This window comes from Sorex fumeus, unplaced genomic scaffold (genome assembly GCF_029834395.1).
Source record: "Sorex fumeus unplaced genomic scaffold, SorFum_2.1 ptg000005l, whole genome shotgun sequence".
NCBI classification, from domain to species: Eukaryota; Metazoa; Chordata; class Mammalia; order Eulipotyphla; family Soricidae; genus Sorex; species Sorex fumeus.
The window spans coordinates 4,066,557-4,210,735 of NW_026606062.1; the positions used below are offsets into that span (position 1 = coordinate 4,066,557).

The window sequence follows — 144,179 nt, forward strand, 5'->3', positions numbered from 1 at the left end:
GGGACCAAATGGGATGCTGGGGATCGAACCTGGGTTGGCCACGTGCAAGGCAAACTCCCTACCCACTGTGCTATCACTCCAGTCTGAATATTGATGGCTTTTAAAGAAACTTCTTGTACACACATTCCTGCCTCATAGCCAAAGAAGGGAAACCTAATGTAGACAAAAAGAATCTGGGCCCACAGTTTGCAACTTTCTTCCCCCTTGGCTGACTGGTGGAAATGGGAGAAATATTTTGTGGACTACTAAGGCATAAATTAAAACCACTGTGTATAAATATACATGTTTTTTGTACAAATACGTCATAAACAGTGACACTATTCGAGCCTAGTATGTTGTATGTTAAGTGGGAATAACTTTTTGCAGACCTGCAGGAAATGTTTCTGGTCTGGTCATGTCTGTGGGCCCGCCCATGGCTGAAACCACTGATTGAGGTAATAATTTGTTTCTTGTCAGACCCAAAACATAGTAATAGCCTGTATCTGTAAAACAAATAAATTACTCCTTTGTAACAATTTCTTTACTACCTGCCAGCACCATCTTAGTTTCCCTTCTATTAAGGAAGGTATACTCCAGTGAGTACAGATTAGAGGGGAAAAAATGCTCACTTCCACTTTTTATACAATGTTGAATTCCTCTCCCCTTATTTCAGAAATGCTTTAGAGAAAAGTTTCATGTTAGTCCATAGGTTACTCCCATAAAGAAAAGCTTTTAGTCTGCATTTATTTATTCAATCAGCTATTTATTCATCAAGTATTAATTAAGCATTTGTTAAGTGCTAGGCATTGTACAAGGACTTGGAACACAAAACAAAAACAAACAAAAAAAAAGAGAGGAACAGATTCCTGCTCTCTTAGGTCTTACATTCTCCAGACATAGATAAATAATAAACCGAGCATAAAAGAAAGCAATGATATATGGAAAGTCTGGAAATGCCCTGGTCAAAAGCAAAAATGAGATAAAAAATAAAAGAAGAGGCAGATAATGGGTTTATGTGCTTGGTTCATTAGGATAGACCCTGTGTGTGTGTCTGTATGTGCGTGTGTGTGTGTGTGTGTGTGTGTGTGTGTGTGTGGTAGGGGGAGGGAGAAGATAGGAGAGAGGGAGGAAAGAGGGCGATAGGAGAGTAGAGTGGACGGGAAGGGAGGGGAGAGGAGAGGGGAGTGAAAGAGGAAGATAAGAGAGGAGAGGAGAGAGCTGGAGAGAGAGTCCATGCATACGTACCTGACACAGCTGTTCGCCGATTGCCTTGAGCAGGCACCAGTAATGTCTCCTTCGTCCTAGCCCTGAGATTTTAAAAAGTGCCATATTCAAGGCTCTTTCAGGGTTAGGAGAATGAGACCCAAAATTGTACTGGTATTTGGCATATTGAGTACGACACGGGGAGTTTTCCAGACTCTGCTGTGTGGGCAGGTTACATTCAGTAGCCTGCCAGGTTGTCCAAAGTAAGAATGAGATAATAAGATGTTGCGTTGCCGCAAATGTGGCCGCGTGCTTCTGGGAGCTTCTTGGCCCTCTGGGTAAGATCAAGTGTAGTATCTGACACAGCTGACTTGAGTTTAATCTACAGTATCCCTTCTGGTTCCATGAGCCTCTCCAGGAATGATCCTTGAGTGCAGAACCAGGAGTAAGCTCTGAGCACTGCCAGCTGTGGCCCCCAAATTTAAAAAAAAAAAGGAAGGAGAGGAAAGGAGAAGAGAGATGAAGGGAGAGTAAGGGGGGGAGGGGAGGGGAAGGGAGGAAGGTGTAGGAAGGGAGAGGGAGCAATAGAGGAAAAGGGAGGGAAGAAGAGAGGAGAGGAGCCAAAGGAGATGAAAAAGAGTGAGAATGGAAGCAGTGAGTGTGACTCTTTGGCTAGAAGCAGAGTCAAGGCCCCAGGTAGGAGCCTGGCGCTCTCACATGTGATCAGGTGTGAGGGGCTGGAGCAGAGAGTGGGCAAAGTGGAGACGAATGTTGACAAGGTCAGGGTAGGGGGCAGCCGGTCCCAGAGGACTGAGTAGTGAGGTGATGTGGTAGACCTCATGTCTCAAAGGACCCCTGGCTCCAGACTAGGAGTAGGTGAGGAGGACGAACGTGAGAAGAAGGCCAACAAATGCTTTTTCCCATCACATCAGAATACTCGAAAACCTCTTGGGTCAACCTTGTTTGATTCCAGACTTGGAACCAAGAACCAAAAACCCAACCCAAACTCCTGGACTCCCCGCCCCTCTCTGCTGCCATCTCCCACCCAGAAAACTTGACCACCAGCTCCCTAGGGGTGCTGGTGCCCCCTAGCACTGGTTCCTGTCCCCCTAAGTCACGATTCTCTGCTAGGGCACAAGAGGCAAACCAGGGGCTCATGGTGAGCGAGGCGAATGGAAGGATGCTCCAAAAGCCGTTATCAGTGCTCACGGATGGCAGCCAAGAGTGCAGTCCAAGAGGGGGTCCTCAGAGAGGCAGGGACAGGCTGAAAGAAGCAGAGGACGAGACATGAAATATCTTGGTGCCCCTCCCTCTGGCGCTGCCTTGGTGACACAGCCTGAATCTGTCCATCTGCTGCTTTCTTCTTTTCTTTTCTGGAAGTCTAGCACTAGGGATACGGTTCAGAGAGTAGGATAGAAACGTTTTTTGATGACACAAAAGAGGGTACACACAGGTGAAGAAGGACCTTCGGGAAAACAAACAGCTGGATCAGATGCTTTTTTTTTTTTTGCGTCACATCCGGCGATGCACAGGGGGTTACTCCTAGCTCCTAGGAATTACTCCTGTCGGTGCTTGGGGAACCTTATGGGATGCTGGGAATTGAACCCGGGTCAGCTGCATGCAAGGAAAATGCCCTACCCGCTGTGCTATTGCTCCAGCCCCAGCTCAAGCTAACGGAACTGGAAACTTCTCAAGCACTGCCTTCCTTCAGCCTCTTCGGAATTCAAGGCCGCATCATCAGGAAGCCTCGGGGCTCCCAATTTCACGGAATTGAGAGTAAGAGTACGCTGGTGAGCTCCTAGAAGAGACAGATCCCTGGAAAGAGAGGCCGTGGGCCTCTGAGGACTGCGGAAAGTCAGGAAGAAGGGTTCAGTGGAGCTCAGGGAACTAGCAGAGAATAGAAACCTTGGAAGGTGGCTTTGATCCAGAGACTCTCAAATGCATCTCAAAATGGATTAGCTCCCTACAGAGATGTCTCTGGACCCTGACCATTTGCAATTTTAGAATTCTAGAAACGTGTGACAGTGGCCTCTCATGATGTCCATAATCACCGTGTCACTGTCATCCTGTTGTTCACCAATTTCCTCGAGCAGGCACCAGTAACGTCTCCTTCATCCTAGCTCTGAGGTTTTAGAAAGTGCCACATTCGAGGCTCTTTCAAGGTCAGGAGAATGAGACCCATCATTGTTACTGGTTTTTGGCATATTGAAATCGCCACGGGGAGTTTGCCAGACTCTGCCGTGTGGGCAGGATACTTTTGGTAGCCTACCAGTTTCTCCAGAGTGATATCCAGCGTTCTTACTCTGTATATTCATAATAAGCAATAGAAAATAAATGATCTCACATCTGCCTCTGGCAGGCAGGCTTGAATGGTGGTGGGAAAATTCAAAATAATGGTGATGGGAAGGTGTAATGGTGGTGGGATTGGTGTTGAAAATAAAATTAAAAAAAAAAAGAATTTCAGGAGAAAAAAAAAGAAACATTGGAAGGTCATTGGCCTCATGAATGCAAGTGGGAGCTTAGTCAAGCAGAAGGAACTTTGGAGTGCTGACTTGAGGATTCTGGGACCACACCCAGTGGGGGGTAATGAGGAGATGCCTATTAAGGGTTCTGAAGGCAGGGATGATCTACCATGAGCATAGAAGCAATCTTCCTAACTGGGGGGTCCTGTGGTCTATGCAGAGACATCCAAGGCACCGCCCAAAAACAGCACTGCACTGTCCTCCCGTTGTTCATCGATTTGCTCAAGCGGGCCCAGTAACGTCTCCATTTTGAGACTTGTTGTTACTGTGTTTGGCATATTGAATACATCACGGGGAGCTTGCCAGGCTCTCCGAGAGGGGTGGAGGAATCGAACCTGGCTCGGCTGCGTACAAGGCAAACGCCCTACAGCTGTGCTATCCCATTGTAAAGGTAAGACCTTTCCACATCAGAGACAACGCAGACTGCCTAAACTGCAGAGCTGGCCTGTTCCCTTGCAGTCTCCTGCTCTGACTCCTAGGGGTCTGGTGATAGCCCTGCCCTCTTTCTCCCATGTCTCTTCTGTATTCCAAAGTCTCCCTCCCCAGAAGCTCTAGCCATTCACAAAGTTCTATGCTTGCTACCGTCTCTCTCTGTCCACACCTCCATAAACTTACCTGCAGGCAGGACTTTCCACCTCAGCTCCAATTCCATATGTTCAGTTTGCAGGCTTGAAGAGTCCAAAGACCAAAGACCAAGTCCAAAGACCGCCCAAAGATGTCATTCTCAAAGTTTGGAGGAAAGTGGGGCATGTGACTATATTTATTCTTTTTAAGTGCACACAAAATCTCAAACTCTCTCTCTCTCTCTCGGGGCTAGAGCGATAGCACAGTGGATAGGGCACTTGTCTTGCATGCAGCCGATCTGGGTTCGATTCCTACCAGGAGTAGTTACTGAGTACAAAGCCAGGAGTAACCTCTGTGCATCACTGGGTATAACCCGAAAAGAAAAAAAAAACTGACTTTCTTTATAATAGCTGATTTATACTTCTCTCGGGACTGGAGCAATAGCACAACGGTAGGGCGTTTGCCTTGCACCAGCCAGCCCGGCTGAGCCAGGTTCGATTCCTCCACCCCTCTCAGAGAGCCCAGCAAGCGATCGAGAGTATCTCACCTGCACGGCAAAGCTACCCGTGATGTATTCAATATGCCAAAAACAGTAACAACAAGTCTCAAAAAAAAAAAAATGGAGACGTTACTGGGCCCGCTCGAGCAAATCGATGAACAACGGGAGGATACTGTTTGTTTCTTTATACTTCTCTCATTTGAGATGCTAAGATATTAAAATCCAATGTAGAGATACTCTTTTCTTTCTTCTTTTAAAACACAAAATATTTGTATTAAGGCACCACACTCTACAAAGTTACTTAGAGCTGGGATTCATGCATATAGTGTTCTAGCACCAATCTCACCATTGGTATCCACTTCCCTCTACCAGTGTCCCCAGATCCCGGCTCCCAGCCAGTCAGGCTCTCTCCGTGGCAGATACATTTTTAAGTTTGGTTGTTGTCATTTGGACCTCATGCCTTCAGTGCCCTTGTGGGGCACTGCGGCTTGTAGGGCTGTTCCGTCCCTCTGTACCGCTGCTGTACTGGAGGTCCTTGATCCCCTGTCCCTGTGACTTCCCATTGCCTCTTATTTGCATCCTCAATTTCTTTTCTTTCTTTTCCTTCTTCCTACACTCTGGGCTCAGGGGTGACCTAGGTTTCCCCTCTATAGTACCATGCATTCTATCATCCAGTTATTCTATATACCACAGATAAGTGAGATCATCCTGTTTCTTGTATTATTATCATTATTATTATTTTCAGTAAAACTAGTTAATTCTGGAAATAATGGAAGGGGAGACATAGATCAAGATACATGTTTTAAAGAGATTCATTGGGCTAGAGCGATAGCACAGCCAATTGGGCATTTGCCTGCCTTGCACCCAGCTGACCTGGGTTCAATTCCCAGCATCCCATATGGTCCCCGAAGCACCGCCAGGAGAGATTCCTGAGTGCATGAACCAGGAGTAACCCCTGAGCATCACTGGGTGTGACCCAAAAAACAAAGATAAATTAAATTAAATTAAATTAAATTAAAGAGAACACAGTCTTCCCCGGAGTGGAAAGAACCAGGGACACATCCCAAGCAGGAATGTGTGGGGCATTTTCCCAGAATGGGGAAATGTACCCGCCAGTATGAAAGTCCACATCTCAAGAGAGGAAATGCGGGTAAATGCCCCCGTTCTTCTTCTGACTTACTTCACTTCATGCAATGTCCTCCAGTTCCAGCCAAGTTGCCACGAATTGTACAATCTCAGTTCCTTGCAGCTGCCTTGTCGATGGTCCTTTAAAGAGGCCTCCAGGGATGTTCTATGGACCTGGCTTTGGTGGAGGAGGGAGGGGACCATGTTCTAGTGCTGGGGTGTCCCAGACCCAGGCTGAGGCATGCAAGTTGTAGACTCTGGGCTCTCCCTCTCAACACAGGTCCCTTCTATCAGGGGTTCCCTTTCCCTTGATAGTCTCTTACCCAACTTTCCCACCTCTGCTGTAAAAAATGTCTTTGGTCCAAAGGACACAATTCCTGGGGCTAGAACGATAGTACAGTGGGTAGGGCATTTGCCCTACATGCGGCCAATCCGAGTACGATTCCCAGCATCCCATATGGTCCTCTGAGCACCACCAGGAGTAATTCCTGAGTGCAGAGCCAGGAGTAACTCCTGTGCATCACCGGGTGTGACCCAAAAAGCAAAAAAATCCCCAAAAACCAAAAAACAAACAAAAACAAACAAACAAAAAAAAAACAATGGACAAAATTTTTGGGCAACAGCAGATCATGGACTACCTGGGCTCCTGTTCTGCCATTGCCACAAGCTAGATTTTAATACGGACCAAAGGAAGAGGTTGAGATAATACTTTCCACCTTCTGTACCTAATTCTGGGAAGGGCTGGCGGTGACATTTTTTATTAGATCTTTCAAAGGAGGCTCAACCCCCTTCATTGGCCTTAGTGACTTCTCATAATGTTTCCCTGTGAAACTCTGCCTGTGAAGGCCCCTTCTCATGAAGGAGAGGTGGCTGCGTCATAGCTCATGGGAGGAGGGAGGTTGCTGAAAGAACACTTCCGACAGGAAGCTGCACTTCCTGCAGAGAATGAACCTCATTCACTCACATGTGGTGCGTCAAGCAGATTTGTGGGAGGGATTTGACTAAAGTAGACCCAGGAGGCGACCTGAGTGACAAAGAGGAAGTAGGGCAGTGGGCATTTCAGTCAAAGTCCTTGAGCTGTGAGAAAGCAGACACTGACCTGGGGGTGGTTGGGGGGTGGGGGGGGGGGTGGAGGGGGCGCCCTTTCCCTCCTTCCTTTTCTTTTTTCTCCTTCCTCCTTTCTTCCCTTCCTCCCCTTCTCCCTCCCTTCCTTCCTTCCTTCCTTCCTTCCTTCCTTCCTTCCTTCCTTCCTTCCTTCCTTCCTTCCTTCTCCCTTCCTTCTTTCCTTTTTCTTTCTTTCTTTCTTTCTTTCTTTCTTTCTTTCTTTCTATCTTTCCTTCTTTCTTTCTTTCTATTAAACCATTGTGAGGCGCACATTTACAAAGTTGTTCATGCTTGGGTTTCCATCATACAATATTCCAACACCCATCCCTTCACCAGTGTACATTTCCCACCACCAGTGTCCCCAGTTTCCTTCTACCTCCAGTCCCAATCACTTCTCCCTCTTTCTCTCTCTCTCTCTCTCTCTCTCTCTCTCTCTCTCTCTCTCCTCTCTCTCTCTTTCTCTCTCTCTCCTCTCTCTCTCTCTTTCTCTCTCATTTTGGGCATTATGGTTTGCGGTACAGGTACTAAAAGGCTATCGTGCATATCCCTTTACCTACTTTCAGCATTCAATATATACTCGATCTACATGTATTATCCTTTTTATTCCCCTTCTGGAAAAAGGATATACAATGTAATGTATAAATGCAATGCATGTATATAGTAAATATACAATGTATGATGTATTGTATATATTGTATACTTGTATATACAATGTATATACAATTGTATATAAATGATCATTCTTGTCCAGAGTGATCATTTCCAACTCTTTCTGTCATAGTGGTCTCCTCTCTATCCTAACTGCCCTCTCCCCACACTGTGACTAGCTGTGGACCAGTCCTCCTGGCCCTCACGTCTACTGTTCTTGGGTAATAGTCGCATGCTATGTTTTGTTTTGTTTTTGCTTTTTGGGTCACACCTGATGATGCACAGGGGTTACTCCTGGCTCTGCACTCAGGAATCACTCCTGGCGGTGCTCAGGGGACCATATGGGATGCTGGGAATCGAACCCGGGTCAGCCACGTGCAAGGCAAAGGCCCTACCCACTGTGCTATCTCTCCAGCCCTCATGCTATGTTTTTTATATCCCACAAATGAGAACTATCATTCTATCAGACGCCGTCTCTAATTAAGGCCCTTCTGAGCATTTGTGTGAATGGGAACCTGAGCTCAAGAGGGTGTTATTGCATAGCCCACACCAGCATTGTCTGAGTTAAAAAAAAAAAGTTGCATTTAGGGATTATGTGGGATATTATAAGCTGAAACAACAACAAAAGGACATTGAAGAGTATGGGTACTCTCCTTTACTCTTGTTAGAAGGCAGGGGAGGTAGAAGGGGGGAGGAAAAGATATATGACCATGATAATGGCACCCCACCTTCAGAGAGCACTTCCTATTGGTCAGGCTCAGTTTTTTTTAATATATATATATATTTATTGAATCACTGTGGGAAAAGTTACAAAGCTTTCAGGCTTAAGTCTCGGTCATGCAATGATCAAACACATTTCCCTTCACCAGTACTTATTTTTCACCACCAAGAACCCCAATATACCCCCTCCCACCCCTCCCAATGCCTGTGAGGCAGATGAACTCTAATTAACACTCTATCTAATTTGATTAGATTCTCTGTTTCGACAAAAGATGTACCATTATTGTTTAGAGTTTACACCCCAAAATCAGACCTGCTGAAAAGGCATTGTGAAATACTTTGTTTTCTACAGCTGGTTACAAGAACCAAATGATGTTGGATTTTGGATTTCTGATATTTTACTTATTAAGCCTGGAAGTATTTCTGCCGAGAGCCAGATAATTATGAGATTGGTTTCTGTGGCTCTGGAGCCATGGCCGTGCTGGAGAGCCACTCGTGGGGGGCAACTCGTGACCTTGGTAGGGCGTGAAGGACCAGTCGGGAACGCCCCCCTTCCCATGAGGTTTCAGTTGGTCAGGCTCAGTTTTGAGGTTTTTTCAGATGCAGATTTGTAGGGGACCAGAGAGATGGTCCAGGGGTTAAAGTGTCCGCCTTGCATACAATCAAGCCAGGATGCAGGTGCCCAATTCCACATGGTCTGCCAGGAGCAACCTTAGTACAGAGCTGGGGGTAGTCCCAGCTGGGGGTACACCCTCCCCCATTAAAAAAATCTAAGTATACAGTTGTACGTTAAAGCAACTCATCCCCCCCAGAAACCTGTTCAAATAGGTGCTATCTTTTTTTTTTTTTAACAAGGTGATTTAATTAATTTATTTATTTATTTGCTTTTTGGGTCACACCTGGAATTGCACAGGGGTTACTCCTGGCTCTGCACTCAGAAATTACTCCTGGCAGTGCTCATATGGGGACCATATGGGATGGTGGGAATTGAACCCAGTTCAACCGCGTGCAAGGCAAATGCCCTACCCGCTGTGCTATTGCTCCAGCCCCAAAATAGGTGCTATCTTAACTCCACTTTACAGTAAAGGAACAGAGGTGGGAAGTTGGGAATTATTGGGGTCCTGATCTTGTCTTTGATGGAGACAGACAGACAAGAGTTTCCACTTCCTAAGGACACAGGTGCACTCTGACCACACCCCTGCACATAGAGTCTCCTGGCCTGGACGAACTGGGCGCTATGGTCAGTTGGGAGTGATTCATCTGCAGAAAAGGCTGAAAGAGACCTTGTCAGTTGCTTAGAAAAAACGAAAGCGAGTGCTGGTTGGATGGGGCCAAATGGGGTTTCACGCATCCCTCTGACCACAGTGATTGCAGCCAATCAGTGCACCCTCCAGCTCTAGTCTCCCCAGGGCGCCTTGCTGAGCACTGCTGGCAGTAGATTCTAGCAAGTTTCAGTTTAATTGCAATTGTGGTTATCTCTGTGCCTCACGCATGCCCAGGGAAGAAAGGGGAATTAGACGGTGTACTAAGAATAACCAGAATTACCATCCCCGTGCTTATCGAGAGGCCAGGTGCTGGGAATGGGCACATTTTCTCCTTCACTTCTAACCACAGAGGAGTGAATCACTGAGAGGCCCCTGGGCTGGGCTGGTGACTAATCACCCAGCACTCAGTGATCTTTACAGTAAAAATGGCCACGGACTGATTGCTGCGACTCTGGCCCAGGGGCTGCCCAGTCCTGTGGGACTTCCTTGCTTTTGTTTGTTGATTTGTTTTTTCTGGGTCACACCCAGAGGTGCTCGGGACTGAGTTCTGGCTCTGTGCTCAGGGATCACTTCTGGTGGAGCTTGGGAGTTTCTAGGGGGTTCTAGGGACCAAACCTGGGTCAGCAGCACACAAGGCCAGTGCCCTACCCACTGTGCTATCCCTCCATTCTCACTCTGCGGAACTTTGTAACCTGGCTCTCTGCACGGCTGGGAGGACCCAACTGCAGAATAGCGATGACCTGGATGAAAGTGAGTGGGGGTGCTTCCACTATGGGGGGAAGGCTGGCAGGGGTCACTGTCCCCACTGATGAATGTCTACAGTGGGAGGAGGTCCTGCAAGCGCATGCCCTCAGCTAGCCTGGGGGGTGGGGCTTGTCTCCCCGGGAGAGGGGTGCACACCTGCTGACGTGGCCACTTCTTCTCCGGCGGGGGTACTCAGCACATAGCACTCAGGGGGCTCCTGAGTCCAAGCAAGGACTTTTGGACCTGGCTCTGGGACTCAACTTGAAGCTCAGGGTTCTTGGTCTGGAAAATCCCCCCCCCCCCACCCCCTGCCGAACTGCAACTGCAGCTCAGTGTGAGGGTCAGAGCAGAGGGCAGCACCGCTGTCCATGTGGCCAAAGACTCAGTGCTGCTCCTGGGGCCGTGGCTGTGAGCCACGGAGGGTGTGCTGCTCAGCCACGCAACAGGCCCTGATGTCCTTTCCCCTTCTGCTGAGATGCAGGGAAAGGAGACAGGGGTGTCCTTAGTTTGGGGACACCGTGCCTCTTCCCCGACCCAGCATTCCTGGAGAGCTGGGGGAATCCCTCAGAGGGTGCTGGGACTGAGCCCAGGGTGGGTGTGTGCAAGGCCATTGTCCTACCCTCAGTACTATGAGCACCCTACCATCAGTACTTATAGCACCCTACCCTCAGTACTATTAGCCCCCTACCCTCAGTACTACTAGCACCCTACCTTCAGTGCTATGAGCACCCTACCCTCAGTACTATGAGCACTCTACCCTCACTACTATTAACACCCTACCCTCAGTACTATGAGCACCCTACCATCAGTACTTATAGCACCCTACCCTCAGTACTATTAGCCCCCTACCCTCAGAACTATTAGCACCCTACCCTCAGTACTACTAGCACCCTACCTTCAGTGCTATGAGCACCCTACCCTCAGTACTATGAGCACTCTACCCTCACTACTATTAACACCCTACCCTCAGTACTATGAGCACCCTACCATCAGTACTTATAGCACCCTACCCTCAGTACTATTAGCCCCCTACCCTCAGAACTATTAGCACCCTACCCTCAGTACTACTAGCACCCTACCCTCAGTACTATGAGCACCCTACCCTCAGTACTATGAGCACTCTACCCTCACTACTATTAACACCCTACCCTCAGTACTATGAGCACCCCAGCCTCAGTACTATGAGTACCCTACCCTACCCTCAGTACTATTAGCACCCTACCTTCAGTGCTATCAGCACCCTACCCTCAGTACTATGAGCACTCTACCCTCAGTACTATTAATACCCTACCCTCAGTACTATGAGCACCCCACCCTCAGTACTATTAGCACTCTACCTTCAGTGCTATGAGAACCCTACCCTCAGTACTATGAGCACTCTACCCTCAGTACTATGAACACCCTACCCTCACTACCATAACACTCTACCCTCAGTACTATGAGCACCCCACCCTCAGTACTATTAGCACCCTACCTTCAGTTCTATGAGAACACTACCCTCAGTACTATGAGCACTCTACCCTCACTACTATTAACACCCTACCCTCAGTACTATGAGCACCCTACCCTCAGTACTATTAGCACCTTACCTCAGTACTACTAGCACCCTACCCTCAGTACTATTAGCACCCTACCTTCAGTGCTATCAGCACCCTACCCTCAGTACTATGAGCACTCTACCCTCAGTACTATTAACACCCTACCTTCAGTACTATGAGCACCCTACCCTCAGTACTATGAGCACCCTACCCTAGTACTATTAGCACCCTACCCTCAGAACTATTAGCACCCTACCCTCAGTACTATTAACACTCTACCCTCTGTACTATTGCTCCATCCCAGGGGCAGGGTTTATTGGTTTATTTATATTTTTAATTATTTTATTGAATCACCGTGAGATACAGAGTTACAAAGCTGTTCATGATTGGGTTTCAGTCATACAGTGTTCCGACACCCATCCCTCCACCAGTGCCATTTCCCAGCACCAATGTCCTCAGTTTCCCTCCTGCCACCCTCCCCCCAGCCTGTGTCTCTCTCTCTCTCTCTCTCTCTCTCTCTCTCTCTCTCTCTCTCTCTCTCCTTTTGGGCATTATGGTCTGCAATACAGGTGCTGAGAGGTTATCATGCTTGTTCCTTTACCTATTTTCAGCGCGGTTGGTGCCTGCCTCAAGAAGTGCTGGGGGGGGGGGGGGAGGCAGTTGGGATAGAGAAGGGACCACTGTGACAAAGATAGCCAGTTGGTTTTTTTTTAAATTTATTTTTATTTTATTTTTTTCACATTCAGCGTTCTTTTTTTTTTTTGCTTTTTTTGGGTCACACCGTGTGCAAGGCAAACACCCTACCCACTTGCTCTATCCCTCCAGCCCCAGCATTCTTTTTTTTAATTTAATTTTTTAATTTTGTATATTTTTAAAAATTTTTATTAGTGAAACGTCATGAGTTGTAGGCTTACAAATTTTTGTGCTTGGGTTTTCTGAGGGTAGGGGGCTAGTAGTACTGAGGGTAGGGTGCTATAAGTACTGATGGTAGGGTGCTTTTGGCTTACAAATTTTTGTGCTTGGGTTTTTTTTTTTTTAAAGTCCCATTTAGAACTGCTCTAGCTGAGCCCTTGGGAAAGAGAGCCGAGGGTAGGGTTGCTTTCCAGAGCCCTGGGCGTTCTCTCTTTGGACCCAGAGAGCAGGTTTCTCTGCCCACAGGGTCTCTTTCTTTGCTCTGGAGCAGCGGGAAGGCCCTGCTCTCCTCTCAGTCCTGGCGTGAACAATGTGCCATTGACAGCGTGAATGGGCCGTTTGGGCGATGCTCTTCCTGCCGCAGACAGGATCTGTTCGCTCTGCCTTCCTGTGTCTGTGCCCTGAGTCCTCCAGAGGCACCTGGGCAGAAGAATCCCTGACTGTGCCACAATTAAGGGAGAATCTGGATTGCGTACCAGGCCACAGTCCTGTGATCGCAGAAATTCCAGGCCACGTTCTCCATGACCTCAGACACACCAGGTCATGTTCTGTGTGATCTCAGACACACCAGGCTACATTTCTCATAAACAGGCCATGTCCTGTGTGATCTCAGACATGCCAGGCCACGTTTCCCATGACCTCAGACACACCAGGCATGTTCTGTATGATCTCAGACATATCAGGCCACGTTCTCCATCACATCCGACACACTGGGCCATGTCCGGTGTGATCTCAGACACGCCAGGCCACCTTCTCCATGACCTCAGACACACCAGGCCACTTCCTGTGTGGTCTCAGACACGCCAGGCCACATTTCCTGTGATCTCTGACAACTGCAAGGCCCCAACGTCCCTGCTGGTCCTCCTCCAGACCTACCCAGCCTTGTTCTCTCCTTCCACACCTTCTCCTCTCCCCTAGCAGATCCATTTTCCAGATCACTGAGCACCCCGGCCTGTTTCTATGAACATACTCAGTGTCTGTTCTCCCTCTTATGAGAACTCCGGAGACTAGAAACTCTGCCTTATTCAGTGCTGAATTCTCTGTCTAACACATAGTTGGTGCTCAATAAAGGTTCATGGAAGGAAGTGGGAAGAAGAGAAGGAAGAACTGAAGGGAGGGAGGGACGGAGGGAGGGAGGGAAGGAAGGAGGGGAGGAAGGAAGGAAGGAAGGAAGGAAGGAAGGAAGGAAGGAAGGAAGGAAGGAAGGAAATGAGGAAGGAAGGAAGGAATGGAAAGAGGGAAGGAGGGAAGGAGGGAAGGAAAAGGAAGGAAAGAAGGAAGCAAGGATGGAAGGAAAAATGGAAAGAAGAAAGGAAGAATGGAAGGATGGAAAAAAGAGGGAAGGATGGAAGGAAAAGAGGAAGGAAGAAAGGAAGGGAGGGAGGGAAGGAGGGAGGGAGGGAGGAAGGAAGGAAAGAAGGAAGGAAGGAGGAAGGAGGGAAGGAGGGAGGGAGGGAGGAAGGAAGGAAGGAAAGAAGGAAGGAAGGAGGAAGGAAGGAAGGAAGGAAGGAAGGAAGGAAGGAAGGAAGGAAGGAGGAAGGGAGGGAGGGAGAGAGGGAGAGATGGACTCAAGCCAGCAAGCTACTTCTGGTCTCCCCCTAAAGTCCCGGAAATACCTTGCTGATAAATGAGTAACCAAAGCTGTACTCGCGCTGAGCCTCCAGAGAAGCCGGTTCAGCCAACACAGGGTCAACCTAGGTCAGCCAACAGGTTCACTTGCGACCTGTCCAACTAGGGACAGAGGAGGCAAATGACCTGACCCAGCAGCCACGGATCAGCTGGTGAGATAAAGTTTAGAAAGAGTAACGAGCAGTGAGCACTGAGGGAAGAGCAGGGTTTGGACACGTGGCCAGGGGCCGGGCTCTCCACCTCTCCTGGGGCCTCAAAGGAGTCTGAGGGCCAGGAAACTGCCGCCAGCTGTCTCTGTCTATGCCAGCGCCCCGGTATAGGTTCTCTGGGGCCTTGGGGGCATTCAGGTGCCCGTTTCTTGTCCTCAGAGGATACCCAGAAACCACCAGGACGTTTCCAGGAAGGCGCCCACTGCTGTTTCTCTGTAGGGGTTCCCCACCTCTGACTGCTTCTCACAAATTAAAAAGCAGCAAGCCAGGAAATGTTTAAAATAATCCAACCACAGCAAAGAAAGGTGCTGTCCAAAGAAGCCAAGGGTGAGAAAATCAAGCCGAAAATTGTTCCACTGGGTGTTGGGTGCTGGACTCAGTTGGAAACTGTGCGCCCGGGGCGGGGGGCGGTGGAAGGTTTGGGGTGGGGTGGGGGAGGGGTTAATCATGCACCAGCATTTTTTAATTTTTGCTTGACTTAAACGGGCCCTAAAAATGAGCTTTGGCTCTGGGGCATGAGCTGGAAAAAATAAAAAAGCCTCCCAGTGGGAGGGAAGAATGTTAATAAAAAGGGAAAAAACTAACCATTTTTTTTCTACCTTCTGGAATAATCGCTGCTGTTGCTGGGGGTCTCTGGCATGATCCAAGTCAACCTGGCACGTGGGGGAGCCGAAGGGAAGAAATCTCGGGGGGCCGGAACTCTGGAGACTGGGGGGTGCCCCGCACTCCAGGTCACATGCTTCAGATGGGGTGCTTGGAGCAGGACTGGGAGAGCAACACACTTGGTGCTAGGCAGAGGCTCCCCGGAGTCTGGGGGCGTGAGGGTGCTTGGGGTGGGGGCGTCACTGAGTTACACTTCTTTGAGGCTCCTAGTCCTTGGAAGGGCCACGGAGCCCCAGCATACTTCGGAGCAATGATTCTTTTTAAATTTTTATCTAAGTAATTAACTTATTTATTTTTAATTGCCTTGAGATAAACCATCACAAGGCTGTGCATGATTGGGTTTCAGACATAAGTGCTCCAACACCCACCCCTCCACCAGTGTACGTTGTCAGGTACCAATGACCTCAGTTTCCCTCCCACCCTCCAACTCCAACCTCCTCGCCCAACTCCACCTCCCTCAGCCTGCCTGTATGGCATGTACTTCCCCCCTTTCTCTCTCTCTCTCTCTCTCTCTCTCTCTCTCTCTTTCTCTCTCTCTCTCCTCTTTCTCTTTCCTCTTTTTCTCTCTCTCCTCTCTCTTCTTCCTCCTACTCTCTCTCTCTGTGTCTCTGTGTCTATGTCTCTCTCTGTTTCTCTGTCTCTTTGTCTGTCTGTCTCTCTTCTTTCTGTTTCTCTGTCTCTTTTTTCTCTTTCTCTGCCCATCTGTCTCTCTCTCTCATTCTCTTTCTGTCTCTCTGTCTCTCTGTTGTCTCTCTGTCTCTCTGTTGTCTCCCTCTTTCTCTCCCTCTCTCCTCTCTCTTCCTCCTCCTACTCTTTCTCTCTCCCTGTGTCTGTCTAATGTCTCTCTCTGTTCTCTGTCTGTCTCTTTGTCTGTCTGTCTGTCTTTTTCTTTCTGTCTCTCTTTTTCTCTTTCTTTGCCCATCTGTCTCTCTCTCACTCTTTTTCTCTCTGTCTCTCTGTTCTCTCTCTCTCTGTCTCTGTCTCTCTCTCTCTCTCTCTCTCTTTCTCTCTCTCTCTCTGTTGGAATCTACCAACCACAAGTGTGTGTGGGGTAGGTAAGATAAAGAAGGGAGCAGTACACAATCATAGTGGGAAATGATGACACTGGATAAAATAATGATTCATAGGTGAGCCTTTCCATAGCCCAGCTAGGGAGGGTGCTTATGTGTTATTCCCTAATAACCAAGGGCTTCAGCCCAGGATGAATTTGGGGTGTGTTGGGGGGGAGAGGGAGGCCAGCCGGGGCCAGGCCCTGCTTGTGTGTTCCCATTAACTTCTTTATTGGCTCAGTGCCTCTGTGCCCCCAAAGCACTGGCAAAGTGCAGGATCCGAGGTTCTTGGTGAACAGAACACCGGAAGCGGGAAGTCCCCCCTGGGAGCCCGAGGCTGGGAGCTGTCCAGACGCCGCCGAGGGACCTTCTCTCGGGGGAAAGGGGCCTTGTTGGGGTGGCGCCCCAGGCGTAGAGGGTGCGGCGGCCCGATGAGTTGGCAGCTTCCTTGCCTGCCCTCCGTGGCCTCTCCAAACACCCGGGTGTGCACAGGACGTTTTCTCTGAGTCACCCCCGGTGATAAGACGGGCGGGCGCCCTGCAGCCGCTCAGGCTTTTCCATGCTTTGCCCTGGCGAGTCTGATTTCAAAATCAGCCAGTTCCTGAACAAAACTCCTTTGCTTTGCCAGAGCTGGAGTCACTCGGGGGACCCCAAGAGCAGAGACCACTGATGAGCAGGATGCAGGACCCCCCCAGCAGGGGAGGTGGGAGGAGTTTCTCTGGCATCTGCTATTCATTCAACCAACACTAATAGAGCCCCTTCAGCGTGCTCAGGGTCTGGTAGATGTTGGGGGTGGGAGGTGGCGGGGAAGTAGTGAGTTACTTAGTGCAGACCTGTCCTTCAGTGTCATGGGGGGGAAGGGTAGGGACCAGAACTATGTCCCCCCCAAAAGCATAAATAACCACACAGCAAGTGCTGTCAAGTTGCTGTGCTGTGAGCACCTATTTTGGAATCTGATTTGGATTAGTGGGACAGAGAAGGATCTCTGAGCAGACTGTGGCTGTGTTTGAGGGATGAGAAGGGAAGGAGGAGACGGCAGACTTCTCAGGAAGCAACAGAGGAGGTGCAAAGGCCCTGTGGTGGCAGAGAAAGAATTTATATACAGGAAGGGAAGCAGGCTGGAGCAGTGTGGTGGACAGTGAGGTGCTGCCAGGGCACCAGGGCACGGGTGGTGTGGAGGAGCACTCACATGGTCTGTGGGAAGGTGACAACTCACACAGGACTTCTGGACTTCCTTACGACATCTCTTGTCCCAGAGCAAAGGGGAGTCATAGAAGCTTCAAGCAGGGCAGGAGGCTGGAGGGGCTGGAACCAACTTGGCATTTTCTTTTCTTTTGTTGCTCTTTGGGTCACACCTGGCCATGCTCAGGCCTTCCTCCTGGCTCTGCATTCAGGAACTGCTCCTGGTGGTGCTCAGGGAACCACATGGGATGCTGAGGATTGAACCTAGGTCGGCGGCGTGCAAGGCCAGCGTCCTCCTGCTGTACTACGGCTCCGGCCCCCAAGTTGGCATTTTCTAGGCCACTCTCACTGCCGCTGCCCTGCTCACAGCTCCGCAGGGAATTTGCGCTCTGCGAATCCCACCAGCAGGGTCTGAGGTCAGTGACTGGACGCAGACGCTTCTCCCCCCGATGCCTGATCGGGATTGGAATCTCACCCAGCTGCATGCTTCGTTTCTGGCCTGGTCTTGGGCACGCCAGTCTTTCCGAGTCTTGGTTTCCTCACCTATAAAGTGGGATAATAATACCTCCTTAGGCATTGTTATGAGCCTTCGGGAGAGCCCCGTAAAAGCACAGCTTTGCCTAGAACTTGGCAAATTCTCTTAATGATGTGAAGTTGTAGAAAACCTATTTTGAATATGGTTCCCCCAAAGCCCCAACGAAGCAAGGCTGAAGAACTTTCTATTTTGCTGGGAGAAATCACCTGAACTTCACTTTCCTACACAGATCCAAAGTCTGAACGAGTCTCCTGACTCTTTCAACAACAACAACTTAACCGCGAAACAACCACTCATTAAACCGCTTCTGTAAGGTGCTGCCGCTGTGCCTTCTGATTTTGGAATTTATCAGATTATAGGCCGTGGAGAGACAAGCATACAAACTCCGCCACGACAAGTGAGTGTTACAAATATAGAAACCAATCAGCCGGCACTGTCTGAGCTGTAAGGGCATTGGCAGGGATGTCTATGAGACAGCCGGTGTCTCACATTCAGTCAGAGTACACTGGGAAGGAAGTCTCGCTTGAGGACTGGCTGTCATGTGTACCACCATCTGGGACAGCCCAGGGTCCCAGCCCCGGCAGTGGCATCCCAGTGGACCCTAAGTTCAAAGATCTTGTCCAAAAGACTCAAGAATTTGACTTTAAGAGACTCCGGCTGGCCAATAATGAGTCATTGTGTGTACTCAGGCTGTGAAATATAACAAGCCTGTCAAAATCCTTGAGTTTATAGTGACACTGAAAATCTATTCAGTGCCGTGGCCAGGTGATGGGAAACCAATATAATATTTGAAGGGTTGTGAATAAAGGAAAACTAGGTATCCCGTCTCTCTGCCGTGAACTTTACCAAATAGTTAGGGAAAAATATCCCCATCTTGGGGCTGGAGCAAATAGCACAGTGGGTAGGGCGTTTGTCTTGCAGGCAGATGGCCCGATTTTGATTCCCAGCATCCCTTATGGGCCCCTGAGCAGCACCAGGAGTAATTCCTGAGTGCAGAGCCAGGAGTGATCCCTGTGCATCGCCAGGTGTGACCCCCAAAAAGAAAAAAAAATACATTTTTCTTCACAGAAAGATTTCAGGACTGGATATAGTTTAGGGGTCAGGGCACGGGCCTGGCCCAGATTCAGATTTGCACTAACACTTGGCGTGGTGTAGACCTGGAGGTCCTTGAGCACCGTTGGGAGGGGCCTGGTGGTCCCTGGGCCATATCAGAGCTGCCAGATCTTGGGGCCTAACACTGAGTATCACCAGGGGTAATTCTGGTCCCCCTTGAGCACTGTCTGGTAGGCCCTGCTTCCTCGTCCCTCCACCACCACCCCCAAATAACCTCTTACATACTTCAGCTAATAAATGGAGAAGGGATGACAGTGTTGGAATAGCACGGAAATAGTCACTGTCTAAAACTGCAGTGATCCCCCCAGTGGGTACCACAACTGAAACGCATGCGGGCACCATGGACCAGAGAGCTCGTGCAGCAGGCAGGGCATGGACTTGGCAAATACATGGTTGGCTTGAATTAGATTGCCAGGACCACACAGGATCCCCCCAGCACTGCCAGGGAAGATCCCTGAGCATGAGCCGGGAGTCAGCCCCGAGCACTGCTGGGTATGGGCACCCCACTCTCAAACAAACAACCTGCCCCTATAAGAGTGAGATCTACGGTGAGCACTGCAGCCGAGCATGCGTGTGACTCCTGATCATTGTGACAAAGCAAAGGGAGATGGAGGAAGAAAAAGGTCATCATTGTCTTACAATAATCCTTAATGAGTCCATGAATCAAGACACCAATGTCAATGGCTTCATGGTATAAAAAGATGGGATGCGATTCCTTTTTATGGCACACAAATAAAATTTTGCCTCAAACCCTCGAACTCATGAGTAAACTAGTTGCCAACCAACACTTTGTTGTTATTTGTTGTTTTGGGGCCACATGCAGAGATGCTCTGGGTTTATTTCTGGCTTTATGCTCAAGGGTCACTCGTGATGGAGCCCTGGGACCATATGGAGTGCTGAGAACTTAATCCAGGCCTTAAGCAAGGCCACTACCTTTCCCACTGTAGTATTTCTCTGGCCTTCAGCAACTACCATTTTTTTTGTTTTTATTTCTAGTTCATTTATATGTGGTTTAATTTTTATTTTTTCCTCTCTCTCCCACTGTCTCTGTCTCTGTCTCTGTCTCTGTCTGTCTGTCTGTCTCTCTCTCTCTCTCTCTCTCACACACACACACACACAGACACACACACACCTCTTTTGGGCTTTATGGTTTATTCTTTTACCTACTTTCATACTTTCATCACGCAGTTATTATTCACAGCGATCATTTTCAACTACCATTGTAATAGTGGTCCCTTCTCTATCCCAACCACCTTCTCCCCCAGCACTGGGAAACTACCAAATTTTAATCAACAGAGAAGACAGAGGAAAATGGTCAATGACAGAGACTATGGGAAATGACATAACTAAGGTTCCAGTTTCTATAAGGAACAAATTGTAAGAAAAAATATAAGAGAGATGGAGGCCAGTGCCTAGACTTTCAGAATTCTTAGCAAGACACCTTACCCAATTGAGTATGAATTCCCAAAGCTACCACAATCCTTTTTAACCCTTGATGAGCTATTTACCAACTTGAACACTGAAAGCATCTTAGACAATTTTAAGGAATCATCTTTAAAAGACTTTGGAATGCTAATGGTCTGTAATTAAGCTATTTTTTTTTTCACAACACACACTAAAACTTACATGCAGGTAAGTGGTGAGACTGTAGCTCGGATTTGCTTCAAATCATTAGAGATAGGGAGACAGAGAGCACTTTGATTTAGGGTCAGTTGGAATTAGCTGACATTCTTGCAGGTAGATTATGAATTCATGACAGTTTGGTATTTTCTACAGTAGAATATGCTTTAAAATCAGGGGCCAGAGAGATAGGGCAGTTGGGAGAAGAGCTTGCCTTGCATGTGGCCAACCTGGGTTTGATCCTCAGCATCCCATATGGTCCCCTGAGCCTGCCAGGAGTGATCCCTGAGTGCAGAGCCAGGTGTAAGTCCTGAGCTTCTCTGGATGTACCGCCTCCCCCTCCCCCCACCATCAAGTCAAAAAATAGGAACTACTCTAGGGCTGGACCAAACCTTGGGTTGACCATGCTCAAGAAAAGCATCCTATCCATCGTATTATTTCTCCTGGCCCCTGTCAATCCCCTTTTCTTTTTCCTTTTTTTGGTTTTAGGGCCACAGCTGGCAATGCTCATGGTGTCAACCCCCTTTTACTATTAAATATAAACTATAATTAATAGCGTTCTATTAGTCTCAAGTTTTCTCGATTGTTTCCTCTGGTTCCACACATGGGAAGCTGATGTTGGCAGTTGGTTCCCTTGGATTCTAGTCACCTGCTTTCTCATCCCCCAGGTGACAAAAGAGTTTCACCTTTCTGGAACTCCCCAGGAAATGGGGGACAGGCATGACTTCTGACAATCCAGCAGCTTGAGCGATTGAGAGACAGGACCGGGACCTGGCATTGTGGGTCAGAATCCCAGCACTCATTCCTGCTAGACAAGATGTCTTCATTCCCACACCCTCCCGGCCACCTGCAGCTGAACTTTCAGATTTGTAAAAGGGACAGGAGAGATTCACTGATGTGGAAGGGTCTTTGTGAAGATAAAGCGAGACAGCTAAAACACTCCTTCCATAGGAATGGCGCACGCCCCGCCAGCATAAACAGGGCCTGGAGGGAGCTCAGGCCAGGCTGCTGTGGGAACTGTATAGGGAGAGGGCAGATAGCACAACGCAAACGGCACCCATGAAGCAGGACCTTGAAGACCTGGACCCCGGGACTGTGTAACACAGAGATTTCCTGCAAAGGGGTTTTCCAGGAGGGCCGACTGGCTGCAACTACCAAGCAGGGGGACTGGAGACAGGCAAAGTCCTTTATCAAGAGGAGAAGCCTGGCTATGCACACTAGGTCCAGGTGCCCATCCAAACTCAGCCCCTCGCCTGGATCCTCCTCTACCCCTTTCCCAAATCTAGCAAAGTGTTGGGGTGGGTGGTGGTGGTGGTGAGGGGAAGTTTCCAGGATACTGCTTACAGTGGGGGTCGGGGGGTTGGCTTGGGTGGTTGGCGTTGTTCACCAAGGCTGATGGAGAGAGGCAACGCTCAGCACCCCACTCCACCCTCCACTGCCCCAAAACTAGAGTTGGGGGCGTTAGACAAAATTAGACTCTCAGTGTAGCCGAGCTAGGGGAGAGGAAGAGAGAGCTAGACTTGGCTGGTGGAGAGAGAGAGAGAGAGAGAGAGACATTTCGGCTTTTGGGGGGTCGGGCTGTGTGTGTGTGGGGGTGCACAAGGGAGCATTTGGAATTTGGAGAGAGCTCTCAGGGCAAGTGAGACTGAGCACTCCAGCTCACGGTGCTTAGCACACAGTCGCCCTCAACGCTGATTGTCCCATGCTCATCATCATCATCATCATCATCATCACCAACCAGCAAACTCTGGGGACACCCGACGCACGCTTTGGGCGTCGTCGTGGAAGGGCGGGGCGGGGCGGGGCGGGGGTGGGTGGGTGGAGCTGGAGTTGGTGGTGGGGGGGAGAGGCCTTAAGCCTCCACGCCCCTGTTTCCCCCCGGGCGGCCGCAGTGACTCCTCCTGGCCAGCAGAGGGCGCCGGCGCACACTTGGCCTCCGGCCCCCCCGGGGCGGGCCTCCTCTTGCCGTCCCCTCGGCCTGTCTTTCCCCCTCCGGAGGAGTCGGGAAGGTGGCGGCGGCGGCGGCGGCGGCGGCGTTGGTCCCCGCGCGCGGCGGTGGTGGCGGTGACGACGACGACGACGACGGCGGCGGCGGCGGCAGCGGCAGCGGCAGCGGCAGCGGCGGGGTGGTGAGGCCCGCTCGGTGCGCGTCCCGGAGCGTCCGCGCCGCGCCGGCCGGCGCAGTCGGGGCGAGCGGCGGCCGGCGGCGCCCGCGCGCGCGCGCGGCGGAGGGCGGCGGAGGGCGGCGGCGGCGGCGGCCAGGGCGGCCCGGGCGGCCCGTCCGTGGCGGCGGCGCGGGCCCCCGGCGCGTTGCCGCCCGCCTCCCGGCCCGGGCCGCGTCGGTGTCCGGGCGCCGCGGCCATGGCGGCCAGCGCCAAGCGGAAGCAGGAGGAGAAGCACCTGAAGATGCTGCGCGACATGACGGGGCTGCCGCACAACCGCAAGTGCTTCGACTGCGACCAGCGCGGCCCCACCTACGTGAACATGACGGTCGGCTCGTTCGTGTGCACGTCCTGCTCCGGCTGCCTGTGAGTGCGGGGCGGCGGGGTGGGGGTGGGGTGGTGGGCGGCGGTTGGGGGGCGCGGGCCGGGTGGGGGGGGGGCGGTGGGTGGAGGATGCGCTTCCGCTTTCGCCCTCCGAGGGGGACCCGGCGGCGCCTCGGGGTCGGGGAAGAGGGGGGAGGCAGTGTGGGCCGATTTGGGGAGGGGTCCGTGGCGGGGCGGGGGCGAGCCTCTCTCGGGGTGCGCCCCGCGCCCCCTCGCGTGTGCCCCCGCGCCTCCCGGCCGCCGGGTCCTTTGTGTGCCCACCTCCCCCCCCATCCACTCCACCAACCGCCCCCCCTCACCACCACCAACCCCAACCCCAGCGAGGCACCTGCGGGCCGGTGGGGAGGGCGGGGGATCCCCCCCCCCCGCCGAGAGTGACCCCCCGGGGCGGGGTGGGCGAACGGGTTGGGGGACACGCCGGCCCCGGCTCCGCGGCTCGGCGGGCGGGGGGTGGACAGTGGCCGGGTGCCGAGGAGCCGCGGGATGAGCGCATCCCTTCGGGGTGGGGGTGGGGAGGGGGGATCCCCTGGGAAAAGTTGGAGAGGTGGTCATGGGAGGGGGTGGGGGAAGGAGGTGGAGCAGCCGGCGGGGAGGTTTGAGGGTTAAAAGAAATGAAGAGGAAATAAAAAGAAACAAAAAAAAACCCCAAAAACGGTTTCGAGGGTGCAGAGAGGGAGAGAGATGCAGAGGCCCCGCGGGGCTGGGGGCTAGTTTGGGGACAATCACAGGACACGGACGGGCGTTGCATTGTGACCCTCCCTGGCCTCCAGAACGGCCCCGCGTGTGCGTGCGTGTGTGTGTATGTGTGTGTGTGTGTGTGTGTGTGTGCTCTCCTGCGTGTGTGCGTGCGTTTGTGCGCGTGTGTGCGCGTTCTCTGCTGCATTCAGAAACCTGGTTTTGGGTCTGGACCGCCCCGGAGCGTGTGCCCCACGGTTCGGGAGCTGAGGATGAGTAAAACAACTTATGTAATAAAGTCCCGGGGATTCCGAGTCAGCCAGTGATGACCGAGTGATAGTTAGCCCGTGCAAACTTTGCTGTATCCAAAGTGTCTGTTTACGTTCTTGGCGTTTGTACCATTCCTTTAAATACTTTGATATTCCCTCCTCCCGTCCTTGTCCTCCACACACACACACACACACACACACACACACACACACACCCTTTGTGAAATTAATACTAAGATGCTTAGTATATGAGGGCGTTTATATTTGGAAAAGGCGTGACCCATAGTGTGCAGCTTGCTCTTCAAATCAGGGGAAAGCATCTATTTTCATCTTTTGCCTACTAGGTTGTGTGTGAAATCTTGGGTATGCTGATTAATCAAAAAAAAATCTCGTCCTCTGTGCTTACATTTCAGTAGCCGTGGTAATAAAGAGAGACACGTGCATATCCCAGTAGTATTTTGAGAGAGCCCTTCTGCGCAGCGGTGACGTCTGGATTGTGTTGCTTTTGGATTTTACTCTGGGTAGCAGCCTGAAACTAGACCGTAGTCACCATTGAAGTTCCTTGTCTTGTTCCCAGTTTCTTGGTTTTCATTTACAAGTAGAGTTAAGCAATTTAGGTTGGGAGCAACTTGGTTCTAAACTGAAGTGAACGGTCATTTGTTTTTAGTGTTCTTGACATTCTGAACGAAGTATGCCTTGCTTTTACTAAAGGCACGTTCACTGATAACATTTCAAGACTTTGATTTGAAAACATTCTGAATTTCTGTGCGACCCTTCCGAAGCATACCAGAGAGACTATTAGCAGATGTGTGAAACTAAGAACTAGCCACGTTTCAGAGCAGTGTGCAGAAAAGGGTTCGCAGATTGACAGTTTTGTTTGTCTTTGTTTTGGGGCTGTACCCACTGGTGCTCAGGACCCCTGGCTTTGCACTCAGGGATATGTCTTGCCATGTTGGGGCCCAGAGATGGACCCCATATCTGCACTACTCTCTTCCCCTGCTGTACTCTCTGTGGACCCTGTGTTTGACAGTTTTTTTGAATGAATTTTAAATTGTGATGGAAGGACTATATCTGGTGGTGATTCCTTTCATTAATATTTATTGCTTACTTGATTTTCAATATATTGTGGAAGTACTGGTGTTACTTGGATCCCCAAGCCCCCTTTTTTCTTCCCTTATGGAACTTGTGTTTTAAGTGTTCAGACAATTAAGATACATTGTAATACTTTCTTGATCTGAATGAACTATCTCTTGAGAGGAGTAAGTGGGCTGGGAAAGTTTCATTGAGGATTTGATACCTGAGCCCAGATCTTTTGCGGACAAGATTCTCTTGGCCTGGTGGATGTAGGTATCATGTAGCTGGAACCTATGCTCATAAACCGGGTATGAACCTGGTTTTGAATCTGCCTCCACTTAACGAGGTGAGTGGTCTTGAGAATGTGGTTCAACCTCTTTGACTTCATACTCGTTTACGAAATGGTGAGGATAAAGTATGTCTGAAAGATTTTGGATCTAGTTTTGTGTTCGGTACTCGAGAGGATGTAAGCTCAGTAGCTCACACTATGCCTGGCATGTAATATCTCCGCCACGGATGACACGCATTGTGAACACAGGGGAGAGCGCCTTCTCTCAGTAGGGTGCAGGTTTGGGACGTTGGAAGGCATGGTATGCTGGTAAAAATCTTGTCAGTTTGAATTTTTTTTAGATGTAACTCAAACCTGACCCAAATTGGTTAAAAAGCATAAAGAGAATTTGTTTCCTTTTTTATCAAATATTTTATTTATTCATTATTTGATAAGACTTTATATAGTCATTCAATGATGTCCCCTCGAGTTCCCTCATCGGAAAATGTAAATGTAATGGTTTGTCCAGTGTCCCTAATGTAAATGATTTACCCAGTGTCCTGCTTTAATGTGTAGGGTTTGTCCAGCTTTCCTACGTGTTTGGCAGCTCACTCTGGGCTAGCTGAGGTCATTGGGCTACCTTGAATTAGTGTCCTGAGACCCATGGGACATGATCTGTCCACATATAGACTCACCCTGGGAACAGCAGGACCCTCAAATAAGAGTTCCCAAGTCAAACCCCAGGCCCTCAGAACATTCAAAAGGACTCAGGCGCATCATTCTTCCTGTGGCATTTGGCCTAATAGCTAAGGTGTGGGATCGACCTAGGTGTCCAGTGGGAGGTCATGGATCGTGAAGATGTCCACATACACAGTAGAATTCCGTGTAGCTGTAAAGAATGATGAAATCGTGCCATTGCTGCCACCTGGATGGAACTGGACGATAATCATGTTATATAAAGTAAGGCAGAAGACAGGATAAACTCAGAATGGCTTCACTTACATGTGGTATATAGAATAACTAGACAAGGGAATGCAGTGTTTTGAAAGGGGGATGCCTAGGTCACTTTTTTTTTTTCCTTTTTGGGTTACACCTTGCGATGCACCAGGGTTACTCTGGCTCTGCACTCAGGAATCACTCCTGGCGGTGCTCAGGGGACCATATAGGATGCTGGGACTCGAACCCGGGTCAGCCGCATGCAAGGCAAATGCCCTACCCACTGTGCTATCACTCCAGCCTCCTCAGATCACCTTGGCCCCCCCAGAATTCCGGGCGAAGAAGGGCAGAGAAGGAAAGAAAACAGGGAAAGAAGAGACAGACTGGGAGCAGAGGGGAGCAGAGGTCTTTGGGATCTGAGGCTGTGGGTGGTGTAAAGAAGGTAGGAGTTGCCACACACCCGACCCACAGAGTCAGCAGCACGGAAAAAGAGAGATTCAGACTGCAACAGACTGAAAAATGTGCCTGTCAAGGTGGCAGGCTGGGGATGGGGGTGGGGGGCGAGGGAACCCAGGAACCCTGGGGGCGGGGAGACTGGTGGTGGGATTGGCATTGGAACATCGCATGTCTAAAACCCAACTGTGAATAACTTTGGAAACCATGGTGCTTTCATAGAATTCAAAAAAAAGTTCCCAAGTCAGAAATCTGGGATTCTTGGAAGGAAGAAATGGATGCTGGATCAAATGTCTGCTGCAGAAATAATTCTCGAGACAAAAAGCTTTTGAGGAAAGCTTTTTTCCATTTGAAAAGCAATAATTTTAGATTTTTTTCTTTTTAAGAATAGTAAATGAATTTAATACTATGTATTTGGCATTTAGATGATCTGATAGAACTGAAAATGCGATTTGTGAAATAAGATTTTTGTCAGTGCCACTAGCCTTGTAATTTAGAGGAGGGTTTCTTAAACTCTTATTTACCATCCCTTTGTCCAAGAAGGAAGAGTGCTGCCAAAAAATACCTCAGATTCATTGCATTGTTGCTTTGGTGTTAATTTTTGGCAGTTACATGGTCAGAAATCTTTTCCCTTCAGGCAAGCTTCCTGTGCCATGGGATCCCATCACTACGGGGTTGCAGCCCCCAGTAAGCTAGGATGTAGGGATTGGAGAGTACAGCGGGTTGGGCACTTGCCTTGCATACGGCTGACCCAGGTCCGATCCCTGACAAGAAAAAGGGAAACTAGTTTGTAGATGAAGCCATTAAGTCAGTCTGCTTTGTGTAGAGTGGTCTGCATCTCTCTCGGCCTGTTTGTGGTAAAAGGATAACCGTACACATGGTTGTTGTGAGGATCAAAATGAGCTAGTTAGAACACACGTAGGAAGAGGCACGCTCTCTGCAGTTTGGTATGTCTTAGAAAATAATGATAGACCTTCACTGTTACCTGCTGTCAAGAATCCCAGTTGATTGATTTTTTTAATTTAAAGCCCCGTGATTGACAGCATCACTAATGAAAGGGTTTCTTGCAGCCACACCTTCCTCCAGAGTGTCCACTTCCCTCCATTGTGGTCTCTGCATCCCTGCCCAACCTTGTGCCTCCCTCACCACTCTGGTTCCGTTTCACCCTGGTTCCGTTCTTTAAACCCGTTCCTAGGTTCAGTTGTCTTTGACCATTTGTTCCTCCCTTCCCAAGTTTCTCTGTAGTCCATGTCTGAGAGGGAACATCTGGTTGACCTCACGCAGCAGGCTACGCGCCAGCTCCGTCCATAGCAGCAGAGTGTGTGATTTTGATTTTGCTTATAGTTGAGGACCATTCCATTGTGTAGGTACACACAACAGTTAAGTCCAGTCATCTGTTCTTGGACGTTCAGGTTGTTCCCAGATCTTGCCTATTATAGTGATGCAGGTAACATTTTTTTGTGATAATGTGTTGAGCCTTTGGGGTCGATGGTGAGAAGTGGCATTGCTGGGTCATATGGAAATTTAAATAGAATTAAATTTAGATGCTGTCAAACTAATTGGTGCGAATGGGAGTGTTCTAACATTAGGTTGTCACTTTTCTCATTCTCTTTACTGAAATTCCTGAAGCTATGAGTGAGTATCATTGGCCAGAAATCAAATGATTATGTTATGCCTTTATGCTAAACAGATTTTAATAGATATTTCAAAGACTAGTTTTAGTTGACATACTTTTGTAGCTTTTCAGGCCCCACCCAGCAGTGCAGGAGCTTTTCCTGGCTCATACTGGGAAGGGGAGTCACTCCTGGCTGTGCTAGGGGGTCATCTTGGTGCCAGAGATCTAATCTGGGACTCCCTTGTGGAAAGCATGCTCTCCGGCCAGTCGAACTGTATCTTCAGCCACGTATGATTTGTTTGAATGGTGATTCGGTATTGGAATACTCAGTCAGCGATACAAAAATTTACCTGATCTTAAAGGATGATTCATAGGGTTTTCAGAGTGGGTTTACATTAAGAAAGTTTTTTTTTGAGAAACACTTCATTTACACTAGTACTACCTATTTTATGTGGGTAGGACATTGAAAGTTGGTATTTCGCAACTGTATAAATGTAGCCGGATAGTAGTTTCTAATTAGCAATATGGTGTGCAGTTTTACTTTCATGATAAATCTTTATTTTTTTTTTTATTTATGGTGACTTTATGGTGAGAATTAAAACTTTAAAATAAACTTGGACTGCTGAAACATTTAGTTTATTTTTATATAGTAGTATTACAGTAGATTGTAATCAAATGTCCTTTGGAGCTCTGTTTATAATCTTCAGAGTCAAAAATTGATAGAATTACCAATTTTCAATTTATTCAGTGAGAGTGATTTGTATTCGTAATTTTTTTCCCTCCACATTTTTTAGGATTCCAGCGTGGTACATCTTAAAGTTAGTATAAGTGGGGATATTAGTATGTTTCCAGGGCAGTTTTTTTTTACTTTAATTTGTGCAGTTTATTGGATGCTGATTATACCTCAACAAAGTGTCTATAGCTAAAGCAACACAACAACAAAAAACCTTGTATGGTAGTTTCCTCATCACCAGCTGTGCCCTGCTGTAGGGAAAGGTTGGAACTCATTTAAGATATGTGAGTAGTCCTTATATTCTCTTTAATCCGTTATCTCTTTCAATGCAATAATCTTTTTTTTAAAAAATTTTTATTAGTGAAACACCGTGTGGGCATTTTTTTTTTAAAAGCAAATGTTCAAGTGCCAGGCACATAGTATATATAGGTGTAGATGCTGCAATTGCAAGTAGTTTTGAGGGGTGTTGGTGTGCTGCAGAGATAGCTCGAAGGTCTGGCACTTAGACTTAGCTTGTAAAATCCCCCCTCCTCCCCCATCCCGTTCCCATTTCTCTGCATTCTGTGTTTCCCTGAGTTCTCAACCTTAGCAGTCAGCTGGGTGTGATCCCCAGACCCAAAATAAAAGCATTTATTGAAATGAAAATTAAGAGATAAACAGTGGACACAGCCCTTGTCTTGCATGCAACTGACCAGTGCTTGATCTTCAACACTATGTATGGTTTTTCCAGTACTGCCAGTAGTGATCCTTGAGCACTGTTCGGTGTGATTCCATGACAGACTGGAAAAAAAAGACTAAACAGGACAAAAAAAAAAAGTAACGCTGCTCTTGACATTCATTCAGCCTTCTCTCTCTTTTTTTCTTTTTGGGTCACACCCAGCGATGCACAGGGGTTACTCCTGACTCTGGGCCCAGGAATTACCCCTGGTGGTGCTCAGGGGACTGTATGGGATGCTGGGAATTGAACCCAGGTCGGCCACGTGCAAGGCAAACGCCCTGCCCGCTGTGCTATTACCCCAGCCTCTGTTCATCTTTCTCTGTACTGTAGACATTATACTATTCTAGTAACTGTCATAAGAAAAAGTAGCAATTTCCTCTTACTATTTGAAACGGTAAAATTAGCAGAGGTTCTATGCATTGCTGTTTTATCCCTCTTGTTTTGGGATCCAGAGCTAATACAGATACCCCCACTAGTACTTAGAGTTCCGGTGGGTTATTGTAAATTGGTGATTTAAATGTAGGTTTTATTTCATAGGATTTTAAAGGTAGAAGAGATAGTTTGACTGTGTTGTCATGTTCTGAGAAACTTTGTAGCTTTCAACTTTCATTCAGATACTGCTCTATGTATTGTGACTGCATAGGGACTCTGATCTGACCATTTTGAGTTTTTTGCATGTGACATCTGTTTTGTCCTGCCTCAATTCTCTTTAATGGCAATTAAAGCCTCATTCTGTGGATCCTGAAATGAAAGTGGTCACATTTACTAGTGGGGGTGCAGTGACTTTATATATAAACATCAACATTACTGCAACCATTTAACTGAAATAAACAGACACAAAAGTGGCAAAAAGGCCAATGAAAACAGTCATAGAAAGCATGCATATGCCCCATGTAATATTTTAATTTCAATTAATTTTTTTTTTCTTTTTAGCCCTTACCCGGCAGTGCTCAGATTACTTCTAGCTCTGCACTCAGGAATCACTCCTGATGGTGTACAGGGTAGCATATGAGATGCTGGGGATTGAACCTGACTTGATGTGGGCATGGTAAATGCCCTACCTGTTGTACTGTTATTCTGGCCCCTAATTTCAATTTTTAATTCACCAAAATTTTTATGTAACATACTTGAATATTACTGTATTGATTAGATTCTTAATCCTGTTGATGTAATTCAGACTTAACATGATATGATTTTTAGAATTTTTAAAAAGTTAAAGAAGTGTGAGTGCTGAATAGCTGTAGATCATTTTTGTAAATGGATATTATTTACAGTTACTGCCCACAGTTAAGTCAATGCTTTACATAGTGATTTGATTTAGTAATCTATAAATTACTTGTTTTTTTATGAAAAGTTTTCACCTGATTCGTTATTTTACATAATAATTTTTTTCATTTGCCATATTCTAAGCCTAGTGCTATACCAAACAATCCGTAACTGTAAAATTCTTTTGGAACAAGTATGTGACCTTGTAGCCTTGAATGTTGATGACATAGCAGGCACTTCTACAGGTTTTGGGTCGCAAACATAACCTGCAGTTTATTCAGCAAATACTTAGAAGCATTCTTCTGCATGCTGTGAGCACCCTCTGCCCAGCATACAGGGTGTGGTGATAGCATTTGACTGGACCTTGGTACAAAGGTATCATTTTTGTATCAAGTTCGTCTTCATTCTCTCCATTTGTCTAGGGCTTTTAGCTCATTGTGATTATAAACACTTTGACCTTTAATCAGTTTCAAAGTAGTAGTTGTGAAATTTATCTAGATTAAGTTTACATTAAACTTTCAAATGTTATCTGTGAGTTAAATTGTAAATGAAGAGAATTAGAATATTGTTTTAAGGCGCTTGCTCACCTCTGGACCTTGCTTCATAAACCACTGGCGCTGCAGATGTCGCTCGAGTCCCTTTGGGTTTCTCTTGGCCTGGTTCACGAACTAGAGATGCCCGGAGATGCTCAGGTCTAGCTGCCCTTATCCCTACCATTTCCACTTCCGTTTCAGTAAAGGATTTCTCAGTTGGATAATGATTGCCTAGGTATATCCACTTTGGGTTTCTCTAGATGTATAGAACAATAAATTAAGCCTTGGGATACTAATTTTTTGTGGGGGAGGGGATTGGGTCGTGCCTGACTGTGCTCAGGGCTTGCCTGGCTCTCTTGTTCAGGGATCATACCTTTATGCAGGACTGCATGTGAGACTGGCACATCACCCACTCATGGCCTACCGAAAGACTCTTTGAAATACCCCATACGACCTTACCCTGAGAGCCGCTGGACATGATTAGGGTAAAAGAAAGCTGGAAGCTTAGTCTTTGAGTTCTCCTTTTCTTTTTCTCTTTCTGATGGATCTTTTCTTAATACCCTGATGTCCTCTGATTAGAAATGCTTCTCCAGACTTCTGTGAGATACCCGTTTGGGGGATTCCCTTCATTCTGGAATTCTCTATGCCTCCTATGTGTTGGGACCTTCTGCTGCCTCACATCTCCATTTGCTTCTGATTAATGATGAGTGAGGTCATTTATGCTACATGGCTGAAGGGTCTATTTAATAGTTGTTTTTTTTTTTTCACATTTACAAAGGTGAAAATGCTTTACTTTGGGGACTCTTAAGGTATTGCATAGTTGTCTTTAAACCTTTAGTATTGCAGAAATCTGATTCTATTCTTCCTTTGGCATTTTTTCCTTCACTCTTTGTGAGTATATCTGACTTTTTTTCTTTTTTTTTAATCCCTCCTGTTCTGAACTTTATTATTATTGTTGTTATTATTATTTTGGCTTTTGGGTCACGTGGCAGTGCTCAGGGCTTGCTTCTGACTCTGTGCTCAGGGATCACTTCTGAATATGTGGTGCTGGAGGTTGAACCCGCATACAAGGCAAGAGTCTTAGCTGCTATATTCTCTCTCTAGCCCTATTTTGGTGTAGATTTTAATTTAGAGATTTAGGCTTTTGTTTGGAAAAACATGCATTTTTTTAATTTTAAATTTTTAAAAAATTTTATCTTATAAAGTTGCTCACAATAATTTATTACATTCACTATTCCAGGCTCAATCCCATCACCATTATATCTTCCCGCCACCTTTATTATTATTATTATTATTATTATTATTATTTTTATTTTTGGGCCACACCCGGCGATGCACAGGGATTACTCCTGGCTCTGCACTCAGGAGTTACTCCTGGCGGTGCTCAGGGGACCATATGGGATGCTGGGAATTGAACCCGCGTCGGTCTCGTGTAAGGCAGACGCCCTACCCGTTGTGCTATCTCTCCAGCCCCCCCACCCCCTTATTTTGAATTCAAACAAATTTTTGTTTTTTCAAACATATATTCTTAAATTTGAACATATTATCTCTAGTCTTTGGGGGACTAGAAAAGCCTGGATCTCTTCAGGATCCTAGTTGTGAGAGTGGGATTGTGGGCATAGAGTGTTCCATTCACTGTCTGTAGAGTCTTCTCAGTAGTTTAGGAATTTTAATATGGCATCTAGCAACAATTCCAAGTGTCCCTGAGTCCAGAGTCTGTTTGATACTAATCTCCAGATTTAATTTTCTTTCGAGACTTCTGTCCAGAGCCTGGTAAGGATAGACTTTAGGGGAGCTTGAAGTCTGTTTTGTAACACTACTGAATCTTCTTACTCACGTCTGCTTGCTTGCGTGCGTGCACCATTCAGGGGTGTGTGGTATAGACCAGCCCTGTTGGCCTTTCTCTCTGCGCAGAGCCTGCTCTTTGGTATTCCCTTAGTCTGCAGTCCTTTGCTGCTTACATTCTCTCTATTTTACTGGAGAAGTACAGTTTGCTTTTGGGCTCCTCGCCTCATGGAATAGTCCCAATACCGCTCTTTGTTGGCCTTTTGGTCTTGTGGTTTGGAGACAAGTGAATACGTTCTTGGAATTTGCTCACTTTTAATTGGAGTACCTTCTTAGATTCAAATTGTTACTTGATCTCTGCCTAACGCCATGTACAAAAGTAAGATCAAAATGGATTAAATACCTCAACATCTGACCGGAATCCATAAGGTACATTGAAGACAAACTTGGCAAAACCCTCCTTGACATTGAAGCTAATGGTGTCTTCAAAGATGTCACGCCACTGGCTAAGCAAGTGAAAACAGAGAAAGACAAATGGGACTATCTTAAACTAAGAAGCTTCTGCACTTCAAAAGAAACAGTGACCAAAATACAAAGAGAGTCTACAGAATGGGAAAGGATATTCACCCAATACCCAATCTGACAAGGGGTTGATATCAAGGATATACAAAGTACTGGTTGAACTCCACAAGAAGAAAACATCCAACCCATCAAAAAATGGAGCCATGAAATGAACAGAAACTTTCTCAAAGAAGCAATTCGAATGGCTAAAAGGCACATGAGAAAACAATGCTCCACATCATTAATCATCAGGGAGATGCAGATCCAAACCACAATGAGATATCATTTCACACCACAGAGACTGGCCCACATCCAAAAGAACAAAAGCAGCTGGTGTTGGCGCAGATGTGGCGAGAAAGGGACCCTCCTTCATAGCTGGTAGGAATGCCGACTGATTCGACCCTTTTGGAAAACAATATGGACGATTTGCAAAAAATTAGAAATTGAGCTCCCATTTGACCCAGCAATACCACTTCTGGGAATATACCCCAGAGAGGCATAGAAGTGATATCTGCAACTGTTTGTTCATTGCAACACTGTTTACAATAGCTAGAATCTGGGAAAAACCTGAGTGCCTGAGAACAGATGACTGGTTAAAGAAACTTTGGTATATCTACACAATGGAGTACTATGTAGCTGTTAGAAAGGATGAAGTCATGAAATTTATATACAAGTGGTACTACATGGAAAGTATCACGTTAAGCGAAATGAATCAGAAAGAGAGGGACAGACATAGAAAGATTGCATTCATTTGGGGAATATAAAGTAACAGTAGGAGACTAATACCCAAAAATAGCCAAAATAAATACCAGGAGGTTTGGCTTGGAGGCCAGCCGCACACTCTAGGGGTAAAGGCAGCTCAGATAGAGAAGGGAGCACCAAATAAGGGTGTTGGGAGGATCCTCCCAGGATGGGAGAAGCATGCTGAAAGTAGACTATAGACCGAACATGATTGCCACTCAGTTCCTCTTTTGCAAACCACAGCACCCAAAAGGAGAGAGAGAACAAAAGGGAGTGCCCTGCCACAGAGGCAGAGTGGGATGGGGGGATGGGGCGTGGGAGGGATACTGGGATTAGTGATGGTGGAGAATGGGCACTGGTGGAGGGATGGGTACTTGATCATTGTATAAAAGAAACCCAAGCACAAAATTTTGTAAGAAATGGGTCCCGCTCAATGCCTCTTTTGCAAACCACAGCACCCAAAAGGAGAGAGAGAACAAAAGGGAGTGCCCTGCCACAGAGGCAGGGTGGTATGAGGGGGATGGGGGGTGGGAGGGATACTGGGATCAGTGGTGGTGGAGAATGGGTACTGGTGGAGGGATGGGTACTCGATCATTGTATAACTGAAACCCAAGCACAAAAATTTGTAAGTCTACAACTGTACCTCATGGTGTTTCACTAATAAAAATTAAAAAAAAAGAAAAAAAACAAATTGTTAATTGAGTATTATTTTATAGGCGCTCATCTTACATGTTACAAGGACTTTACAATGTCCTGTTTGTAATTTTCAGAAAATACCCTCAAGATACCAGTTGTCTTTTGAACCCGGCTGTTAGTGTTTCCAGTATTTTAAAAATGGATTTTGGTTCAACTAATATTTTAAGTACATAGCTTTTCACTGTACCTCTTGACATAAACAGTGTGGGCTTTCATTTTACCGGAGATCTGTCCTCCTGTTATTCATCGATTTGCTCAAGCGGGCACCAGTAACGTCTCTTATTATGAGACTTATTGTTACTGTTTTTGGCATATCAAATATGCCACGAGGAGCTTGCCAGGCTCTGCCGTGCTGGTGGGATATTCTCAGTAGCTTGCCAGGCTCTCTTAGAGGGATGGAGGAATCGAACCCGGGTTGGCCATGTGCAAGGCAAATGCCCTACCTGCTGTGCTGTTGCTCTAGCTCTACCAGAGATAATATCATAAAATATTTTATATTTCATATAAGATAAGGTAGTTTGCCTCTGATAAAATAAATGCCCATCTGTTGTATTATTGCCCTGACCCCCTGCTAAAATATTTGAACCAGCTTTTTCACCAGAAGGAGAAAAATAATAAAACTAAACTTATTTGTGCCTGAATGTACAGTGGGTAGGGCCTTTACCTTCCATATGGTCCCCTGAGCACAGCTGGGAGTAATTCCTGGGTGTAGAAGCATGGCTGAGTGTGACTGACTGCCCCCCACCCCTCAGTAAAAACAAAAAAACCCCCAAAAAACAAAAAACCAATGTATCTGTAAAGCAGACATTATTTGAGTTGGACAAATAACTTGCAAGATTGTTTTTTGCAAGATTGTTTGAGACATAGTTAAGAGCATCCTCCTGCAGGTGAAATGAGTCATGCTGACACCTGGGCAGTAGTCCCAAATGTGGCGAATCTGCGAATGACTTCATTATATTGCAACAACAGGTTGGGCTTCTCCTCTTGGTGACTTTAGGATTTCTTGAAATCGGTTAACCTTAAAGCATGGTTTTAAAATATCAATAATTAATAAATAGCTTTTTAAGTTTTCGCGTAAAACTAGAGACTTTAAAATGTGTATATTATGGGAACTCGAGTGGGTGCTTCAATATGGCATGTGAAGGTGACATAGTTTATTTTCCTGAACTGCAGGAATACCTCCTGCCCCCCAGCACCAGCAGTAGTGGTGACCCACAATGACTCCTAAGGGAAGGGCTGAAGAGAGAGCATTGGGGTTTGGGTGCTTGCTTTGCATGCTGCTGACCCTCTTTGATCTCTGACACTGCGTGTGATCCCCTGAGTACCACCAAGAATGATATCTGAGCACTGTGGCCATGATGCAAACAGGAGGACAAAAGAATTTTGTTGATTGAAATGCGCGAGTGATTGGGGGTGTTGGAACAATATTGTGGGAGGTGGTAGTGTAGCCTTCTTTGCAGAGAGAAGGTAGATTTTCCAGAGGCTGGTGGAGTGATTTTCTTTTCTTGTTTGTAATGGAGGTCAAATAAGTTGGGAACTTCTGATTTAAATGATCCAGATTGGTCTCAGGAAGGATGATTTGCTAATGACACAAAATCACCTGAAAGCTAAATTTGAAATTACTCTGGATAGTAATATAGAATCAAGACTATATTTGTCTAATTTCCGTGTTACCATAATGATTAAATTGGGGGTGGGGGTGCAGAGATAGTACAGCCACAAGGGTGCTAGCCTTGCAGGTGGTTGACTGGGTTTAGTCCCTGACGTCCTTTTTGGTAACCCCGAATCCTGCCAGGAATGGCCTCTGAGAGCCGGGCCAGGAGTAAGCGCCAGCACAGCTGGCTGGGACCTAACCCCCAGCTTCCAAGGATTCAGAGCTCTACACCCAGATTTGGGTTTAAAACCCCTTGGGTTTTGGACTACACCAGGCAATATTCAGTACTTACTCCGGGCTGAATGCTGGCAAGTTCATATTTCTTGTTCCCCTTTTATTGTTGGTGATGGGGGGGGGGGGTGCACATCCCAGCTGTGCCCAACGCTTACTCCTGGCTCTGTGCCCAGGGATCATTTCTGGCCCAGCTCAGGGTGAGAAATATGTGGTGCTGGGGGATTGAAGTGGGATCAGCCACGTGCAGCAAATGTGCCCTACCCACTGTGCTATTTCTCTGGCCCGTGGAGAGAATATAAAATTAAAGTTGGAAAAAGATCAGTCCCCTCATATACAGACAAGGACTTAATATTTTGGGCTGTTTGGTTTGTTTGGTTCTTCATGGTTTTTTTTTTTTTTTATAAATAGTTCTGTGAATATATATAAGTTGCCTTGGAGTATAATTGCTTTAAAGTTTCTTATTCATTATATATCTATCTCTATGTCTATGTCTATATACATCTAGAAAGATAGAGATAGATATTCACCCTTTAGTACATGTTTGACATCTCATTTGAAAATTACTCCTTTTCTGTTTTTAAGGATTAATTCTACAAGGGATTACTGGAGGGTTGGAATTAAAGGGATGGCAGGAAGGCAGAAGTATTTAGTAAATAAGGACAGATAAAGTGTTCTGTTATTTATCTCTTTGCAGAGATAAAGTTTTTAGGTGAGCAAAGGGAGAAGTAGAGAATGAGAGAATATTAAGTTAATGTATTTTTTTTGTGTTTGCTCTTTCTTGGGCTGTACCTGGTGGTGCTCAGGACTTACTCCTGGCTCTACTCTCAGCAATCACTTCTGCTGGCCTGGCGGGGAGGCATCATGTGGGGTGCCGTGGATTGAATCCGAGTCAAGGCAAGTGCCCTACCCACACAACTGTCTTTTAGCCCCTAAGTTTTTGAGTAGCACTGGCCTCCTGGTGTTCATCGATTTGCTCGAGCGGGCCCAGTAACGTCTTCATTGTGAGACTTGCTACTGTTTCTGGCATATCAAATACGCCACGGGGAGCTTGCCCGACTTTGCCGTGCTGGCGAGATACTCTCCGTAGATTGCTGGGCTCTCCGAGTGGGGGCGGAGTGAACCCAGGTCTGCTGGGTTGGGCCTGTGCAAAGCAAAATGCCCTACCCGCTGTCCTATTGCTCCAGCCCTAGCCCCTAAATTACTTTCTTGAATTGTTAAGCTATGGTAACATGTCAACATATATATATATATATATATATATATATAAGCTTTCCTAAAATGGTGAATTTATTCTTGTTTTCTTAATGTGCGTGGGTTGGAAGACAGATGATCTTGATTTAAATAATAGTGATTTTTTTCTTATTTTTATTTTTGAAAATTTAGAACTAATCTTTAAGGCATTAATTTGTGGTTGAGGTTGTGGTTACTTGAAAGTAATCTATCGTGTAGTTGTTTCTTTATAGTTTGGAAGTTTGACTAGGGTGAAGATGCAGTGTTCAGTTTTTCCTGTGTGATCTTTGTTTCTATACTGTACGACGTGACCAAAAGTCAGAAGGAAAATTTGTTTAATATTTAAGGAAAGCAAGACATTAACAAAGCCTATCTTAACAGTTCTCCTTTTTAAACTGTGGACTAATTGAAGTATAATTTTTCATAATTCAGATGATGGAGCTGAAAGGTGTTACCATCTGACTGTTTAAAGGGAGATAAACATCAGGGTATAAATGTTGAGTGACTGCTATTATTACTTGACATAAAATAATGTGAATTTTGAGACCTGTATATATATAATAATTAAGAAATGTTCCCAGTGACATTTTTCTTAATATACTGTTTTATGTTATTGTTAATTTATCTAATTAGCATGAATGCAGGAGGACTCTTCAAATTTTGTAAAAATATTACTTCTGGGACTTGAACTCCAGATAATAAATTACCCTTACTAAAGGATGATCCTGAAATTTTATGAAACTTTGCAGATACTGTTTTGCAGAAATCACTTAACAGTTTTCACAGGTGGGATAAGCCACTTTTTGGATAGGTGGGGAAAATATTATGAACTGTTCTGAGTGTTTTTCTTTTCAGTTTATTGTGTGCCTGTTAAAACATCTTCAAGAAACTTTGAGTTATTCCCCTCAAGGCTGCCTTATCCTATAAGGAGGCTTCAAAGGTTGAAAAGGACCCAAAAGAATTACTTAAACATGAATTCATCTATTACGTATTTTCTTTTCTTTTCTTTTTATTTTCTTTTTGGGCCACACCTGGTGATGCACAGGGGTTACTCCTGGCTCCGCACTCAGGAATTACTTTTGGCGGTGCTCGGGGGACTATATGGGATGCCGGGGATCGAACCCTGGGTTGGAGCATGCAAGGCAAATGCCGTGCCCCCTATACTTTCTCTCTAGCCCTTATGTATTACTTTTCTCCATAATCTTGAAGCTTCGCCTTTGAAAGATTTACTGTCTCCTGATACAATTGAAATGTTTTGTAATAATACATTTTTATTTGGATTGATAGACATAGGACTTTTAGTTATCATTTAGTAACTTCAAATTTCCCTGTGTTAGTTTTCAGCTTTTTAAGTAGCCTCAAGAAAAGGTAGCAGCTATTTGATTAGAAAATGTGTGTATCTCCAAACTTAGTTGTCTCTTAGGTAAAGAGAAATGTAAATAATTATTTTCTTGATTTCTTTCTTATAAAGCTCTTTACATAATAGTCTTTTCCTTCCATCAGAAACACTAAAGCAATGTTTATATTTTCTAGAAACATGTGTGATAGGGAATGTGTTTCTAAACTTAGGTAGTTATCAAATTTTTAAAAATTTTTGTTCTAATAATCCTTTCTTGTTGAGATATCATTGAAATTGCATTATTCTATAAGTTTAGGGTAGATAGCATGATGATTTGACTTACATATATTTTGAATATATCCTTAGATAAATTACTTGATGTGAGTCATGACATCTATTATGGGATTAGGAAAATTTTTTTAACTCTATTTTTTTGGAGTCATTTTATTTTTTATTTTTAATTTATAAGGTAGTTCATAATATTTGATTACATTTAATATTCAAACACCAATCCCAACACCATTACACCTTCCCACCACTGTATTTGGGATGTTTCCATCTCAAACCCCAATCCCTGTCCCAAAGCAGAACTGAAGTGATATATTTTGTATTGTTTATTATGAAAAACTGCTGAAAATGCTAAAAAGTATCCATGGAGAAAAGAGCATGAAGATTGTTCTATTTTGGCAGGGGCCATTAAGACCTTCTTTTATCACTAACATGTTGTTAAAGGTTGAACTTTCGTATATGTATCTGTAAATATATATATATGCACACATATATATTTCCCCCTGTGATTGGTTGCCGACTATTTGAACCCCTTCAAACGTGGTGCGGTACTCTTGGTGCGTGGGTAGGGTGCGTCTTATGATGTGTTCGTGACCTCGCAGTCCAGGAATACGTTCACTCATGCGTGAGGCTTGGCTGGAGCATGTGGGGAAGCAGCCTTGAGCTTGGCTTTGGTTGGGTTCTGGAGGTGTTTGGCTGCTGGGACTGGGTTCTTTGGGGAGGGGCGGGCTCTCACCCGCCCTGGTCAGGGGCACCCTGAGTGAAAAACAGCCTGGCACGGGGCCCTGTGGCATGGCTGTGGCAAGCATCAAAAAATAATTTTTTTAAAAAAATTTTTATTAGTGAAACACCATGAGGTACAGTTGTAGACTTACAAATTTTTGTGCTTGGGTTTCAGTTATACAATGATCGAGTACCCATCCCTCCACCAGTGCCCATTTTCCACCAGCATGGATCCCAGTATCCCTCCCACCCCCCATCCACACCCCCCATCCTGCTTCTGTGGCAGGGCATTCCCTTTTGTTCTCTCTCTCCTTTTGGGTGCTGTGGTTTGTAGAAGAGGCATTGAGTGGCAGTCATGTTTGGTCTATAATAGTCTACTTTCAGCATGCTTCGCCCATCCTGGGAGGATCCTCCCAACACCCTTTATTTGGTGCTCCCTTCTCTATCTGAGCTGCCTCAAAAATAAGTTTTAAGTATTCTTAGTCTTTGGAATAAAGACACTCCTCAATCTGAATATGCCAATTAAAAATATTCTGCATTAATTCAGAAAGTATTATAGGACATGATAGTGAATTTATGAAATATTTTTGTCTTTCAGGCGAGGGTTAAATCCACCACACAGGGTGAAATCTATCTCTATGACAACATTCACACAACAGGAAATTGAATTTCTGCAAAAACATGGAAATGAGGTAAGTGTTTTTATAGTTTTAAACTTTATATGGTCATTTTAATGATTTAATAAGTGTTTACAATGGTAGATTTCACTTTTCTAAAAGTTAATTTTATAAACTACAGATATTTAGAATTTATGCATTTTTTAAGTGTGTACTGCATAAAGAATTTGCCTTAAACCTTAGCTGAAATATGTTTTAAATTTGTCATTGTTGGATGATAAATTTGAAAAGGTTTGGAGGACATCTAGTAGTGAAGTGACTATTTGTCTTTAAAAGACCAAAAAAAAAAAAAAGAAGCAAAAATTCACATATGGGTAAACGATAGTAAATTTGTAATCAGCTTTCACTGGGGGTTCCTTCCTTTTTAATTAGCGCTTTGCCTCTGGATCTCAGTGTGATGTTTAATGTGGATACGGGGTTCAGTAGGGTCGGGGCTCAGTAGGGTTAAGGCTGCCTGGCGTCAGGGGAAGCCTGGCAGTGGAGTCGTTTGAACGGACCCATTCCCCTTCCAGGGCAGCTTGAAGGCTCAGAATTCCATTCTGTTACTTTGCTTTTAAAAAAAAAAATTAGTTCCATGATTTATTATTTGTGAAGATGGTGGGCTCATATTTAAAAGCTAAAAATATAACATGTTTCATAATCTTGGGGTGGGCAGCAGGGGAGAATAAAATGAGCAAGAATCATTGTAGTTGATTATTTCACAGGAAAGTCTTTTGATGTTCTCAAAAGGAAAATACTACTTAGTTGTACTGTGGTGGCTCCTTACCTTATATATAAACGGTAGAAAAGGCAAAATAAAATCTTGTTTCTGTTTTCTTTCTCAGCCTCAGAACATGTAGGCATTTCGTACTCTGCCTTTTTTCCTAACACTTGGCTTTTATCTTAAACTTTTCAATTTTTGTGATACACATGTGTTTTTGGCTCTAATTAATAGTGGATATTTAAATTCAGCATTATGAAATATACTTAAGTATATGAATTAGAAGTCTGCGCATACTTTGAACTCTCCAAATTTTATTGATATAAAAATCACCTTGAATAATTAATAATTAAATTCCAGGCTGAGGCGGGTATGTTACAAGAAAATCTGAAGTTAGAAGAAAGGACAGAGGACTTTTAATGACATCAAGTCTAGAATAATTACAGATTAAAATTCAGCTTGTGTGTTTGGGAATGTAACTCAGTAGTATGGGACAGACCCTGCACATGTGAGTTCTTGGGTTTTAAGCCCCCCATGAAACACACCCCCAGCCCCACCCCAATTTAAATTGTTCAGATTAATATAAGATTTGGGATTAGCTGAATTGGGTTTGAGCCCCTGTATGTCTACGTACAGGGAGAGACAGACACACCCATATGGGATATTGGAATGAAGAGAGGGAAAATGTTCTCTTAGAGTGAAAAAATCAAATGGCCGTAAAGTCTGGGTGTCGACACTGGAAGGTAAAGTTACGTGTGTGGAGCAGCACCAGCATCTGGAACTAGGACAAGGCTAGGTGGAGCTTGGTCTCGCCCCAAATACCAATACTGAAAAGTTGCTTTTCAGTTGTGGTAAGAGCATTAACATGAGGTCTTTTTCTCATAAATATGACTGTACTCCATAAATACGGAAATTTTTAATTTCAGTTAGGTAGGGAGGGTTCTGTTGCAGATGTCTAGGAGTTTATTTTGCGCAACTGAACTTAACACCCTTTGAATAGCAACCTCTGGTGGCATCTGCTCTTTCTGCTATTTTGCTTCTATAGGTTTGATTGTTGAGGTAACTCATGATGAGTGCAATCATAGAGTGTTCTTTCTTGTCGGACTTATTTCACTTAGTGTGGTTTCCTTAAGATTTATCCATGTTCCGTTGTCTCTTACGGCAGGAGTTCTGAAGGAGTTATTTTAATGTCCTCAAGGCCAGAGAAATGGTATTAGGAGTTATGACACGTACCTTGCATGAAGCCGACCCTTATTTGATCCCCTGAGTATCACTGGGCATGGTACTGGTACACATCCGTCCTCACCGCCACTTGGATGGGAATGGCTCTGGATGTTGCCGGAGGCTGGGCTGGGGTGGGGGGTGGGGGGGCACATCGTGTGTCATTCGTTCACACCCCAGCCCCCTTCCCCTAGCACTGTTGGGGTGGCCTGGGTGATCCTTAGTGCTGCAGCGCTGAGCAAAAACCCGTCCTCGCACATGAAACTCTCGTGGTAGATAATTGCTGGGAGGGGTCCCTAGGCCTCCCAGGAGGCTCCCTGACACCCCCCACCCCCCAGATTAACAGAATGAAAGAAGACTGTGTAAAAGGAAATGTTTCTTGCCAAACATATCAAGAATATAATAGTGATGAGTGTCATGGGCTCAAGAATTGTCAGTCCTCGGATCTCACCTCTTAGTCACTGTCACTATCACTGTCCTCCCGTTGTTCATCGATTTTGCTCGAGCGGGCCCAGTAACGTCTCTATTGTGACACTAGTTACTGTGTTTGGCATATTGAATATGTCATGGGTAATTACTGATCTGTTAATAGACCCAGAACTGACTAGGTCTGGTTGGGGTGAAGGGTTCATAAAAGGTAAAAGTAAAGGCGGGTAATTGTAATCTGAGCTGAGATTGTTGGTGATGTTCCAGGAGGGACGCAATCTTGGGCGGAGAGCATTGGGAATAGAAATAGATCTTCTTGTAGTGTCTCCATGGATATCTTAGAACCAAAATATCAGACTAGGCACATTTGATACTTGACCAGTATCTGTGTTCTTAAAAATGTCAAAGATGGGGCCAGAGTGATAGTACAGCAGGTAGGGTATTTGCTATACAGCATCTCATATGGTCCCTTGAGCACCGCCACAAGTAATTCCAAGTAATTCCTGAGTGCAGAGCCAGGAGTAACTCCTGAGCATCACCAGGTGTGGCCCAAAAAGCCAAAATAAAATGAAATAAAATATATTTTTTTAAAAAAACAAACGTAAAATAGATGTATAGTTGTTGAGGATTGTTATTTTGTGTACTGAGCTTGGCTACAGCATCACTAAAAAGACTTTTTGGACTTGATTCAAAGAGCTTTATTTCCAGTTCATCTTACTTAAGTATTTGAGAGAGACAGAGAGAGAAGAGAGGAGCGAAAGAGGGGAGAGAGAGAGAGAGAGAGAGACAGACAGACAGACAGACAGACAGACAGACAGACTATACCTAACTGTGCCCAGGGTTTCATCATGGCTCTGTTCGGGGATCACTTTTGGAGGGGATGAGGAAGCCATAGGCAGTGCTGGAGGGCAGGCACATAGCCACCTACAATTTCTTGGCAACAGACATTGAAGTCTTGAGTATAATGAACTGTCCTCCCATTGATCATTGATTTGCTCCAGCGGGCCCAGTAACGTCTCCATTGTGAGACTTGTTGTTACTGTGTTTGGCATATCGAATATGTCACAGGGAGCTTGCCAGGCTCTCGAGAGGGGCGGAGGAATCGAACCTGGCTTGGCCAGGCCGACTGTGCACAAGGCAAACGCCCTATCTCTGTGCTATCTGCCCCTGTACCTTGCATGTAGCTGAGTATAATACATATAGAAAAAGTACGCAGATCTTAATTTTTAATTTTAAAATAGGTTATCCTATTTTGATTGTCATCTTTCAGTTGCGTGGAAATAACCATATCCAGTCATAATTAATTTTTTTTCTTTAGCACTTTTAGTCATAACTTTTGGATCAAAGAGGTGCTGCTTTCGTTATTCATCTTATGGAAGGCTGTGCCTGAAGATGTGTTTCAAAATTTAACAAATCTTTTGCAGGAGTCCTGGGTCCTTTAGCCCCTGCAGAGGAGTACTAGTGATCTCATGGATATATTTATTTTCACGATTTGCTTGTGTTGTTAGCTGCCTGATGTAGTGGTTCATCGCAATTTAACCTTCATTCCACATGCTTTGTGTATTCTTCCATTCATTTGCAAGTATGGAAAACTGTTTTCAGTCATCTGTATGTGTAACTTAATTCTGTTTTACATACTTGCATTGCATTTGTAACAACTGTTACCAAAAGCAAGCGTCCAGAACCCATGGTGGGAGGAGACGGCTAGGGCATATGGGGTTTGGTATGAGCCCTTTATAAACACTGTCAGTTCACTGGCTTATTATATATATATATATATGTATATATATGTACCTACACGAGATTTGACCTGTCATGCACAGCTCTGTTAGGAATTATTCACTGTGTTTTTGAAACTTATGAACCAGTGACAATGCTACTCAAATTACTTGAGTCATTTGTAATACATCTGCCTCTACCTTGGTAGCAAATAATGTTACAACATCTTTATAAATAGATGTATCCAAGCCAGACTTAATATTTACAACAGTGTATTAGTTTTTTGCCTTAATTTTGTTTATATGTTATTTGCACTTTAGTAACATTCTCAGGCTCCTATAAAGTGTTTGGTGGAACATTGTATAATTGTATTATACAGTGTATAATGTATATACCTAGCAATATAGTATAAAGTATATCATATATACTTATATAAAGTATATAGTACTTTATAAAGTACTATAAGTACTTTATATAAAGTATATGTGTGTATATAAAGTATATAGTATAGCATAAAGTATATAGTATAAAGTATATACCTAGTAATATAACCTATTACTAGGTTATAGAATGCAATATACCAGGTAATAGTAAAACATTTAAAGCACTAATTACACTGAATGAATAAAATATTAAAAAACATAACATTATGATCATATTTATAGTCAGCTACACAGACAAGCACTTTACAACTATTTTTCTACAAAGTTAGAAAATTCTGCTGGAGAGATAGTACAGCAGGTAGGGTGTGTCTGCCTGAGTGCAGGCGACCTAAACTCTATGTCTGGTTGGGTACCACATGTGGTTCCCCGGGCTCCTGGATGGGGTTTCCCTTACCACCACCACCCCCCTTGCTCCTATTAGAAATTTAAAGTTCACATAATACTTGGGGATTATTTTTATTTATATTAGCATTTTGGTGATCAAATAGCAATGAATGCAGTTTGCTGAAATATCCAGGTATCATTTTATGATGTTATACTCGATTGTGTTTTCTAACTCATTTTGTCTTCTGAACTATGGGTCATGATAATTGTCAATACAAGATAGGGTAAACTCTGCCAAATGGGAAGTCAGCATCAGTTTGAGTCTTTGGGACATGGTTTCAAGTTGTTGAACTATTAGAGATTGATTTAGAACATAAATAATTTAATTCAAACTGCAGCTTTATAGGGAAATTGATAAAATTTAGGTGGAGCTTATTACATGATTATTTGAAGTTAACAGGTTGGGGACCATTGGGCAGTATGCCTCTAATCCCCAATTTCTGCGATTGTAAAATCGCGTCAATAGTAATGTATATATATGTATCTTTTTAATTTCAACATCTTGATATTACTGTTTTCCATGTTTTTATATAGAAAGACTAAAATGCTTTGAACTCAGGCAACCTGTGAAAGTTCCCATCATATTTCTTGTCAAACAATATAGGTATAAGATATTCATTGGTCAGAATCTAGAATAGAAAACATTTATTTTAGATGAATCACCATTTTTTTTTCTCCGCTCAGAGTGATTTTAAGTAGGGTGATTTTTACATAGAATACTAGTGTTATTAGCACAGCGGGTAGGGCGTTCGCCTTACAAGCGGCCAACATGGCCGACCCGAGTTCGATTCCTCCGCCCCTCTCGGAGAGCCCGGCAAGCTACCGAGAGTATTCGATATGCCAGACACAGTAACAACAAAGTCTCCAATGGAGACGTTACTGGGCCCGCTCGAGCAAATCGACGATCAACGGGAGGGCCTTTACCTTTACCTTACTAGTGTTATTTACCTTAATTTTGGGGTTATGTATTTAAACACTTGGAGCAAAACTTTGATTTTTTTAAAAATGCCGGTTTAAGTAATAATAAAAGTGCGCAATTATTTTTAGTAGCAATGTAGTAAAAGTGATTATTGAATGGTGGAGTCAAGTACGTCTTGTGTTTTTGATTCATTTTAGCTTATAGCAGGATAATAAGTATGGTGGGCTTTGTAGACCTACTAAATGAGTTTTGTATTTTTATTTAATGTTTTATAGTCCTTTGAATCTGTTATTCTTAGATTAGAAGCAGTACAAAAAGAGACTTGTTGCCCAAATTAACCTAGAGGTGATTGATTGAAGACTTCTGGTCTATGGAATTTCACAATGTTCACTTTCAATTTACAACCCTTTTAAGATTAGACATAATATCCTAGTTAACTTTGTTCTAGCTTTATTCCCCTCCCCCCCAAAAAAAAGTTTTAACTGCAGTGATCATGGTTTTGTTTTCCATATATCCTGTCTATATTCAAGTGTTCTTGCCATTTTGCTTGTTTGGAGGGGAGGGATAAATACCTGAAGGTGTTGCTTGTGCAAGCAACTTGCCTGCAGTGCTGTGGGATATTACACGTTTTCGTTGTGGTGCTTGAATGCATGCTTGCTGGTGTCGGTGTTGCTCGCAGTTAGTTGTGTTGCCTGCATACCTACTGGCTGTGGTACTTGTTGGGAGAGGCTCGTGCTCCTAGCCACAGTGCTCACAAATTTTAACTGGTGCTCACCCGGGCTGGTGCATTTTAGTCATGCTTCTTGCACGGGCCTGGCTGCAGTGTGCTGGAGTGTGCACATTTTCTGGTGATGCCAACGGTCCCAAAAAGCAGAATTGCCAGGACTGTACTTGGCACATAAAAATGGCATTGGAGATTGAACTCACAGCCTCATACTTGCAAAATATTACCCCTCATCCCATCACCCCCACTCCCCCCCCCCCGTGTGTGTGTTTGTGTGTGTTTGTGTGTGTGTGTGTGTGTGTGTGTGTGTGTGTGTGTGACGTCTGACTGTTCTGAGGGCTTACTTATGGCTCTGTGCTCAGGGCACCATATGCGGTGCTGGGAATCCAATCTGGGGCAGCCTTGTGCGAAAGCAGCCTCTGTGCCAACTCTGCTATCTCTTCAGCCCACAAACAGGTTCTTCTGTATATCTAGCATTCAGGGGGAAAATAGCTCAGAGTGCGGCGTGCTCCTTGCAGTGTAGACTGATCCCTGAGCACCAGTGGCCCTAACACCCTCCCCTCCCCCAAATAATATTCACTATAAGATTATACGGGGCTGGAACGATAGCACAGCGGTAGGGCGTTTGCCTTGCACGCAGCCAACATGGCCGACCCGAGTTCGATTCCTCCGCCCCTCTCGGAGAGCCCGGCAAGCTACCGAGAGTATCTCGCCCGCACGGCAGAGCCTGGCAAGCTCCCCGTGATGTATTCGATATGCCAGACACAGTAACAACAAAGTCTCCAATGGAGACGTTACTGGGCCCGCTCGAGCAAATCGATGAACAACGGGAGGGCCTTTTACCTTTACTGTTTGAGCAGTGGGGGAATGTAAAAGAATATTGTATTTTAGGGTTCTGTAAACTTTATGTCCATGTGAATTAATTTTGGTAAAAGCTTAATTGGCTTGGCTTTCCCGAGATCCCTGGCCTTGGGTGTGGGTGGAGGTACCTGATTCTGGACTGCAGGCCACCATGGAGAAAGCCAGTATAGTGACTATCGACGGTAGCCTTGTGTGCAGTGTGTGGCCCGTCTTGATGAACCTTGTCTTGTTGGGCAATCTCTTTTTCCCTTATCTCCATTTTATTTCATAAATCTACGGGAAGTAGTGGTCCCATTTATTTTCCGAGGTTAATTTGAAGATACATGTATCACGTAGATGCAAAATGTCAGTCTTCCGTGCAAACTACCTCTTACGTTCTTAAATGAGAAAATAAGTATTACACAGGAACAGGTGTGCTTAAACTGAATTTTTAAGTGACTTTGTAGTTATAGTGATGATATTAATAAATGATTTCAGTAACAGTAGTAAAAATACTGAACACCCACAAAGCCTATTTGAGAGAATAGCTTCTTAATGTGAGAATATCAAGGTTTGAAAAACCTAAAATGATAGGGCATATTCTCATATTTGAGAGGATGTACAGTTTCTGAGTATTTGTGAATATTCATAGTTTGAAGTCTTGCCTCTGTAGCTAATTAGTTGCAACATGGTGATTTTGAAATTCTCAGTATATTTTCTTCTGTTAGCCATTGACTTTCAGAGGAAAAAATATTAGAAGGTGGAAAATGTTATTTATTTGTTATTCATTTATTTCTTTTGGAGCTCAGGACTTGCTGCTGGCTCTGAGCCCAGGGCTCACTCCTGGCAGTGCTCTGGGGACCTTATGCTGTGCCTGGGATCAGCTGACTTGTGGGCAAGGCAAGTGCCTTACCTGCTGTTCTGTCTCTCTAGCCCTCATCTGTGTTTTGTAAACTGTAACATGTTCTTTTTGGATGATAATTGAAAACCCACAGGATTGGTTCTGTAAAGCTGCGCTTTTTGTTATTTTCATCTATTTTCACCTAGCTACTGTCTCAGCCTAGCTTCCTCTAATTCATTGTTTCCCTGGACAGTGCTGGCCCCTGGGGGCACTGGAATGGAGCGGAGAGGTGATTGCCGGCTGGGGGTAGGTGCAGTTGGGAGACACTTGCTCCTGGTTTGCTCCAGGTGCCCCCCGCCCCCTCTGCCAGAAGGGGATAAGTTTGGGAGCCTCTGCTCTTCCTCTCAGCTTTTTTCTTCTTTACCATTTAGTTTGTTTTTTAAAAATCACATTTGTAACTTTAAAAAAATTTTTTCAAAAGATAAATGAAAACAAGAACATGTTCTTTGAAAAATAAAAAAATCTTATTTGAATCCAGCGTAACTTGTTAGATCTTTACTTTTTAAAAGCGTTCCATTGCGCAGAGGCTCATAGCTACATGAGGAGAGTAAACCTAGCACACTGCTCTCAGTGCTTGGGCCTCCCTCCAAGGCATAAATTTTCCTTTGTCAATTCCTCTTCGTTTTTAAAAATTAAAAAAATATTTTGAAAAAAATGGTACTACACTCTTAAAAATAGTCTAAGTTTTATAGTCTTCGAATTCCTTTCATTTCATAAAATCTCTCCTGTTGTCCTCCCTGCCTAAGTGTGTATCAAGATGCGTGTAATTCCCACAGGTGAGAGTAGTAGGTTTTGAGACGCTGTATTGCTTTAAAAGGATGGAAGGGATTCAGGCTGCCCTGCAGAAGGCCTTGCTAAGACCTGGCACAGTCTGGGACCATGTCATGGGGAGTGTGGACTGGAGTGAATGGTGTGCCAGGACGGTGGGGGCCTCCACCTTATTGGCTACTTCAAGCTTGTGCTCCCTGTAACCTGTGGGCCCTCCCAATTTAAATCCCTGGGCGACTTCCATTCAGTTCACAGCACATGCGACACATAAACGTTCATGTGTGTCTTCTCTCTGCCTGGGTCTTTTGAAAATTGATTCTGGGTTCTTTCAAGAGAGTGGGAAATCGGTATGGTCACTCGGGCAGCAGTTGGACTGCCTTCTGATTACTGACTGATTTAGGAGCCGGAAAGAAGAAACGGGTCTAGTTTCTAAGCCTATAGAATTTGGAGAAATCCATAGTAACATTGAGCAACCTTTTTTCTTTTTGGGTCTTGGTGCTGTTCAGGGGACCATATGGGATGCTGGGAATCGAACCTGGGTTGGCTGCGTGCAAGGCAAACACCCTACCTGCTGTTCTATTGCTCCGGCCCCAGGTTGAGCAACTTTTGGTTTTGTTTTATGAAATTGAATTGAAGCCAACCTAGACATGGTTGGCTTTGGATAGAGATCCAGGCTCGCCAGGAACTGCTCTGAGACTGGGGATCTTCCCATGCTGCTGTTGGCATTCACCAGTTTCTCAAGGTGGCTCCGAGACAGTGGTGCTAACTAGAACCTTCCTGTAGGTGGGCTGATTATGAGCAGTCATCTGTACAGAAATGCTTCGTGCCATCCCACTTCAGCCTGGTACTACTACCGCACTACTGCAGGTGTCATGAGTGTTAACTCCCAGCATTGTGAATGCTGTGCTTGTATGCTAAGCTGATACTAGTCTTAGAAGTTCATCCATCTTATGGGTGGCATTGGGCATGGCTGATCATTGGTCTTGGGCTTAAGATTAAACCACAATAGTCAGATTTGTATAACCCCTTCTCAGGCCCTGATATTGTATCAGGAAACATTTTAATATCTGCTTAGCAATCTGTTCATCATTCATGTTATATCATTCATATTTTTCTTGTGTTTTGATAGGTTAGAAACAGTTTATGTCATCTCAGAAGTCTTTAGTATATCAGTTAGAATTCAGTATTTGTTAATTTTTATGAGGTATGAATAGTGTAATAGACGAGTTTTGACATGCATTGATTTTAGAGACTCAGTCTAATCAGGATATAGTGTATGACCATCTCCATAAGTTACCTAATCCTTAATTCAGTTCCCCCTCCAGAGTCATATGTTTTTATTTTCACTTATGCATTATGTACAGTTTTTGTGTACTTTTTGGAAATTTATGCATGTAACTTGTTTTTAATTATTGAGCAAAATTCTGTTAAATGGCTATCAATATATCTGTTGTTGTTAGATACATTTAGTGAATATTTTCTTTTAGTCTTCAACTTCATTCATTTTTATTGGTGTCTTTTGACAAGTGGAAGTTTGTGTTTTTGATGAATGTATTAACTTTGTTTTATGATTATTGCGTTTTGTTTTGCTTATAACTTTTTGTTTTGTGGTTGTCAGTTGTAAGAAATCAACTCCCAAATCATGAGGCTGATCTATTTAAGGTGCTTTAAAGGCTCTGGCTTTTACATTTCAATATTTATGACTCATCTTCAGTTAATTTTAGTGTGTGGTGTGATAGAGGTCAAGTTTATATTTTTTCCATAATGTAATAGTTATGTTTGTTAAAAACACTATCCTAATTTCTTTGGAACCTTGGACAAAACAATGAAATGATTAGCGCTGGAGAGATAGTACAGAGGGTGGGTGCTTGACTTGCCTATGGCCGATCTGGGTTTGATCTCTGGCACCCCATCCAGACTCCTAAGCCCTGCCAGGAGTGATCCCTAAGCATGGAGCCGGAAGTAAGCTCTGAGCACTGCTGGGTCTCCAAAACCAGAGCCAAACCAAACCAAAACAGATGGAAATGGCCATATTCATGGGCATGTTTCCGGGCTCTCTCACAGGTATCATATATTTGTGGGACTTCAGTGCCGTTAGCCAAAGCCGGTATTGTAGCCAGCCTTGTGAGCTTCCGGTCACCTTTTTGTAGAGATCGCTTTATATTTTGTGCCAGGGATTCGCAAACCCTTACCGCCCGCCCACCTAGACCCTTGCCGCCTGCTGCTTGTATTTAGATTGCTCACTTGAACGCTCTCCTGTTGTTGGTGTGGGAACCAAACTTCACCCTCCCCTCCCGGATGCCTGCTCTGCTCTCCTGCTGCAGCTGCCGCCATCGTCTGGTGCGTCCACCCATTGCCGTTGGCCGCTGCCCAAATCACAGTCCTGGGTTTCAGAGTGTGGGAAGAGGCCCTGGAAACGGCTTGCGAGGGCCAGACAGAGTTACCGTGATGGTGGTTATAAAGATTTACTTTTTCTTGTGTCAGTTTTCATGAATTACTTTTGTTTGGGGCCATAGCCAGCATCGCTCAGGGTGTGCTCGTGGCCTGGGAGTTCTTGGCTCTAGCCTGGAGGTAACACAGGGTTTCATCCCCTTCTGATCCCCAGCTCCTTGACGAATTGTGCTTCTTCAGGGAATTTCTTCATTTCATCTCAGCGTTTACGTTTATGCGCAGATTTGTGATTTTAAATATGTATAGGACGTAGCAGTAATTTTACTCTGTGTAATTTATGTTACTTCCTTAACTTCAAGGTAAAATCTAAAGCTCAGTTGCTTGCTTTCACCCTCTGCTGATTGAACCCCACTGCCCTATACCTGTGACTGCCTGAGAGGGTTTTTTTCCCTAGTAGTAACATTTTAAAGCAATACATTTCTCTTAAACACTTTTCTACTTTGTCCAGATTTTAATAGCACTGTAGCACTGTTGACTAGTTGTTCATCGATTTGCTCGAGCCGGCACCAGTAATGTCTCCATTGTGAGACTTGTTGTTACTGTTTTTGGCATATAGAGTATGCCATGGGGAGCTTGCCAGGTTCTGCCGTGCGGGCAGGATACTCTTGATAGCTTGCCAGGCTCTCCGAGAGGGATGGAGGAATTGGACCCAGGTCGGCCACGTGCAAGGCAAACGCCCTACCCACTGTGCTATAGCTCCAGCCCTTCGAATTTTAATATTGTATTTTATCACTAAAAAATATTTTCTAGTTTTTCTTTTTCCCACATGGATAATACAGAAATTATTGCTTCTACATGTTTGGGTCTTTTCCCCCTAGGGTGTGTGTGTGTGTGTGTGTGTGTGTGTGTGTGTGTGTAATAAGTAAGTAAGTAAGGCCCTCCTGTTGATCATCGATTTGCTCGAGCGGGCCCAGTAACGTCTCCATTGGAGACTTTGTTGTTACTGTGTCTGGCATATCGAATACTCTCGGTAGCTTGCCGGGCTCTCCAAGAGGGACAGAGGAATCGAACTCGGGTCGGCCATGTTGGCCGCTTGTAAGGCGAACGCCCTACCCGCTGTGCTATCTTACCCTGTTATCTGAGCACTCTCCAAATATTTTCAACTTTTTATTTGTATTTTGATACTTTGGTCAACACCTGGCAGTGTTCAGGGCTTACTCCTCGCCCTGCACCCAGAAATCACTGTTGGTGGGCTTGGTGAACCATCTGGGGTGCCAGTTGCTTGAACCCAGGCAGGCCACTGTACTACTTTGCCGGGCTACTGCTCCTTTATTTTTGAGATCAATATTATGACCCAGCACATATATTGGAGAGTATAAACCTACCTATGTGCGCTTGAACAGAGTGGTTTTTGGAAGTTGATGTGTTTTTGAAATCGATGAAGTATTTCTTGCTTGCTGTTAGGTTTATAATTGACAGTGCTTAGAACTTGTAGGCCTACTTTATTAATATTATCAGTTAATTTCTCATTTGATGACAGAGCAAATAGAAAACTGATTTTGTATTTCTCCAAATATGACACCATTTACTTAATTTAGAAAAAACTATTATTAATTGCTCATATTTGTTCGGTCTCCCTGATAAAGGCATTAGATTGTAATGCCAGTTTTGTCTCTCTTCGGCAGTACCCTTTTTGTTGAAATTTACTGTATCTGATACTTAAGCTGTTTGTCTGTAGAGAGAAATCATTTTGAAGCTGTTTCCAAAAGAATATGTTGCACCTCCATACGGTGTTGTATCTGTTTATTCTTCTTGGGGGCTGCTGAGTTTCTTGGATTTATATATTTGTCTTTCTTCAAGTCGGAAATTTTTTGTTCCTTTTTTGGTCTTCACCAACTGCTCAGAGGACCACATGGCACTTTGGATTTAACTTGGGCCACGCTCATGCAAAGCCTATTTTTAGCCCTCTAAGCTAGCTTCCTGCCTCCCAAGTTAGTAAAATTTTGAACATTTTTTACAAACCATTTTTTTCTGTAAGAATGAGATAATAAGATGTCATAATAAGATCTTATTATCTCATTCCTACTTTGGACAAACTGGGAGGCTACCGAATGTAGCCTGCCCACACGGCAGAGTCTGGCAAACTCCCCGTCGTGTACCCAATATGCCAAATACCAGTAACAATGATGGGTCTCATCCTCCTAAGGAGCCTTGAATATAGCACTTTTTTAAAAATCTCAGGGCTAGGATGAAGGAGACGTTACTGGGGCCTGCTCGAGGCAATCGACAAATAACAGGATGATTTGTGATTTGTGATTTTGGGTGATTTTTTTTCTGTCATTTTTCTCAGACCTTTGTCTAAGACTACAGCTACATGTATGCAAAACATTTTTTTTTCATTTGGGGGTGGGGGTGGGATTTAAGGCTTCCAGGGGTGCTCAGGGCTTGCTCCTGACCTTTCACTCAGGGATCACTCCTGGAGCCCTAGGGGGACTATATGAGGTGCCAGTGGATTGAACCTGGGTCAGCAGCAAGTGCCCTACCCATTGTACTATCTCTCAGGCCCTTGTACGTTTGCCTTGCACACGGCACCTGGGTTCAATTCCTCCGCCTCTCTCGGAGAGCCCGACAAGGCACTGAGAGTATTCTGTCGCACAGCAAAGCCTGGCAAGCTACCTGTGACGTATTCAAGATGCCAAAAACAGTAACGAGTTTCACAATGTAGACGTTTCTGGCGCCCGCTCCAGAAAATCGATGAACAACAGGAGGACAGTGCTACAGGATTGAAAATTTTGATGTATATTGGCCCCATAGGTTCTTCAGTGTACACGTTAATGCCCCCTATCTTTTTTCACCTCCCCGGATATTTTACTAATTTAAGTTCATTTTTATGACTGAAAAATAATCTCCAAGCTACAGAGCCTAACTCTCTTTAGCCTCAGGTTGAATGCTTTCTGTCCTGCCCCGGGACGTGACTCTTCACTCATCCCCAAACTCCTAGTTTTCTCCGAGATAGCCTCACGCTACCTTTCCCAGTTCTAGACTTCACATTTGACTCTCTCCTATATTTTCTCTGTTGAGAACTTGATTTCATACTTTATAGACATGTTTTCTTTTATGTTCTTGAAACCACCAGCTTCTTTAGAGTCATCGCTAATTTCAAAGTTGGGCCTGTGCTTACTCCTGGCTTTGTGCTGAGGGATCCCCTCCTGGTGGGCATCAGGGAACCTTCTGGATACCCGGGATGGACCCCACGTCAGCTCTATGCAGGGCAAGTGCTTTACGCCCAGTACTGTCTCTCTGGCCCTGGTTTCAAAATCTTTTAACATCCCAGATTGGTCTCCTCTGATTGCTTTTTTTTTTTTTTTTTTGTGGGTCACATTTTCTAGAGGTTTTTGCTTTTTTTTTTTTTAAATGTCTGGTAAATCTTTGTCATGTTCAATATATCAGAGAATGTAGAACTTTTGGATTCTTACTCCTCCGAAAGGTATGGTTTTATTTCTTTGGCTTGCTCATATTTTACTTTAAACAAATGCATTTCCTCATGGGTAACCCCTGAAACTGAGATTTCTGTTCTCAGCTCTTTGACACTTGAACTGTTGCATAGGTCTGGTTCAGGGGTGAAGCCAGAGACTTGTGTAAAGATGATGGGCAAGTTTTGACTCTGGTTCTTTTTCTTGTTGTATTTTACTTTATCTTTTTAACTTTGTGTTGTGCAATGCACAGTACTCCTGGCTCTGCACTCAGTAATTACTCCTGGCAGTGCTTGCTAGAGGGTTGGGGGACACCTTATGGGCTGCTGGGGATTGAACTCGTTGACCTTGTGCAAGGCAAGTGTTTTAGCTGATGTGGGCTCTCTCCTTGTTTTCTTGGTTTTAAATTCTACTCTCTTGCTACCTTGACCGTCAGGTTTATGGATTCCTGCTTGCATTTTAATAGTTCTGCTTGGCATTGGTTGGGCCACTTAAAGTGATGCACTTTGGCAGACATCAGCTACAGACTGCTGTTTCGTAAGAGTTGACGCCTTTGCGTTTCTATTTGCTTGTGGTTGCTTTTTTGTGCCTTCTGAAAGTTTTTATGCTGTGTCCAGAAATTATTAGTTGTTACTTGTGGAGTTTAGTTTTAATGTGAACTACTCACCATGAAACTGGTCCCACTTGCCTTCAAAGGTTTTTTGTTTGCTTTATTCCCCCATCGTCCCTTTTCCCTCCCTGTTCCTCTGTGTGTGTGTGTGTGTGTGTGTGTGTGTTTTGGAAGGGGGGGGTAAGGGGATATTCTCTGAATTTCCCTGCTCCTTTCTCCTCATCTGATTTCCCCTTTCTTATCCATTGCCCCTACTACCAGCCCAGTTATTACTTTAGTACTAGTCTCTCTGGATTTTGCTCATTCCCATCCTTGTAGTGTCAGTTCCTGTCATCGCAGTTACCTGTAAATTGATAATTGGGGTAGTAGCTTCTTAAGATTCATTGGGAGTGGGGGTGAAGACGTGTGCATTATCTGTTGGGTTGCAAGTTTGTTTATCCTGACACATTTTTTTGTTTCTGGCATTATGTTAGCAGCTACTAGTACTCTATACTTATATCCATTAGGAAGTGTAAAATCATGGTATTCCGACTTAGTGATTTTCCAAGTGTAGTACTAGTACCTGTGGAAAATCCCCAGGACCATGTCAGATGTTTCATAGAACCCCCTAATTTTAATAACTCTTGACTTGAGCTTTGCTTTTTCACTCCCGTCTTATGCATTTACACTAGGTTTTCCTGGTGCTGCATATTACATAAATGACAAAACGTATCTATAGGATGAGGAGAGATAAACTGTCTTTCACTTAAACTTGTGTTAATGAAGTTTGCAAATGGATAAAACTGCGTTTCTTTTCAGTATTGCTTTTGTTCTAACATGAAGTTATTTTCAAAATGTAACTTACATTTTTTTTAGTTCACTAAAATTGATCATAAATATTAGTAGATGCAGTGCTATATATAGCAAGGTTTTTTTCTTACTCTGATTTATTTAGCTATTTTCAGAATAATAAGTTCTGAAGTATCTAATTAAAGTATTAGTTCCAGACAGTGACCCATGAGGGTTCTGTTTTTTGTTTGTTTGTTTTTAATAACTGTGGAACTTTATTTGGTATGTTGTAGTCACATCCAGTTTTTTTGTTTTGTTTTGGGGCTATCCTCGATGTGTCTCAGAGGTTCCTGCTCCAGCTCCCAGAGGTACTTGGGGTACCCTGTGGTGAGCCCTAGCTTCAGACTCCTGAGCCTTAGTCTCCAGTCCCTGCAGTTATTCTTCCTATTGGAGTTCAAGTTGTTCTTTCCCACTGTGAGACAATCTGTTTCAAAAACCTCCTTAAACTTCTGCAACGTGGGTGCTGGAGTTAGTTATAGCACAGTGGGTAGGGTGTTTACCTTGCATGTGGCCAACCCAGGTTCGATTCCCAGCATCCCATATGGTCCCCTGAGCACCGCCAGGGATAATTCCTGAGTGCAGAGCCAGGAGTGACCACTGTGCATCGCCGGGTGTGACCCAAAAAGGGGGGAAAAAACCTTCTGCAAAGCTTGCATTTACTTAGAACAGCTTTGTCTGGCATTCCCTTTTTCCCTTTTGCTAGTCTGTTAGCCACTCTGTATTAGTACATGTTAAAAGAAAAGACTACTTCTTTTTCATGATTGTTTTGTATAGAATGTGGCACAGATTATGTTTACTATAGTGTTTTAAAAAAAGATAAAAAAAATTTTGGTTTTGGGTCACACCTGGCTGTGCTCAGGTCTTGTTCCTGGCAGCGCTGGGAGACTAAGTGTGGTGCTGGGTATTGGCCTGGGTTTTGTGCGTGCAGGGAAAGCGCCCTCCTCGCTGTACTTTGTCTCTGGCCTTCACTGGTTTGTTTTGTCTTTGGTCCAGTTAGTTGCTTTCTCTTTCCAGCTGTCTGGGAAGTGCATGCCCTTTGTCACCAGGACAACCAGACAATGGAGTGTCAGAACCAATCATCCCTATCTCATTGAGCCTTCCAGTGAAATCAACAATGAATGAGTAGTACTCACGCAAGAACTGGTACACCAGTATTGATGCTACCCTAACCTGTTGACAATTTGAAAATCATACCAAAACAAGTTTTTTTTCAAATTTTTAAAAAATTATAATACCACAATTTACCAAGTTATTCATACTACAGTTGTTTCAGGCATTAAATGTTCCAGTACCAATCCCACCACCAGTGTGCCCTTCCTTCCACTGATGTTCCCAGTTTCCTACGCACCATCCCGGCCTGCCCCTTGTAAGGACAAATTACTTCATAATTTGTCTGTTACAACCCTAAAGGCAAGTAGAATTAACAAAACTGAGATCAGTGAGAGTCAACTCGTGATCATTGTTATATCACAGTGTTATTACTAAAGTCACTGAGGATCAGCTCTGCTATTGGTGCTAGTTGGGCCTCCTGTGTTACTGTTCAGGCTCACAGAGCTTGGTGGTCTTCTGTGCGACTTTCCCACCAGATTTGTTGTGATGCTACTGGGTCGACAGCACTGTGAAATTTGGCAGTGTCATGGCCTTGTGGTCCAGGAGCTATAGATCTGGAACAGTTGGTGGCTTGGCAGTTTGCTGAGGTGCATTTGTGGAGCTGAGCCATTTCTGTGTGGGAGGACTTTGAGTATGGCTGCAGGCTGCTGTGCCCAACCCCATCCTGAGAAGGCCCAAGATGTTGGCCCAGACCAGCCTACCTGGGAAGATTTGGTAGAATCATGCGCTACTGGGGTTGTGAGGCTGGGCCAGCATGTGGCCTCAAAACAAGTTTTTAATAGTTGTAAAGGAAAATATGATCTGACCAGCTTGTCCATTCTACTATTTTTCTCAGCTTCTTGTTTGTTTTACAAAGTCTGGAAGATGTAAAAGAATGTGGAACTTGGCTGTGGAGAAGTAGCCTGCCTGTTTTGAACGCAGGATGGCCAAGTTCAGTCCCAGAACATCATGGTCTATTTGAACACAGCTAGGAATGGCCAAGCAACGCTGAGCACCACCGAATCTGGTTCCCAGATAGATATGTATGTGTAATATATGTGCGATATTGATGCTTATGCTTTTGTATTTATTTGACTTTGTAGAAGAGACACTTTAACCTTGGCTGATTTTTTTTTTTTTTTGGTCAAAATTATCAGGTCACACTGCCTTTGGAAGTGAAAATTTGTTGTCTTGAGACTTCATAAATTAAATTTGAAACAATTGTTACCAAAACACTGGTGGTAATTTAATTTTCTATTTTAGAAGGCAATCCTAAAGACCATTCAAATCAACAGAGAAAGGAAATTAGCTGGGAAGAATTTATAATTCATATAATAAATAGGTTTATTAGCTGATGAATAAATAGATTAATAGGCATTAGCTTGTAATGCAAACTTGAGATGTTTCAACAGCTTGAAATTAGTTTAAGATAGGTAGGCAAGCAAAGATTCCAATATTTACTGTACTCTATTTTAAATATATATAAACTTAATAAAATATGAGTTAAGTACATCACACAGTGTGGAAAGACTTGATTGTTCAATAAAGTCATTTAAATATGAACTGATAATACACCACAATAAAGTTCCGAAAAATTTAAGTGCTAAAATTTAAAAACCTTTTATAAAATGTGAAACAAAGTACTGGATTATATTTCTACAAGACAGATTTTAATCCTGAAGTGAAAAATAGTGACTTGACTTTGGAGAAATCTGATTTATGTCATTTTCATGAAGTGATCCCAATTAACATCACCTAGTACGCAACAGATCATTATCGCCTGTCTCCTCTGATGCACCTAGGAGAGTACAGCGTTGCTTTGGTGGTATTCCTTCCCCAAATGCATAAAATGTATTAATCACCAGGATACCATGTGGGGTGCTGGGGATCAGCCTTGTTGGCCACGTGCAAAGCGAGCCGCCCCCCCCCCCCCCCCCCCCACTGGTGCTTCTATCCTGCAACTGGGATTTTTATTTTTTTAGGTTTTTTTTCTTCCCTTTTTGGATCACACTGCTGATGCATAGGGTTACTCCTGGCTCTGCACTCAGGAATTATTCCTGGTGGTGCTCAGGAGACCATATAGGATGCTGGGAATCGAACCTGGGTGGGCCGCGTGCAAGGCAAATGCCCTTCCCGCTGTGCTGTCGCTCCAGCCCCTAGTTTTTAAATTTTGCAATATTAAAATGTATGATTTCTACTGTGACTTCACTGATAAAATCAATTTACGTTTATAGAGTAAAATTTACGAAGCACATTTATGAAAATAAATGAATTGGGGTTGTTTCCCAAACATACTGCTTGTTTGAAGAAAGAGAAGGGGACGGCTCTCTGGCCTGGGAAAATCACAGAAACACAAAAAATACAGCAGTTTCGACTAGGAGTGAGTGGACACCGAACTTTATGTGCCAGTGACCTATCAGATCCCTCTCTTTTGAGAAACTTAGTGAAGGTGCACACAAGTTGATTAAAATAATAATCACCTGGACCAAGGCCATGTGTTGGGCCCTGTGCTCCCTAGCAAGCACCAGGAGCAAAGTATGAACATGAACCGGGAGCAGGGCCTAGAGAGCATCTCAGCCGGAAACCTGATGGGCTGCTTAGGGAACAGACACTCAGACACTTAATTCTTAGATGACTTCCTGTTTACAACCCAGATTCCCATAAGGTTTTTATTTGGTTTTCTTTGAGATATTGCCGGATGCTTCTCTGAGTTACTGTGACTGGGTTTGGTTCTTTGCAGCCTATCTAGGACATCTTTGTATAAGGCATATGAAATGTTAACTAAGTCAGGGGCATGTGGTGTGAGTTGTATATATTGATGTTTAGTAGGTATCTACAGAATGTGTTTGAATTGGAACTCGTAGTCTCTTACACCTATAAACACTTGCAAGTTTCAATGATGGGCTACTGCATTTCATTCTCTCCAGTAATCTAAATATTTACTACCAGTCATCTTCTTGTTGTTGCAGAAAACAGGTACTAAGTATTTTTTAATCATTCACAGACTTAGTCTGGTATTCTTTTCTCCTTTATTCTCCTGTGGACGCAAATGTGTATTGGTAGGTCCTTCCTCAGTTTTGGGGAAATTTTTTAGGGAAGACTTTTCATTTTGTGCTCAATTTCTGTTTTTCCTTATGAAATAACCCCTGCCTCTAAAACAGGCTTTTATTTGCTGTTCTGTTTATATCATTGTTCTTGGTATGCAGGGTTGGTGTGAGCCCATGTTTTGCAGTTGGGAGTTGCCAACTTTTTCTGTAAATGATCATATTGTATATATTATATTAGGCTTTGTGGACCAGACAGTGCCTTGCAACCATCCAGCAAAACAACCTTTAATAAGAGATTTTTGTGTGGGACACACCCAGCAGCATTCAGGATTCTGTTTGTCACTGTACTCGGATCACTCCTGGTGGGGCTCAGGGGATCACTTGTGGTGAAAGGGGTCCCGCCTGGTCAGCCGCTTACAAGGCGAGTGTCCTAACTGCTAGACTGCTGCTCTGGCCCTGATAATAGATTTAAAAAAAAAATTGGTAATGATTAAGTTCCAGTAAAACTTTAGCTACAATGGCAGCCTGGAGACCAGATTTAGCCTGTAGGAGCTATAATTTGCCAGTTTCTGCCCCATATATTAAATGAGAATTTGGATCAGTGAATTTGTTACTTCTTTATGAATAAGTGGGTAAGCTAAATGTTCTAGGTCAGTGTGCATGTTTTATAGAGAAGAAAGGAAAGAAAGGTAATTTATTACATACATATCAGGACAGTTATGTTACTTTCACACATGTACCAGATAGTTGTTTAGAGCCTGTTATGTGCTAGGCAGTCAAACTCAAAGTATGGTAGTGGTGACTCAGGAGTTTCCTATTTTATGAAATGTGTATTTAGAGATTGCGAAGTTAAAGATTTAAAAGTACTCTTTTGTGATAGTATCTGAGGTTTATGTATGGTGATACTGTCCCTTTGGATTGGATGAATAGTCAGAGGGCACTTTCTAAGGAGGGTTTTGTGAAGAATTAATTCAAGTTTATAGGTTTTGAGGGACTTAAGTAGGCCATAATAATTTTTTATTTAGGAAGTCATTATTAATATAGTTTGTGTTTAACATAAAATTTAACCTCCCTCATCAGATGTTCTAAGACTTGTTTGTCTAACAGTCCTTCTTACAGGAAAAAAAATCATTCCGTGTCACCCCTTCTTCTCAGTGTACTACCACCCTCCTGGAAGGTGGCGCCTCCCACTTTGGAAAACTGCCCTGGATTAAATTGATTTTGTTATTTTATACTGAATCTCCTTGATCTGATTCATAAAAGTGCTCTGGGGTCTGTGCATGTACCTTGTGGGCCCCTATTTTCAGTGACTCCGTTTAATGTGTCCTGATACTTTGCTGTTGACATTTTATAGCAGTGAATTTTAAGAAGGAATATGCCAGTCTTAAACTGAAAAAGGAGGGTGGCAGCATTTGGTAATGTGTTTTTGTTTGTGGGGGTATTAATGAGTATATCTTTTAGAAATGTTTTCACTGAAAATAACCTATCAGTTTGTTGTCTAGAAATGCTGTCATAGTCTTATTCATGTAGTTTGGGTAAGAATCCAGAATGTTAATGTATTTAACTTGAGTCATAATACATTTGAATAATTACGTTCATAATCATAAACATTCACATGTTTATTATGCTAGTAGTCTTATTAACTTACTGCTCATCTTTGTATTTATTTCATGGAAATAAGGGTTAATTTGAATAAAGGCAAATACCCATTTCAGCAAGTTGGAGTAACCCTGCAGTTTGGGTTTCCTGAGAAAATTTCAAAGTTGTCATCCTTTGTGTTTCTTCTCAAGCTCTGTTTGTTATCTTACCTTTTTAAATTTTTTTATGTTTGCATGATTAAAAATTAGCATTTTTTGGTATTCATGTTTTGGTATTTATTGCTTACACTGTATGTATTTCATCATTTAGTGTAGTCTTGCCATCCCTGGTAAGTCTGGCTTATTCTGCTATGGCTCCATGCAGCTGCTTGGACACACAGATGAGCTTGTGGATGGATCACCCTCATAGGGAATTGCGTTAGTGAATCCAAGTCTGGAGGGGACCAGAAAGATAGTTGGGTAGACAGAGCGCTGGTCTGGCATGCATCTACCGTGGTACCATCCAGGCACCCTGTATGGTTCCCCATTCCCACCAGGAGTAACCTCTGAGTGCTGAGGCAGGAGCACGCCCCAAGCGCAGCTGGGTGATGCCTCAAAGCCCCTTCCCTACCCCTCACCCCCAGAAAAAAAAGACTAGAGGGAACAGTTAGGGTATTTAACCGGCTCCTGTGCGGTTTCTGCTGCCACTGTACCTTTTGAAAGTCAGTGCCGCATTGAGTAGTTTCCTTGTCTCAAGATCCTGCTTGACCTTTTCTTTTCTTTGCCCTTTCACTGACAGGGTTAGCATATTAATTCATTAAACCCTTTTAACATCCCGATGAAGTTGGTCCACAGTTGGAAGATATTCACGCAGTGTGGTGGTGTAGTCCAGACTTACAGATCACATTATTCTCAAATAAGAATGAAACGAGAAATGATTGTCTGCCTCCCCCAAAGTGATCCTCACACCTAATTCCATCATGTAGTCCTTTCGGTCCATGGAGTTTTTATAGCTGCTTATTTAAATAGATTCTGTTAGCTTTTGTCTTTTGTCTTTTTTTTTCTCCCCATATCCAGCTATCCTCAGATTCTCCTAGCTCTGTGCTCAGGGATCTCTCCTGGTGGAGGTTGGGGGGTCTTATGGGTTCCTGGGCTCAAACCCAGGTCGGCTGCATTTAAGGCAGGCACCCTAGCTGCTATATTGCTGCTGTATTCTCTCTCCAGCTTCGTTATTTGCTGTCTTAATTGCAATCCTAAAAGTGTCTCTCATTTCTTACAGATTTTAGCATCTTGCATTAGCTCTTTTCTCTGCTAGTGTCAATCATTTTGCTAATCATAAGAGTTTCATGAATTCCTAGAAACATATCACCTACCATAGTACCCAGCTATTCCATTTGTAAATATTTACCCAAGAACAATGAAAGTACATGTACACACTCAGTTTTACACAGAAATGCTCACAGTAACTTGAACAGTATTAACTCTATACTTTTAAACAGCCCAGTCAATGGATAAATTTTGGCATATCTATGTAGGATATTAGGGGCCAGAGAAATAGTACAGTGGGTTAAAGTACTGGCCTAGCACATTGCCCTGAGTACAGAACCAGGAGTAAACCCTAAGAACGCCTGGGGCTACCCTTCTTCCCCCCCAACCCCCCCGATTAAATAGGATATTATTCAGAAATATAAAGAAAGCGACATTTTTATGTGGTTTTACTATGTGAGTAAATTTCAGAATAATTATGCTGAAAGGAATCCGCATAGTTACTCCATCGCCAAAGGAAATACATGCTGTATGATTCAGTATCTCTAGTGATGAAAGCAGATCAGTGGATACATTACAAAAGGTCTTAGGAAAACTGGGGGATGAAATGAATATGTTGTTACTTTAGTGACAGCTTCCCATATGCCTAACCCAGACACTCAGCGAGAGGGGGTCAGGGAAGTGGCTCTGCATGGAGCGCTTGCCTTGCAAGAGCTGCGTGGGTGGCCCTCGGTTTCATTCCCAGCGTCACAGAACTAAAGACCTCAAGTTCATCAAATCACACACTTTAAAAATGTACAAGTTATTGTACAGTTGATAATTTTACAATTAGCAATTCCTCAGTAGAGCTAAAAATAGTCTACTATGTTCCCAAAACTCTATTTAAAGAGGAGCAAACTGGGACATTGTGAAAAGAACACCGTGACTTCAAATAGAGATCTGGAACCCGGAGCAGGAGGAGCAGCCTCCTTCTGAATCGCCCCTGCTCACTGAAGTGCGAGGGAGAAGGTTTTTTAAATAGGAAAAAGAACGTGCTCTTTTCCGATCCTGTCCGGTACCCAAGAATGTTTCAGAGCTACGTTTCTGTGGTTTTCCTCTCCTCTGGGCTGAGTACAGATACCATAAAATCCTTAAGGCAGTTAGCAGTTGACACAATGAGGCTAGGCAAAAATCTCATTAGAAAAGCATTTCAGTGACAAAGCACAAGAAGTTCAAACGTGGAGAGTAAGTTACTGCCAGAAATACTATAGATCCTATAGAGGTCCTGTTTCTCCAAGAAATAGTTAGCTACTTAGGAGTCACTGAGAGCCAGGGAGCCATCTCAGAGGACTCCAGCACAGTGCTCTGCAGGAGGCCCAGGTTCAATCCTTGGCACCATGTTGCCCCCCTAGTACTGCCAGGAGTACACCCAAAGCACAGAGCCCAAAGAAGCACCTGAGCACTGTCTGTTGCTCCCCGCACTGCCCCCTCCACCCCCCCCCCAAAAAAAAGCCAGGTAAGAGTCTTCCTTAGACAGAAACCTGACTGATTTTACCGAAATGTGATTCCAAAAATTCTGTGGCTTTACAGCAACATTCATAAAGGTTCTAACAGCTTCTAACTTGAAGTTTTTTCAAAAACAAGAATTTTCTTGTCGTATTTTTTCAAGTCAGAGAATTATTGACTCTGGACAGGTTACTTCAGAACACTTTTATGACACAAGTTTTGTATTCCAAACCCACTCATGATCAGTAATAAATATACACATAAATTGGGCTGGAGCGATAGCACAGCGGTAGGGCGTTTGCCTTGCATGTGGCCCACCCTGCCGACCCAGGTTCGATTTCTCCGCCCCTCTCGGAGAGCCAGGCAAGCTACCGAGAGTATCTTGCCCGCACGGCAAAGCCTGGCAAGCTCCCTGTGAGGTATTCGATATGCCAAACACAGTAACAACAAGTCTCACAATGGAGACGTTACTGGGCCTGCTCGAGCAAATCCGTGAACAACGGGAGGACAGTGCTACAGTGCTACACATAAATAAAAGGGAAAAAATCTGCAGTCATCATGCTAAAATGATGTCCTCCATAATGGCAAACACCGTAGCTGTAGAACAGGCAGCCTGTGGGGATTACTCAGAGCTGTCTGCTAATTGCTGGTGATTCTGCTCCTCTGACCAGCCAAACTATGGGAGAGTCATTAAAATTAGCTGCTTGGATCCACTATGAATAATGCTGTTTCACTGTTAAATTTCCTGGTAGCATTAATTCGTTTTTGACACTGCCTCCCAACAATAGCTATTTATTTGTATATTCCCTCAATATCTTAATATTACCTGGCACTACTCAGCAGCTAGAGTCCAACTGAGGTGAGGAAGCTGGAAGAATGCCATTCTGCAAACATTCGTGTCGTTGACAACTTGTAAAATGCAGATTGTCCAGAGTCGTTCAAGATCCATGAAGTCAGAATTCATGGCTGGTACCCAGCTGTCTGGGCTGGAGCAATAGCACAACATGTAGGGTGTTTGCCTAGCATGCAGCCAGCCCGGCCGGGCTGGCTTCAATTCCTCCGCCCCTTTCAGAGAGCACGGCAAGCTACCGAGAGCCTGGCAAGCTACCCGTGATGTGTTCAGTATGCCAAACACAGTAACAACAGGTCTCAAAATGGAGACGTTACTCGGCCCGCTCGAGCAAATCAATGAACAATGGGAGGACAGTGCTACAGTGCAGTGCTACCCAGCTATCTGTGTTTTAGCAAGTCCTCCAGGTTATTACAAAATAGGCCAAAGTTTGAAAACCATACTTTAGTAAAATCTAGGTGGCAGTAACTTCTTTCATTCATATTGTCATAAAGACAACTTTGGGTTGTCTTTGCTCCTCCCGCAGGGAGCTGAGGCTTATTGAGCTAGTCCTGCAACAGTGCCCCTGAGGCACACCCAGTCCCATCAAGTACTAATAATCCTATATTGCATTTCAGTTTCCTTTATGTCATTTGCATGGTTTAGCAATGTCCTTTTTATATAGACACAGGAAGACAGTTGATTCTATGCTTTTGTAACATGGGAGTTGATTGACTCCGAAATAATATTTGCTCCAGGGCATTCATCATATTTACCTGACTTAAGCCTCACTTGCCCTTACTTCCTAACATCCCTGCTCCTGACGAAGGGACTGAATGGACCCAGGGCAAGCTGTAAGCTACCCTGGCGTCCAAAGGGGACAGGCTAGGTGTCATAAGTATAATAAGAGCATGATTATGGAACAAATTCTGTCATGACTCCAAAAGAAGTAACTGAATAAGGACCTGCTGGGGTTAGGAAAGACTAACCTGGCATGAGGACTGTGGTCTGGGATATATAGTGAGATGTCCCCAGGAAGAGCCAACCTTTAAGCTTAAAATATCTCTTACTGTGTTCATACAGAATGACTAGAAATATTATAAGGAAATTTATTATGGTTGTTTAAATGGATTACCAGCTGAGGAAAGGAGAAAGCAATATACCCTAGATGGAATCCTGCCTTTGAGCGGATCTCCTAGTAAAGTGGAGTGGTGAACCCCTAGAACTTCCCTGAAGGAGTGACTTTACATCTTTTTGTTATGACGTGTTCCACCCCACCTATCTGTATTCCCACCCTTCATGATTTCTATGTAACTATGCTGTAAGGGGAAAGAATAGGACTAGAAATAACTAGAAAGGAGAGGACTTTGAGGTCTAGAAGAAAAATATAAGGAAGACGAGGAGGATGAGGATAAGGATTTGCCTACACAGAGCACCTAAATGGATAGATGAGACTGGAGGAAAAACACAACTGTTCTGATTAGACAGAACAGTTTAGACACCCACGATCAAACAGTCTCAGTATTAACTCTCCTGTTCTATGAAAGCCCTGGAAAAAAACTGTGACGGCTGGGACTATGACCAAAACTGCAACTATAGTTGTGCTGTAAGGGGAGAGATCGGGCTATGCTGGGGAGGAGAGAGAAATAAACTGACTACCAACCAGCCTGGGGCCCAGTTCCTGTTTCTTCGTTTCCCCCCGACTTTCGTTCGTCTCTTGCCATGGGCCAGCCAGGGGAACAGTTCTCATCCATTGAGTCCATCGTGTGCCCCCATGCCTTTTCTGTGGAAACTCACACATTCGCATACTGTGTATAGTCTTTAGCACTTAGTCAGATTTCCTTAGCCATTAAACCTGTCACTGAGCAAAATTTATTTAGCAGTGCCTGTGTTTTAGGGGCTTATCTGGGAATATATCACCATCCTTGGTTCTGGTGACCGTTCACATTTTAATCCCTAACATTGGTTTCTACTCTCACCACCACTCCACTGAAATTGCGTCTTCAGATTGGTAGATTCGCTGCTTAGGAAAGTATCATGGGTGCTTTTCACTTGTTCGCTTTTTGTTGTGTTCCTAAGATAACAACTACCTGGAAAACAAATGTTCTGAAAGGGCGGGTTTTTTTCCAGGGCTTTCATAGAACAGGAGAGTTAATACTGAGACTGTTTGATCGTGGGTGTCTAAACTGTTCTGTCTAATCAGAACAGTTGTGTTTTTCCTCCAGTCTCATCTATCCATTTAGGTGCTCTGTGTAGGCAAAGCTTGGTTTTAAGAGGTAAAATGATAGAAGTTGAGAGTAGTTATGACAATGTTCGTGGACTCTTAGCTAGGTTAAGTAAAAAAAAAAGGCATGATGAAGAGACACACAGTTAAGTTTCACATCCGTGAACTAGAAGTCCTGAGAGTATGCCTCAAAATTTTTTGAGTTAGAAATGAAGAGGGAGTAGAAAGAGAAAAGCAGTGGTGGTCGCAGACAAGAGTGCTTGAATGTAAAATCCGAGAAGGGAGGACCAGCACAGCCCCAATGGCTGGAGTATATGCTCGTTTTAAGTTATTTGAAAAGTGCAGTGTTTTTAATTCTGATGAATTCATCAAGTTCCCATACTTCACTTGATACTCTTTGTGTCCTACTTGAGTTGTGCATCATTTTTACTACTTCTTTGTATTTCTAAAAGGTCTTATGAAATTCTGACTTATTTTTTAGTCAGGATCGTAGGGGAGCAGTCATAAAGTTAGAGGTGGGTTTGCCTTGTCCTTTTGTTATTGTTACACTCCCATAAAACATTGCTCATGGTTCTGGTACCTTTCGTTCTTTTCAGTAGATTTCTTTAATTCATTAAGGATCTGTAAATTTGCCTTCTCTAGTTCTTCTGTTTTATGGGTTGAGAGAATTAAGGTTCACTATGTACCTCACTTGTAGCTCACTTTTTTTTTTTTTTTAGCATTCCAGAAAGGGCGGGAGGTGGGGATCCCATGTCTTCTCAAATCCTGACTCACTGTTTATTTCCTAAGAAGTGCTGTTTTCATGCTGCTGCCGCTCAGGTTTTACCGTATACTGTGACATTAAAATAGTTTAGTCCCTTCGTTTGTTGCTGCTTCCCTTCTGGCTGTGATAAATATCCTCATTGAAAGCAGTATTACTAAGTAGGTAGCTTTCTAGAGGAATCTTAATTTCCCTTCAAATTTCATTGAGGATGTTGAATTTAACACTTCTTTTTTTTGTTTTGTTTTTAATTTTTTCCAAAGGTCTGTAAACAGATTTGGCTAGGATTATTTGATGATAGATCTTCAGCAATTCCAGACTTCAGGGATCCACAAAAAGTGAAAGAGTTTCTACAAGAAAAATATGAAAAGAAAAGATGGTGAGTGAATAGTTTGTATCTAGAGCTAAGGTGCCCCCCAATCACATTAATTATGCTTTAGACTAGTCTGCGTAAAGAAAGAAGAACTGAATGGTAGGTAGGTACACAGGTAGGAAGTAAGTAACTAGGTAGGTAAGACAGATTCATTGTACTTTGACTTTTTATTTGGCTTCGTTTTCAAAACCTTTATTTCTTTATCTTAACTCATCTGTGCCTAGTAGCAACTTAGACCATATATTACGCCTTCCTGCCCTATGGGTGAGAGTTTGAGGTGCTTGTGTCTGAGCTTACTTAACCCATTTAGTTTCTTTATTTTCAGTCCTACAAAGTTTTCTTAAAATCTTCATTTGGCAAGTATTTATTACTGTCTATATACTAGGTAGTATATCAAACTGCTGTTAGTGTTCCCTTCTCAGTTGCATCGTTAGTAAGTCTTAGCTTGAAATAATATCCCTGCGGACTACCTATTCCTCTGTTTGGTTAAAAAAGGAGGATTTTATATTCTCCCATGAATCCATCAGATGTTGGTGTTCCTTGTTTTTTTTTTTTTTTAACAAATTGAAATAGGTGCAATATTCTTACAATTAGTGTTCACCTACTTTGGGCTTTTACTTTTAGCCATGTGATCAGAATACAAGCCAGTTTCCTAAGACTTATTAATAAGCTCTCTGGTGGGCCCAGAGAGAGAGTACAGTGGGTAATGCTCTTGGCCTTGGTGCGGCTGACCTGGGTTTCACCCCCAGTACCTCAGTTTCCTTAGCACTGCCGATGTGACCCAACCAACCCCCTCACTCCAGCCCTCCACCCCCAGATATTGGTGATGGTGATTTTTTTAAAAATTGGTTTTTAAGAGCAGGTATATTCTTCCTAGGGAGTGTGGTAACAGTGTTGAAGAGAATCACATAGATGGAATAGACAGGGACTAATAAAAGGGGTTTTGTTTTCTTGAGAAGCTGTATTTTAACCTAGAGAAGGATATCTTTCAAAGTTTACTTTGGTTCTGAAGGGTTACTTTGCATTATGGGTGATAAATGCTTTCTTTCACTCACTGAATATATGAGAAAGAAGTAGCTGTGATAGGCATGCTCTGAATTTTGTGTTCTCTTCTCGAGACTCCTTTATGCAGGGCAGTATTAGCCAAGGTGAATATTTTCAGCAACACTAAATAGAACTCCACTAGGTGTGAATATAGAGAAAAACACATACCAGAAAAATTTTAGTTCCGGAAAGAAGAAAAATCTCAGATGGTGAACACGGTGGCATAAATGCTACTTTTACAATGAAGTGTCTGATTATCTTTTATTATTTTTGTAATTTCCCAACCTTCTCCACCTTGTGGTTAACTGATTTCTCTTTGTATAACCTTAGCCTAATACTTGATTTTCAGAATAAATATTTTGATTTTATTTTTACAACACTTCATGCATATTCCAATTACTTTGATTGGAACTTAGAAGAGATTTGAGTTAATGTCGCTTCAACTATCATGAGAAAAATGCGTGACTAAGAATTGATAGAATTAACACCATAAGGTTCCTCTGCCTTCTTCATCATCATGATTTTAAAATAATATAATTCATCCAAATCATAACCCAAATAAAGCAGTAATCATTTGTGAGGTTTTTATTTTTAATGTTCTGGGAAGCAACAATAGTAACTCGAGTAATGCAGATTTCATAGGTAGGTGGGCAGAAGGACTGACAAACACCCCAGATATCTTGGGACCTGTGCATTAAAGCCCTCACTCCGGCACACTTTTGACTCGCTGCTAGAGAGCAGTTCCATGGATTTTTAACACAGCGTACGCACGAGCAATGCAGTCTCCCTAAAATTTCCCAAACGGTGAGGATTTGTCCGCTAAAGGAATTTTGAAAAATGTCAGATCTCACTTCTAATTTTATAGAAGTTTCATCTCTTAAGTATTTTGAACCAAATGCCATTGTTGGGTTTTATCTTTCGCTAAGATTTGTCTGTACTCAAAAATTTCTATCACCAGGTAAAACCAGATTATGGGAAAGTTAAACTTCCTGTGCTCATTCTCATCCCACTCTTCTCCCCCATTACTGGAAAAAAGAACCGTTTCATTGTGATTATGATGTAATTTTATAATCAATACACAGCAGCTGACTCCTCTACCGGGAACTTCTCTAAATTCTTTGCCATGGTAGCTTACTTGTACTACACAGCAACCATATGTTCATTTTGTAGGAGAATCTGAGGCACAAATCGCTGAAGTAGTTTGCCTTAGGTTTCACAGCTCTTGAGTGGTGGAGCTAGAGTTTGGAGTCTGTATCTGTCCTGTCTTTTTTTTTTTTTTTTTTGGAACCACACCTGCAGTGCTCAGGGCTCACTCCTGGTAGGGTTGGGGACCATACGCATAGGGTCCAGGGGTCCAGGGGATTGAACCTTGTCCCTCATGTGCAAGGCAAGCGCCTTACCCATTGTACTATCTCTCTGGCCCTCATGTTCTCTCTTTCACCAACATGAGGTTGGTGGGGCAAGTCAAAACCCAGAAAATGCAGAAAAGTTTTAGCATAATTCCAGCTCTGGATGTCAACGTTGTCAATATTTGTGCATGATATTCTTACTGCCTTTCTTTTCTTCACTCCTTTTCTCTTGTGAATCCTTTATCTACACATTTAGTGAGCTAGAAAGACTTGTAAAGTCTTAGGAACATTGTTCTGTATCAAAAGAGTACCTATAATATCTTACAGATTTTAGCATAATCTGTTTAAATATTTTTGTCCTCATGGATGTTTGGCTTATAGCTAAGTTGTTTGAAATTAAAAGTGCTATGGTAAGATGCATGTATGCTTAACTGCTCGTACTTTTATTCTTCAGGATAATTTTCTCTAAGGATGTTTCAGAAGTATTGGGAAGTGGTTCTTCTGGGGCACAGAGCATACCTAAACATACCTTATTTTAATAGATAATGACAAAATTTGTAAAGCTTATACTTAGGTTGAACATGAGTGATATTTTTATTGGGTTGCAAGTCTTTCATTTTTGTGCCTGCAATTTTTAAATTATGTCCATTTTAAAATTCAGTTTTTGATATGTCACTTTCATAGATACGTAATATTTTTATATTTTGCACTATTGTCTATTATCAGATTTTAAATATTTTTCCTTCTGTTTTCAAATATTTTCTTATACTTCAGATTTAAGAAAAGTGTAGTTTTAACTGTTCATTATGATATAACTAGATCATTTGTTACAAAAAGCATTTATGCTATTATCTTATGAAAACGGTATACAAGTAATTGAAAAATTTTGTGGTTATGTTTGCTACCCTTTCTCTGGGAATTTCAATTAAGTATGATCTTGAAATATCAGTTTGAAAAGTATTTTGAAATAAGATTAATCTTAAAATAGTCTTGTACAAAATCATATTTAAGTTAAGATTTGTTAGTATAGTATACCCTACGTAATCTGTGACTAACGCATGTTCAACTTTCCATATGTTTCATAGGTATGTCCCACCAGAACAAGCCAAAGTGGTGGCATCAGTTCATGCATCTATTTCAGGGTCCTCTGCCAGTAGCACAAGCAGTACACCTGAGGTTAAACCCTTGAAATCTCTTTTAGGAGATTCAGCACCAGCATTGCACTTAAATAAGGGCACACCTAGTCAGGTGAGTAATCTCCAGTCTTTGTAGAAGTCTTTGCATAAGGAGGATCAAATGGCATGGATTAAAAAAAAATACTAGAGTAGCACTACCTTGTTTGTCAATAGCTTTATATGTTAATGGTTTATGGTACATTAAGAGAGATTGTTGACTCAGTTCGATTGTATATATTTTTTATTTTTGAGTTCTTCACAGCTTAGTCCAGGGAAAAACAGGAGCATGTGCCTCAGTGCAGGTAGTAAAGGGTCAATCGGGTGACCATTGGCATTCTAGAACACTACATTCTCTCTGACATATTGCTGGAAAAGGATTTCACGGATAGAATTTCCCCACTGTGCCGGATTGGGAAGCATGTTAATCTGTGGAACTCAGGCGTCTTTATGCTATACACCTCTTTCTTTAAAAAAAAAAAAAATAAGTGTCAGGAAGTGACCGTTAGGAGGAGAGCAGTGGAGCCTGTTCCTGGCGTTTGTGAGGCCTTGGGTTTGATCCCCAGCACCGCACCTCTATTCCCCCAAAGAATAGGTGCTTGAAGTAGATTCTTCTTAAGTTTGTACCTACGCTTGTACTTTTGCGCTCAGGAACAGCTGATTGTCCTGTGAAGATATATTTCTGTGTGGTATTATGATAGCTTTCCTACCCAAGAATGATTCCAAGGGTAGTATTTAATACTAGAGTTAAAAGCCTATCCACTTTTTAATGCATACTAGAACATCTGGATAAATTGCTCTGTTTTCACAAAGATTTGAAAATTAAAGATATGAACTTATTATATCGTATCTCTTATATCTAAACGATATGTTTATGAAACTTTAGCATTGCTCTCTTAGCAGTATTCTTTTGTCATGAGATGTAATAACTGCTGTAATTACATTTTTTACTTTAAATTGAGATAATTTGGCATAGGTACTGGAAATTTATGCTCAAAAAAATCCCAAAGTACTCAAAACTGCAATTAAAATACCACTTTTTCAAAAACTGTTGTACGCTTGGTAAAGTGGAATATTGTTTAAAATTAGCAGTTCGAACTAGAAACAAATTCGTGGTTTCAGTCCCCTGTTGTAGGTCGCTCTCAAGGACAGCCACAGGAAAAGAAGCAGTTTGACCTTTTAAGTGATCTTGGTTCAGACATCTTTGCTGCTCCAGCTCCTCAGTCAACAGCTACGGCCAATTTTGCTAACTTTGCACATTTCAACAGTCATGCAGGTAAGTATTCAGACCCCAGCAGCTTTAGCCAGAGATACATGTAATGCACCAAAAGATACTACACTTACATCAGACATTGATGTGACTTCTTTCCACAGAAACATGGAAAGAGACTTTACAATTTTTTTAATTATAAAAAAATGGATTGTGACCAATAATACAATGTTCTTGTACTCACTATTCGTGCATAATCTTGTTTTATTAATTATTTTGCTCACTTTTTCCCCTATACTATTTTGGAACAAATGTTAGTCATTCTAGTTTGTTCATAGATGTTTCATATGTGTATAAGAGAGGGACTTTCTTTGCTAAACATAATTGTAGTTATCACTAAAATACAGTAATAATTCATGAGTTATCAGTCACATTTCCATTCCACTTTCTATGCATGTGTATATGCAAATGGTTTATTCAAATCGGGTTTCATAGGTATACAGGTATGGGTTATTTGTTGTTTTGGAAAGGGTTCAGGAGGTACTTTTTTGTGTATGTTTGTGGGGCTGGAGATAAAACCCAGGGTCTCATACGAGCCCTGCAGGCTGAATTTTATCTCTGGCCCCAAAAAGTATGTATACAGTCATACATATTTGTAGGTTAGCTCCATAGAGAAAGCAGTACCTGGATCCTTCTGGTAAAATGGTGTTCTGACCTTAACATTGATTTATCAGCTGAAAAAGTTAGTGAAAGTTTTTGCTTAGGGTGCAGAAGATGGCTGAAGGGAGTGGAGTTCATGCTTTGCAAGTGGGAGCCCTGGATTTGGTTCCTAGCACTTCATGAACCCTGAGTATCCCTGGCCATGCCTCTACCTCCCCCACCCCAGAAAAGCGCCCCCCGAGCCCAACCTGGTTATCCAGTGATATAGTTAATAGTGGAAAGTCAGACTCTATGCTTCTAAGCAATCACATATCAGCAGAATGAATAGGTCCTCACATTTTTTAATGGGGACTTGTTTTATTATCAAGAATTCAAGATTTGGTGCATCTGTTTTTTTTTTTGTTGATAGTATCTTTAATGATGGTGAAATGATCTCCTCTTTGCATTCAAAAACAGCTCCTGAAGATACTATTCTTTATTACAGATTTAAAATAAAAAACTTAAAGTATACTTCCCAAGGTAGTAAAGACAGTTTTTCATTATTATACTAATTATACAAACCTTGCATAGTTGCATGTTTAACAATAAAATATTTATTATTAAACCCTGGCCGGGGGGTTGGGGGGGGGGCAGAGCAGTAGTAAAGCAGGCAGGGCACTTGCCTTAAATGTGGCCAACCCATGTTCTATCCCTGGTACCACATATGACCGGCAGTGAACCCTGAGCACTACCAGTGTGACCCCCAAACTAAAATAAAACAGATGTAGTCATTTGTGTCTTTCCTAAGCTGTATTTGTTACAGTCTGCTAGGCAATTAAGTGACATAAAGTAGTGAAAAAGAACTGTGCTTTTTGTCAGAATGGTCTGGGCTATCAAAGGCTGACATCATCCTTCATTGTATGTATAACTTTGGACAAATTACTTAACATTTCTCAGTTTTGTCTTTCATAAAGTGGCTTTGATAAATTTCTATGTTGTATGATGTCCAAATTATATAAATTCAAGGCATAAAATATAAATAACCCCTCTTCCTCTAATGATCTCCCTGTCACGTATCTATGTATATTTGTGCACAAATTTGTTTGTGTACACAGTACATACATAAAGCCACATGCATTTGATGCAAAGAACCTCACTCTTAGAGCCCCATGTAACTGCTGACTCCCCCAAACTTGACTACTTATAGCCTCTTACTCTCCAGAAGCCTCACTTATAAGGTGAAATTTGATAGACATGAATAGTATATGCATTAAGTAGCATAATCATATAGCAAAACAAACTGGAGAAAAATAGTGTTGTAATCATAAAGGGATCTGGATTTTGCACACAGCCAAGGCAGATTTATCCCTGGCACCAGAAATGTTCCCCCGAGTCCTGTACGGAGTGATCCTGACCTCAGAGCTTGGGTGTGGCCCTAAAGCTTAAAAACAAAACAGGAGGGAAAAAAAACCCCACAACTCATAAGGAGGAGAAAGTAGATTTTCAGAGGGGTACTCTTGTACAGTGTATGTTTACCAAAAGCTTACATCAGCTGTTTAAAAGAGAATCTTTAAGTGGATTCTTACAGATTTTGGTTTGTGCTACTCAAGGATCAATAGGAAATGGTTACGATTTTATAGCTTGTATCTGTTTACAAAAACATCATTCCAGTTTCTTAATTAAGATCCCCAAACATCACTAATTTTGTGGTGGTTGTGGTGGTGTCGGGGAGTGCCACACCAGCGGTGCTTAAGGCTCAGTTTTGGCCTATGCTCAGGGAACCAAGGTGGAGGCCTGGGGGATCAAACCTGGCTTGGCCCCCTGCAAGGCAGGTGCCTGCCTGCTGTTCATTCCTCTCCTGCCCCAGCGCTTGTACTGTTAAATAGTGACTCATGTTCGTTCATTAGTTTTCTAGCCTGATTGAGTGTGGTTCATAGTGACAGCTCAGGGCAAAAGCTAGTAGCCTACTTTGGCCACAAAAGCACAAAAGAGAAATGTTAAACCGTGCTGGAAGAATCCTAGAACTGCCTTAATAGAGGAATATTTTAATCTCTTGTTGACACAAAGAAACACAGGCACCAGATTTCGAGGTATGCTGTCAGTAAGAAAAGCGAGAATGCTTATTTACTTGAAACATTCTCTTTTCAAATATTGAATATATTTTTAAAGAACCTAAATATTGTATAGGTAAAGATTTAGCTGGATTCGCTAAGACCTGCTGGTGTCTATACAGTGAGTTCTACATTTATCTCCCTTGGTTTCCTTCAAGCTCATTAATTTGCTGCCTTAAATTTTATTTAAAAAAAATTTTTTTTTTATTAAGACACAATTTACAGAGTTGCTCATAAAAGAGTTGTTTCAGGCATCCAGTGTTCCAGCGCCAACCCCACCAGGGTCCCCTTCCTCCACCAGGCGCTTTAAGTTCTAAACTGAATCGAGCCCTTTGTACTTGTAACGAGATTCTTGTAAAAGCATCTTTATTATTTTGCCATGTTCTACTTGGTTTGAGTTTCTCACTTTAGAAGTTGCTTGAGGTTCCAGATAGTAGTTTTAGTATTGTTGACTTTATTAGTGTTTAACTTATGAAGTGTTTAGCAAAGCAGTACTGCATAGAGGGATACTCTGTCGTATAGTGTATGTTTACCAAAAGTTTACGTTAGCTGTTTAAAAGAGAAGTGCGCAGTACTTGGGCATTTTAAAAGTTACTGAAACTAATTGTTGTAGATAGGAGATTCAGTCTCTCCAAATAAAGTCTGATAGAAGTAGGGTTTTGGAGGTAATTCATGTATACCAGAATACGAATAGGTTTTTGATTGATGTGTTTGTTGCTATGGTTGGCAAATAGTTGGGAAATATAAAAATACAGGTATAATGAAATAAATCATGTTGTTCTCAAATCTGTATCTGAACTGTTCATAAAACTTAGAAACTTGCCTTTTGCAAATATAACCCACTTGAAATTTGAAAAATTCCTTTATATGTTCTCTATGCATTGGTTTATAGTTGTATTATCTAGAAATACATTTTGATCTTATAAGCTAAATTTGTGCTGTGGTATTTGGAGGGCATGTGGAGCTAGTCTTTCAGTTTCTGAGATGCTAAAGAATTCATTCCTGTTGTCTCAGACAGACTGCAGAATCTGTAGAGTTGATCTGCAGATAGAGATCCCTGAGCGGATCCTCCTGTTAACCTGGTGAGGAAACCGCACAGAGCTAGAACGACTGCCAGCTTTGTCTGGTGCTGGCGCTTACATGGAATTCTTTGATTCTTTCTTTTCCCATTGAACAATCCTTAAGCTTACTGATATTCTTGGTAAGACTATGTGGTAACTGTGTTTAGGTAAATGGTAACTACCCCAGAACATTTTTAAGAATTTTATTTCATTTACTTTGTTTGGGGCCACTCTTGGCGGACTTGGGAGACCATCTGGGGTATCGGGGCTTATCACTGCTCTTGATGGGCTCGAGGAGTCTCAGTGCCGGGATTGAACCAGACTTGGCCCATAGAATGATGCACATTCATTATTTGCTCAGTAACTTTGGGTTTGTTCACAAATTTGTTTGTAAGTATATACTGATGGTCAAAATCATGGTACAGTAAAGTTTACAAAGAAGAAAATGGTGTTTACTTGAAATCTCACTATTTCAGGTTGACAATAATCCAGGTTTTCTATGTACATTTCTATTTAAAATGATTGAACAATGAAAAATTTTCCGAAATCATTACCTCATTAATTTGCAATGCTTTTGTATAGGAATTAGTATTTTATATGAAATTTAATAATTTTTACTATCATCGTGTTTTATAATGTATTTAAGCAGTTTCTTATTTTTGGTCGTTTTGAGTTTTGAATTTTTTCATTTTTTTTTTTTTAATTTTGTTTGGCAAGTATACTCTCCATATGCAAGGTGTGTGTGTGAGAGGGAGGGAGGGAGAGGGAGAGTGGGTGAGGGAGAGAGAGACAGTGAGAAAAAGAGAGAGGAGAGAGAGAACGCTCCCTAGAAGTAGAATTGTCTGCAGAAATTTAAAGTGGCTGTGTACAAACTACATTGGGATGATGATGGGCTTTCCCCATATTTTGGATGTGTTCTTCATTACTATTTTGCATTACCTTTTCAACACACCAACCACTTCTTTATTTTAATCATATTGTCATAAAATCCAGTCTGTTACCCAGTCACTATTTTTGATCTCTAAAGAAATTCTTGAGTTACGTGCATGTATTTTATTTGTATAATATTTTTGCTTGGGGGCCACACCCAGCATTGCTCAGTAGTTGCTCTTGGCTCTGAGCTCAGGAATTATTCCTGATAGGGTTTGGGAACCATATGGGATGCCGGGGATTGAATTTGGGTTGGCCACATGCAAGGAAAGCTCCCTCCCTCCCTGCTGTGCTCAGACCACAAACACATGTACGTTTTGTGCTTTTGGGCACCACCCTGTAGCTCTCTGCAGATGTCCACATCTTCGGTGGGCTTCGAAGGTGCATTATGGAGGGTGGTTATGGAGCGTGAACCTGGAGCCTTAGATTAGGCAGCCCCTCTGCTGCTTGTGCTCTTCTCCCTGGCCCTAGTCGTGCATTTAAAGTTTAGGAAAAACCTTTGGTCTTATATTGATACTTAGTGGGGAAATAATCATTTCATCTTTTTCACTGAGTGTGAGGTCCTATTATATTTTACTATTTCTCATTGATTCTTAAATATGTGCTATGTTTTTAAATTACAGGCTTTTGATAGGATGTGCATATCTCTTGTTTATTTGGCTGGAATGGACCTGTTTATACAGGCAATTTTTTTTTCACTTGTATGCATTGCCTGTTTGTAAACTTAAACTAAAAGGAATATTAATGTAATTAAACTATCTTTGTATCGTCATCATTTTAGATGTACATAATTGACAAATCTCTCATTAGCTTTTTAAATCTAAATTTTTCAGAATGTATTCTGTGTCTTTTTTTGGGGGGGGAGGGTGTGACACGCAGCTCTGCTCAGGGCTTACTCCTGGCTCAGGGCTCAGGGAGCACTCCTGGGATGTCTGGGATTGAATGTCAGTTGGCTGCGTGCAAGGAAGTAGAGATGGCCCCTCTGGCCCCCCCAATAACACATCTGTACTTCCTAACTGAAGCTTATAAACTTAATGCTCTTAATGTAAGAATACTTCATTTTACAGTACCATTCATAAGGCTATTCAAAGGGTATTTGTGCACAGATTTATCGTACACAAAGTGTTTTGGGGAAATTTCTGGATATCCTCTAATTGTTTGAAGTTGGGGTAAATCCTGTTAGGATTTAAAATCTGGTTTCTACGTAAATTCTCTTTAGAGTGAGTCAGCCATAGAAACGTTCATGAAATTTTAAAAATTGTCATGTTTTTTATTTTATTTATAGTCTTCATAGTCATTAATGCATATTGTTCCTTACCATTTACAGCTCAGAATTCTGCAAATGCAGATTTTGCAAACTTTGATGCATTTGGACAGTCTAGTGGTTCGAGTAATTATGGAGGTTTCCCCACAGCAAGTCACTCTCCTTTTCAGCCCCAAACCACAGGTAGAGCTTTCCAGCATTCTGCTTCAATGTTTACTTTCAAAAACAAAACTATCTAGATGTAGTTTTGAAAGATTCTTCTCAACTCTATTATCATCTAATTTTAAAATCATTTATCTTAGTACAAAGCTCTGGGGAAACCTTAAATTTATTTATTTTTTCTGTGTGTGTTTGTTTTTCCCAGCTCTTGTGTTTTCTAATTCGCATCTTTTCTCCTTTTCCTGCACACAAATCTAAATTTTTGGTGGCACGGTAGCATTAAAATTGTAAAAGTTTCCTAGGTTCACAGAAAATAAGATTTTATTCTCTGAATAAAGGAGTCTAATTACTTTATTTACCGTAACAAATAGAAAAGGTATTACTCGAGTAAATTATTTAACCAGCACTTCATAAATATTACCTTAGAAATGAACTATTTCTGTGCAGGAATTGGGCTTTAAATCTGTATGCTCTCCCTATAAAAACTATCATTTTTAGCAATCCTTAAAATTCTTATTTAGAGTTTGACTGATTATTTTGACGTTTAACTCTGTGTATTGTCTTAAAGCCTTTTCTTTCAATTTTATTTTGTTTTCTTTAAATTTCACCATTCATATAATTTCTGGCTGTCCAGCATTTAGAATTCTTTCATCTAGCTGCAGTTTTGGTGAATTTACCTCAGCTTTTCCTCTCCATGCTACCAACAGTAAGTTCTGTTGTCAAGTAGGCACCTTTTAATTACTATTTAGTATGTTTTGTGCTGCCTTTCATGGGTTTTTGTTATTAAGTGTTAATCATCTTATAATAAGATTCCTTAATTTACTAGTCTATACTCTTTCTCCTCATTTCTAAATTCAGTAAACATAGCAATATACAATAAAAGTTCATCAAGTCGGTTTATAAAATGTTGGAAAAAAAAAAAACAATGTTTTTGGTTTGGTTGTGGTTTTTGTTTTGTTTTGTTTTGGCTTTTTTGAGGTCACACCTGGGGCTGCTCAGGGTTTACTCCTGGCTCTGCACTCTAGAATTACTCTTAGTGGTGCTCAGGGGACCATATGCGAGGGACCGAAGCTGTATTGGCTGCATGCAAGGCAAACACCCTCCCTGTTGTACCATTATTCGGGCCCCTGAAATAAGTTTTTCTTACAGTGTTTGAAAGCTTAGTACATGGCTTTCTTTACCAGTTATTTTTGACAGATCACTGTCCTTTACATACAAGCATTCATTACTTTTAGCTTTAGTTAAAATTAGTCAGTTGAGTCCTTAAAACATAAAAAGTGTGTATGTTTGTAATAATAGGAATGATACTCTATCTAACTCTATCTATATCTCCTGTTTTAAAACTATGTGCTATCACTTTTCATACTTTCTAATTTGATTGCTAAAGCTCATATTTAGAAAGGAGTAAAGAACCACCATGTGATATGTAGAATGAGAAACAGAATGAAGTATATATTGTCTTTAGTGTTGGTAAGATTTTTAGGGGAACCATTAGAATACAGAGCAGAGAGTTTTAGAATGTAGGTAATGGTGGTCCATTTGATGACTTGTGCACTAACAATGCAGATGCTGTTATCTCTCTGATATGTTATATACCTTGGTTTTTATTTCTTGAGTTAGTTTGCACAGGGCATGATTTTAGTGAGGATACTGTGGTGTCATATGCTCATTAAATTATGGAAATTAATAGCTCTTTAAGTTAAATAAGTAGTTAGTAATCTTTAATCGAAAATTAATTAAATTTTGATTAAAGTTCACTGATTAAGAAAGTCTGGATCTAAACAGTATATTTAAAATCATTACCTGGGAATTTGTTTTACCTCAGGTCTCTTGTAGCTACAGAAGGGTGTAATGTATTTTACTTTTCACTTGTGAAATCTATTTAGGGAGAACTAGTTTACAGGTTGTAGTATATAGCTTGATGTTCTACACCTTAAGTGAATCAGATAGCTGAGTTGCTGAGGAGAACTTGATTCACTTCAGGATGGATAAATTATACTTAGAAACTTATTATCCTACCTGTTGATAGAAAGCTTGGAAATCTAGTTTTGAAAATGATAGGCAGTTGTGTGTAATGATTCAAGTTGAATACCATCTACCAGTAATTTAAATAAAATTGAATTGCTTTTACAAGTGTCTTATTTATTCTCTCACAGGTGCAAGTGCTGGATCAGTAAATGCTAATTTTGCTCATTTTGATAACTTCCCCAAATCCTCCAGTGCTGACTTTGGAACCTTCAACACTTCTCAGAGTCATCAAACAGCATCAGCAGTCGGTAAAGTTCCATCGAATAAAGCTGCTCTACAAACAGCAGATAAATATGCGGCACTTGCTAATTTAGACAATATCTTCAGTGCTGGGCAAGGTATCAAGTTTCAAACAGAAGTATAAACTTGTTTATTAGAAGGCCCTCTGCAGTTGTCTTTATTCATTAAAAACTTCAGTGGGTTATGCTTTTCTTCATTGCATAGAAATTTTGTCTACACTAAATATGATTATTTTCTAGTAAATTAGATCTGAAATTCCAACTTTAGTTTTGTAAAACAATGGTTTAGGGGCCACACCCTGTTGTGTTCAGGGCTTACTCCTGGCTCTGCACTCAGGGATCACTCCTGGCTGAACTTGGGGATCATATGAGGTGCCAGGGATTGAACTTGAGTTAGCCAGATGCAAGGTAAGTGCCTCACCCGCTGCACTATCTCTCTGTACCCCCATCCCCTCCACTTCAAAATTTATCTCAGACACATTGTAAATTGCAGATTTTATAAGAAAACTATTGAAAAAAATCTTGTCATGTTTTATTGTCCAAAGGCCATAAGTGACCAAGAAGTTTTATTAATAGTGCAAATTAGAGGGCTTTTCTGTAATTTATTTACTTGGAAATGTTTTCTATTAATATTTTGGCTTTTTTTTAAACCTGTATTTTTTACAGTAATCTTTATACCCAGTTTTGCACCTAAATACAAAGTGCAGTGGGGAACTGTAGGAATCCGAGATTGGATTCTGTGTCTTGATCTGTGGACTTGCTTTCTCACCTCCAAAATGAGCGTATAGCAGTGAATTGATAGAATTGTACTCTGTTTTGCTGTGTATAAGATATTTAAAACAGTGCCTGACATGTAATAAACACATGGTATATGTTTTCCTTTATTGCCAACTTTTTTTTTTATTAAAAGTCTTAATAAAGGATCCTCACATTAGTCACAACATTTGATACATTTGTGTTTACTTGAGAAATAACACTCGTCTTGGAGTTGTTGATGTGGAATTTTGAGGCACGTTACTAGTGAAGTCTTATTTTATGTTACTGAAACGGTATTTTGATTTTGTTTTTTTTTTTAAATTATTGTTGTATGATAGATTAAAAGTCATTTCAGTTAATTAAAAAACATGAGAAACAAAAAATACTGCATTGAGGATACATATAGTACTGTTAATGTTTATGGTTTTAGTGTACAAAGTTACACCTCCACCACCATCAGAAGTGCCATTACCCACCACCACTGTCCTTCGGGCCCTGTGGTGCTTCCCTTCCATTCCCTCTTCCCACCCCAACACCACTTGGTGTCCTGCTGAAAGCAGGCAAGGGAATGGACAGTAAGCTTGGGATGAACGCTTCAGCTTTCACAACAGGATTTGTCTTTTACTTCAAAGCAAATATTTATAAAATGGCCATTTCCCCCCAGAATTCTAATCCTGTCCATTCATTTGCTTAGCTCTAAATAAGTTTTAAGTTTCTCTGTTTCATTGTGAATGTAATTGATCCAGTTGAGAGGCTACTCCAACTTTAAAGTTGATGTAATTGATTTTTGTTTGTTGACAGGTGGTGATCAGGGAACTGGCTTTGGAGCCGCTGGTAAAGCTCCTGTTGGTTCTGTGGTTTCGGTTCCTAGTCAGCCGACTGCGTCTTCAGACAAGTATGCGGCCCTCGCAGAACTGGACAGTGTGTTCAGCTCTGCAGGCACCTCTAGTAATGCGTACACTTCCACGAGTAATGCCAGCAGGTACTTTGTCTTAGCCAGTGCCCCTGCTTCGTGTTTACTTTGAGTCTCTTAGCGTGGGGGGGAGTAACCCAACGCGCTGGTGCTTTGCTTTACAAAAATTGCTTGGATCCCTGACACCGCCTCATCCTCAGAGTATTGCTTGGTCCCCCAAGGGTACCCCAAACTCCCAAGCCCAAAACTCAAAGCTATGAATATTTGGGAGCATAGATTACCAAAAAAAGGTCATGAACACGTAAATTTTAGGAATTTAATTTCAAAATCAGTTTAATTTGCCCTTGAATCAGATGTCCTTGAATAATTTCTATAAATATATCTTTAATTGAAGCAATGAGTTTTGTTATTTTTTTAAACATTAAGACATAATTAAAAGTATGTACGTACACATTTCAGCATAGTTTTTTATAGATTTAACTATAGTCAATGGAATCCGTTTAGTAACCAGAATATTTCTAAGGACTTTTTGAATTACAAGAAAAATATAAATCCAGAGTGTAATATGTGTATTGGTTGTGCATAAATATTTTTTAAAATCATGGCAACTGTACCCAGCACTACCTTCCTCATGTTACACTGGTGTTTATAGACATGCCTCTTACTGTGCTCATAGAATCTGGTGTTATAGAATGGTTGGTAACAAGAGGTCTCGTACATTTTTAACATTAAATCCTTAAAAAGTCTTACAGTTTTAACTTTTTAGAGTTAAGGAAATGGTTGGAAGTGCTGTTTACTTGGCCTGTATTTTATCTCCTCTTTTTCATTCCTGTGGGTTGTTTATTCCTATTGTTATTTTTATAGCTCTTTATTTACCTCACTCCCCCTTTTTTGAAGATAAATGATAGACTTGCAATACTAACTGCATGGACTCTGAAGTAATACATTTTCTGTATGTCATATGGGAAAAGTTCAATACAAAAATACAAAATTTGTACTGTGAGTGTGTATATGTGTGTGTGTATATACACTGTTTGCTTCCCTAGTACTATATACGTTAGACATAAATGATAGTAAGCTAACAAGTTTGCCATAAAGACCAGCATGACAGGTTATAAACAAATCACACAGTTACACGAGTGAACTCACACTATGGTTCATAAAGGACTTTTTACTTGGGGTGGTTTTTTATTTGTTTGTTTATTTTTTTATTTTTGGGCCATACCAACTGTGTTCAGAGCATGTTTCTGACTCTGTGTTTGGAAGGCCTTGTATGGTCTTGGGAATTGAACCCTACTCGACCGCATTCAAGGCCTTACCAGCTGTACTCTGACTGTGGAATGTTTGCTGACTCTTCTAAATGGGGTCCGTGAGGTCTAAGTATCCTATACTTAGAATAATTCTGAGCTGATTTTGTTTTCCCTAGTATTAATGTTAGTTTTCTTGCTAAATTCCTTTCGTTTTGGAGAATAGAACTATCATTTAAAATGCTCATAGTAATGGCATTATTGCTTTTAATAGAACTTTTTAAAAATATCTTATGTATTTTATTAGACCTCTCTGTGGAGATTGTGTTGATTTACAACAGTACAAGCTTTAGGAGTATAGAGTGTTGTATATAGTCTTGTAAGATGGGGCTGGGAAAATAGTGCAATAGATGACCACTTGCCTTGCATACAGCTAGCCTGGGTTTGATCCCTGGCACCAGCAGTGCCAGGCGTGATCTCTAAGCACAGAGCTAGAAGTAAGCCCTGAGCACTGCCAGGTGTGGTCCAGAAACAGAAACAAAAAAGAAGCCTCTTGTGATGTGTGTTACCGCACGTGCCACCTTGCCAACCCCTAAGTATCAGAATTCCTTTTTATCACGAGTTACTGGACCCCGATGCTATAATAATATCCCTTTTCATTCCTTTAGATGAATAAAATTTTAAAAGTTTGTGTCAGTGTCAGATTTAGGCATGTTAGTAGTCTCTCTTTTTTTTTTTTTCCCTTAATGCATGGTGTAACATTACCTGTTCGTACTTTTTTTGAGGGGAGTAGGTGAGTGTGGCACCTGTGTGTGGGTGCTCACTGCCGTATTCCTGGCAGTGCTCAGTGACTATAGATGGTCTTGGAGGTTGAACTGGGGACTAAATGGCATTCACTGCTGTGAGACCAGCACCCTCACCCCTGGGCCATCTGTCTCGCAGGACCCTGGCTCCCACACTTTATGGCTTCCCATAGGTATTAATCGCCTTCGTTTCCATAATCTACGGTTTCCTTCTTTGTCTTCAGCAACGTGTTTGGGACGGTGGCCGTGGGCGCGTCCGCGCAGACACAGCCTGCCTCTGCAAATGTGCCTGTTCCATTTGGAGGTACGTGTTTCTCAGGGCTTTGAAGAGACGAACGTATAGTATTTCTTAGTACTGGAAGATAGGCATAGCACTATCAGAAAGCTCTAGTTTTCTCTCCTCGTAATTATATGAACTTCAGTCATGATCATGATCATCCTTTTGTTAATCGATTGCCTCGAGCAGGCACCAGTAACGTCTCCTTCGTCCTAGCTCTGAGATTTTAAAAAGTGCCATATTCAGGGCTCTTGCAGGGTTAGGAGAATGAGACCCATCATTGTTACTGGTATTTGGCCTATTGAGTATACCACGGGGAGTTTGCCAGACTCTGCTGTGTGGGCAGGTTACATTCCGTAGCCTGCCAGGTTGTCCACAGTAAGAATGAGATAATAAGATGTCGCTTCCGGGAGCTGGGTTTTATAGTCTCTGGGTCTTGGCCATTGATGGGATTTCACGGCGTTGGGGGGCAGTTGGTGGGTGTGACCCCTGCCTACTGGAAGATGGAGGACCTGGGTGGAGGATGCTCAGCCCCGATCTGAGCAGGCTTGGAGATCTCAGCCCCGGGACCTGTATGCCTTTGTTCCTCTGCCGGTACCTTCATGTGTGCGAAGAGTGGTCTCAGCATGGTGGTGGCTGGTTCTGGAGGTCTTTGGCTGCCAGGGCTCTGGTCGGGGTGGGGAGGGAAACTCAACCCGCCCCCCTCCAAGGGGCCCCGGCGAGGACAGCCACCTGCAGGGGCAGGAGATTCTGCGCTGTTCTCTTCTGGGATCTGGGTTTTGTAGTTTACAGTTTCAATATTTTTAGTTTAAGATAGCACTTAAAATTAGTTTATGAGGAAATACATTAAATACTTTAAATAATATGAATGATTAGAATCTTGTAACTCTTCAAAGGTGCACCTTCCACAAATCCATTTGTTGCTGCTGGTGGTCCTTCTGTTGCATCTTCTACAAACCCATTTCAGACCAATGCCAGAGGAGCAACAGGTAAGAGATGGAGAGCAGAGGGCGCTGGGGTGGTTATTGATTGCTAAGGTACTTTGTAATGAATATTAGAAAACGAGGTTTCTTTTTTACTGAATTTGAAGTGGAAGTATAAGGAAGAGTTTCGTCCATAGCTACAATACTAGCTGAATATTTCTAGAAATCTTGGGAAATCTTTTAGAAGGGTCTTAGAAGTTTTCGATTGTCCACCATTTCGCAGTTAAAGCTTTCATTTTCCTGGTGAGGAAATTCAGGTATACAGAGACTATTTTAAAGCCACACAGTCTATAGAGAGGATGCAGATATACTAATTATGATGTAGTCAGTGGCTTGGATTTAGAATTGTTTTAACTCCGTCAATTGTTTTATCCCTTTCTCATTATCAGTTAAGAATTGTGAGATCAGCAATTTGAATGATAACTTTTCTTGAATTATAATTCGATATCTTACATAATCTCCCCTTTTTGGCCACTCCTGATCTGTGCTCAGGGGAACGTGTGTGGGGCTGGGGATCATCGAGTGAGCGCAGGTCAACAACATGCAAGCCAGTGCCTGAACCACAGTCTAACTCATTCAACTAATAAAAGATTTTGTGAAATTATTTGTGTTTTTTCTTCATGGGTTCATAAGAATGAATGACTTTGTTACGTGAGTTCCTGATAATTTTATTTTTTCCTAAGGTGTATCCACTTAGGCATTAGGAACTTTCAAATTGTGGGAACTTTATTTGGAGTATAATACTTCAATCTTTTTCTGATGACATTTTCTTAATTTTCTCCATTCTGTCCCCCTTTCTGTTCAACTACAAACTAGCCACATCATTTCTTCTTTTCCTTTTTGAAGTCTGTCTTGTTACCAGAAGCATAAGCCTGAGAGCTCTTTGCTGATGCCTCAGGGCGTCAGTCAGTAGTGACTGTGAATGTGTCTCAGTGCCTCCTGGGTCTCAGGTTTCTCAGCTTGGTGTTTGTGTGCACCAGTGATTTAAAAACCTATATTTAGGATATATGATGATAGGAAATTGTTAGGGAGCAATTTGATTGTAATGTTACAATCAAATTGTAAAACTTGTACCATTAATGGTAATTATTAGAAAACCCTCAGTATCAGTTAAGAATTGTGAGATCAGCAATTTAAATGATAACTTTTCTTCCGTTATAATTTGGTATCTTATGTAATAGAGGTCAAGTATTTGAATTTCACACATAATATTTTTTTTTAATTTTAATTCACATATGCCTAATCAGTGATTGCTTTCAATTTGCCATATTTTTGGACAGATGTTTATGCTATTCATCACTTGTGATAGATACTTGTTTCTTAGGATATTATTTTGGCTTAGTGGAAGGAACTTATAAAACGTGGGAAAGGGTTTTGTTTCTTTCCTCGTATAATCCATTTAGCCCATTAAAATTTCTAATTCTTAAAAGTTGAGAGAAGTCTGGCTCAGAAAAGTTAGTGTATGTGGTTTGTGTGCACCCGGACGGGTGTACTTTGAGTGTTCACTTGCTTAGCGAACCTAACCTTCTGTTTATGTTTGTACCACACCCAGCAGTGCTTGGGGCTTTTTGCTCCTCTGCACTAAGGGATCACTCCTGCTGCTGCTGGGGGCTGAGAGCAGGGCAAACGCTACATGCGGTAGTATTGCTCCAGCCTTTCGGTATAGCATTGCTCTAATGAAAGGAGTAAGGAAATAGAGGATTTACTAACATTTGGTGACTATTTCAGCATGTGATGAAGGCATGTATCACCAGTGGCTCATGCTTGAATGTGGTTTAACAGATTGCAGCACTGACATCAGTGTGTTAAAGTTCTTGCTAAATATTGTTGAAACCTTCATAGCTATTAATAACGCCACAGCTGTTGTATAAGACTATTTAACAATTGAAAAATGGAAAAATAAATTATTCTTTGAGGTTGAATTAATACAACTTCTGTGAGCTCATTGTCTGTTTTATTTACTGGTTTTTGTTTGGGGCCTCACCCGGCCATGCTCAGGGGTTACTTACTCATGAATCTGACTTCCAGTGTCCTCTGGGGAACCTCATGATTGCCAGGGATTAAACCCGTGTCTGCTGCATGCAAGACAAATGCCCTGTCCTCTGTGCTATCTCTCCAGTCCCTGTTGTCTTTTTTAAAATAGAATATGAACACAGTTTTTCACTGACCAGGTTATTTGAATATTAGGTGATGCAAACCACCTGGCATGGTCTTGACATTTATCACATTCTTGATAAATCTTTTTTTTTTTTTAATTTATATTAGTGAGACACCATGAGGTACAGTTGTAGACTTACAAATTTTTGTGCTTGGGTTTCACAAGTTTGAGTCGATTCTGTCATTGGAGTTAAAGTTCCTGTGATTTTTTTTTTTTTTAGGGCAGTGTTTTTCAACCTCCAGTCTACATATGTAAAAAAGGTTGAAAACCATTTAGTTCTTGTAACTTAAGGTTCTATATAGGTTATAAGATAAAATGTACAATGTATGTTCAGGCGATATAAGGTGGCTTTATTGTTAGCCGAAGCAAAATTTATTGAGCAGTAAATATATAGCACCCACAGATTTTTTATTGTAAATTTTTTCCACTATAAATTGACTTTGTTCATTTTTTGTTAGATTAGTTTTGAATTGACTAAATCAAAATAGCTGTTAACTACTATGTTTCTGTTGAATCTAAAATATAAACAGCATTTTGACAATATGCTGTGTTTAGGAATTTCTAATGTTTTACATTATCAAAATTCACATAGTTCTCTAGGAAATACTTTTTGTTATCCTATTTCAGTATTTAACTTTAATATGGTAAATTTTCATTTATGTTAGATTTTTAGAGAGGTTATTGTGTAATCGTACTTTGAAGTTCTGTAGGTTTTACTTATGATACTTTATCCTTCGAATATATTGTAATTGTTCTTGGGAGAGAACTCAAAGTGCAGGAGCACATCTTTGTACACTGGATTCCTATTGGTCCCCAGCACCATATTGTCCCCGAGCACCACCAGGAGTGACCTAAAAACAAGAAAATATTTTTGAATCATTTTTCCTCCCTGCACTTACTCTAAGGCTCCGGAATTTTATCAGAGGTAATACGACTTGAGGCAGTATTTTTTCCGTTTTAAAATTAAGATTCTATTGATATTTAGAATTTAGAATTTTTTTGAATAACACTGAAATCGCTACATCAAATTAATAGAATAAATAGAATTTTATTAGGACAACATTATTTTCTTTTTTTATCTCTGCTTTGCCACCAAATGTAGATTTTATTTTCTAACATTCATTTTAATGAAAGAATAAATGGTTTTCAAGATGGTTCCCAAGAATATAAATCTGTAGAAATACAGAGCTGAAACAGTCACATATTTTAGCATCTAGCCCACTGGTCTTGTTTAAATGTCTAGGTTAGAAACCTATTTGCTAAGATGTTAGTGAATTTACTTTAACAGTTCTGATTTAACTTAATCGCACATCTAATATTAGTACCCAGAATTCTTGAAGAACAGTGTTATTTATTTTTATTCCAGTGTAAAATTTTGCTGGAGGAAGTGGGCTGACTGGCAGTGTTTGGGACACACCCAGTGGTACACTGATCTTTGACGCTGTGCTCAGGGGTCACTCCTGGAGATCACAAGCCAAGCAAGCCCTCAACCCTGACTCTGGCTCTCCAGTATAAATAAAATTGAATCTCAGTGTTTGTAAATATATTGATGAAGCATTACAAATCACAATCCATTCCATGGTTATGTCTTAAATGCTGAGTAGGCCTTCCTCATCTAGTATATTCTGATAATGAGGATTAATACAAATTGTGTGTGTGTGTGTGTGTGTGTGTGTACGTGTGTCTGTTGGTGTGTGTCACAAAGAAAGAAATATAAATAAGTTATATGGATTCTGATACATTCTGTTGGTAGAAAGACTGACATATACATTCTCACGCTCAGTCTGCTCTTAACATTTGGTGGTTAGAATGTCTTTAACAATCAGTGACCTATACTCAGCACTTGTAGCATTAATAGACACAGTAAGGTTTTAAAAATTAGTACAGATAATGTTATATCAGTCTGGAGGAAATGGTTGCAAATAATTAGTCTAACAAAGAGTTTGTGTCCTGATGTTTTAAAGAACTTTTACAGTTTACAGAAGAATCAACTGAAAAACATTATTTATTTATATAAATATTACTTTACAGGATGTATACAGAATATGGAAAGATAGTAACTCACTAGGATGATTAGAATCTAAAAGAGAGAATAATCTTGTTTAAAAATGCCTTAGAAAAAAGATAATGTAATAGGAATGAGCAAAGCTGGAGATAGTACATGGGGTGGAAGGAAGTGATAGTGAATGCTATGCTCTTAACTGGGTGAAATGTGTGATAACATGAATTATATTTTAAAATTTTTCTTATAAAAGAAACCTTTAAAAATATTTGTGGTATCTCATGACTTGAGTTACTGAAGGCATCACTGTTGCAAAGGAACATAAAATTGGGTAACAGGCACTGTTAACTAGAAGTCACTTCTGGCCAGAGTGTCGTCCTTGTAGGCCTGATACCTGTAGGAAATCCCAGTGTAAAGAAAAATGAACCACCACTTCAAGTGATCGAACTTGTTGATTCCAAAACCGTTCTTGCTCAATCTTTTGTTGAATTAAAAAAAGATCAAAGGAAAATACATTTTATTATTTACAATAGAGAATCTTTTCAAGTCCTTGGTCACACTCACTCTAACCCACTGCCTCCTGCGTTTTTGCAGATGAGGAAACTGAGGCTTACAGAGGTCAAGTTCATTTACTGTTGTTTGAAAATAAATGAACCTAAGACTCAAACACTTTAATTTCTTATCCTTTTCCCCCAAATTTAAAGTATTTCAATTTGAAATTCAAGGACAAAAATTTTAGAAATAGTCCCATCCCAGATGGTTAAAACAGGCGTGAAATGAGTGTAGCAGTCTGGTTTGTTTTTTTATCAGTTACGTTTCTTTATGTGTAATTTCTCTGACAGTCATGCCAGGTAAGAGCTGTACAAGTTGTATTTTTTCCCTCTTTCCAACCTTTATATTTAATTTTTTTTTAATTGGGGGTGTGGACCCTCAAGTAGTGCTCAGAAGATGAGGGGTTGGGGTGGGGGGACGGAGGGACCAGTGATTCAGTTAATCAGATTTTCTCTTCATATTGCTTAGCTTATTTGAGTTATCTATACATGCTTCTCCTTGACGTAGGAGTTTTCAGTTAAGTAATGATGCACTATGGAGATGGTCATTCAAAGTTTATAGTCTGGAGAGAGTAAAGATTCCAGATTGTGTGAAGTGAATCTTTGGATACCATTTTAGGGTAGCACTCTTAAAGCTTGCAAAGTCCTATGGTAATAGTCATGTCTTCACATTAAAAAAAAAAGTGTTTATTTTTTAAAGTTGATCTTGTAAATCTTTGTTTGATAATCTGTTTTTCCAATTTTCCATTTCAGACAATTAGTGTCTTCAATATAGTTGAAGTACCTTCTTTGTAGATGCAGTTTTGTTATCTATTTTTAGGCTACTCACTGTAACAGTATTTACAGTTAATTTTAGAGCTTCTTAATGAAACAAATGAATGTTGACAATGGTTACCTGTAAGTTAATTGACATTGGTCTCTTTATGGCTTTCCTTTCTGGAGCAATGCATTCTCAAGTGTTTCCTCACGCTCATTTTGGTAGGTGGCCACGACTAATATCTGGATTTGTGTGGCAATTTGTCTACTTGCTTGTGGACGCTTCTGCTAGTGTTCTTGCCCCTGCATGTGGAATTAAGCTTCTTCCATGTTTTATGATGGAGTGGGCATGTATGTGTGCCATTGGGATTACACTGTATATAAAGTTATATGAATATCTTCCACGGTGATTTATGTTTTAATGCTTCAAAGCATTATTGCTTACCTCCATGGTCACATTAGTAGACTTAGTAGCTTTCTGATTATTTTTCCTAGTACTTTGAGTGATACCTTTTTGATATATGCCAAACCATTTTACCATATTATCATAGAGCTTGGTTTTGCTTACCTTTATTCAAGTTTTGTTTCTTTAGTGCTTTCTTAAAAAATAATTTGTCATAGTTATGTCGGTGCTTTATTGTCTGTTACAAAACCCTTCTGTTTTCCTGGCAGTGTGCTTACTATTCTTTCATTCTCTTGCTTCCCAGTGGCTTATTTCCCTATTTTTGTCATAAATTGTAAAAAAAAATTTTAAATGTTAATGTTGTAATTAGGTTCATTGAGAAAACCTGCATTGTTATAAACAATAGGATTGTGAGAATTACTTGGGACAACTACTAATATGCTTTTTAATAAAAGATAATTATGTTCAGCATTCTTGTATTAGGTTTTGTGCCTTTAATTAGCAGCCAAGTTGGTAAATTTGCTTAAATCAGGAAATTCAGTGAATTTTTATACCTTTTGAAATTAAGTTATGTAATAATACTTTTATTTAGAACAATACTATTTGCTCTTATTTCACTGAGACTTTCTCTAATTTATTGTTGACAGGCTTTCTGTTTTTAATCTTCATTAACAATCAGTAATGTACTATTCTGCTGCATGTGTTTTTATGATTTTAATGAATTCTTTATAGTCCATAAGTGGAGGAATAAATGGTGGCCACATACAACATACATTGAAGTAGTCCTATTTTTTCAAGTAGTGGTGGCTGGACATGCAAGCCATGGAAGAGAACAATCTTGAGCATGGCACTCAATTCCCTTGTATTCTATCTAAGAATGTTCATTTGAGCTTTTCCCCACGGTTTTTCCATTTATTTATTTATTTATTTGCCCGCCCTTTTGCCTCAACTGCTGCAACTCAGCAGTTCTGATTGTCCTTATTTCTGTATCCAAATTAGCCTTCATTTGCTTTCCCCAAAAGGAATGGGAATCTATACATTTCTTTTGGAACTTAATATGTTCTTTTAATTATGCTGATATTTTTCTTAGAACATCTTCCCCCACCTTTGTAGGTGGGGGGCATCAGTTACAGTGCTGCATAGATTTTAAGTGGCCTGGCATTAACTCTGTTTTTCCTTATTGTAACCAATGGTTTTGGAGCGGGTTTAAATTTTCATTTCAGGAATGCACATGTTATACCAAATAATTTAGTACTTAAAACTCAATTTGGCTTTTGCAATACAGCAAAGAAAAAAAAGTTGTACCAAGGTACCTGTGAACTGCACGATGATTGACTTTTTTACGTGACCTTGTTTAGACTTGAACTTTAGAGAGTTTAGTTGAGGAATTTTTCTCGGGCTAATAGTTTCATGACTTTCATTCTGTTTTATTTGGTTTCGGGAGAGCGAAATTTCACAGGCTATTTTCACCTGTAATGCTAAAAATTATTTGCTACTTTTGTGCGTTAAAATGCCTTGACTCTGCATCTCAGTGTAATCCAGAGTAAAGAATACCTCTCCCGTGTTCTCGCGCGTGCTGTCTTGAGACTGGCCTTGGCTCTGTGACCCAGACTGCTTTTCTCCCACCAGCCGCCACGTTTGGCACCGCGTCCATGAGCATGCCCGCGGGCTTCGGCTCGCCCGCCCCCTACAGTCTTCCCACCAGCTTCAGCGGCAGCTTCCAGCAGCCCGCCTTCCCTGCCCAAGCAGCTTTCCCTCAACAGACGGCTTTTTCTCAGCAGCCCAATGGTAAGCGGCCACTTGCCACTCACTGCACTTTGATTTCTCACATGACGTTTTGTGGTCGGCTGGCACAGCAGGACGGTCTGCGGGGTATGGCAGCGTTGCAGCGGACATCGCAGGAGGGTGTTTACCTGGCATGTGGCCCACCGGGTCAGTGCTGTCACCCCAGACGGTCCCTCAAACCTGCCGGGAGAGCCAGGAGTAAGCCCCGAGCCCCAAAATCTAAAACAATGGAACAGGTACTTGGTGAGAGCTGAGGAAGGAGCTCAAAGGGCTGCCAGGGTGCAGCCGCCCAGTCTGCGTCGGTGCATCCAAGCACTGGCCAGCTGGAGCTCCAAAATAGTCAAATAGAGAAATGAACTTCATAGGATTGCAGAGAGGGGTTTTGCATAAAAAAGCTTGCTGTGTGCTATTGTTGTGTCAGATTTTTCCTTCTCTGAAATAAATTCTTTTGTGGTTAGTCTTGTTTTCAGATTATTCACTAGAGAGCAGTTGTTTTTTTGTTTGTGTACACATTTGCTCATCGATACATTTTGAAGTCCATAGATTAAAATATATAATCATCACACTGACACATTTTCTATATATTAAAGTCAGTGACTAGATATAAAGAAAATGTAGCTCATGGCAGAGCCACAATGATAAAATACTTCTAAGGATTACTAGAATACTTTTATAAAAACTTTCATGTTCTCTTCATGGCCCTAAGCTATTACATATTTCTGTATACTAGTTAAGTTCTGTGAGTTGACAAGTGTTCCCATTGAGACTTCTTGTAATTGACCATATTAGAGAACGTCTATAAGAACCTTTTTGTTGTTGTTTGGTTGGTTTATTTGGGGGGAGGCGGGTGGGATTTGGGCCCATGCCAGGCAGTGCTCAGGGCCAGTTCCTGACTCAGTGCCAGGGATCGAACCAGGATCAACCACACGTGGAAGGCAAGCGTCCTACCTCCTGCACTATTTCTCCAGCAGGTGTGATGCTCTTTAAGGACTGCTACAGGAAATTTGGAATTTGGAAGATCATGAGCTCTCACAGTATTTCATTGTTGCTCTGTTGGGATTTCTCTGAAATTTTCATGAGACTTTGTAGTGATTAAATTTTTCTCTCCAAGATAGGATTCATAATTTGTGGTTTGTCTTAACAAGGTGCAGGTTTCGCAGCATTTGGACAAACCAAGCCAGTGGTAACCCCTTTTGGTCAAGTTGCAGCTGCTGGAGTATCCAGTAATCCTTTCATGGTATGTCAGATTCAGTTCTCAACTTAGTTGGGTGTTGCTTTTAAATTTAAAGAGCAGACTCTCATTCGTAGATGCTGCTACTAGGTATTCTCCAGAGAGGACATTATATGATGGTATCATGATGCATCGCACTATTTTGACTTTAAGAAAGTGTGAATCAGCTGTAGTGAAAATATCTTTATTGTTCACATTTGTTTGTCTTCTAATCAAAATAATGCTTTACAAGAGGCAGTAGATTTAGTGAAGGAGTTCTGGGAGTCAGACATTCGGTTTAAATCGTAAATGGATTTTGTTTTAGGGCCCAGTTTCTTTTTGGAGAGAGGAATTAATACCAGATGATGAATATAAAAAGATATAATTCACTGTAGTTTTGTTATATTTATAAAAGTAACACTAGTACTGTCATCCCACTGTTGATCGATTTGCTCAAGTGGGCTCCAGTAACATCTCCATTGTGACACTTGTTACTGTTTTTGGCATATTGAATACGCCACAGAAAGCTTGCCAGTCTCTGCCGTGCGGGCGGGATACTCTCGGTAGCTTGCCGGGCTCTCCAAGAGGGACGGAGGACTCGAATCCGGGTCGGCCGCATGCAAGGCAAACACCCTACCCGCTGTGGTGTCACTCCCGCCCATTAATAAAAGTAATGAATAAAAAGAATTCTAAGATAATTCCTAAACTCAGTGTTGCTTAAACGAAATTTAATCCAGTCACGTTCGATGTTTTATATTTTTCACACATTCCACTTCTATGTTTTAATTTTGTTTTATGTTTTTCCTTTAGACTGGTGCACCGACAGGACAATTTCCAACAGGAAGCTCATCAACCAATCCTTTCTTATAGCCTTATATAGACACTTTACTGGAACGAACTTTTTTGTGGTCACATTACATCTCTCCGCCTCTTGCACTGTTGTCTTGTTTCACTGATCTTAGCTTTAAATACAAGAGAAGTCTTTAAAAAGCCTGCATTGTGTATTAAACACCAGGTAATGATGTGCAAAACAGAGGGCTCCAGTAACAACGTTTAACCTGTGAATTGGCAGAAAAAAAGGTAGCGGTATCATGTATATTAAAAATTGGCTAATATTAAGTTATTGCAGATACCACATTCATCATGCTGCAGTACTGTACATATTTTTCTTAGAAATTAGCTATTTGTGCATATCAGTATTTGTAACTTTAACACATTGTTATGTGAGAAATGTTACTGGGGAAATAGATCAGCCACTTTTACGGTGCTGTCATATATCTTGGAATGAATGACCTAAAATCATTTTAACCATTGCTACTGGAAAGTTACAAAGTCAAAATCGGAAGGTTTTATTCACCCTTGAGTTTTTCCTTTCTAAAGAGCTCTTCTATTTATACATGCCTAAATTCTTTAAAAATGTAGAGGGATACCTGTCTGCATAATAAAGCTGATCATGTTTTGCTACAGTTTGCAGGTGAAAAAAATAAATATTAGAAAATATGCTATTGTTTTTGTGTTCTTGCTGCAATGCCTTTACCAAAGTGGCCTTAAATATGAGTAGTGAACTGAGAACATCTTGAATTCTTAAATCAGAACTTCAGAAGACTTATAGTGAATTTTATGTCTACAAGAAAAATTTTATAAAGGCCATGTAGAAAAACTATTGGAACTTCTATGACTGCTATGTTCAGGAATATATCAGTGGTAAAGCATTTAAATGTAGCTTGTCAGATTCACCGTAATCCTTCTAATTTTTTTGCAACTTCTTGATTTTGTGAAAATTTGTATATATGAAGAATTTGCTGCATGTATGTGTATTTACAGTTTTTTTAAGTATCTTAAATTCTCAGACTGCAAAAGGCCTATTTTAACTATTGATTTTTTTAAAAAAATATATATTATCCTTGAATGTATTGGAAGCAGACATGAATTAACTGTGACATGATTGCACCTCGGTTTTGTTGGGATTTTTTTCCCTCTTTTTGAGAAGCTGATAATAAGACATTTGTTCCTATTCATTTTGGGGGGAGGGGAGAAGAACTTATGTGACCTTAAAGTTAGAGAATACTTTGTTTAAAAGGCAATACTATAGTACTCATGTTTAGTTTCATCTTTGTTAATATTCAAATGAACTTGTTAAAATATTTATGTTTAAGAAATCCTCTTTCATTCAGAGACAATGTGGCAGTCTCACCAGCATGGAACACAACTGAAAAACCTGTAATAGGGTTTGTAATTTTTTTAATGCCTTTGATGCATCCACATAAGTTCACAACGTCTGTATGTAAAGACTCACATATTTGTTTTATGTGAGACTTTGATTTCCCGGCTTATAACATCATATTAGCAGTTCAGGAGTAATTGCTTGGAAGGAAGAAGACAGAAACTATGAGGAATATACACTGTCAGAGACCATTTGGTGCAGGCCAGACAGTCCTATTTAGAGGATACTCTGTATTACGCTATCTTCTGATACTTACCTAATTCTATGACTCATCACAGAAGGTGAAAATAACATATGCAAATATAGTACATATTTGAAAACTTGTATTTAAAATTCTTGTAAAGCTTTGGTATTGAAAGAGGTCAAACATCAGTTTCCTCAAACATTTTATTCATGTTGAATACCTTTTCCAAGAGTAACTATGTGAGTTCTTATCATACTGTATTAAGGTTTCATAGTGTTTAGACTTGTTAGAACATTGCTCTCCATTGCATGATGTCTAGCTGAACCATTTTAATAGGTCTCTGCTGCTTTTCTGAGCAGTACAGAATGCTGAGGGCATCCTGGTGTCTTTGAGTATATACTTGAATTTGTCTTGACATTTTTTGAACTCCCTACAGACACTTTTTCACAGAGGGAATACTTAAGAATTGTCTTTGAATTTCTGTTTTAGATTGTACTGGGTCCCGATCAATTCAGTTGTACAAAGCTAACTGTAGGCCATTACCCAAATAATCCCCCATTATTTCCATCTAAAAAAATAAGTAAATTAAACAGTTGTTATTAAAAATACTTTTAAAGACTATTCTTTTCTGGGTTAATCTGCAAAGTTTTAAGTGGGAATTCTGATTATAAATGTTGATGTAATAGAGGTAATTAATTAAAGAAGTGTTATAACTTTAAAATGGGTTTTAAATCACCTTCCGTTCTTTTTTTGGCTTTTATATTGTATTGAATTCTTAAAAGGAGAAAATCTTCAAAGGTGACAAGGCTGACTGCTTCAAGTTTCTTGGCTTAATGTTTGGATAGATCTTTTTTGTTGAGGAAAATACATTTTGGGAGGTGACAGATTTTATTTGTAATAGTTTTAAAATACATTGTTTCCATTTTTATGAAAGTGAAGATTAGGTAATCACTATATTCTTCAGTTCCTTCTGCAAATTTGAAGTGTATCATTCCTGAACTGTGAGCCAACCCAGCCCTCCAGCACACCCTCTTAGGTGTAGTTTTAAAAAATTGGTAAAATAGAGAGGAATGGGCAGTTTTCCTACCTCAGTATTAATAGTTCCAAAATATTTGATTTACGAATCTAATTCTTAAAAATTATTAGAGATTACCAAAAAACCTTTTTTTAAATATAACTTCTTACTTTTGCACATTTACTGTATTAGAAAATAATATTGAGATGTGTAAATGTGTATTTATTAAATAAAACAGTAAATTCTTTGCATTGTAATATAAATAGCACCTTTTGATGAAAATAACCATTTTCCAAGAAATTTAAGTAATGAGAGAGGAATGTTTTCCATCTGTAGGTTTCTAATATCTTAATAGAAGGAGTGGGAGTCTCCTTATTTTGCATTTTTATTCTTTTTATATCACACAGCATCTGGGCACTGGAAAATTCCACTGTGTGCTTGTGAAATCATGAGTGCAACAGCAATAACAATTTTTGTGTTATCAAGAGAGAGTGGGGTTTTGGGGGTCCACAACAACCTGAAGTGCTCAGTCCTTACTCCTGGCTCTACTCTGAGCAACCAGTCCTGGCGGAGCTTGGAGGACCATCGTGCTGCTGGGGATTGAACCCAGCCTGGCTGCTTGATCTGGCCCTCAAGAGAATACTGAATTTGGGATTAGGGGGGGTTTGAAAGTGAAGAGTAGGTAATCACTATATTCTTCAGTTCCTTCTGCAAATTTCAAGTGTATCATATACACTTCACTGTATACCGACATTTTACACTTACATGTTCCTAGAGTAACAGTAGTTGCAGGGCAAGCATTGTTTTCTCTGAACTTCTAAGGGGCTTTTGGTTTGCCTGTTTAGGGTGAAAAATGAAATAACTGTTAAAACTGCAAATATTTGCAGCATTATTTCCTTAACTTTCTTACTGGTGTTTTTACTTGAAATCATTTTAGTAATACTGAAATTGGAAAATGTTTACTTTTAAAAAGGGTATAGGAAGGCCTGGTTCTTGGTTATTGGTGTTTATTTGGAAATCACTTGCTGTTCTGACTACTTAAAGATTATATAATTCTTGTGGATATGACTTTCAGGTAGCTATTAAATTTTTGTTTGTTTGGGAGCCATTTGTGGCAGTGTTCAGGGGTCATTCCTAGCAGTTGGGCGACCTTATGTGGTATTTGGGATTGATTCTCGGTAATCCACTTTCAAGGCAAGAGCCCTACTCACCATACAGTCTCTCTGGGCTTATAATTGTAATGTAACTTTTCTTGTTGAAGAAAAGTTCAAAATGAAGGATAGTTGAGTTTTCGTGTTTGTAATTAATAAAGAATTTTAACTTTCATAAATGGAAAGTATTTTTCTTAACAAAAATGACTCCCTCCAGTAACTCAGTTCGTCAAAGGAATGTGATTACTTTTTAAGTTGGAGGTTTCATGATTTTCTCCCCCAATAACTAATTATTCTCTGTTCATTTTTGAAGAGTATTTCCTTTAAAGAGTATGTGCTCAGGAGTTATTCCTGGCACTGCTTTCAGGAATTACTCCTGGTGGTGCTCAGGGGGCAGTTTTGGGTACCGGGGATTGAACCCAGATCAGTTGCACACAAGACTCTTGTTATTTTGTCCCCCTGACCCCCCGGACTCAGATTTTGAGGATGGAAGAAGCAAGGCAGAATGGTTAAGCCCATGACAAGAATTTTACTATAGAGAGCAAAAATTTTATTGTTGTTGAAACGCTGTCTCAATTATATGTGAGTAGAGTTCTTTAACAAGTGACATCTTAAGAATTACTTGATAAAACTTTACCATCTCTTTTGGGTTCCATTCATAATTTGATGAAATCAGTATAGAATTAGTTCCAGAAACTTTTTTAAAGACTCTTAAGTGAAGTTAGTGGGGCAGTGAGTGGAGTATGTTCTAAACTAAGACATAAAATATCACAAAAGACTTCTGTTTTGTGACAATTTGAACTTTTATTAAGCTTGAACTAGATAATTTTTACTTTCTTAAACTATTTAAAGATCATGGTTTACAAAGTTGTTCATAGTTGGGCTTTAGATGGTCCATCACTGATCCCACCACTTGTGTGACTTTCCCTCTACCATTGTATCTATTTTCCCAGCCACTCCTCATTCCTGCCCCCTCAGCAGGCCCAGAGTTTTCTTTTCTTTTTCCTTCTTTTCTTTTCTTTTTTATTTATTGAATCACCATGAGAACAGTCACAAATCCTTTCATTTTAAATCTCTGTCGATCATACAATGATCAAACACCCATCCATTCACCACTGCACATTTCCACCACCAGGAACCCCAGTATATCCCCCTCCAGCCTGTCCCCCAGCCTGTGTGGCAGATTTCTACTTTACTCTCTCTCTACATTGATCACGAATTCAATATTACGACAAAAGACCCAACGTTATTATTTGGAATTTTCCCAACAGTCAGACCTGCCAAAAAGACATCATTAGATAATTTGTTTTCTATTGCTGGTTATGAAGAGCATACAATGTCATGTGGCCACAATAGCAGCCTCACGAATTTGGATTTCTGATATTTTAATAATAAGTCTAGAGGGATTACTGCCAGAAGCCCCTGGGTTCTGAGTTTGGTTTGTGTGCCTCTGGGATCAGTTCTTTTTTTTTTTTTTTATTAGTGAGACAGTTATTTCTTTTATATTGCTTGTTACAAGCAAATAGCTAAGAGTTATCAAAAATACCACTGTAAAAGAAAATCTGAGTATTGTTATATCTCACCACAATTCTTTGAGGATTTCCTAAGCTGATGGTCACTACTACTATGTTACTGGTTTATGTTTGTTAAGGTGGCTTCTGTGTTACTTAGTAATCTAATTTGGTGTGCTTTGCTCCTACTGGAATTGCAGTACTGTGGAATTCGGAGGTGTGGTCTAGCCGGAAACTTAAGTACCTGTGGGGTTGGGCCTTGGAGTGGCAACAGCAGTGTGGGTGTGGGTGCCGCTGCCAGGATTTTGGTAAAACATTTATTTTTTTCAAAGCCATGACTAAAATTTGTATTAAGCCTATTTTTATTAAATTCAGCTGCCTCATACATGTTTTGCATCTTAATAATGGCAACTAAACCCATTTTATATGGTGTGTTTGAACAGATGAGACCAATAAAGGTTTGTAATCCGGTGTTGTACTACTAAATTTTTTAATAACTTTTCCCTTGTGGAAAAGTGCTCTGTTTTTACTTTTTACTAAATATTAGTAGTGTAAGTAACCTCATCCTGATGAATTTTATCTGAAGCCATAAAGCTTTGAGTTAGAAAAATACCAGTGGCTGTCCCAGGCCTTTGAGACTTGCTTCAGAACAGTACTTATAATTCTGCCACTCCTTCATTAAATTCATTGCTTATTTTGTGATTTTACCTACTGTTTTAAAAATGACCCTTTCATGTTAACTCAAAGCATTTGCACACTAGTTCATTTGTGAAATTGTATTGGACAGTGAAGTATTTAATCCTGAAAGACCTAAGCATTGTGAATACTTTCATAAATGAAGTTATCATCTCATATCCTCAGAAATCTAGGAACTGAGCTTCCGTTTGATCCAGCAACCTTACTTCTTGGAATATACCCAAGGACCCAAAGACAAAGTGGAGAAGGGACATTGGCACCCTTATGTTCCTTCAGCACAATCCATAATAGTCCAAATATAGAAATAACCCGTGTCCAAATTAGATGACTGGATAAAAAAAATTATGGTACATATACACAGTGGAATATTACTCAGCATGGGAAAAGATAAAGTGGTGAAATTTGCTGCTACATGGAGGGACTGGAAAGTATCATGCCGAGTCAAGTTGAAGGGAGAGAGACTGACAGAGTGATCTCTCTCCTATGTGGGATATAAAAAAACAACAAACATCTGAAGCAGTGAGAGCAAAGAGCAGGAGAACTGATATTCAGTGGGAAACCCACTCAGGACTGCTGGGGGAGGGCAAGGAGGGGGCAGTGTCTGGTGGGGGAGTGTTCAGCTGGGAGCAGGAGGTGGTGCTTGGCAGGTGGTCAGGTTTTATGTATGAAACTTGTCAGCATCAGTACTGAATCACAGCAAATATGTTTTGCTTTGTTAAGCATCTCTTAGACTGATGGGGCATCGGTGGAGGAATATGGACACTGGTGGAGGGATCAGAGTTGAAATACTGTATATCTGAGACCCAGTTGTGAATAACTTGGTTGTTTCACAGTGACTAAATTACAGTGCTTATATAATGTACATTCATGGCATATACTCTGAATTCTGTCAGTAGTTGCGTTTTGCTTAAAAATTTTGAATTTTGAATACTCAAAGAGGCCTGTCCCACATAGACATTGTTTGATTTAAATGATGGCTTTTTTGGGAAAAAAAAAAAAACTTGACTGGCTCACTGTGAAATACTAAATTACAAAGTTGTTCCTGATTGAGTTTCAGTCATCTGATGTTCAAATACCCACCCTTCACCAGTGTCCATTTTCAGTGAAGACTTTTGGCAAGAATGTTTCCTTGCATGCCCTCTTATCGCTGAATTCTGCTTTTTTTTATGCCACTGCAGGAGAACACAACACGTATTGAAATATATTTTTGGGATCTACTTTTCCACCAGTAATAGGACTGAGATTTAATGACAGGAGAATGCTATTTGGGGGATTTTTGTGAAAGTATAAATTTCTTAGAGAAGTATTCTAACTTGTGGTTAAAATGCTCACTAATTTTTTTATTGTTTTTCTGGCATTTTGAGTAAAGGTAAGGTAAAGGTAAAGGCCCTCCCGTTGATCGTCGATTTGCTCGAGCGGGCCCAGTACGTCTCCATTGGAGACTTTTGTTGTTACTGTGTTTGGCATATCGAATACTCTCGGTAGCTTGCCGGGCTCTCCGAGAGGGGCGGAGGAATCGAACTCGGGTCGGCCATGTTGGCCGCTTGTAAGGCGAACGCCCTACCGCTGTAATGAGAATAAGATTTTAACTAAATGCTCAAAGGTTTCCTTTGATCTTGAGGAAGAGAGGATAGCAAAACACGGTGCCCTCTAATCTTGACAGGATGGCGATAAGACGATTTCAGGGAGATGTGAACTACTGCTCCTTGGTGTTTTACAATAATCTGTGGATCAGTCGGGTTTTTATTAAGAAGCCTAAAAGGTTTATGGGCTTTTTTTTTTTTAACCTCCTTAAAAAGTGCTGCATGCACTTTTAAAACAATACGAAAGCTATAAAGTGAAAGAGTTTATCTTCCTTCCTGAGATTTCATTCCCCCACCTTCAGAAATAGTTGCTTCATAGTTTTTCAGAGATGTTATTGTTAATTTGATACATTTCCAAATGCATATATACTATGCTCCCTGTGTATTTGGTTTAAATGTTACATTCTGTGACTTTATTTTCATATGGTTATCTAGCTCTCATTATTTTAATGACACCAAAATTTTACTATGAGACTTTTGAAGAGCATTTCTAGATACTTCTACTAAAGACATTATTACAGTGATTTTATTCTTATGCATTTATTAAGATTATTTGGATTCTGCCTGACTGGAAACTCAATGAAATAGATTTTTTTTTTTATTTGGAGACTCTCCTAACTATCTTGGTATAAGCTTGTGTTTCCATTTAGGACATATTTTGAATTTAAGAAATAAAAGTTATCATCTCATATCCTCAGAAATCAAATTGAACTCAGTAGAATATGGAAAATGCCTGTGCTTTTTTATTTACTGTAAAGGCATTTGGTGGTTGTAAAATTGTATAAGTACCCATATAATTTCACCCATTGTTCCTATCTATAGTTCTCCAAGTTTCTTGAGCTGTGTATAGTTGAGACTATACTGTTGTTGCTTTTTGATATTACACTTTATCTTCATTTACTTAGAATTTATTTTATTTTATTTTTATTTTTATGCTTTTGGGGTCACACCTGGCGATGCACAGGGGTCACTCCTGGCTCATGCACTTAAGAATTACTCCTGGCTGTGCTCAGGGGACCATATAGGTTGCTGGGAATCGGACCTGGGTTGGCCACGTGCAAGGCAAACACCCTACCTGTTGTGCTATCGCTCCAGCCCCAAGTTTCTTATATTTTAATGAGAGAAATGCATATTTATGGTGGCAAAATCCATTTCCTAACAAATACACTGTACACATTTTTTCCAACATTCCTTGTTTTTTAGAAAAGATTTATATGATAATAACGTTCTGATTTTCATTCCTTACTGTATCAGTGCATAGAATTTAATTTTTCACATGCATTTTTCTCTTTAGTGAAGAGCCAGGTTTGCTTTCTGAAATAACATGTTTTTTTTTTTTTAAGGATACTATTAGCTTTAATAACCGAGCCAGTATCTATGGTATGTTAGCACCTAAAGACCTACAGGCGTGAAACTCATTGAGACATCAGAAAAAGTGGCATCCTTTTAGATGGAGAACATGGTTTTGGAAGATGTATTAGTGAAGAACATTTATGAAGAGCAGTTTCAATGCAGGAGGTTATCTTGTATTGGATAAAAATGTATAGACAGAGTTCAGTTTTAAAATCCTTAAGCACTGTTTTAAGTTTGGTTAGTATTTATTCATTATGGGATTCTGTTGGAAGAATTAATCTTTTTTCAAATAATAAAGACGAGTTTTGAGTATCATTGGAGAATAGTTTTAAATTGATTGTACTTAATCTGGTGGCATATTAAGAATATTGGGAGAATTTTTTTTTCCTTTTGTCATTTGTTATGTATTCAGATATAATGATTCATGCGTCTACTTTCAGCTTTTGCCTATTTTTAATCTGCTTTTAAAGGTATAAACTTTTTTAAAAGTACAATTTATTGCTAAACTTGTATTATTACTGATAATCCTCATATTTCCTAAGACACTTTGATTGCACTTGTTTTAAAGTTAATGTTTATTGTAATTGGATTTTGCCTACTCTACCTCTGGAAATTAAAAGATAAATAGTTAACTCTACCCTCCAATCTTCACACCCCAATCTTATTTCACACAGTAATAGTCACTATTACTGTATTTTTTCCTTATATTTATTTATTGAATCACTGTGGGGAAAGTTGCAAAGCTTTCAAGATTAAGTCTTAGTCATACAATGATCAAACACCCTCCTCTTCACCAGTACTTATTTTTTACCACCAAGAATCCCAATGTACCCCTCCTCCCACCCTTCCTGATGCCATGAGGCAGATGATTTCTACTTTACTCTCTCTCTACTTTGATTACATTCATTCTTTCGACAAAAGATGCACCATTATTGTTTAGAATTTCCCCCCAACAATCAGAATTGCTGAAAAGGCATTGTGAAATAATTTGTTTTCTATAGCTGGTTATGAGGACTGTATGATGTCGCGCGGCCGCTATGGCGGCCACACAATTTTGGATTTCTGATATTTTACTAGGTAAGTCTGGAGGGATTTCTGCCAAAAGCCAGATAATTACGAGATTGGTTTCTGTGTGTCTGGTGTTATGGCCGTGCCAGAGAGCTGCTCATGGGGGCAACTCGTGACCTCAGTAGGGCGTGAAGGACGAGCCGGTACTGCCCCCCTGCCCATGAGACTGCAGTTGCCCCAACACCGCTGGCTCATACCTGGCTATTACTGTATTTTTATTATTTTTATTTTATTACTGTATTTTATTTCTACATTTTTAACAGTTTAAATTATGGGAATGCAGAAGTAAGTTGATGTTCATTAAATTGATGATTTCCACCACAATTCTCCTCCCCAGCAAGGGGCTAATATTTCAGTTTGTGACATGAATCTCAACGCTGATCATACACAGTGGTCACAACTCCTAATGCTACACATCATCCATCAACCCTCCCCCCCTCCCCCCCACACACATCCCTGACAATTAGGGATTTATTTGGTCAAGATTATACAGCTTCTTGGAACTGTTAATGATAGATTTCTAACTTTAAAATTCACCCTTGATCTGTATTCTTTATTTAAATCTTTAGTTTGGCATTTTTTGTGAGTATTGGGTTTTTGTTTTTTTCTGACAGCCTGAGTAACAATTTATTTTCCTCCAATTTTGCCATATGACATGTTTTATTGAAATCATATCTAATCTTTGCTTTTTCCTCTACATGTGAGTTACAAATATACTCTTACCTGGTGGTAAACCATTATGAGCTTCTCATTACTATGATGATGGATATTGAGTTTGTTTACAGTTTTTCAGCATCATTTAGCCTAAACTTTAGCACACACGTCTCAGTATTCTCTTAGAAATGAATTTCTGAATGAATGGCATTCTTCTTAGATAATTTCTATTGTGCTGCAATGCAGTTTTTATAGTCATTTTTATAATTAAAAACCGTGGTTTACAATGTTGTTCATTATACAGTTGTTTCAAGCAATTAGTGTTCCAATATTGGTGGACCTTCCCTTCACCAGTATCTCCAGTTTCCCTCCCAAACTCACCTGCCCCTCTTAGGCGCTGTAACTGTCACTGTCCTCCTGTTTTGTTCATTGATTTGCTCGAGTGGGCCCAGTAACATTGTGAGACTTGTTACTTTGTTTGGCATATCGAATACGTCACAGGGAGCTTGCCAGGCTCTGCCGTGCGGGCGAGATACTCTCAGTAGCTTGCCGGGCTCTCCGAGAGGGGCGGAGGAATCGAACTCGGGTCGGCCATGTTGGCTGTGTGCAAGGCAAACGCCCTACCCACTGTGCTATCGCTCCAGCCCATAACAAGTTTGCTTTATTGCTTATTTATATTGCTTATTCCAGCAGCACTTAGGAACTGGCAAATAGAATGCCTAGGAAATAAATCACTAGTGATTATGATTTTGACCTATGTACATAAGATCAAAACCATTTAATGCAGTATAATAGAATGCTTGTTCTAATTTACAATTACATTTTCAACTTTGGAATCGAAAGTATTGAGTTCGATTTTATTTTATGCTTTTATAATAATGCGTCACCTGTCATTAATAAACTTTAAAAGCAGTTTTAGTGTTTACATGGAATAGCTAGGGCCTACATATGTAAAATTTGCCCTTACACTTCATATAAACATGGGGTTGATAAAGTTGTTTATGATGATTTGTTACAGGCATTCAGGATTCCAACACCAATTCCACAATCATTGCACCATCTCTCCACCATCGTCTCAAATTTACCCAACCACCCCTTAACCTGCCCCCATAGTGGTCCTCAATAATTATTATTATTTGTTAACAATAAGCCACTAACAGTAATCAAATGTTTCTGTAGAAGAAAGTTACTGAAAATTACCCATTATCCATGGAGTCAGTAAGTCCTTGTATAGGAGATTACTAAGATGATGTTACAGGTCAATCCTATGTTTGTTAATTGAGATTGATTGTCTCCTCCTTTCCATCCCACCCAATCTGGTGTTCTACTACTGGTTTATCAGTGTTGTAGAGTTTGAGATGTTACTCCAGGAAGCCTGGAATTTTTAATAGGGTCGTACAGCTGGAGTTAAATTTTTGACTGGATCGCAGCTTGGGGGAGGGAGGAGGGGCGTGGTGCATGACTGGTGGAGCTTCTGGAAGTAAGGGAGATGGGTAGCCCACCCCAACTCTTGAAAGCCTGGAAATTTTAGTCACAAATCTCACATACCTGAATTTTTCAGCAGATTAATTTCTGGGTGAGGCACATGCCTTGAGACAATGAAGTCTGGCCAGGGGCATGGTGGTGATTTTGGAGTGTGAGAGCAATTGACTGCCTGCCAGGCTCTGTTTGGGTGGGCCAGCTCAGAGCCCGACCCAGCGACTCAGCTATGCACGGGTGTCTGGAAAAATCTGGGACTTGTTGATCTCTTTTGAGATTTATTTATGGGTCTCTGAATCACGGCCTTTAGATGAGCTTACAATATAGTCATTTTCAAGGCAAGATGTTCAATGTTAAATCCCTTGCTATGTATATGATAGGAATATTCAGTTGTGTCATAATCTTTCAGTTATGTCTTGAATAATTTTTGATAAAAATCACACACTGGCTTGAAAGGATTAACATTTAACTTCTTAACATCACTATTTTTAAGGGATTGTCTTAATTTCCCCAAATTCCAGAAATGCTAGTTGTTAGATGGAATTTTATTTATTGCTTTTTGGTGTCACACCCAGCTGCTCAGGACACTTCTGTCTCCATGTTTAGGAATCCTGGTGTGAGTTTCCAAGGGGGAAAATGGCGTGGTAGCTGCGAAGGACTTGAGCTTTCAGTGGCCAAGAGCCGTTTCCCTGGCTGGCCGACAACAGATGAAGAACAAGGGAATGGGAGAAGGGAGAAACAGGGCCCCAGGCTAGTTGGTAGCTTATTTCTCTCTCCTTCCCAGCATAGTCCAATCTCTCCCTTACAGCACAATTGTAGTCGTAGTTTTAGTCATGGTCCCAGTCATCATTTCCTCATTCTAGTCTCATAGACCTCAAAGTCCTCTACTAGTTTAGTGTTTCCAGTTCCCACTTTCCCCATACGGCATAGCTATATAGAAATCATGAAGGGTGGGAATACAGATAGACGGGGTGGAACACTGTCATAACAAAAAGATGTAAAGCCACTCCTTCAGGGAAGTTTTAGGGGATTAACTCAAGGAGAGTTCAGCACTCTAGATTACTAGGAGATCCGCCCAAAGGCCAATTCCATCTAGGGTATATTGATTTCTCCTTTCTTCAGCTAGTAATCCATTTAAACACACACAGTAAATTTACTTCTGATAATATTTCTAGTCATTGTTTATGAACACAGTAAGATATATTAAGCTTAAAGGTTGACTCTTTCTGGGGACATCTCACTAGATATCCCAGACTACAGTCCTCAGGCTAGGTTAGTCTTTCCTAACCCCAGCAGGGTCCTTATTCAGTTACTTCTTTTTGGGTCATGGCAGAGTTTGTCCCATGACTATGCTCTTCTTATGCTTAGAGTGCTTAACTAGTCCCTTTCGATGCCAGGGTAGCATACAACCTACCCTGGGTCCATCCGATCCCTCGTCGGGACTCTGCTTTTGGAGTGCTAGGAACTAAAAGCAATTGAGGCTAAAGTCAAGTAAATATGGATGCCCAGGAATAAATATTTTGGAGTCAACTCCCACATTATGAAATCATAGCATCAACTGTCTTCCTTTATCTATACATTGCTAAAAAAGACATTGCTAAACCATGCAAGTGACATAAAGGAGAGAGAAAAGCTGTAAGGTAAAAGGTAAAGGTAAAGGCCCTCCCGTTGATCATCGATTTGCTCGAGCGGGCCCAGTAACGTCTCCATTGGAGACTTTGTTGTTACTGTGTCTGGCATATGGAATACTCTCGGTAGCTTGCCGGGCTCTCTGAGAGGGGCGGAGGAATCGAACTCGGGTCGGCCATGTTGGCCGCGTGCAAGGCAAACACCTTACCTGCTTGCCTGATGGAATTGGGTGTGTCTCAGGGGCACCATTCTGGGAGTAACTCAACAAACCTAAACTTCCTGCAGGAGGAGCCAGGACAACCCATTGTTATCCAACACCTCGTGGTGATGGGTACCCATATTGGGTGCCAGGTATTGATCCTGGGTCAGCCATGTGCTAGGCAAGCATCTGGCCCACTGGACCATCTCCAGCCCCTGGAATTTTGTTTTAATGATTGCAATTTTAAAATATGAAAATTGGTGTTTGACTTTTTATTGTCAATGAGGGTGATTTTCCTTATGATTTGCATTTTCTCCTTATGAATTATTCTTAATATAAAATATCTCCGAGATTTATATGTACTCATCACATTCTACTAATTTTTTTTATTAGTGAAACACCATGAGGTGCAGTTATAGACTTAAAAATTTTTGTGCTTGGGTTTCAATTATACAATGATCAAATGCCCATCCCTCCACCAGTGCCCATTTTCCACCACCACGGATCCCACCCCCCATCCCCCCATCCCACCATGCCTCTGTGGCAGGGCATTCCCCTTTGTTCTCTCTTCTTTTGGGTGCTGTGGTCTGCAAAAGAGGCATTGAGTGGCAATCATGTTCGGTCTATAGTCTACTTTCAGCATATATCTCCATCCTGGGAGGATCCTCCCAACACCCTTTACTTCTCTATTTGAGCTGCCTTTTCCCTTAGCATGTGCGGCTGGCCTCCAAGCCATGGAGTGAACCTCCTGGTACTTATCTCAGCTATTCTTGGCTTTTAGTCTCCTATTTTGTTATTTTATGTTCCCAGATGAATGCAATCTTTCTATGTCTGTCCATCTCTTTCTGACTCATTTTGCGTAGCATGATACTTTCCATGGCATTCTACTAAATTTTAGGGGGAGTTACAGAGACACAAAGGAGAACTTTTCTGTTACTAATCATTTAGCTTTTAGGTTAAAAATCCATCTGTAATGGATTTCCAAGTTTTAGAATTCCTTGTAGATACACACACACACACACACACACACACACACACACACACACTCATAGTTATTATTTTGCTACACCTTCCACTTCAGTTTTCAGGCACGACCCTGGCTCTGTGCTCAGGGGATCATGCAGTGCCAGGAACTGAACCTGGGCTGCCTGCGTGCAGAGCATGCACTCACGCCCTTTGAGCTATCTTCTGGCTATAGTTCTGTGATTTAAAAAATCAGCTAATAGTTATTTACTCAGGTTCTTTAGTTAAACTAGACCCTTTTCAGAGTCATAAGCTCATCTTCCTTCCCCCACCTTAAATCAGAAATGGTTTGCTAAACGTGTGTGTGTGTGTGTGTGTGTGTGTGTGTGTGTGTGTACTTGTGCACATGTGCTCGTGCCTTGCACGGCATGTGCTCTACCCCTGAGCCCAGCCATTTTTCTTTCTTTTTTTTTTTTTTCAGGTGGGGGCACACCACACAGTGCTCAGGGCTTCTATCTCAGTTCTCAGAGGTTACTCCTTTTGGGACTTGGGGGACCATATGAGGTGCTGGGTATTGGACAATTGTGAATAATACTGTTTTTTTCCCCTAAATTTCTCTCTATTGCTTTTTTTCGCATACATAAAAGGACTTCTGTGCATTGATTTTTCACTTAACTGCACAAGTCTAGTTATTTTTCTAGGAGTTGGATTATTAGTATTTTTTGTAGATTTAGGGTTTTTCTATGTATAGTGTCATTTCTTCTGCAGATACTTTGACCTTTTTTCCCCAATCTGGATACCCTTAATATCTCCCTCTTGCCAAAATGCTAAGGCCAGAATTGCCAGTTCTATACTGAATAGTGAGAGGAAACAAGCAGCCTTGTGTAATGCCTGATCTTAGGAGGAAGGTTTTCAGTTTTTCACCATGGAGTGTAATGTTTGCTAAGGGAGTGTGGTAAATGAAAGACCCTTCAACCCCCCATTTTGTTGAGTTTTTTTTTAAATCATGAATGGTTATTGGGTCTTGTCAAATGCTTTCTCTGCATGTAATTCGTATGATCAGATGATTTTTTATTTTACCTTATATTGATATAACATTATTTTAGTTGACTTGCATCCCCAGGACAAATTCTGTTTGGTCATTGGTGTATGACCTTTTTGAAATTGGATTCAGTTTGTTAGTATTTTGTGAAGATCTTTGCAATCTACATTAATTAGGAACATAGATCTACAGTTTTCTCTTTTGTGATGCCTCTGCTTTTGTTTTTTCCCCTCTTTTAAATATGTGATCTCCGAAGTTGTTCACAATACATTTGTTACAGGAATTCCGTATTCCAACATCAGTCCCACCAACCATTATGAATGACCGTCCCTCCACCATTGTTCCCATTTTCCAGCCACCCATCAAGCCTGACTCCTTCACAGGCACAAACTTATTATATTTCTTGTTCCAAAAAATAACTTATGTTCCTTGTCAGAATTAAATGGCAAATGTAACTATTTAAAAAATACCTTAGTAAAAGAAAATGTGAAAAATTTTACATCTCAACATGAGGTCTTTAAATCCTTGTCTGAAGATTTACTAAGCTGCTATTGCTAATTGAGCCTTCTGTGTTAATGTTTTTGTTTATTGAGCTTAGTTGCTTTCTATGTTACTTTCCCCTCTAATTTGGTGTGCTCCTGCTGGGCTGTCAGCATTGTAGGATTGGGAGGTGGTGTGGCCGTGTGCTCCAGAAGCTGCAGAATTTTAACTGGGCTTTTAGTTTGCATGGCAGTGGGAGTGGGCCCCGAGTTCTCAACGTACAGACCCAGGTACCTGGAATTTTCCACAGTTTGGCTTTTCGAAGAGCTCAGTCCTCCGGCAGTGGAGTTGAGCTCTTGGCTTGGTGGCAACTGTGAATTGTGATAACAGCTCAAAGGCTTCAGCAGGGCAGGGATTTGGGGTCAGCCCCCTCCTGAGGGCACCCCAATTTTCAGCGAGGAGGACCAGATATCCAATAAATTTTTGAGGCTTGTTGATCTCTTCTGAGATTTAATCCTGAGTCTGTGTGTCTGCTGTTGGCATCTGGGCTGTGTTTTTCTCATAAAAGCTATCTGAGGGCATTCCTGCTTCTTCAACTTTCTCAAAGAACTTGGCAGGGAATTGGGAGTAGGTCTTCTTTAAAGGTTTGGAAGAACTAATAAACTGCCTGTGGCTGGGCAACTGTTTCTGGGGCTACTTTAAATTATACTTCGATTTCCCAGATAGTAATTGGCCTATTCAGGTCCTATGTTGGCTCTTGATTCAACCTTGAAACATTAGAGGAGACAAAAATTCGTTTATTTTCTAGGTTCTCCAGATTCCTGACATAAAGATCTTCAAAGTAATCCCTGATGATCCTTTGGATTTCTATGGTATCTGTTGTGATGTTTCCCCTTTCATTTCTGATTTAGTCTTCTAGGTTTCTTGTTCTTTTTTTTTATGAGTTTTGCTAATGGTCTGTCAATCTTGTTTATTTTTTCAAAAAACTGGCTTTCAGTTTTGTTGATCTTGAGAGTCTTTTTAGTTTTCATTTCATTGATTTCTGCTCTAAATCTTATTATTCTAGTTTGGGACTCATTTTGTTGATCTTTTCTAGCTGCTTAAGCTTTTGGGTTATTTATGTGGGTCTTTGCTTATTTCCTAATGAACACTTGAATTGCTCTGAATGGCCCATTTTATACAGCTTTTGCCATGTCCAATTTTTTTTTCCTGGTAGCTTGTATTTTCATTCTTGTTAGTTTCCAGGATCTTGATATCTTGATTTTTTTAAAAAAAATTTGATAGCCTTATTGACCCACTAGTTGTTACTTTGTGAGTTAAGTTTCTAAATGTTTGGGTTTCTATTTATGGTTATTTTTTTATTTTCAAGGCCTCATGATCTGAGAGGATTGTTAATACAGTTTCTGTCTTTTGATTTTTATGGAGATATGTTTTATAACCCAGTATGTGTTGCATCTTGGAGAATGTCCCATGTACACTGGAGAAGACATACACAATTTTTGGGGGTGAATGGCCACATGTATATAGTAAGTCCATTTCTGTTCCTTCAGGGCCATTGTTTCCATGTTGAGTTTTTCCCTAGATGATGTATCTTTTCTATGGTGAAAGGGGAAGAAGTGTTAATATCTTACAATTATTGTGTTATTTTAATGTCTTCCATATCTATTAGCATCTGTTTTAAATACCTCAATAGGCCATTACTGGGAATACATATATTTACAAATGTTATTTCTATTTCTAAAAGTGTATTGATCTACCGATCATTAAATGGCTATCTCTGACCCTCACGACCTTTTAAAATTTGAGGTTGCTATTGTCTGAGACAATGAAGACAGAACTGGCCAGCCTGGTCTTTATTGCCTGTAGATTGTTTTCCAGCCTTTGTGAACCCGTGTTCACTCCAACTGTTGAGGTATGTCTCTTGTAGGCAGCAGAATATTAGGTTCAGTTTTGGGAGTTTGTTTTTTTCCCTATTCTTGCCACTCTGTGTTTCTTAATTGGTGAATTCATCCATTGCATTGATAGATTGTTGATAGGAAGGGATTTCTTGTCATCATTTTGTAGAAGTTAGACATCATCATGAGGTTTGTCTTGCTTTTTAGAGAACCCTTGGATGCTTCTTGCAAAACTTCATTTTGAAGCAGTGAAATTTCTAAGGATTTGCTTGAACATTAAATTTTGCATCATTTCTGGGGCCGGAGCAATAGCACAGTGGGTAAGATGTTTGCCCTGCACGCAGCCAACCTGGGTTCGATTCCTAGCATCCCATATGGTCCCTCAAGCAAAAAAAATTTTGCATTATTTCTTCAACCCTGGATGAAAATCTTGCTGGATAAAGTGTTCTTGCTGAGGCATTCATTTCATTCAGATTTTGACTATCTATCTCCCTCTTCCCTCACTCCTTTTTGGCCTGGAGAGTCTCATTTGATAAATCTGTTGTGAATCTTTGTGGGATTTGCTTTGTATGTGAATTCCTTCTTTGATCTTCCTGTTCACAATATCTCTTCTCTGGCTTTTGTCATTTTGATTACAGTGTGTCTTGAAATTTTTGAATTCCTCTTGGCTGGAACTCTTTGGGCCTCTAGTCTAGATGCATGTATTCCTCCGCTCTGGGAAAATCTTTTCTGTGATTTCTTGGGCTATTGGTTCTTCATCAAATCTTCCTTTCTATTCTTCGGGGACTTTGATGATTCTTATATGATACTTTATTGATGATTGTGGTGGTTATTAGACATTGAGTTGCTTATCACTAGAGGGAAAAAAAAATCATGTGGCCAGTCTACAGATACAGAGCTATTAATAAGTGATTCTTATGATAGTAGAGACATTATTCTACTAAGTGTAGTGACTTCTAATTTTATTAGCACTTTGGGGAGGTGGGAGATTCCCAAGTGGTACTCGGAAATCTGGGATCCCACTTGGCCAACCACGGTGGTGGGTCAGTGCAAGAGCCAAGAGTGTGACGCTGCTCAGGCCCTGCAGAGCCAGGGATGCTGGGGAGGGGGGGGGGGCGGGGCGGGGGGCTGGTGGTGCTGGGGGCTTCTAGGACCATGCCAATGTTCAAGCATCTGTTAAGTGGCACCTGTTGATGCTGGGGAACCAGATGGTGCCAGAAGTTGAATTGGGGTCAGGCGCATACTAGGTTGTGCCCTAACTGCTATACTATCTCCCAGCCCCAGCTTTCACTTTTTAATTACCATCTACTTAAGGAAAGCTTTTATATTATAACAATAGATGGAACTTAATTTACTAAGTGTCAATCACATTACTGAAATTACAGGGCAAAAATATATGTGAGTTTTAAACATGTATTTCACACTTGGTAAAACAATACTTAATAGAATACATTGAATATCTACATCTATATACACACATATTTATGTGTGTGTTTGTATATATGTGTATTTGAATACTTGAATACATACACAAATTTATATCCATATCCATCTAACAAGTGAACTAAATGCATACATCATCCTAGAGTTACTTTGACTCATTCGCCAGGGTTGATAAATTGATCCCTAGGACTCCTTCCCTCCCTGCTAGAGGTCCCAGTTCTGTTCCTACGGTGGCTTTTGGCCCTCAGCCGCTTCCTAAATATTACCCAGTTGCCCCAGCATTCTTGTGATGAGCAGCCTGACCGTGGCTGAAGCTGCAGCTCTTTGTTGCCAAGCAGAGGTCATCCAGGGAACCATGATCACAGGGATGGCAAACCAGTCGGGACGTTTCTAATGTCAGAGCACCTGCTACTTCTACTCTGTTGTCTGGTAAAAGTTTGGCTGGGAGTTTTTGAGAGGAAGAAGAGGAGGATCAAGTATTGAGGAAAGCAAGGGTGAACAAGCCAGGATATAAATGAAAAAAACATGTTTCCGGTTTAGGAAGAACCTGATATTTTGTTACATTTCTCTGATATATGTGTATGTATGTATATATATATATATATATATATATATATATATATCACTATATATATATATATCACTGTAGTATTGTCCTCCCGTTGGTCATCAATTTGCTCGAATGGGCCCAGTAATGTCTCCTTCGTGAGACTTGTTACTGTGTTTGGCATATTGAATACGTCACAGGTAGCTTGCCAAGCTTTATACACACACACACACACACACACACACACACACACACACACAAACACAGGGATGGGGATCAAACTCAGTTTTCATTTGTGAGGCAGGTGCTGTGCCGCATCTTTGGCCCTGATTTTTTTCATAGGGCCCACACTAGTTGAGGCTTGGAGATACTTTGGTAAGTAGGGCATACTGTACTGGGGTCAAACTCAGGGCCTTGGGCCAGTGACACATCACCGTTCGTCTCTGCAAGGTATAGAGTGAGGGCATTGCTCAAAATGAATTTAATTGCCCTTCAGATACTTCCTGATATATAGGCTCTTCTTATCCAGAAAATGGCCAGTGGTAACAACTATTACTAAACTCTAGGAAGACATCTAGCTTTGGCCTTGTTTATCCTGCATCCTCTGTTCCTATGACAGTGGGTATTGGCAGTGCAGTAACTAAGACCCAAAAGCATAAAATCTCGCAATTCTGGATTTAGAACTCAATGGCATATCTCAGAAAGTTTGTGCTTTGACATATTATTAAGCTTCCCTTATGCTTTCACTCCATTTCTAAAATTGCTGATTTTTTTTGGATTGCCAATAGAAGTTGTGTAGGGTAGGAAGGTCCACCCTAATGGCAATGACGATTCAAGACCACACCTTCATTTATCATCGTGTGCTTTATTTTCACCATTCTACTTGCTCAGAATCTAATTTTTTTTTAATCTGGGCTAATTTTTAAAAGAACTTTTGAATCTTTTGGAGAGAGGACACACTGGTGGTGCTCAGGGCTTACTCCGGGCTCTGCACATAGGTGTCACTCCTGGAGACCTTTGGGGGGACCATAATGGGGTGCTGGAGATGGAATCTGACTTTGACGTGCGCAAGGTAAGTTTCTTCCCTCCTGAACCATCTCTCTGACCCATTCTTCAATTATTCCAACTACCTACTTAACCTGGTAATGAAAACAAAGTCAGCTGAGATGATGTCATATATTACTTGCAGATGATCACATTAATAAAAAGGGGATCTTCATTCTATATCAAATACAAACATCTCTACCTTTAAGAGAAATTAGACATTTCTTTAATAAACTAGGAAAGGCTTTTTAAGTTAAAACATACTATGAGATCATGTATTTATTTGGAGGGATTTGAACTAGAAGAACCCTCAGGAGAGTAAATCCAGGGCTTCCAAGGGAAGAATGTGTTGAGAGGCTGAGCAGGTTATTGACAGACAGCTACACAGCTACACTGTCCATCGTTCTCTTTCGGTGGATGTTTCAAGTTACCAACTCGTCTTCAGAAACGCTGGCCCAAAAGGTTTTTCCTCTGTGATCCCCAATGCACATTTTCCATCTCACATCCTGTTGTCCTTCCTCATTCATGAACCTTACAACATCCAGGCTCTTTTCTGACCTCAAGTTCAAAAGGCTTCCTAGAGCCACCAGTGGTAATTACGGCCTCCCACGCTGCATTCCCACAGCCTGATGAAAAGTTACAAAGCTGGTGAGATCTGGGTAAAAGTCTCATAGCCTGGAGCTCTCCTGGAGAAGTATTTGGTGGAGATGTGGTCCTATTTACTGGCCCCTGGTGAGTGAGTGTTTCCCCTACAACACCCACTTTATTTTCCTTTCAGTGACACTGAGTTTCTCAATCTTTGTTCTGTATCAGAATAACTCAAAGGGAAAAGAGTATTCCACAAACATTCACTTCGAGAAATAGTCAAAATCTATTCCCAAGGCCTTGGGTCCCACAGAGTGTTTCTCTGTACTTGTCCAGGTCTTGCTGCTAATACTTTCAGCCCCTGGAGGAGAGGACAGTGAAGGAATTGGACAAAGGCACAACCACACTTGCCCAATGGCTGGAGTTAGAGCAGATTGCTCCAGGCAGCAGTGGAGTCATCTGTGGAAGCAGTAAAGTAGATGTTTTGAGTATCCAGTCAAATATTTTACTGCCTTCTTCCAAAGATTTTCCTTTTATTCCTCAGCCCTTTGACATTTTCGCAAAGTGTTGTTTTGCAACCTGTTGTTGTTTTTATTCTTGTACCTAATTACACTTCTTGTTTCTTGTAACAAGCAATAGGAACTGTCAAAACTTGGGCCAGAGAGATAATACAGTTGGTAAGGATTCAACTTCCATGGAGCTGACATAGCGTCAGCCCTTAGCTCCACATATGGTCCCCTAGACTGCCCAGGAGTGATCCCTGAGCACAGAACCAAGAGTAATCCCAGAGCACTGTCAGGTATGGCCCCAAACCAAACAAACGAAAAGCTACCCAAACTAAAACAACTTGAGACTCAGTATTTTTTTTTTCCTAAGGAACTCCCAAGCAGTACTCAGGGCCCAGGAGCCACTCCTCATAATATATGGGTGACTGGTAATTGGACTACTTCTCTGCTCAGAACTTGGGTTGCAGTGTTGATGGGACCCCTGTAGTGCTGGGGTCCACTAGACCACCCCGGCAGTGTTTGGGGGACCGTGTGATGGCTAGGGTTCAACTTGTTTCCCCTATAAATGCCATGTGTCCTTGATTATGGTGCTATCATCCAGGCCCCACATTCAATAACTTTTTTATTGTTTGGGGGGCCATACTCTGCAATGCTTAGGGGTTACTCCTGGCTCTGCACTCAAGAATCACTCCTGGCAAGCTTGGTGGACCCTATGGAGTAGCAGGGATTGGACCCAGGTTGGCTGCATGCAAGGCAAGTGCCCTATGCTGTACTATCTGTCCAGCCCCATAGAATCAATAACTTTAAAAGTTTTTGCCCCCGTGATCTTAAGATAGCCTGGACGGCTTTTCAGGATGCCTTTATTCCACACCAGCTCTGGAGAGCCCGTGCTCCCAGGACTCCCACTCAACAAATGTGTGGGCATTCCTTGTGTGATTTTATGTGGAATAAAATTGCTGTTTGGGGACTTCTATCTCCCCATGCTTTCACTGGTGTGCCTTTGAAAAGAATGCTGAAGATCTTTGTTGAAGAGACTGTGTTGGAAATTGTTTTTGTGCTTTGATTTGCTGTGAAGAAATTCTTTGGCCAGTTCTTCTGTGTCGGACCCAGGAGCCACACTGAGACATTATTCAATACCCACCTCCACTGGCCTGGTAAATAACTTGTAAAGGGTTTTTGATGCAGTTGCCATGGAGTATCACCTGCTGGAAAGAGCGAAGTTATTCATCACGTTCAAAACCACGAAAGAAGAGATTGCATTGTTAAAACAAGAAGTCACTTGTCCTCCAAAGTTTCAGAAAATATTTTCAGGCAATGGAAATAGAAAGAAAGGAGTGTCTTTCTTTCATTCATTCATTCATTCTTTTCTTTCTTTCTTTCTTTCTTTCTTTCTTTCTTTCTTTCTTTCTATTAAATCACCGTGAGATACATTGCAAAACTTTCATGTTTGCGTTTCAGCCATACAATGATCGAACACCCATCCCTCCACTAGTGCACATTTTCCACCACCAATGTCCCCAGTATCCCCCCCTTCCCAACCTCCCCCTGCCTCTATGGCAGACAATCTCCCCCCCCCCCCCCCCATACTCCCTACTTTTGGCCAATATGGTTTGCAGTATAGATACTGAGAGGCTATCACATTTGGTCCTTTATCTACTATCAGTACACATGGAAGGTGTATTTTCAAAAAGGGAAAGTGTAGGATAACATTGGGTTTATCCTTTCAGCCATGCTGCAGGGAACTTAGTTTACCTTAAAGCAATGTCCTTTCTGTATGGACACAATCTTATGCTTTTGTAACTTAGGAGTTAATTGAATAATATTTACTCCTGGGCATATGCTTTCTCGACTCAGTTACCCTTAGTTCCTAGCACCCCAAAAGCTGGTTCCTGACGAGGGACTGAATGGACCCAGGGCAAGCTATGAGCTACCCTGGCATCGAAATGGGCCAAGCCAAAGCACCACAATATTCAGCCATAAGTTGAGAACATGGTCATGGACAAATGCTATCATGATCCAGAAGTAACAATGAAATTAGGACCCAACTGGGGTTAGGAAGACTAACCTGGCCTGAGGACTATGGTCTGGAATATGTAGTGAGATGTCCTTAGGAAGAACCAAACTTTAAGTTGATATATCTCTTACTGTGCTCCTATAGAATGACATTGCTAGAAAAATTAGAAGTATATTTACTACAACTATCTAAGTGGATTACTAGCTGAGGAAAGAAGAAAGCCACACACCCTGGACACACCCTGGATGGGATCCTGCTCTTAAACTGAGCTCCTAGTAATCTGGAGTAATCTGTTAAAATGAGATTTTCTCCTTGAGTTAATCTGGAGGAGTCGTTTTACCTCGCTTTGTTGATTTGTTAATGTTCAACCCACCTTTGTATCATCACCCTGTGTGGCTGCTATATAAATTAAGACTGTAAGATCGGAGAGAATCAAGGAGAGTGAGAATCAGGGAGTGAGAATCAGGTGTTAGAGTCAATGGCAGAAAAAGGAGTTGGAGCAAGAAGCAGGCGAGGGGGCACCAGAGAGAGAAGCAGAGAGAAATCAGGATAATGGAGAGGAGATTGGAATAAACTGCAACTGATACTGACCAGCCTGGCCCTCATTCCTTCCTCTGCCTGATCCAGTCCATATACAGTGGCTTGAGAGCACCGAACGTGGGCGTCGAGAGAGCTGCCCGAAGAGCCCACACATCATCATCATCATCATCATCATCATCATCATCATCATCATCATCCCTTCCCTGCGTAACTATTTTTTACAGGAAAGAAGTCAAGGGCATGAGGTCGATGAGTTGGGCGGGATGGGACTGTAGGGGGCTGTGTGGACTGGAGTGAGGACTCACAGCGAACCTGATGTGTGAAGGGAAATGTGATGGCTTGTCAGCATGAGTGTAGTGTCATTTTTCCCAAGCTTCTACGTGACTTGGAATTGAGTTGGACAAAAGCATGGATGACAGTGGGGAAGCGACACCATAGTTCAGAAAAGACGGCTGCTATGCAACAAATGTGTGATGCCTTAACGGAGAAGCAGACATGACAATGACTGTGTTCAGAGCTAACGAGTTTGATTTGCACCTATATAGGCATAAGTATTTCTTCACCATTTTATTTCATGTATAGACTTACATGGCCACCACTATCAAACCCTAGAACAGGTCTACTGCGCAGACCCCTTCAGAATTACCCTCTATCCTCACATGCACCCCTTCCCTCACTTCCTCACTTTCTTTCTAACCCATCACAACTGCAAACCTGTTCTTTATCTGTGCTTTTATCATTTCAAGAATGTCTTATAGTAGGAATTATATAGTTACATATCCTTTCCAGGGGATGCAATTTTTTCATAGGTTAATTCCATTGATGTCCAAGTTTCGCTCATGCCAGCAGTTTATTTCTTGCTGTGGCATGTGATGGATGTACCTCAGTTCGTCTGTATGTGCTTAGTATCGTTAAAAGTGAACAATAAACAGCTCTGGGTTCTTGTGGATTGTGTGTATGATTAAAATTCAACAGTATAATTCTGACTTGTATCAGAATCATAGTTTTGGCTTAGAAAGAAACTGCTGTGTGTTTACCTGAATGACTGTATATTATATTTGAGCGATCTAATTTCTATGCATACTTGACCAGTTTTGGTGGGATCACTATTATTTCTGTTTAGTCATTCCAGGACGTAATTAGTGATATGTAGTGGTTTTAATTTGTATTTTCCTGCTGTGGAACACCTTTCCAGTGTGCTTCTTTGTTCTCTTTGAGGACAAGTATTCTCATATCTTTTGCCCATTTTAGTTAGTTGATTTTTTTTTTTTTTTGTTCACCGTAACATAAAGTGTGAGATCACACTTGGGGACTCAAGTAAGCCAGGCATACACCCCTCATCCCAACCTATCTCCCAGCTCTGTGCAAGAACTTCTTCGAAGAATGAAAAGAAATTTCACAGACTGAAAGACAATATTTTCAAGCTACAGATGGAACAAAGTATTTGCATTTTGTAGTATATACATTAAAAAATTAGCATATATACAAAAGCTCTTAACATAAGTCAACCAGTCCCTTAGCCCCACTGAGAAAGGTTTCTATTAAAAACCATTTTTTTTTAAATAAAACCAAGTAAGTGAAAAAATACTTGCTAAAAAAATACACAGGAAAACATTTTTAAATAAGACTACTTACAATTCCCCCGCCCCACAAATGAACTATTTAGGTATAAATCTAACAGAATTAGAGGTGGAAGAAATCAAAGACAATATAAGTAAATGAAGAGACAGCATATCTGTGGATTAGAACATGCAATATACTGAAGACATCAGTTCCTCCCCAAGTGAATATAAGTTAATACAATTCCAAATCTCCAGCATGGTGTTTGGTGGAATTATAAAAACTTGGGCGAGGTGGGGGGGGGGGGGAGGGCGGACCAGGGATCGCTCAATGGTAGAGCACTGTCCTTGCAGGCAGGAGGTCGTGAATTTGATCCCTATCACTGCCCCTAATGCTGAGTGGAATGCTAGTAGCACTGGCTTTTGGAATTCTAGGCACAAGTGAGTTATATATGGCACACTGCAACTAAGTGTGTGAGCACTGTAGCAAAGGATGTTACTACCCACCGTAGCAACATCAACAAAAGTGCACTAGGGAAGGGAAAGGGGAAACAAAGAATACACAGAGGTAGGAAGTGACAAGTCCTTTCATTATAAACCAAATTTGACAAAGAAAAATTTAGATGAGAGGGTTTTGGGGCTGGTAGTACTTGGAGATGCCAAGGTCCTTGACAGTGCCAGAGGCTGAACTCAGAGCCCTTGCACTTGCTGGACTGTGCACTCCCAACTCAGCCCTACCCTGGCTCTTCTTTATATTTTGTTCTCATTTTTCTCCCCTTAGTTGTCCTCAGGTACATAACTGTTCTTTGTGGGAAACCGAGGCCACTGAGAGAATAGCTAGTCAAGGAAAAAAATGCGATTTTTCAGACACAATTTCCATCCTAATTTTAGAATCGTCACCTACTGCCTCTGCATCCATGGAAGGCTATACTGTGTAGTTGGGATTTGTTCTGAATTTATGAGTCAATAGGGGAGCTTGGTCTCTCAAGAAAGATTTTTTAGGCAGCCTTGCTCCTCTTGGCATCACCATTGTTGACTCGTTGTGTCTAGAATTGGTTACTGACTGAAAAGATTTCATATCAACTATCATTTTCTATTTTGTTGGGAGTTATTGAATGTGTTGGTTATAAAACATGCCTCATTTCTTTGCTTATTCATCTAAGATGGTTGAAGCTATCCACTCTGCCTCCTCATGGAGTGATGCAGGAGACAGTAGTAGTCTCAGGGACAATTTAGTGTATGTTGGGGGTGATGGGAGGGCGTGCAGTGGTACTTTCTATTTATTTTCTTTAAGAAGATAGATTTCCAGGGTGTTGAGAAATAAAAGTATATATATTTCCTTTTCCTGAAAAATCCTTTTCGACTGTAGGTCAACTAAATCTAGGGACCACTAATCCAAACAATTTAAAAATCAGTAATTCTGGGAGATGGTAACTCTGGTCTTCACTTCTGGCTAGTCACCTAGTAGAACTTGAGGTTCACTAGTCACTAGTCATTGTGAAATTTAGAGATCAGAATGTCCTGACCCCGTGCCAGGCTTTTTTCACCAGGGCAATTCAGAGTGGGGCAAGTTGAGTTTCTCTCCCCGTCCCTGCAGAACCTCAGCAGCCAAAAACCTCCAGAACCCAAACGCAACCATGCTCAAGGCCACTCTCCACAGACTTGGACAAGCCTCACCTATGAGGAAAGCTGCAGAAAAACCCAGGTATGCAGGACCGGTGACTGAGATCTTCAAGCTTACTTAGATCGGAGCTGGGCCTCCTCCCCCCAGCTCCCCAGTTTTCCAGAAGCTTGGCAGCCATACCCATAAACTGCTCCCGGTGCCATATAATCTTTTCAATGGCCAAGATCCAGAGACTATGAAATACAGCTCCTGGAAGAGAATGACACAGAACGTCCTGGAGCATGCAGCCAGGCTCTCATACTCTACACCACTGATGTACACACATTTGTTTGGACTTAGCCTACATGCTTCATTTCACACCACAGAGACTAGCCCACATCAAAAGAACAAAAGCAACCGGTGTTGATGAAGATGTGGCGAGAAAGAGACCCTCCTTCACTGCTGGTGGGAATGCCAACTGGTTCAGCCCTTTTGTAAAACAGTATGGACGATTCTCAAAAAATTAGAAATTGAGCTCCCATTTGACCCAGCAATACCACTCCTGGGAATATACACCAGAGAGGCAAAAAAGTATAGCTGAAGTGACATCTGTACTTGTTTGTTCATTGCAGCACTGTACTCAATAGCTAGAATCTGGAAAAAATCTGAGTGCCCGAGAACAGATGACTGGTTAAAGAAACTTTGGTACATCTACACAATGGAGTACTATGCAGCTGTTAGAAAGAATGAAGTCATGAAATTTACATACAAATGATACTACATGGAAAGTATCATGTTAAGCAAAATGAGTCAGAAAGAGCAGGATAGACATAGAAAGATTGCATTCATCTGGGAACATAAAGTAATAAATAGGAGAATAACACCCAAGAATAGCAGAGATAAATACCAGGAGGTTTACTCCATGGCTTGGAGAACAGCTGCACACTCTAGGGGTAAAGGCAGCTCTGATAGAGAAGGGAGCACCAAAAAAGGGTTTTGGGAAGATCCGCCCAGGATGGGAGATGCATGCTGAAAGTAGACTATAGACCAAACATGATTGCCACTCAGTTCCTCTTTTGCAAACCACAGCACCCAAAAGGAGAGAGAACAAAAGGGAGTACCCTGCCATAGAGGCAGGGTGGGTTGGGGAGATGGGGGGTGGGAGGGATACTGGGATCAGTGGTGGTGGAGAATGGGCACTGGTGGAGGGATGGGTACTCAATCATTGTATAACTGAAACCCAAGCACAAAAATTTGTAAGTCTATAACTGTACCTCATGGTGTTTCACTAATAAAACTTAAAAAAAAAACCATACATGCTTGTGATTTCTTATACAAGGGCCTAAATGACTCTGGATGAAATACAACAATCTTCGCACACTTTCTTCATATGGTGGTGGGATGGTACATGGTGGTGGGATTGGTGTTTGAATATAATGTGTAATGAACCATTGTGAACAACTTTACAAAAATAAAATTAAATTTAAAATAAAAAGAAAAAAACTCAGAGGTCTCAGGCTGTTCTTACTGCGTAAGTGATTGACCCAATAAGAAAAAAGTTCCAAACCTGAGCTTGTTAGGGTGATCACAATCCCACATCCAAATGGGGCTTGATAGTGAACATAGTGAATATACTGAATTTTGAATAATTGTTGATTTGAAAATTTAAAATGTATTGAGATGTGTGTAGAGCTGTAAGCCTAGAAGTAGGTACCAGTTGGAACTCTATCTGTGAAGATAAAGCTGATGATAGTCTTTTTGTTTTTATTTTACTTTTTAATTTTTATTTAATGTAGAAAAATGTGGCATCCATTGAAACAATTCTATTTTTTAAAAATCTCCACAGGGGAAAAAAGTGATAGAAATAGTTCATCACGATCACGACCACCCTGTTGTTCGTCGATTGCCTCGAGCAGGTGCCAGTAACGTCTTCTTCGTCCTAGCCCTGAGATTTTTTTTTTTAAAAGTGCCATATTCAATGTGGCATCCATTGAAACAATTCTATTTTTTAAAAATCTCCACAGGGGAAAAAAGTGATAGAAATAGTTCATCACGATCACGACCACCCTGTTGTTCGTCGATTGCCTCGAGCAGGTGCCAGTAACGTCTTCTTCGTCCTAGCCCTGAGATTTTTTTTTTTAAAAAGTGCCATATTCAAGGCTTTTTCAGGGTTAGGAGAATGAGACCCATCACTGTTACTGGTATTTGGCATATTGGGTATACCACGGGGAGTTTGCCAGACTCTGCTATGTGGGCAGGTTACATTTGGTAGCCTGCCAGTTTGACCAAATTAGGAATGAGATGATAAGATGATAAGCTTCCGGGAGCTGAGTGTGATAAACTCTGGATCCTGGCCGTTGTTGGAGTTACACGGCAGTTGGTGGGTGTAACTGTCTAGTTACTGGCAGGTCCAGTCCCAAACCGTGCAGGCTTGGAGATCTCAGCCCCGGGTCCCACACACCTGGGTTCCTCTGCCAGTTCTTTTATGCGTGAGGCTCATCCAAATGTGTGGAGAGTGGTCCCAGCATGGCCTTGGCTGGGTCCCGGTGGTCTTCAGCTGTTGGGCCCTGGTGGAGACAGTCAGGCATAGGGTAGGAGACTCTGCCTTGTTCTCTCCCAGGAGCTGAGTGTGATAATCTCTGGATCCTGGCCGTTGTTGGAGTTACACGGCAGTTGGTGTGTGTAACTGTCTAGTTACTGGCAGGTCCAGTCCCAAACCGTGCAGGCTTGGAGATCTCAGCCCCGGGTCCCACACACCTGGGTTCCTCTGCCAGTTCTTTTATGCGTGAGGCTCATCCAAATGTGTGGAGAGTGGTCCCAGCATGGCCTTGGCTGGGCCCCGGTGGTCTTCAGCTGTTGGGCCCTGGTGGAGACAGTCAGGCATAGGGTAGGAGACTCTGCCTTGTTCTCTCCCAGGAGCTGAGTGTGATAATCTCTGGATCCTGGCCGTTGTTGGAGTTACACGGCAGTTGGTGGGTGTAACTGTCTAGTTACTGGCAGGTCCAGTCCCAAACCGTGCAGGCTTGGAGATCTCAGCCCCGGGTCCCACACACCTGGGTTCCTCTGCCAGTTCTTTTATGCGTGAGGCTCATCCAAGTGTATGGAGAGTGGTCCCAGCATGGCCTTGGCTGGGCCCCTGTGTTCTTCAGCTGTTGGGCCCTGGTGGAGACAGTCAGGCATAGGGTAGGAGACTCTGCCTTGTTCTCTCCCAGGAGCTGAGTGAAATAGTTAACTGGTATAATGAGGCTGTGCTCCAAACCTCCATGAAATACAGGGTCCTCCACTCTAATGAAAGTGTTTGAATGGTCGCAGACTTGAACATGCATAAGGATCACCTAGGAGAATTGTCACAAAATCACAGTTTTGAGAGTTTCTGTTTCTTACAAGGTCTGAGGCTGCTGATGATTACAGGGCCCACTTGACCTGCCCATATCGTCTAGTCCTTATCACTCAAGACAAAAATACTGGGGATTTTCAAAGCAACAAGGAAAAGGTGGATAGCTGTTCTCATGTCTCTAGAGTTCAGATAAGCAGTACCTTGGGTGTAACTCTTGGGTCTACAGCGAATTAGGAGAAATGTGAACTTAAGGGAGATTTCAGCTGCACACCCCATTTATAGGTAAAAATGCATTGGCATGAACCAGACAAGTTCCAATTATATGAGTATATAATCTTAATTTATATATATATATATAATCTGAGTTTGATACTTGTATGTGCATATATAATCTATAACCAAGAGTAATTCCAAAAGGAAAAGAAAACGATAGGTCTTAGGCCATATTTGTTCTGTATTGTTTAGAAATTCTTCATTCTAAAGATTCTAAAAATAAATAATTAGGTTTAAATTAATGGGTAGGGCACTTAACTTGCATGAGGCACACAATAATTTGATCCCCAGCATCACATGTGTTTCCAAGCATGGCCAGGACTGATCCTTTTGTTCCAGAATTAAGCTTTGAGCACTGCTGGCTGTAGCACTCCTAGCCAGTGCTCCAGGAAAGAAAAATGTAGAATGCCACAAAGTTGGTATCAAATCCTTTCCTTGAACCTGCCATGCACAGACATGTTTTGGTCTGCATTTGTATTCACTTAACTACACCCAAGGAGACTTATCCTGGGTTGATGGAGCCAGCCATGCCCGAGTCTTTTTTTAAAAAAAATTTTTATTAGTGAAACACCGTGAGATACAGTTGTAGACTTACAAATTTTTGTGCTGGGTTTCAATTATACAATGATCAAGTACCCATCCCTCCACCAGTGCCCATTTTCCACCACCACGGATCCCAGTATTCCTCCTACCCCCCATTCCTCCCATCCCACCCTGCCTCTGTGGGAGGGCATTCCCTTTTGTTCTATCTCTCCTTTTGGGTGCTGTGGTTTGCAAAAGAGGCATTGAGAGGAACAATAAGCCCCCACGAATAGCTAAAGCAATTCTTGGGAAAAACAAAATGGGAGGAATCAACCTCCCTAACTTCAAACTCTACTGCAAAGCAGTAATAATTAAAACAGCATGGTACTGGAACAAAGGCAGAGCTGAAGACCAAGAGAGAGTCTTGATTTGGCCCCAAGTCATTGCAGTCCCCATGTCACACATCTTCATCCTCCTGAGTGTGAATGAGCGTAAGTCACCATTTGGTGTGTTCTTGGTCCACTTTGATCAAGGATCTCGGATCCATTTTGCAGTTATTTTGTGTCTCACCTCTGAGAATGAAGTGGTGTGTTGTCCTCAAAACACAGCAAATGCAAAATCAAAGCACTTCCTTCATTTTTGCGATTGGAACCAAGGTCTTCAGGTATGAGCCCCCTAACCTGGTGCGGGTGAACTTTGAGAAAGTCTACATGCAAACCTGCCCCCAGGTATCTACCCCAGTCCCTCCCACTCAAGAACCTGCCTGCCCACCTGGTCATGACCTCTTCTCAGAATTACTTTTTTGTTATCCTTTGTGTTAAAGCCATAAACTCCCAATTGAGATGAGAAAAGAGAAAGACCTAAGGCCAATTGAAAATGTCTCCCATTTGTTTGGGGAATATCCTTCTCTGTAATGAGGCTAGTTTGGGATTAAACCACCTGGTTTTTCTGCTGGAGTGATAAGAATTGACCTTGAGCTAGTGCTTCATTGGGGGAATGAATAACAATATTTTCAATGACTTCAAAGAAATGCACATCACAGAAAAAAAAATTGTACCTATGTAAACAAGGTTGGACCTGCTTGTGGTTCTAAACAGTGTTTGGGCCCTAGATATTGGGCCCATGATATAGCAACTGTTGTCATAAAATAAATAAATCTGACAACAGGGGAATTCTTCCCAACAAGGGTGTCTTTATTTAACTTGCATGAATTTACAGAGCACAAAAGGTCCTTTCATAGCAAGACAACAAATAAAAGTAAAAGGAGATCTACATCCATCAATGCCTGATGGCTAATTATTCTATTGATACGTGAAACATAGTCTATTAATGCATGCATGTTTCTGCAAAACAGAACAGCTAAACACAGATAATAGTATAATTGCATGTACTTTGTATATTAGAATAAGAAAAAGCTTGGAAGTTGTGTGAAAAAAATCAGAAAAACAAAAGAGGAACTGATTTTGATGTAGGAAGTTCGATGGGGAAGGCTCAGGGCAATGGAATTTTTAAGGAAGTAATAAAACCAGTCGGGCCAAGACTGCAAATACAGGAACCAAGGCCTGGTAAGATCCTCACCTGGTGCCTGGAACAGACCAAAGAGGACAGTCCCCCTCCCCCACCCTCAGAGAGAAGCTCCAAGCAGGAACAAAAGGCTAGGAAAGAAATTTTAAAGGCCATCAACCATTGACAACCGCCCTGGCAATGGACTTTTACCTAGTTCCATGTAGGGTACCTTGGGGAAAACCCTCTAAAGGCCACCTTGAACAAAGGAAGGATGTACATTATGCTGCCCAAGCCCATGTGTTGCTTGTGCCCACGTGGCGAGCACATGTGGCACCCAAACACATGTGTCACCCACATCTCCCCTTGAAGGTGATAAAAAGAGAAGAGTCAGGTGGATAACCAAAACCAACTTGTCAACTTAAAAACCTGGGGAGGAATCAAACCACTCTCCTCCAAACTACCTTAAACACCACTCTCTCCTGCATTTCAAGATGGAAGGAAGCTTCTTTCTGGTAGCCCCTGTGGGTTCCATACCTGACACAATTATGTAACTCATGCAGATTTCTGCTTGGTCAGTTCAGTCTGTGTAGGTATTGATCTTGTGTCAGAGCTCCACGGAGAGCGACAACAAAACAGTCTAAGTGGTCACTGAGGGCATTTCTATGTGACCTTGTGAGGACTTGTGAGGTCAGTGTAAGAAAGTCATTTTTTGAAAGATCTTATTATTGAATCACTGTGAGATAGACCCTTGCAAAGCTATTCATGGTTAGGTTTCAGTCATACAGTATTCCAACACCCACCCCTCCACCAGTGTATACTTCGCAGCACCAATGTCCCCAATTTCCTCCTCATCACCCCCACCCCCTTCCCCAGCCTACCTCTATGGCAGGCACTTTTCTTCTCTCTTTCTGTCTTTTTAAGAAGGTACTTTTGAAAGATGCATCTGAGTCACTGGCTTCTGTTGATCCCAGGCCTATTGAGGGGACCCCTGACAACTTTTTTTCTCACCTGTGGCCAAACAAACCATGATGGATGAAGAATTTTGAGTCTATGGCCAGAAAGATGGCCCAACGGGCTGGAGCTCATGTTTTGCAGACAGAAATCCTGGGTGCCTGAACTCCAGACTGGTTGTAGTCTCTAAACCTGGAGGTTGCACAGAAAGAGACTAGAAAGAACTATGAAAAATTAACCAAAGGGAATTTGGGAACCCAGTTAATGTGTTTTTCCTTCAAGAACACTGAGAGGAGTGGGAGGAAGGCTAATTCTGTGGATTATTTTCATCCGATGCTCATTTTCTCACTTTGTAACTACAGCTGCTCAGAAGATTTGGAGAAGCTGTTAGACTAGCATAGTTAAAGCTGAGTTTCAGCATGGGCTCTGGGCCCATGTCCATGCATCATGGGGTTTGTGGAGGGATGTCTCTCACCACAGTGATACTAGAATTAATGAACAGAGAAAAGAATGAGACCCGGAGCTTCCATTTATGTTGTGTTTGGGATAATTCTCAAAAATGAATTCCTGAACATCCATAGCAACCTGAGCAGAAGAGGATGCTAAGACACAAAGTGAATACACACAATGAATCTCAAGAGTCCCAGGATTCTAGGGGACCATAAGACCTCATGAGTTTGAAGTATCCCAGACTTATGTTGTTAAAATGCTATCACTGGAGAGATGTAAGGAGAGTTTTCATTTATGAATTTGAAGTAGGAAAATTGAGGATCTATCCCTATAGCTTCTTGATAAATTAACAAAGATTGCTTATTAGCAAATTCTCCTCCATCTATTGTAAACTATTTATCTGGTTTCTGGTTCATCGATGCCTTTATTTTATAATGTCTGTGTCCTTTATGAAGAGCAAAACACATTTTTACATGGATAATTTAGACAGGGAGCAGAGAATGACAAGTCTCTTCAAGTATGATTAATATAGTTTATTAAAGTAATAGTTGCTTTGCACGTACAGAGGTGTCAGAGGAGTGGGGAAAAACAGAACAGGAAAACACAAAGATATATCAAGAAAGTAGAGGATGATTTTGTTGAGTTAGGATCAGTGGTAATAGAAAAGAAAATTGCACAGTTATCACTTTGATAGAAGTTTCCTACATGCAGACATGGTCACAGAAACGACAGAAATCAATCTCTCGCCTGTACATTGGGCTCAAGTTTGAGAAGAGCAAACAGGAAAGTGGGGGGAAGGAAAGTCTTACCTGCAGCTCCTAACCAGAGGCTTGCGCCCACCCAGCTGCAGCCCTGAGCCTAGCGCCTGGCAGCAGCATTGCTTTTAACAGCAGCACTTCTGCTGGCAGCAGCCCTTGCCACACCCACTGCCTTTCCCGCAGCCGCAGCCGCCGCCACAGCCAGAGCTGCAGCAACACGGTTGGCAGCAGCAGCAGGGGGGGCGGCAGCAGCAGACCACGCGGCGGCTGCAGCAGCCCCCACAGCAGCCACAGCAGCAGGGGCAGCACCGAGAGCAGCATCCTACTCGGTAGGCTCTGCAGACGGTGCAGCCGCCACAGCCACCACAGCCACCGCAACCACAGCCACCGCAGCCACCGCAGCCACCGCAGCCGATGCAGCAGACATAGGTGCGACCTCTACAGCCACAGCACCCCATGGTGTCAGTCGAGAGGACTCAGGAGAGGTGAGGAGGTTGGTTCAGGAGGAGGTGAGGGAGGATGAGGCCCCTCTGCTGGGGGCGGCCCTTTTATACCACCGTGCAGTTCGGACAGTGAAGACACATGACCACTTCCTGTTGCTGTTTATTTCAGTTCACCTAGGAAACGTCATGCACCCCGCCTCCCATTTATGAGAGATCCCGAGACACCCCTTTATTCTCATTAAGGGTCATAATTTCAGATTAGATAAATTCACATTTCCCCCCCACTGTTTTCTTATGGGAACTTTGATGGATTTAGCTAAGATTGTATTTTCAAACGCAGCCGATCTTGAAATCGATGAGCTTGAGTCACCCACTTTCTCTTCGACACTGTCCTTGGTCACTAACTATTTTCATCAAGGGAGCCTTATATTTCCCTACTGTCTCTCCGTGAGAAATTCCTATGGGTCCTATCCGTGGAAGAGTGAGAACACAAAACCTTACACAAAGGAGGTCACTCCCAACTGCTGCTGTTGCCATCACCTGTCAGATCAGAGAGACTTTTCCAGGTTAGTAACTATACTTCTACCTGCCTGAGACAGATACCCTGACCTCAGGCATGAATATATTCAGCAAATAAAACCACCTTCATGGGGAGTCAAAGCCTCCAGATCCCACCTCATATTAATTCTTCTTGTGTGAGTCATGTTGGTGGGTCCAGCCCTTATCATCATTCCTCAGCAGGTCACAAGGTTAAGTTTCAATGGCCCAAGGATGCCCCCTTTGTCCCTTGAAGTACCCCAAAATCTGACCCTTGGAGTCTTAGCTCCTGGAACTCTGTCCTATTTTCTCTCCTGGGAGCTCAGGTCCCTGGCAGTGGATATTCACTGTGATCTAGAAAAGTGCACAAACTTGTTCCCTACAGAGAAGAGAACAGTGATTCTCAAATTTGAGAGTCCTGGGCCTCCTTGAGCACTGATGGCTCCAGTGTTTGTTACATGCCTCTAACCTACTGGTCCTTATTATTTGGAAAAAGAACCCAGAGGCCCTTTTAAGATAAGTATTTATTTAAACAGAATATAAGATACTGCATGTTCACATAATTAATACATTTTTAAATGTATTGATTTATATGTATTTTTAAATTAAATTACTACAAGATATACAGTTACAAAGTTGTTCATAAGTTAGTTTCAGTCATGCAATATTCCAACATCCACATCTTTACTAATGCGCATTTCTAGCCACCAATGTCCAAAATTTTCCTCCCTTGCATCTCTCTCCTGACCCATCCCCTCAGCCTGCTGCTGCTGCTACTGTTGCTGCTGCTGCTTCTTCTTCTTCTTCTTCTTCTTCTTCTTCTTCTTCTTCTTCTTCTTCTTCTTCTTCTTCTTCTTCTTCTTCTTCTTCTTCTTCTTCTTCTTCTCTCTCGTTACTGAAAGGGTATCATGTATATCACTTTACCTACTTTCAGCAGACAGTCTTTGTCCTAGTGATTAATTCCAATTCCCATTGTCATTGTGGTCCCTTCTCCATCCTAATTGCATTCCCCCACACCTTGTAGCAGCTCCCTACCATGGACCAGTCTGCTTGACTCTTGTTTCTACTGCCTTTGGGCATTATTCACATACTTTTTAATTTAATATCCTGCAAATGAATGTGATTATTCTATATTTGTCCCTCTCCCTCTGATTTCACTCTGCATGATGTTTTCCATGTACATCCATGTAGAAGCAATTTCATGATTCAGCTTTCCTAACGGCTACATAGTGTTCCATTGTGTAAATGTGCCATCATTTCTTTACCTATCCACTCATCTGTTCTCGGGCACTTGGGTTGGTTCCAGATTCTGGCTAATATGAATAGTGCTTTTGGTATCAGTGTGATGTTTGTTTCCATAGAAAATTTTTGGGAGTGTTTTTGTTTCTTCAATTTCCTGGAAGGGACTGAAATGGATTGTCAGGAGGTCCTCTTTGAATTTTTGAAAGAATTCACTAGTGAATCCATCTGGGCATCGGCTCTTATTTTGGGGAAGACTTTTGATTACCATTTCAATTTCTTTGTTAGTGATAGATCTTTTCAGGTATTCCAAATGATCTTGGTTCAGCCTTGGGAAGTTACAGGAGTCCAGGAATTTATCCATTTCTTCAAAGTTCTCTCATTTTATTATACAAAGATTCTCAATTTAATCTCTGATGATTGTTTGAATTTCTGTGGTTTCTGTTGTTATGTACCCTCTTTCATTTCTAATTCAATTTATTGCGTTAATTCTCTCATTCTTTGTGAATCTTACTAGCAGTTTATCAATCTTGTTTATTTTTTCAAAGCACAAGCTCTTGGTTCTTTGATCTTTTGGATTTTTTTTTTATTCAGTTCTTTCATTTCCACTTTAAGTTTTGTTATCTCCTTCCTCCTGCCTGTTTTGGGCCTCTTTTTATTGGTGATTTACCAGTTTCTTAAGTTCTGAAGCCAGATTACTTATGTGGACCCTTTCTTCCTTCCTGATGAATACTAGTATAGCAATAAAATTTCCTCTTAACACTGCCTTTGTTGTATCCCACAAATTCTGGTAGGTAGTGTCTTCATTCACATTTGTTTCCATTAATCTCTCAATTTCCTCCTTGATTTCCTCTCTGACTCATTGGTTGTTCAGTAATGAGTTATTTAATTTCCATGTATTTGAATTATTTCTTTATTTCTGTTTGTGATTAACTTCCAGTTTCAATGCATCATGGTCTGAGAAGATAGTTGATATGATTTCTATGCTCTTGACTCTGTGGAGGTATGTTTTGTGTCCCAGCACATTAGCTGTTTTGGAGAATGTCCCCATATGCTATAGAGAAGAATGTGTATCTGGACTTGTGAGAATGAAAGAATATATATATATATACACACAAATATATATGTATATATGTACACACACACACACACACACACACACACACTAACCACCTCTCTTCCATTTATTCCCTCAAAGTGTTTCTATGCAGAGCTTTAGTCTAATAGGTGACAAAGACAAAACAAAGCAGTTTTGAAATGTCCAGCTAAAATTGTGTTGTCTAACAATGTCTAAGTCTGTTAGCTATTGCTTTAAGTATTTTGCTGGTCCTTCATTAGGTGCACATACATTGAGAAGTGTGAGTTATTTCTGATGTATGGATCCCTTGATCATTAAGAAATGAGCTTCACTGTCTCTTACAGACTTTTTCAGCCTGAAGTCTTTGTCATCTGGTCCTAGTATGGTCACCGTGATATTTTTGTTTGTTTGAAAAATTGTCTTCCAATCTTTGGCTTTGAGTTTGTGTTTGTTCTTACTCTTCAAATGTGTTTCTTGTAGGAAGCAAAGTGTTGGGTTCAATTTTCTAATTCATCCTGCTACTCTGTGTCTCTTAATTGGTCCAATTAGTACATTGATATTAAGAGATTATTGTTCTGGGACTTGTCTTAAAGTAGTCCATTTAGTTCTTGTAATGATAATTTTGAATCTGTGAAGTTCCTGAGTTGTTATCTGTAAAGTTGTATAGTTTTCCTTCAAATCTAAATGAAAATTTGGCTGGTAGTCTTCTTGGTGAAGCATTCATTTCATTGAGTTTTTTTTTTCGCTATATCTCACCACTGTCTTTGGGCCTGGAGGGTTTCATCTGGTAAGTCGGCTGTGAATCTTAATGACATTCCTTTGTATACAGTTTCCTTCTTTGAACTTGCTGCTTTCAGTATTCTATCTCTATCTATGGTTTTCGTCATTCTGATTAGACATGTCTTGGAGTATTTTAATTTGGACTTCCTTTAGCTGGGTACCCTTCAGGTATTGCGAATCTGGGTGCATGCACTCTTTAGCTCTGATAACTTCTCAGCAATGATGGCTTTTTTTTTCTTTTTGGGTCACACCGGTCAATGCACAGGGGTTACTCCTGGCTCTGCACTCAGGAGTTACTCTTGGCGGTGCTCAGGGGACCCTATGAGATGCTGGGAATCAAACCCGGGTCAGCTGTGTGCAAAGCAAACACCCTACCTGCTGTGCTATCACTACAGCCCCAGCAATGATGGCTTTAACTGTTGCTTCTACAGCAGGGTTGTCTTCCAGTCCCAATGATTCTTATGCTGTTCCTCTTGAATTTATCCAAAAGTTCTCTTGTCATTTATTAGTTTATTTTGAGACACTCCCCCCCTTCCCCCATCTTATGCTGTATTCTCGTGGTTTTCTGCACCTTATTTTAAAGCTCACTGATTCTGTCTTCAACAGTTGTTACTCTGCTGGTGAGGCCTTCGAGTGAGTTTTTCATTTCACCTGCCAGGTATTATTTCAGACCTGCCATTTCTGTTATAGTTCTGCTTGTGTTTTACTGGCGGTTCATTCCATTGTTTCTTTGAGTTGATTATACATCCTTAATAATTCCTCTCTAAATTCCTTATCAGAGATGTCATGTAGCTTGTGACTACTGGTTAAGTTTTACAGACTATTATCTTCACTGACCAAGCTTGGTGGGTTTCTGTGTTGCTTTACCCCTGTAATCTTTGCAATCTGGAGTTGTTTCTTGTGTGGGTATGTGCCTAAAGATATCATTGTGTGTTTATGGTGAGGGGTGGAGAATGTTCTCTTGGTATGTTTGGGAAAGGTGAAGAAATATGTGGCCATGGAGCATAGCCACGCCCGAGTGACCAAGCAGATGTCCTCTTCCTTATCCATTTTGTGAGCTGGGTGCAATCCCGACCCAGGGGCAAAATGGCAATCCTATGTAAAAAGCAGGTCCTCCGACTCAGTGCCAGTGAATTTCCCAATTATCACATTTTTGAGAAAATACTTTTAAAAAACAATGTAGTGCCAAGAAGGGTCTTGTTTTGCCTTTTTGCAAATTTCTGTTACTTGTCTTAGTCAAAGACAGGGTGGTTGGGGCATTTTCAGGTGACCTTTTTCTGTTCTCTGTTGATTTTGTTCAAATATCTGAAGAAAGGATGGCCTCAAACAGAACGGCAACTGGGGCAAGGAAAGTTCTCTTTCTATGCGGGTGACCCTTGGGGATTTTCAAGTCACACTTTGAGAATAGTTAAGGTAGAAAATTTTAAGAAAATTTTTATTCCTGAAGAAACAACCTTAAAAATGTTCTCTACCAGGCCCCAAGTCTGCGGTTCAGTGGCAGAGCCTGAGCCCCAGGTCTGGGCTCAGGCACTGCTGCTAGGCGGATGCCAGCCTCTGGGTAGGGGCTACAGGGACTGTTCTGTCGGTAAGACCTTTCTTTGTGTGTTTTTCAACACGATCACGATCATCCTGTTGTTTGTCGATTGCCTCGAGCAGGCACCAGTAATGTTTCCTTCGCCCTAGCCCTTAGATTTTAAAAATGTGCCATATTCAAGTCTCTTTCAGGGTTAGGAGAATGAGACCCAACATTGTTACTGGTATTTGGCATATTGGGTAAACCATGGGGACTTTGCAAGACTGCCGTGTGGGCAGGTTAAAGGCTAAGATTAGTGGACAATAAACAAAGTTTCATGTGTTTTTCAAATTTTTTAAAATTAAAAAAACTGTGATTCACATAGTTATTGATAGTTGAGCTTTAGGCATCTAATATTTCAACACCAATCTCACCACCAGTGTCAAATTCTCTACTCCAGTGTTCCCAGATTCCCTTCCCACTCCAATCTCCCACCCATCCCTGCCTGCCAACTTGAGAGACACATTACACAGTTTCAGTGGTTGCAGCTTAGATCTCACATTTTCAGTGTTGCTGAGTCTGTGTTTTGGATGTATAGCTGTACCACACACCCACATCACCAGCATAACTGGAGCCCTGATGCCTAGACACTCATTACTTTCTGTTCTCTTTCCTTCTCCACCCTGCTTCCTTGATTTCCTTTTTCTCTGTTCTTTTCTCTGAAGACTGGGATAAGACTTTTATCCAATCTTCCCCTTCTCTTTCCCTAGCCTAGAAGTCACTTCAGGGGATAATTTGACTGACACCCTTCTTGCCATCACTTTGCTAATCAATTTCCTATGACCTTCTCTTGATGCAATCTATGAAAGCAAGACAGAACTGGGCTTCCTGAGAACATTCTCATATTGATGGAACAGAATGTGAAATTAAAGGTGGGGAAGACACATTTTGTTTATTTCTCTCTTTCTTATTTTTTTAAAATCAAGGTACTATGATTTATGTAGTTATTCATAGTAGAGCTTCAGGCATGCAATGTTCCAACTCCAATTTAACTATCAGCTTCTACTTCCTCCACCAATGTCCCCAGATACCCTCCCACCCCCCAGTTTGACAGAAAAAATTTTAAGATTGGTGTTGCAGTTTGGGTCTCCTGCTTTCAGTGTTGTTGGCTCTATGGTTTGGCTGGATACTGACAACACATCTCTCCACCTCCGACATGATGAGATTCTGTCATCTCCCATCCTCCTCTTCTTACTTCCCCTTGCTTTCCTTCCTTCCCCGTGGGACATTCTGTACACTCTTGCTCTCCCATCCCTCTGACTGAAAATATGGGTTTGTTTGGAGTGGAGTTAGATAGAAAAGTGTGGGGGTGGCCAGGACTGACTGAGGCTTCATGATTCGTTGTAAACCTTGGCTTCTGGAAAGGGAACCAGGCAGCAGGGCAAACAGGGACTGAAACTAAAATGGGCAGGCATCAGCCATCTCTCAGCACAGATACTGGTGTCAGCTTGGTTTGGACAAAAGGAGAACAAATCCATAATGATTTGTTCACACTAGTGTGTGTGTGTGTGTGTGTGTGTATGTCTGAATAAAAGCAAAATAGGTGTGTTACACTGAACAACAACTTCTGACAAAGTCACCAAAATGAAGGAAGTATCACACTCTGCATCTATGGTTTTTTTTTTTTTTAATGCATTGAGTTGTATTCCCTCACAGTGCATGTGTTGAAGTCCTCACCACTAGTGTTTTAGAATATGGACAGATATAAAGAGAAAATAAAGCATAAAGGAGGTCACGAAGATGGACCTTCATAAGCAAAGAAGATGAGGAGTCATCTGAAGTCCTCCTGGGACCCAGGAGTGCACAGGAGGAACACAGTGTGAAAGTGTAACCAAGGGAAGGCAGAGACTGCAGAACCTGCCAACCAAGGAACTTGCAGCCAAGAAGCCTGGACTTGATCCTGGGCTTCCTTTCTCCAGAGCTGACTTGTTCTGTAACCCACCAGCCAATGAGATTCTATCATGGCACCTCCAGTGTATGAACACATGTACCCAACATCATGTGATCAATGGCACTAATGTATGTGTACTTGTGTGGGTGCTGAGCGGTGGTCCTGAGGTGAGGTTGCAGCCAGGCCAAGCCTTGTGATGAATGGTCCTTGATGTTGAAGGACCCTTGAGATGGGAAGAGGCCAATAATTTTATCCAGTGTAGCATGGGTGTACTGTGGTTTCTGCCTCTACCTGACCCACTTACTGGGTTCCCTCCTCCCCCTTCTGAGTGCACAACAATTCTAACTCCATGAAGCTACTTCAAGATTCACAAGAAATAGGCACAGTTTTTGCTGGGTCAGAAGGACTGGGAAGAGCCATCTGAACACACACACACACACACATACACACAAGCACACACACAATGTATCTCACTCCAGTGGGTCAGTGGTGCTAGAATTCTCTCTGCAAACTGACTGCAATCAAGGGTCTCAGTGCAATTAATGGATAACTGTCTAAACATGAACTGTGTCCCTTACTGCGGGAACTTTATTTTATTTTTGGCTTTTTGGGTCACACCTGGCGTTGCACAGGGGTTACTCCTGGCTCTGCACTCAGGAATTACCCATAGCGGTGCTCAGGGGACCATATGAGATGCTGGGAATTGAACCCGGGTCGGCCATGTGCAAGGCAAACGCCCTACCCACTGTGCTATCACTCCAGCCCCATTGTGGGAACTTTAGAGCAGGGTCTAGGGGATCTGAAAACCAAGAATAATATCAAATTGAAAAATGAAGATAGTTGCTGAGTTCCACTGAACTATAGAAGTATTTCCTTGAATTCTGATCCCATTTTTCCTTTTCAGCCATCTGAGTTTCTCAGTAGCTTCATGGAGTTAGAATTGTGCACTCAGAAGAGGGAAGAGGGAACCCAGTAACTGGGTCAGGTAGAGGGAGAAACCACAGAAACTCCCCCTTATGTCAAAGGCAGGGGCCAACCCAGTTGAACCCTCAGGAACACATGAGAACAGAACCATAACTAGCTCTGAAGCAACACTTAGTGTACAATGGTTGCCCTCCCCCCTGCCCTGCCTTCTCTCCTCCTCCCCCCCGTAAAAAAAAGAGAGCTCAGAGCAAAGACTGATAATAGTCTGTCACGTTCAGTCGCTGGTCCAAAATCAACCAACTCTTAGGAAAAGAATCTACACTGGAAAGTGTACCAGGTCAAGAGGCCACATGCAGCCACGCCAAGGAGCTATCTGATGCTTCTCCCAGCTCCGATGCAGGCAGCCATGGAATGGACCACATGAGGCCTTCCATCACCATTCTTCTGAGTCTTTCTCAGCAAATCACACTCCTAGGCAACCTGCGTTTATTCTGAACTGGCCTCATGGCCTTCAGTCACCTTTGTCTGGTATTTCAGAGAACATCTACCCTCAGGAAGGAAAACCTTGGGGTTAGAGCAATAGTACTGGGAGTAGGATGCTTGTTTTGCACAAAGCCCATGTTCAGTCTCTGGCATCTCTTATGGTTCCCCAAGGAGTGATACCTGAGTATAGTGCCAGGAGTAACCCTGGAGCATCACGGGGTATGACCCTAAAACAAAACAAAAACAGCAAAACCCTCAAACAAACAAACAAAAAAAAGAAAGCAAGCGAAAACTCTTCCCAAATATTTAAATCCATCCAAATTCTTCTCTTCTGAATCATAAAATGTGAGTCTGCAAAGGGAATGGTGGTTTTTGAAGATTCATTGAGAGAAGGTAATCTGACTCATAAACGGCCCACCCTCCCATCGAGATAGCGATCACAGTCTGGCAAAGGACAGCTTGTTTCATTCCTTAAAGTCTCCTTTGACTGATGAGTCTAAAAGCCCGGAACAAACCACCATTTAAGTGATTGAATGAGCTCTGAAATGAAATGCAAAGGAACTCTAAGATTTAACAATACTTC

The 144,179-nt window shown here is 41.9% G+C and overlaps 1 protein-coding gene across 6 annotated transcripts; it reads left to right on the top strand.

Moving 5' to 3' along the window:
- Positions 1–23,074: 23,074 nt before the first annotated feature.
- Positions 23,075–99,389, top strand: AGFG1 (ArfGAP with FG repeats 1). 6 transcript variants are annotated; one of them, XM_056121206.1, is made up of 14 exons: positions 23,075–23,351; positions 41,759–41,852; positions 70,725–70,840; positions 74,313–74,475; positions 75,522–75,675; positions 81,678–81,797; positions 83,930–84,139; positions 85,598–85,778; positions 87,984–88,063; positions 88,933–89,025; positions 94,673–94,708; positions 96,519–96,677; positions 97,820–97,911; positions 98,695–99,389. In XM_056121206.1, exons 1-14 carry the CDS (start codon positions 23,185–23,187, stop codon positions 98,752–98,754), a joined length of 1,725 nt encoding a protein of 574 aa, XP_055977181.1. In that variant the 5' UTR covers positions 23,075–23,184; the 3' UTR covers positions 98,755–99,389. The 6 variants fall into 6 exon arrangements, with proteins under 6 accessions (XP_055977181.1, XP_055977206.1, XP_055977189.1 ...); XM_056121231.1 differs by having other exon boundaries at positions 83,930–84,049; XM_056121214.1 differs by lacking the exon at positions 94,673–94,708.
- Positions 99,390–144,179: the final 44,790 nt, after the last annotated feature.

What these genes read in the sequence shown, in the direction of transcription:
- AGFG1 (XM_056121206.1), top strand. Translation starts at nt 23,185, where the DNA reads ATGGCGGCCAGCGCCAAGCGGAAGCAGGAGGAGAAGCACCTGAAGATG. An exon ending in TCCACGAGTAATGCCAGCAG is followed by an intron (nt 85,779 to 87,983) that starts GTACTTTGTCTT and finishes CTTTGTCTTCAG; the next exon opens with CAACGTGTTTGGGACGGTGG. An exon ending in CAATGCCAGAGGAGCAACAG is followed by an intron (nt 89,026 to 94,672) that starts GTAAGAGATGGA and finishes TCCTTTCTGGAG; the next exon opens with CAATGCATTCTCAAGTGTTT.